This window comes from Artibeus jamaicensis, unplaced genomic scaffold (assembly GCF_021234435.1).
Source record: "Artibeus jamaicensis isolate MK-2021 breed Jamaican fruit bat unplaced genomic scaffold, CSHL_Jam_final contig_519, whole genome shotgun sequence".
Classification (NCBI taxonomy): Eukaryota; Metazoa; Chordata; class Mammalia; order Chiroptera; family Phyllostomidae; genus Artibeus; species Artibeus jamaicensis.
In genome coordinates this window covers 28183092-28327270 of record NW_026521871.1, presented here as the reverse complement: position 1 = coordinate 28327270, position 144179 = coordinate 28183092, and the positions used below count along the sequence as shown (strand labels likewise).

At 40.6% G+C, this 144179-nt stretch overlaps 1 protein-coding gene across 2 annotated transcripts; it reads right to left on the bottom strand.

The window, feature by feature from the left end:
- Positions 1-36103: 36103 nt before the first annotated feature.
- RYK (receptor like tyrosine kinase) lies at positions 36104-134165 on the bottom strand. Of its 2 annotated transcripts, none has more exons than XM_037143865.2 (15): positions 133725-134165; positions 98125-98246; positions 88435-88534; positions 86676-86810; positions 84446-84499; positions 80818-80962; positions 77071-77171; positions 72086-72220; positions 70634-70720; positions 66436-66505; positions 61829-61961; positions 57933-58042; positions 57610-57769; positions 37960-38096; positions 36104-36722 (listed from the first exon to the last, which is right to left on the bottom strand). In XM_037143865.2, exons 1-15 carry the CDS (start codon positions 133945-133947, stop codon positions 36611-36613), a joined length of 1824 nt encoding a protein of 607 aa, XP_036999760.1. In that variant the 5' UTR covers positions 133948-134165; the 3' UTR covers positions 36104-36610. The 2 variants fall into 2 exon arrangements, with proteins under 2 accessions (XP_036999760.1, XP_036999761.1); XM_037143866.2 differs by having other exon boundaries at positions 72086-72211.
- Positions 134166-144179: the final 10014 nt, after the last annotated feature.

Genomic DNA, 144179 nt, shown 5'->3' with positions numbered 1-144179 from the left:
AACAATTTAAATACTTTTAAAAAGAACTAGGAAAAAGAAAAACCAAAAGTAGCAGAAGCAAGGAATAAAAAGATTTGAGAAGAGACAAACAACAGATAATAGAAAGACAATTTTTAAAGACAATATTTAAAGTCAATGGAAGAGTTGGTTTATTTAAAGATTAGCAAAATTGACAAAATTGTAGGTAGCTCAACTAAAAAAAGGCTCAACTAAAATCAGAAATGAAAGAGAAAGTATTATAAACAATGCCACAGAAACAAAACAAAATTATTTAAAAATCCTATGTATACCAATGAATTGAATAAACTAAAAGAAATGCATTAATTCCTAGAAACATGCAGCATACCGACTTTGAGTCATGAAGAAGTAGAAAATCTGAGCAGACTAATAGGCAAGGATGCTGAATCAGTAATCAAAAACCTCTCCCACAAAAAAATTCCAGGACCAGACGGCTCACTGGGGAGTTCTACCAAATATTTATTGATTCAGGTATAAACAAGTGAATAATTAAACTGAATAAAGCATACAGAATGTAACCTATGCATGTATAGGAATTGAGGATGGCAAAAGAGTTTCTCAAATGATGGAATATTCAACCAATGATTTGGGAACAATTAACTTTATAACATGGAAAGGGAAAACAGAATAAAGTTACCTTATGCCTTCACGAATATAAATTTATCTATAAAAGTACTAGGAGAAATGTAGGCTGATATGTTTAAATTAGCTGATAAGAAGGAGGTCTTAAGACATAAAATGCAAAAAACTACAAAAGGAGAAAAAACTAATGAATTTGACCACACCAGAAGAAACATGAGCAAACTATTGATAGACTGGGAGAAAATATCTTCATAGAACATATCAAACTGTAAATAATATCCAGAATATATAGTGAATTATAGCAAAAAGAAGAGACAAAAAAGATAAGCCATCCAGTGGAAAGGTGGGTAAAACCTATGAATAGGCAATTCTTAGGAAAAAATATACAGATGGGCCTAAAACTTTGAGGGAAAGGAACCTTACTCATTTATCAGAGCATCTGAGGTCCCAAGAGTATCTCCAAAGAGTACTTAAGCCACCACTGTTGGTATTTTTCCCCTCTGTCCGTCTGCCACTTGGCCCAAGACAGGAATGCAAGAGTGAGAAGTGGGGTAACTAAAGCCCCAGCTTTAGTCCCTAAACAGATGACCACAATGGGAAGCCACAGGGAAACAGATTGTATGGGGAAGGCTGCAGAGGCAGGAACTTGGGAAGACAACTCATGAAGTTTATGAAATCCTGGGCTCACTTCTATACTGTGCATGCATGCATCTGAAGCGCATATCACAGGATTTGGGAACTAAACCAAGAGATAGATGCTTTTTTTATGGAGAAGCAATTAATACGGATTTCTCATCAGAACCCAGTGAGGCCAGAGGAAGTGGAAGAACTCTTTGAAAGTGTTGAAAGAAAAGAACTGTTCTGTATCCTGATTATGGTAGTGGTTATATAAACTTGCATTAAAATTCATAGAATTATATCCCCAAAAAAGTCAACTTTCTGGGTGTTAAACAATTAAAAATTTTAAAAAATACAATTTAAGAGTAGACTTCATCAATCAAAACATTATTTCAATATAGAAGGAAATGTCTTTGTAGCTTATTCATCTGTACTTTCAGCTACTCAGATAAAGTTACCAAATGTGTTAGAGGTTCTGAAAGCCACTGAAACGGCCTGTTTTTGCACTAAAGTTAGGCACTTATGCAAAATGTTTAGCTTTTTTCCCCTGGAGGTCTTCACATAGCATTAGGCTTTAATTATAAGACAGCTTGCCTCTTGTGGCTTCAAAACATTCATGTGCTACAGAAAATCACACACACACTAGCAGAGTTTCTGAGTTACAGTGACATCATTGTTTACCAGTCATGTATACGCTAAGCCTCATTTAAAAAACATTGTAGTGGAACAGACTGTATTTGATAACAATGGGAAAGGGATACATGGGACTAAAATGTTCTGAGGTCATTTCATTGTCCAGGAAGTAGGTAAAGGTATTACCATTCATCTTTGGTAACATCGAAAATGAATGTTATAATTGGGTAACAAGGAACAGAATAAAAATAGAGTATATGCATAAAAGCTAGTTGAGGGGAAATAAAAATATTAAAATATATACCTAGTCAAAAATAAGAAAAGAAAGAAGAATGAAGTATGGGATCCCTGGGGCAAATAGTAAGCACACAGATATGGATTTAAAATGAAATATAACAGCAATTAATTGTCAGGCTATTTAAACAAAAAATATAATTAATATTATTCATAAGCTATATGTTAAATAAAAAGGAGAGAAATATATCACGTAAAGATTAACTAAAAGAAAGCTGGCTTAGCTGACTTTAATATATTTCTATTTAGAACTGATGGAACAAGTACACTAAACTCAGCAATACTTTTGAGCTTATTTGAACAATGCTATTAACAAACTTGATCTAATGGACATGTTTGTTGCACCTAACAACTGCAGACACACATTCTTCTTAAGTACAAAAAGAACATTTACAAAAATTTGCCATAAAACAAATTTCAAAGAAATGAAAACATATAGAGCATGTTCTATAATCATTACAAACTTATTCTAGAAATTGACAGGAACAAAAGACAAATGGAAATTAATGAGGAAATGCAAGGGATCTAAAACAATCCCGAAAAGGAATTAAGTTGGAAGACTTACACTTTCTGATCTCAACACTCAGCCCAAAGCTGTAGTAATCAACAGAGTGAGGTGCTGGCATAAGGACAGGCCTATGGATCAGTAGAGTAGAACTGAGAGCCCAGAAATAAGCTCTAAGATGTATAGTCCATTGATTTTCAACAAATGGCTAAAAAATTAAATAGGGAAAAGAATATTCTTTTGTACAAATGGCTTGGAAACAACTGGATATACACATGCAAAGAAATCAATTTGGACCCCCTACCTCAGACCTCACGTAAAAATTAACTCAAGGTAGGTCACAGATGTAAATATTATGTACTTCTATTTTATTTGAAAATGCTTTATAGTTTTACTATAAAATTCTTAGAAAAAAACACAGGAATAAATCTTCACAATCATGGGTGAAATAATAGTTTCTTATATACCAGGGGAATCCCCCCAAATGGCGTTATCTTCTGGAGAGCAGGTCCCTTGTAGTACAGGCGTCCCCCATCAGGTGAGTGTTCTAGGAACCCGTCTGTGTCAGTGTGCCAGCTGATGTTGTTGTGAGAGGCTATGTTCAGCTTCAGCAAATTTTTCTTGAAGACTCTTTCAATGCATTTGCCCATTTCGTGATGGGTGATTTATGAGTGCACCTGCCCTCACCACACTGAGTGTTCAGCAGTTTTTGATCCAAAAATGGCGTGATCCCCATGCCTCACCCTCTCTATTCACCCAATCTCACCCTGGGTGACTTATTTTTGTTTTCCTGAATGAAAAAAGTCCTCAAAGGGAAACGTTTTGCCAATGTGGAAGAGGTGAAACAAAAAGCAGCAGAAGCACTAAAAGGCATCAAAATTGATGAGTTCAAAAACTGTTTTGAGCAGTGGAAGAAAATGTCTTGTTGGGTGTATTACATCAAATGGAGAGTACTTTGAAGGTGACTGAAATTTAAACATGTGAGAATAAATACACATTTTTTTAATAAATAAACTCTAGGTCTTTTGGATTTCCCTTGTATAACACAAAAAGCACAATCAATAAAAGAGAAGATTGGTAAGTTGGACTTCACCAAACAAAAAAGCTTTGTTCCTCAAAGAACATTACCAAGAAAGTGAAAAGACAACACACAGACTAGAAAACATATTTTCAAATCATGTATAAAAGTCTAGTATACAGAAAATATTTAAAAAAAAACTTACAACTCAATAATGAACAGGCAGGTAACCAAATTTAAAGATGGGCAAAGAATCTGAAGAGACATTTCTTGAGAAAAGATGCAAGTGGCTGATAAGCACATAAAAAAAAAAGACGCTCCACATCATCAGCCACTTAGGAAGTGAAAATCAAAACCACAATGAAGCACCACTTTGTACCCCCTAACATGGCTACGATCAAAAAGACAGGCAATAGCAAGCGTTGGCAAGGATGAAAAGAAACTGAAACCTTTATACATTGCTAGTAGAAATGTAAAATAGCATAGCCACTTACGAAAACATTTTGGACATTCTTCAAAATACATGTCCCAGCAATTCCTCTGCTAGGCATCTACTCAAGAGAAATAAAATGCACACACAAGAATTTATACACAAATGCTTATAGAAGCACTACTCATATCCCAAAGTGCAAATCATCCAGATGTCCATCGAACGATGACTAGATGGCGTATCCACATGATGAAACACTACTCCGCTACAAAATGAAATGAAGCTGGCATGTGCCCCCACACGGATGAACCTGGAAAGCGTCCTGCTATGTGAAAGAAGCCAGTCACACATGGTATGATCCCAAGTATACAAAGTAACCAGAATAGGCACACCTGTAGAGACAAAATAGATGGGTGGTTGCCTGTGGATGAAGAGAGGAGTGGGGAGTGCCTGTCCACAGGTGCAAGCTTGCTTTCTGGCACTATGAAAAGGGTCTAAGGTCAGACTACGGTGATGGCTGCAGAACTCTATGGCTATCCTGAAATCATGAATTATTGTAATGTTTATTACTTAAACAGATGAAGTTATGTTATGCAAATATCTCAACAAAGCTGTTAAAATCAATACTTCTATATACCAGCAATAGTTAGAAATTTAAATGGTAAAAGAAGATGCATTTGCAATAATGTGAACAAATCTAATGAAACACAGGCAAAGACCTCTCTAAGAAGACAATCAAATTTGTTAAGGAAAAATCAGAAGACTGAAAAAGAAATGTTGTGATCACTGGCTCAAAAATCCATATTAAAGGAGTGGACTTCCAGTTCCTAGTTTGGCAGGTAGAGAGTTTATCACCCCCATCCTCACAGAAGAAAAAAGCTGAGTAAACGGAAAATCAACAACGCTCCTTAGATCCACAGAGAGTTGGGGCCACAGGGTAGACAGCTGCCTGAAAACTGGGCATGTAGGTGGACACAAGGAACCACAGCTTACCAGGCGAGTCCCAGGAGCTGATGCCCACAGCTGGAGCCAGTGCTGGGAGGAACACTTATGCAAAACTGACAAATTGCTGGAAGCTCAGCATAAACAAAGTTAAGAGTTAAAATCTTGGGAGGGGACAGTCTTGGGGACTCCCCACACTTTTACGAATTTTATCTCCAGGAACCACCCAAGTTTTCACTGTGAATATCGGAGAAGGGTTCCCTTGTGCTCCAGGTCAGGGGAGGGAGAAAAGGAACTATTTCGGAACACGTCCAGAGCTCTCTGTTCCCCTTCACATGACCGGCCCTGGAGGGAAACTGTTTTATGAGAGCCTAAGTGACTTGAGTTTTACCAAAGCCTAACTGACCTGGAGAAAAGGAAGTACCCAGCTCCAGTCCTCTCCAGGCCCCCTGTCTCAGCTATAGGGAGAGGGAACTGAGAAGCACTTGTGAAGCCCAGGGGTAGAAGCCTCCTCCAAGTCTGAGACCTAATCATAGGTCTTCAATCTTCTGTAGGTCACAAAGTGCTCCCCCTTCCCTCCACCCCGCTGCAGGACGTAGAACTCCTTTACAACAACAGGGGAGTACAGCTAAAAGACCGCCAGCCTCAGATCCTATTTAAGGAGGCTAAAGAAACCCAAAGACAACAGAGGAGAGAAGCACAAGAACACTAGAGAAAAATTTAGCCTCTGATACTATGGCTGCAGCCAGCAGTAAATACAGCCAACTGCTAGCCAGATCAACATAAAACTTCACACTATCAGTTCCTCTTGTATATTATGTCTGGCTTTCAACAAAAAAATTCCAAGCATGCTAAAAGGTAAAGGATGTAGTCTGGAGAAATAAAGCAAGCATCAGAGCCAGAGTCAGATACGGCAGATATTCTGGGATCATCAGGCTGAGAATTTAATATAACTGTGATTAAGGTGCTGAGGGCTCTAGTGGACAAAAAATGGACCACCCGAAAGAAGATGGATGATGTAAGTGGAGAAATGGAAACTCATAGGACAGAATCAAAAGGAAATGCTAGGAATAAAATACACTAATGGAAATTAAGAACATGGCCAAAGAAAGAATCAGTGAGCTTGAAGATATGTTAACAGAAACTTCCTAAATGGCAAAGCAAAGAGAAAAAAGAAACAGAATATGCCAGAACTGTGGCACAATTACAAAAGGAGTAACATATGTATAATAGGAGTACTAGAAAGGAGAAAGAGAAGAAATACGTGAAGTAAAAGGATGTCCATTTTCTCTAACCTGATTTCCAGATTCATAGATTCCCAGTCAAAATACACAATAGGTTTTATTTTAATTTTTTTATAGAACTGGACAAGCTGGTTCTAAAATACATACAGATTCACAAAAAGCTAAGATTCTAAGATCTCTTAAAGAAAAACAAAATGGAAAAACCTGCCGCATCAGATATTAAGACACTACAAAGCGATAATAGTACAGATTGTGTGGGCACCGAGCCCACAGAAACATACGAGTAGTCTGGACCCAGGACGATGGCAGCACCGCAGAACAGTGGAAAGTGAATGGCCCTTTTGATGAACCACTCACTACGGAATACCCACATGACATGGTGTCTACACCTTAAATTTACACAATCTTACATGTCAAATTTACTCACCAAAAGTGAATTTAAAAAGTCTTCCTTTAAAACTACCCATATGAAATACAAGTGAAACTTAGCTCCTATGTCAAACCATGCACAAAACTCAACTGCAGGTGACTATGGACCTAAGTGTAAAATGCAAAACAATACAGATTTTAGACAACAGTATAGAAGAATTCCTTCTAACTACAGGATAAAATATTTATTTTAAAATAAGGCACAGAAACCACTTCCACAAAGGTAAAGGTTGATACATTAAGGGAAAAAAATTGTTCATCAAGAGATGCCACTGAAGCATTGAAAAGACAAGCACAGAGTGGGATAAAATATTTTCAATATAGGAGGCCTGTCCAGAAAAAGTCCAGCCATTGTTAACATAATGAGATTGCGTGACACATGTAACCTGGCAGCCAAGGAGAGTGGACTGGAATGCATGTGTGTGAACAATGACAACTTCACTGTACTAGTCAGTGGGGGCAGCGAATGCTGTTGAGTGAGCATGTGTACTGTGTGGCCGTTGCATTCAAAATGACTGAGCCAGTAGAGCAACGAATCTGCATCAAATTTTGCATTAAGCTTGAACATTCCTCCTCAGAAACTATTTGGGTGATTCAGAATCCCACAGCTGTGAGCAGCTGGTGATCGGCAGCTTCCACACGCACAGCAGGCTGCTCAGGCATCACGTCTCGTGCAGAGTGTGTTGGCGAAACTTCAACTCACCCAGGTGACTCAGTCCCCCTGCTGTCCAGTTTTGGCACCCTGACACTTCTGGCTTTTCCCCAAAGCTAAAATCACCTTTGAAAAGGAAGAGATTTCAGACCATCAATGGGATTCAGGCAAATACTATGGGACAGCTGATGGTGACTGGGAGAACTGTGTGAGGTCCCAAGGCACCTACTTTGAAGGGAACTGAGGTGTCACTGTCCTGTATACAATGTTTCTTGTGTCTTGTATCTTCTTCAATAAATATCTGTTTTTCATGTCACATGGCTGTATACTTCCTGAGCAGATCTCATATGTAACTGACTAAGGGTTGTAAACCTTATATTGAAAGAATTCCTAGAATTCGTAAAGGCAAACAAATAATAAAAAATGAACAGAGGGGTGAAGAGGTACTTAAAAAAATAGGATACCCAAATAAGCGATAATGAGACAAAAAGGCGTTTAACCTCATTAGTAATTCCCGTAATGAGATAACACCATTCCCCCTCCCGACTGATTAAAATGCAAGTTTCACAAGACCAGTGTGACAGAAAGAATATGCAAACATCAGGCTGGCAGAAGGCATAGTAAACAAACACCAGTGATAGCCTGGGGTGGGGAAGATCAAGGCCACACCATAACGACTCACTGGCTTACAGCCAGTCTGCATAAGTGCGGAGAGCCCCGTGCACACACACTCCAAATGAAAACAATACTTCCGGGAACGCTCCCAGGCCCTGGAAACAGCACCTGGAGGCCAAGGTGGGGAGCCCTGAGAGTCCTTTCCACTGGTTCTCTCCTGGGCGCTCCATTCCGCCTCCCAGAGAGTGTGGTCGATCCCTGGCGTGGGAACCAGGAAATGTTCCCTCCTCCTCTGCCCCAAACAATAGGATGGACCTCACCTGGGGGAAGGCAGGTAGGACAGGCGGCCTTTATTAACTGGTTAAAATCAATTTATTCCTGGACTAGACTCCAGTGATAAATTACTGATTGTTGCTAATTGAAATACAATGTCTATGGTTCTTTTAGGTATGCTGACAATTTTTCTTAAGAAATTTGTAAAGCCCCTGCTGGTATGGCTCAGTTGGCTGGAGCCTCATGTCAAACACCAAAAGGCTGGGGGCACATACCTGGAGGTGTGGGTTCAATCCCCAGTCAGGGCATGTATAGAAGGCACCCATTTGATGTTTTTCTCTGAAATCAATGTTTCTCTCTGTCTCTCTCTCCCTTCCCTGATCTCTAAAATCAATAAACATACTTTTAATTTTTTAAAAAAGTTTGTAAAGAAACCGGTCGAACCAGGTGTTTTGCATTTTAATCCAATGCAAAGGTGTCACACATTTGGAATATTCTTATCTCTTCCGAAAGCAGGAGACATAAACATACTGATGGAGGTTTCCCACTTTGGGAAACAAGGAACTAATGTGGGCTTTCCGGACAGGGCCGTGGACTAATAGGACTCAGACAATTCTAGAACAGGCGGGAGAGCAGGGCTGAGGGCTTCCCACAGCACAGGGTGCAATGAGCACTGGCAGGATGGTCGTGATCCAGCGATTGTGGGGATGGCGATGGTGCTAATGGTCCTGACGATGGGAGGGGCGGGTGGAGATGATAATGGTTAATAGTGATGGTGTACAATGTGGATGATGTTATAGGACAAAAAGAGTTCGTCCACCCGGTGCCAGCAGAGCCAAACACTTAAACACCGAGAACTGTGGTGAAGAAATATTGGCTATGTAATTGATGAACGGCACCACCCAGAACAGGATGCTAATGCTCAGAAACCCAAACTCCCTGATGGCACATAGGTTGTGGAGTATATAGGGCAAAGTCACAAGGCACCATGGGTTAGCGGTTCAAGGTCATGCTGGGAATTGACTGGTCAGAAGTAAGGTAAGGTTAATGAAGAGAACCAAAGCCTTGCCACCTTGAAGCTGTCCTTTTGGGGACATTACTGATTTTAAGCTGTCTATTAAGAAACGAAAGACTCGGGGACTTCCGCCAAGATGGAGCATAGGTAGAGACGCTGTGCCTTCTCACACAACCAAGTTTAGAGACAACTAAATATTAGCAACAGAAAACACAGCCAGAACACAGAAAATTGAACTTTTCAGAAGTCTGTTAACAACAAATTCTTCAGCCTGACCGGTGAGGGGCGAAATCAGCGGCTGGTGAAGCAGGGTTGCACAGGAGGACTCAGTCAGACGGACTCAGGCGCGGAATCCAGGCACAGGGTTGGACCTAGTGAGTCACCGCGCCAGCGACCAGGCGGGCGACCGCGGAGGAGACAGCAGGGATCGGGGCTGCGTGTTGACTGTGGTCTCACATTTGTGCGCGGGTGAACAGACGAGGAAGTGTGGGCGGTTGGACCAGGGCCCGGCGGGTCCCCGAGGCAAGCGGCAGGGAGAGCGCTGCCATTTCCCTGCTCTGACCCCACCTCCACATACAGAGTCATAACCCAATGACTCTGAGTGGCCCGGCCCAGGTGAACCACATAAGGTGCTGCTCCTCACCCAGCTGTGAGAAACAGCAGAGGGGGTGCCATTTTCCCACTCTGACCACACCCCCACATACAGCGTCACAATCCAGTGACCTGGGAGTCCAAGGCGCCGCTTCTCACACTTAAAGGGCGCGAACAGACCAAGAATGGCGCAAGAAGATCTCAAAGACCCAGAACCTATAGATCTAAGCGATGAAGAAATAGCAAAACTCTCAGATGCACAGTTTAAAACACTGGTGATCAGGATCCTCACAGAACTGGTTGATTATAGCCACAAATTAGACAAATATATAAAGGCGAAACTAATTGAAATGAATGGAATTGCACAGGTCACCAATAGCAATAAAAAGGAAACTGGGACTCAAATCAAAGGAGAGGACCAGAAGAAAGCAAATAATGGCCAAACAGAAAAGAGTCAAGAAGCAAGAATTCAAAGAAATGAGGAGAGTCTTAGGAACCTCCAGGACATCTTTAAACGCTCCAACATCCGAATTATAGGGGTACCAGAAGGGGGAAAGGCACAGCCACCAGTGGAAAACTTATTTGAACAAATAATAAAGGAGAATTTCCCCAATCTGGCAAAGGAAATAGACTTCCAGGAAATCCAGGAAGCTCAGAGAGTCCCAAAGAAGTTGGACCCAAGAAGGAACACACCAAGGCACATCATCATTACATTAGCCAAGATTCAAATGAAGGAGAGAATCCTAGAAGCAGCAAGAGATAAGGGGACAGTCACCTACAAAGGAGTCCCCATCAGACTGTCAGCGGATTTCTCAAAAGAGACCTTACAGGCAAGAAGGGGCTGGAAAGAGGTATTCCAAGTCATGAAATCCAAAGACATACAACCAAGAGTGCTCTATCCAGCAAAACTTTCATTTAGAATGGAAGGACAGATAAAGTGCTTCGCAGATAAGATCAAATTCAAGGAGTTCATCATCACCAAGCCCTTATTATATGAAATGTTAAAGGGACTTATCTAAGAAAAAGAAGTTAAAGAAACATGAACAGTGAAAGGACAACAAACTCAGTTATTAACAACCACACCTAAAACGAAAGCAAACTAAAAGGACAGCTAGATCAGGAGTGGAAACATAGAAATGAAGATCTCAAGGAGGGTTAGCAACAGGGGAGTGGGAGGAGGAGAAGAGGGGAGAAGGTACAGAAAATAAGTAGCATAGATAGTAGATAGAAAATAGATGGGGGGGCAAGAATAGCATGGGAAATATAGAATCTAAAGGACTTGAGACACATGGTCATAAACTAAAGAGGGGGTAATGGTGGGGATGGGAGGGTAGGGTGGAGGGGAATGAAAGGGGGAATAGAGCAACTGTAACAGCATAATCAATAAAATAATTTTAAAAAAAAGAAAAAAGAAAGAAACAAAAGACTCGGAAAAAAAAACCCAATACCTTTGACCCTCCCTCCTTTCCTGCCCAAGAGATTTGGACAGAAACCTGCTTCAGGAGGATCTTAGGATGTGGCTTTAGCCCAGTGTGAGTGAAGTACAGTAAACAGAGTTTCAGACAGGGGCCTGTTAGCTAGACACTGTGTCCTGTGGTTTCCAAATTGCCTAGCAAGAAAATTCCTTTCATGAATTTTCTTCAAGTGTTCAGCTCTTCCTCCAGTACCTGTCATTTTTTTATTCTCACTCCTGAAACGCAATCACCTGTTCCCCACCTTTCTCTTTTGTCCATAAATGTCTATATACCTGATGTTGCCTGTCTTTGGAATTGTCATTTTTATGTGCATTCCCATGCACATGGATTAATAGTAGATTTTGTCCTGTTAATCTGGTTCTTATTCATTTGATTATTAGCCCAGAACTTAGAAGGTGAGAGGGAAAGTATATAAATCTTCTTAGTTCTCATAGTAATAAACCATTTCAGGTCTTGAGGACAGTTCTGGGATCTGCTCCAGCGTCCCTCTGCCTGGCCTCATGGGAAAGTAGCCAAGGATCATTTCTTTTAAGATGCTACCTTTACATGCCAGAGGTCCAGGCCGTGTGACCATTAGTCAGGTCATGTGACTATTAGGTCAGGGCCACTGCCTTCTGTTGCCTTGGGCTGTGCTAACTAACTAGGGGAGACTAGCTCTCTGAGGGGTGTATGTGTGTGTATGGAGTGGGGAGGGGAGAGAGAGAGAGGGATTCTGAAACAAGGATTTAAAGCTACATTTAATCAAACTAATGAGGCCACTTGCTTTCCACAATGACAAAGATGGTGGGGGAGAGACTATAATAGGTGTGGAGGTCATTGAGGGTGGGTGCTTGGTGGTGGTAGTAACCTTGAACCTCAGTGGTGATGGAGAAGTCTTGGACCCCTCTTGGCAAGAATGTAGCTATAAGGCTTCAGGCTTGTCACCTCCATGAACCCTCTGAATCCACCCCCAATAAGAATAATCATGTGACGATAAAGGTGTTCTCATCTTACCTGAGGTATGACTCAAAACACCTTTAGAAAACTTGGCTATATTTTTGTGGACCTTTGAGATCAGTTAAAGGAAGAACAGAATGCCTGCTATGGGAACCCAGCTTCATGACAAATCCTCGCAGGTTCCCCCCCAGCCCTGAATGCTGCTTCAGCACAGGTGAGAATGAGGTCATTTCATGTGTTCTGTCCCCAGAGCAGTGCATCCTTTTCAGTGGTATTTCTTACCCATTATGATTAGTTTACTCCTTACTTTGAACAAGTGGAACTGCAGAGAGTATTAACTGAAAACACCTTTATTCCTGCCCCCAGATGAAGTCTCCAGTTGGTCCCATGGCTTTCTGACCACTCTTGAATAATGAAAAGCTTCTAGTCTCAAGAATTCTATGATTAATGTGACCAGTCCAGGGCGATAATTAAATCCTTCTCTCTGCACTGCTGGCGAAGTTCTGGAAGTGCTTGTGAAATGGATTCTGTTAGCCTGCTTCCTGATCTGTAAAACAGAGGTATTTTACACTGAGATACGATCTAAGACAAGGGGACTGGGTAGCAGAGCATGTCACTTCCTTAGTGCACAACCCTGCGATGTGTCTCTCGAACTTTGCATACAGGTGCTCTCTGGGGCCAGAACACTCCTCCCAAATGTCCTTCCTCTAGCAACTCTACTGTTCCTCAAAACTCAGCTCCTGGGAAGCCTTCCTGACAGCCCCATGCTGAATTTGGGAGCCCTCCCTCATGCTGCCCTCAGAGCTTGACCTGTGTGTTCTGACTGTCCTCTCAGATCCATCACCACATTGTACAGTGGTGTTTGTTGAATAAACAGAAAGAAAGAGGAAGGGAGGAGTGTCACAGTCCTTTATAAACAGGGATGAGAATTTGCCAATGTGAGGTTAGTACTATCGGAAACAGAGAAAGAGGGGAGGCAAAGAATGAAAGCAGGAAAGGGGAAGAGGCGTGGTGGGAGAGAAAGGGAGGGTACAGAACCAGAGCCAAAGCACCTCGGAGGAGAGAAGGTGAAGGGCAAGCTACCCAGACCCACACGCTTCCTGGGGGAGAGCAGAGATGAAGGGGGTGGAGACCAGCTGCTTCCCAACTCCGCTGCTGAGCAGCAGGGTGAGGAGAGGGGAGAGGAGCGTTAGAGGGCTGGTCAGCTTCACTCTCTCTGCTCCATACTCTCCCTCCTTCTTCCTCAGGCCTCAGCCCTTTAGGGGACGGATGACCCATGGGTAGGTAGATGGGTGGGGATTCAGAATAAGAGTCTGTTGAAAGAAATTCTATGAAATGCTTTCTTCCCTGTTCTTCCCCCTCATTCTTAGAATGAAACACTCATGAGACATTTTCACTGTAAATTATGCTGTCGTTGTCTGTCTTAGACCTGCTTAGAATCTGTCTATCACACTGACGATGCAGTCACACTATATAGGACAGGAAGAGGCCCATTTTAACACTGATTTCACTAGTAAGAAATGGCATGAAGAAATAAAAATCACAGCACTAAGCATGGGGAGGGAGCCACTAGTGGAGTTGGAAGAAAGTGACAGGGAACCTCCCTGACGGACAAAGCAGAGCAGCGGAGGCAGCCACGGAGGAGGAGAAAGCCACTGCTCACTGAGGGCTGGGGAGGCTTCGTGGTCAGAAGGTGTAGGCACGGAGGACAGGAGCCAACAGGGAAGGTAAACCAGGTGAGTCCTAGGTCTGTCTGAAAAGGGTTGTGTCCAAGAGCACATCCACCCTATGCTTGCTCTTGTCTTGAGCAGGCAGAACAACAGGCCAGAAGGATATGCACCCCAGGCTGAACCAGAGGGTTCCATATAAAAGAAATTGGACAGGATTTCTGGGGAAGGATGGGGCTCCAAGAAAAGGTTCCCCCATTTTATCAGCTGGGGGTTATGTCCTAAGCATGGCTCCTAAATTAAATCCTGCCAGTCAGCGATGGCCAGTCAATCCTGCCCAGGTCTCCCACTTGGAGGAGAGAGCTATTGAAGAAGTAGATCAACATGATGGTAGAGGACACGAATACCAGCCCCCTATATCAAAACAGAAATCCTCACGCACTGATGTAGATGGATAGCCAAGGATCCCCAGATTTCTGAGTAAGACCTACAGTACACACACACACACAGCCACGATAAACAATGAGAACAATGAATGTGGGACAGAGATAGTTTGGGAATAGAAAACAAGTTTTAAAAAAATCTAATGAGGATCTAGTTGGTGTGGCTCAGTTGGTCGGAGCATCGTCCCATAAACCGAAAGGTTGCAGGTCCCACGCCGTGGTCAGGGCACATGCCTGTGTTGCAGGTTCGGTTCCTGGTCAGGGAACACACAGAGGGCAATCAACTGATGTTTCTCTCTTGGATCGGTTTTCTCTCCCTCTCCCTCCCTTCCCCACCTCTTTAAAATCAATAAACATGCCACTGGGTGAGTATAAAAAAATCTACTGATTATCCTTATTGAAATTGTAGGTTTTTCTTCCTTAGACAAAAAAAAGTCATTGAAAAAAGAGAAAATAGAAAACAATAAGACATTCTTGGGAATTAAAAATGTAATTGTCAAAGTAAAAAATGCAAAGAAGTGAAAAAAATACCTGAGAACAGTGGTTTTCAAAATGTGATTCCCAACCAGCAGCATCGACATCACCTTAGAACTTTTTAACACAGACATTTCTGGGATTCCAGCCCAATTTACTAAAACAGAAAGTGGTGGTAGAACCACAAAAGACACTGAACAGCCACAGCAATCTTGAGAATATGAACAGAGTTGGAGGTATCACAGTCCCTGATATTGTTACAGAACAGGCCCGGGGCACAGGGAGGAATGAACGATATACTGTTACCAAATGGACCCACCCTTGTGCTCCAGGGGTCCCACACCCCGTACTAAATTCACCTTGCCTGCTGCCAGGAAAAGACATCTTTCAATGCCAGAGATTGGTGAAAAGGAAAGGGATTATTTATTTAAAGAGTTATACAAACTTAAGAGTAATGACTTAATGTCTTCATTGAAATCCCAAAGTCCTTTTGAATACCCACACACACAAAGTTCTTCTTTCCCCCTCTGCCCAGCCCGGGGTACCGTACCTCAGAAAAAGAAATAGAAGTCTGTGGTTCCTCTCTGCCCAAGCTGCATGGTCCCAAAAAGACCCCGCGTGGCTGCCTTGCCTGGGTTTAAATCCCAGCACCAACCTTCCTCTGCCCCACCATTTCTGACTCCTCCCACGATTGGCCACAGCTGCCAGCATTCCCATATTTCCCAGCTTTACTGGGCTGCCATTGTAAGTCCAGGCAGGAGTGGCCCTGTGGTGTGGAGCCAATCATCTCCAAGCTCTTATGTAGGCTCTGTAACCAGGGGGAGTTGCCTCCCAGTTACTGCAGGGGTTGAAGTCACTCCCATTCCCCTGGCTCAAAGCAAGGTCACAGCTGTTTAAAATATCTATGAAACCAGATAAAGGTTATAGATATGTTAAATGACCATTCTAGAGGTTGTCTGAAAAGGTGTTGCTATTCAAAACAACTTTCAATGGCCCTGCTCCACTCATCTCATCCCCCAGCTCAGACTTGTGGGGGTGAGGACATCCTATATGTATTTTTCTAATATTTCCTGGACACTAAGTTTTGGGCCCCATTACAAATTTCTATCTGCCCCCTCCCTCCTTGGCTGTACCCTGTTACAATATCAAATTATACTACAAGGTTATAGTAATCAAAACCTATGGCACTGGCATAAAACCAGACACATAGACCAATAAAACAAAATAGAGCTAGAAATACACCCACACATATGATCGATTATATATGACAAAGGAAGGAAGAATATACAGTGGGGGTAAAGACAGTCTATTTGATAAATGATATTGGCAAAATTAGACAGATACATGCAAAAAATAGACCACCTTACACCATATACAAGAATAAACTCAAAGTGTATTTATTAAAGACTCAAATGTAAGACCAAAACCATAATACTTCTAGAAGAAAACCTAGGCAGAAAACTCTCTAACATTGCTCTTAGTAATTTTTTTCCTCATATATCTTCTTGGGCAAGGGAAACAAAAGAAAAATAAACAAATGGGACTCCATCAAACTAAAAAGTTTTTGCACAGCAAAAAAAACCATTAACAAAACAAAAAGCCTGCTAAATGGGAGAAGATATTCACCAATCACACATCTGATAAAAGGTTAATATTCAAAATTTATAAAGAACTCATAAAACTCGAGACCAATGCCCCTCAAACAATCCAATTAAAAAATGGGTAGAAGACCTGAATAGAAATTTCTCCAAAGAGGAATAGATGGCCAACAGACTTTTGAAAAGATGGTCAGCATCACTAATGATTGGAGAAATGCAAATTAAAACCACAATGAGCTATCACATCACACCTGTCAGAATAGCTATTGTTCATAAATTGATGAACAACTAGTGTTGGTTGTGAATGTGGAGAAAAGGGATTCCTCATACATTGTTGGTGGGAATGTGGATTGATGCAGACACAGTGGAAAACAGTATGGAGTTTCCTCAAAAAATTAAAAATGGAACTGCCTTATGACCCAGTGATTTCACTTCTGGCAATATAACTAAAGAAACCTGAAACAGTAACTCAAAGGAATGTACGCACCCCATGTTCATTGCAGTGTTATTTACAATGTCCAAGATTTGGAAGCAATCCAAGTGCCAATCAGTAGACGAGTGGATAAAAGCCTCTGGCACATTTACACAATGAAATACTACTCGGCCATTAAAAATAAGTAAATTGCCCTGGCTGGTGCGGCTCAGTGGGTTGAGGGCAGGCCTGAGAAGCAAAGGGTCACCAGTTCAATCCCCAGTCAGGGCACATGCCTGGGTTGCAGGCCAGGTCCCCAGTGGGGAGCATGTGGGAGTCAACTACACACTGATGTTTCTCTCTCCTTTATCCTCTCTCTAAAAATAAATAAGGGAAAAAAAATCTTACCTTTTGTGACAACATAGAGGGACCTGGAGAGTATAATGCTGAGTGAAATAAGCCAGTCAGACAAAGACAAATATCATATGATTTCACTCATATATGGAATCTAATGAACAAAATAAACAAATAAAATAGAAACAGACTTAGAGATACAGAGAAGAAACTGACAACTGTTGGGGGGGTTGTGGGGGGTTGAAATACGTAAGTGAATTAAGCAAAATAAAAACACACACACAAAAACAAAACCAAAAGCCACCTCACGGGCGCAGAGAACAGTACGGTGATTACCGGACGGAAAGGATGGTGGGGCAGGTAGGATAAAGGGGATAAATGGTGACAGAAGGAGACTTAGCTTTGGGCGGTGCACACATAACGCAACATACAGATGACGTATTACCGAAGTGTATACCTGAAACCTGTGTGATTTTATTAACCAATGTCACCCCAATAAATTCAATTAAAAACGTTTTAAAAAGAAAATGCCATTTAAATCATTTCCACATTTGACCGTGCCCATTTCTGGTCTCCCTGTTCTATTCCAGTGATGTATTTTTTTAAACCCCACGTAAGTCCCCCCCCCCCACTATCACCGTCACAATCATTGTCTAACTTTTCCCAAATATTCTTGCATGTTTTCTCTTCCAAGTTTTAAATTTGCTAAATTCCTTTTACTTTGCATTCACTTATTATTCCTTTATATAGACCTGAGTTCCCAACCTACATTATTTTACTCATCTCTAAAGAAGTTCTTTGAACATTTCTGGCAAGGGAGGTCTACTGGCAACAAATTTCCTCAATTTTCATTTGTCTGAGAAACTCTTTTTCACTTTTGAAGAAAAACTTTGCAGGGTAAAGAATTCTAGATTGGTGACTCTTGTTTTCTCTCAACACTTCAATTTCATTCTACTCTCTTCTTGCTCTCATGCTTTCTGAGAAGTCAGATGTAATTCTCACCCTTGTTCCTCTACAGGTAGGTTATTTCTCCCCCCCTCTGGTTGCTTTCAGAACTTTTTATCTCTTTTTAATTTACCGTAGTTTGAAATGGATACGTTTCATCCAGCTTTCACGGGGGAGTAGGCATTTATCCCGCTTGAGGTTCTCTCCGCCTCCCTGGTCTGTGGTGTGGTGTTTCTCGTTAACTTTCCCCCTCTGCTCACACTGCCCAACCGCTCTCACATGCTCTCTACTTTCTCCATGAGAGGTCTCAGCACAGGAATCATTATTGCTTTAAATTCCTGTTCTGATCATCTCAACATCCCCATCATGTGTGGTTCTGATGCTTGCTCTGTCTCTTCGAAGAGTTTTTTGCCTTTTAGTATATTTTGTAATTTTTTTCTTGGTAGCTGGACATGATGTACTGGGTATAAGGGATGACTATATCAGTTACTGTTGGTTCACTGGAAGGCTAGTGATTCTGGTAAGTTTTTATTTCCTAGGCCTGTTTCCTTTGTTTTTGCTCTCTTAAAAAGTTAGTTCTGATAGTTTTATTAGTTCTAATTGAGAGTCGGTAAGAGCATTAGCAGCCTTCAACTTTCAAGAACTTCAAGAAATAAAATTAACAGATTGAGATTATTAAAAAGGCATCTGTACAATGATTAAAAAGATGCAGTGAAAAAAACATAAGAAACTAGGTAAAAAGATACGTATTTTACAAGAAAGATTTTAGAAATGAAAAACAAAGCCATTAAACTTAAAACCCAAATCGCTTAAAAACTGGAAAAGCCATAACTGAAAAAAATTATTGATAAGTCAGAAAGCAGATTACAAAATGTTACCTAGAATGCAGTGCAGAAAGTTAAAATGAGGAAAATTAAAGAGAAGTTAAACACACAGAAGATAGAGCAGGAAAAGGCAACATTCCCCTTCAAAAATATTTTCTCTCTCATTGTTAGAGTTTAATTAACCTGACAATAAACTCTAGTCCTAGAACCGTAGTTTGGCCTTTTCTCTCAGACAACAAGGAGTTAAAATGCTTACCGTAGAAATACATGCGTTATAAAAATAGGTTTTCCTTAGATCTTCATAAACAATTTCAAAGCCACTTCCTGGCATCCATACCTAGATGAGAAAGTATAGTTGTAACAAAAGTACTGTGCTCTTTCTAATTTCACTGGCTGCATAATCTTTTTTTTTTTTTAATCAAAGAACCTAGTTACTGGAGCAGGAAGGGGGGAAGGTCATTTGTCATGAAGTCACCACAGCAGTTGCCAGTGCCTCCCTTTCACAGTAGGTCAGCCAAGAGTGTCAAGTCTTCAGAATGACATTCTAGGTGGTGTTTGTGCTGGTAAATTAGAGCAGGGAGTTGGTGATGTCTTGGTCATTTCCTTAGTGGCTCAAGGCCACAGGCAGCAGCCCAACCCCAGTAGGCGCCTGTGGTCTCAGGTTTGGGCGCAGAGGTCAGGGTTATTGGCCAAATTTGTTACCTCTTACTAGAAAAGCAACTTCAGAGACTCTAGTTAGCTTGGGTACATGCATCAGTGTAAGTTGAGTGAATGCATGAACAGACACTGTTCAATGTCATGGGGACAGAGCTGCAAGAAAGTTACCCACCCCATCAGTGGGTTCATGTAAAAACTCCCCATACATGGCCGTCTCACCCTGCAGGCCAACATTAATGATGGCCGCTCTCTTTCCCTTCCTCCCTCCTTCTCTGTTTCTTTCAGGATGTGTCTCAGAAACAGGCTCTGGTGTGCCTTTCTCTAAGACTTAAATACATTTAGGTTTTCTTCCTGCCAGTGAGAACTCTCACAATAATGAATTCCATATCTGTATATTGCTCAGTGGAAGGGGGAAGGTTATGGTCAGTAAAATTACTCTGCTTCAAGATATCATATATTTAATAAACCCTAAGCATTAGAAGAAGTTGCAGAGGAGGGGGTGGAGTGGTCCTTTGTGCTTGGGGAGCTTATAATGTAAGGTGAATAAAAAGACATGTTTTTGAGACTTCTTTTTAAAAAAAATATTTTATTTTTTTTTATTTCTAGAGAGAGGGGAAGGGGGGGAGAAAGGGAAGGAGAGGAACATCCATGTGTGGTTGCCTCCTGCACACCCCCAACTGGGACCAGGCTCACAACACACGCATGTACTCCAACCAAGAACTGAACACATTAGGATAGCACAAGAAGCCAGTGGGACAACCCAAGCATACCAACATTCACATCAACGGGGTGCTGGAAGGAGAAAAGAGACAGTAAGAAATTGGACCCACATTTGAAAAAAATGACAGAAAACTTCCCTAATCTGGTGAAGGAAATAGACATGTGAGTCCAGCAAGCACAGAGTCCCAAACAAGATGAACCCAAAGATGCCCACACTAACACACATCATAGTTAAAATGCCAAAGGTTAAAGACAAAGAGAGAATCTTAAAAGCAGCAAGAGAAAAACAGTGATCTACAAGGGAGCACCCATAAGACTATCAGCTGCCTTCTTAACAGAAACTTTGCAGGCTAGAAGGGATTGGCATAAAATATTCAAAGAGATGAAAAGCAGGAACCTACAATCAACATTGCTCTACTCAGCAAAGCTATCATTTAGAATCAAAGGATAGGTAAAGTTTTCCCAGACAAGAAAAAGCTAAAAGACTTCATCACTACCAAACTAGTACTATATGAAATATTAAAGGGTCTTTGTTAAGAAAAAAAAAAGATTAAAAGTATTAACAAGAAAATGGCAGTAAATACATATCAACAGCTGAATATAAAAAAACAACAAACAAGCAGAACAGAAATAGACTCATAGATACAATATTTTGACAGTTGTCAGATAGGAGGAGGTAGAGAGGATGGATGAAAAAGATGAAGGAATTAAGAAGTGCAAGTTGGATGTTACCAAATAGTCATGAGGATGAAAAATACAGCATAGGGAATATAGTCAGTAATATTCTAGTGACTATGTATGGTGTCAGATGGGTACAAGATTTATTGGAATGATCACTGAGTAAGTTATGTAATGTCTAATCACTGGGGTGCACACATGAAACTAATAATGTACTTCAAATGTAAATGAAAAATAAAAAGGATTTTTAAATGAAAAAAATAAATACATGTCTTTGACATTCACATGATTCTATGGATCCACACTAGTTGAGGGACAAAATATTTCTCATAACAATTTTTTAGAATGTTTAAAAAATGTTTCAGTGATTTTCAAAACAGGAAAAAGGTAACTCTGGCAAGCCAGGATATCACAGGGAAGCAAGCAGAAATGATAAAAGAGTTTGGCCCCTTCAACCTTGGAGACATTGTGAGGGTGGGGGAGCTGAAAAGGGTTTGTCAGAGACCCCAAATTCCACCTCTGGATGATGCAGTAAGAGCAACAGGAGTGAAGGAGGGTCTGGCGGAGGACCAAGAAGGGGAGGTTGTTTTGTGTGGAGTTGAGGTGGCTGTGTGCTACTCTAAAAGGCTTGGACCAGAGACCCAGGTGTCGGGGTGCTGGGCACTGAGTAGTTGTCTGAGCTTAGATGGACTCACTGAGGGGCAACATGGAGAAGACTGGGATAGGAACCCTAAGAATCTGCTGCAATTCGGGCGGATGGGAGAGAGACAGAAGCCTGGGTGGAGGTAAGAGAAAGAAAAAGCCCAGCTAAGAAATGTTAATGGGGGAGAGGGTTCCAAGCAGTGTGATGTGGGTGGTAGGGTCAGGAAGATGAGGACTTAGAAAGGCCACTGAACCTGGCAGCACTGGAAGCCAAAGGACTTGCAGACAGAGCAGCCCACTGCCCCGCCCCCCAGTAGTCCTAGGTCAGGGGAAATGACACCCGGAGGAAGCCATGAGATGCAACAGGACTGGTTAAGCCTTTGACTCTTTCAGCAGTAGGATGGCACCAGGCAGGCAGGGGAGTCACCAAACTAAGAATGGAGGGAAGTCATGGCCTGGTTGACATGGACATAGGAGGAAGTCATCAAGGACAGGAAAATCATAGGGGATGAAGACCAGAAATAGAACAGAGCCCAGGGGATCTAGGGTGTGAGAGGACAGTTGTGTTGGCAAGGGCAAGAGAGGAGAACGCTCTCTGAAAGCCCAGGAAGTCCTTCTGTCTAGTATAACCACCCTGGCCTTGTCTTGTTTCCTGAGGCTTCCTCCCTTCACCTCGTTTCCGGGGTAGGGAGGCGATCCTTCCCATGGAATTCCTTCGGGAACTCCTGCCCAGGATTGTGGCATCTCCAGCTGTTCCGGAGAAACAAGCTGGAGCCCTACTTGTCCCCTGTGATGATCCAGCCAGGCCCTTGGTCAGAAACATCCCATTGCAGGATGGCTCAGCAGCTGTGAGCAGAATGGACTGAAGTGGGAGGGGCGGTAGTTGACCAGGCAGCAGCGATGGAGCAAAGTGGGGCTGCGGACACACTGTAGGAGTGGATGGGGTGTGGGGGCGAGAGAAAGAGCCACGGCTGGTCTCTCGTACTGAGTGGTACTGAATGGTGTCATCTGAACGACAGACTCCCAAATAAGAAGTGTAGTAGGTGTCTGCGTGACGGTCGAGGGGTTTTTCCTTGCCTGGGAAACCTCGGGGAAGAGAGCACACGTCTGTCTTCCTGAGAGGGCAGAGGATGGGCGGGGGCTCTGGATGACCAGATGGGAGAATGCGAGGGGCTGCTTCTCACGCCCAGACTCGGCAGGGACTTCCCTCAAGGATTCAGGGCCAAGGTCTCTGAGCCAGCTCCGGGGAGGCTGCGTGAGATCCAGCCTGTTGAGAACGGCACAGGCCTGACCCTCACTGGCTCCCAGGTCCTGCCCTGGGGGACCCTCATTGTCCTGAGAAATCCCCCCTGACTCTTGTGGAATGCAGCTTTCCACAAGATGGGTGTTTGGAGCTTTTGCTCTGGGAAATGGAGTATTTGTTTTCCAAAAAACAGATTCTTGGGTAGAAAAGACTGGATTTACAAACAAAAATTTTAATAAAATAGGAAGGGGGGAAATGAAAGAAGGCAGCCTGAATCCAGCTGATGCCACAAGGGGTTTCCTTACTGTCAGGACGAGGCCCAAGTCCAGGGAGTGTGCGAAACTGCGGTCACACCACGGGACTGGGTGGTCCGAGCCACTGGGTCTCGAGGGGCAAGGTTTGGGGGAGGGAGCCTTGAGGTTCACAGTTGCTGTCTCTCATAGCACCGCAGGGGCCAATTAGAAAACCAAACTCAGGGACAGAAGGGTGGGCCACTCACAGGCCGTGGCTCAAGCTGCTCCTCCTCAGAGCAGGGGCGCTGCTGGAGGCGCCCTCCCCAGATGCTGAGGCTTTTAGGTTTTACTCGGCCCTTGAGGAAGGCTCTCTGCGGTCAGAACCTTGGGGGTGTCCAGAGCTTCAGAGCCTTTCCTCCCACATGCATTGCACCATCGCTGGCTGGTCCTGTGCCCCGGGCCACCTCCACCCTTCTCCAGGACTGGACTGTGAAGACGCGCCGGCCTCCTTGCCTTCTCCGCGACCAGGCCTGAGCGGAGTTTCTCGGTTGTTCCAGTTGAATGAACACAGCATTGACCAAATCCCTCCGGTAAAGTATAAACTTACTGTTTCTGAGTGGTAAGCAGAAACAGCCCACCTTTATCTCTGCAGAAACCCCTACCGTACTCAGGGTCTGGCAGGAAGGTAGAGCAACGACTGGGTTGTATCCCTCCCGCAGCTCCGCACCCACGGGTTGCAGCCTCAGCTGTGTGGAAAGCAGCTGGGTTAGTGTCCAGATCTGCCCATCCTGTTCTCCTGCATGTGACTGATCAGCTGACGGTGGCTAACATACAGGTTAGCGTTGGTCCAGTGTGAAAGATGAGCTGAGTTAAGCTAATCAGATTGCCTGCCTCAAAAATTTGATATGAAAATAAGCAAAGAAACTACCAGTTAGCAGATATGTGGGACGTATACCTATAAGGTTAAGTTATAGACTATATATCAGCGGAGGAAGACGGCGGCTGGTAGCCAGAGAGACTTGAAGAGACTAGGGATCAAGGACCGCCTTCTGGAAGAGATGACTTGTGTGGTGGTTTTTATAGGAGAGGGGGAGTTACCTAAATTGACAGGAAGTGGCCCTGACCGGTGTGGCTCACTTGGTTGGGTGTTGTCCCACAAATCAAAAGGTTGCTGGTTCCAATTCCTGGTCAGGGCACATGCCTGGGTTGTGGGTTTGGCCTCTGGTTGGGGTGTGTGTGAGGGGCAACCAATTGATGTATCTCTCTCACATTGATGTTTTTCTCCCTCTCTTTCTCCCTCTGTTCCCTCCTCTCTAAAAATAAATAAAATCTTAAAAAAAACCCCAGAAAATGCCTAAGTATTTAAAAAATAGTAAATTGAAGGGAAGTGGAAAATGAACACCAGTTCAGAACCAGGTAGAGAGGAAGGGTAGACAGGGTGGGAGAGCCAGGGGCCAGATGTGAAGGGCACTGAGTGCCACGATGGGAAGTCTGAGCACTGTGCAGGGCACAGCAAACTTGCTCTGTGCCTCCCTCAGCTCTGGGAGCCCCTCTCTTCTCGCCATGTCAGCTTCCTAAACCCATGGCTCCACCACGGGCATTAGTTCCACCAGAACTAAGCCACCTTCAACTCCAGATCCTGTCCTACTCACACAGAACTGACTCCTATTCCCACCACTTTCTCCTCCAGTCTCACCTCTGCCCTGCAGCCTCCTTGACTCAAGGCTTCCAGGCCCTCAACAGTCTGCCCTGCCTTGCCCAGCTGGAGTCCTGAGCGGACCACCTGACTCATCAACACCCTCAACTCTCTTGCGCTGCTATTCTCGCACCTGTCCAGAAAATCTGCAGTTCTCCATCAACTCCACAGTCACCTTTACCTTCCATAGCAGACTGCTGGCTGGCTCCCCAAATCTACTCTCTTCTTCCACAGTAACAGGTTTTTAGTCGGGGGCATGGCTGCCCAGCCAGGCCCATTTCCCAGACTTCCTTCACTAGTGAATATGAGAACTGATGTGTACAACAGCTTCTTTCTCTCTTGCCTAAAAGAAAATTATATTTGCTTCCCACTTCTCTTACGCCCTTTTGGGAGCTAGGCCACTGATGTGGCAGAGCCTTACTAGCACCGTCTATGGAATGGCGATCTCTGGAAGGGATGCGGGACCCCGAGTGGTTCTGAAACAGCCGCTGCACCAGCCTTGGCCTCCTCCCTTTGGACTGTAACATGAGAAAGAAGTGAACGTTTATCCTATGTAATCCACTCCTGGTACAGCAGATTCTACCCCCGTCAGATCTGTGGGGAAGAATGCCGGAACCCACCAGGACAATAGCACCACAGATTTCTCATCTCCAAGCTCCGCTCAGTTCCACTTCTGTTTGATCTTGGTCAGCTCCCCCGCAAAGCCCCCCAGTAAAGGTGCCAAACTCTCATGATGTTTATCAGAAGTCCATCCAACCTCCTGCATCTCTACAAATGTTGAGACCGCTAGTAGGGTCTCCCACCATTCCGCACTCCCTCCTGCAGCCCTCTCGGTAAATGTGTCTTCCCTGTGCTCTGGTCAGACTCCTGGATTAAAACCCCAGCTCCCCTATGTAGACATGTGCAACCTGTATCAGCCTCCCTTGCCTGTACTTTAAAATAAAGATGATGACAGTACTTAACAGGTATGTGGGGATTAAATGAGATAACACATATAAAGTAGCCCCGTGCCCTGCATACTGTAAGCAACAGTCCCGTCACTAACACGGCTGAAACACAGGTGGCCACACCACCACCTGATGAAAGTCCTCCGCTGAATCTCTGTCACTCACACGGCAGAGTAAAAAATTCTCAGTGTTATGCCCTTCATGACACATCTGCCATTTACTCTTTGAATTTTTCTCTTGCCTTGAACACTATGTTCCAATGATACCAAACTGTCCAAAGGTCTAAAAAATCAAATCAACATTTACAAATTCAACAGCTATAAGCTAAATATCCACTTTTGGAGCATTAATGACTATTCCAATGAATTCCCCTTTCTGGGAAAGAATATCTACCTCCTTAAAAAATCACCAACAAGTGAAAGAGTCTATTTTTTATCTTGTGTCTAGGAAGTGAAACTGAATTGTTTCCTTATTTGTCAAATAAAAGTGTTAGGTTACCCTCGTTTTACCTCTAAAATGCAATGCTATGCTAAGGTGGCTGTAAGGGGAAAACAATTTAATAGCTACTTTTAAATCTTGTTTAAATGAACTGGAAATATCACATCCTGTGGAAAGAGAATGAGATCCCTTTAAGAGGGACACATATAACACACAGCCAGACAGCGAGGCGGCAACAAAGGGATGCTAAAGAACAGGAGTAACTTCCAAGTGGCCAGCGGGAGGCCCTCCGGTGGAGCCAGGACCAGGTTTCCACGAAGCCCAGAGCGCCAGGCTGCAGACTCCTGTCTCTGCCTTTTCCTGCCTTCCCAGAAGGGGCAAGGAGGACCCTCGGGAGTACTTAACACAAGACGAGCATCTGCTTAGCTGATCAAGAGTGTCCATCAGGTCAAATAAAGCTGCCCTCTTTCTGCTGTCATCTGTGGGTCTTTCTTGGGAAGAAGGAAAAAAAAAAAGAGCAAAGGTCAGCGGGACACTGCCTAGAGATTCCAACACAAAACTTAAACTACAGATTATCAAGACATTGTACTTCCTGAGGAAGAGATTAAGGTCAAGTCAAACCCATCTGGCCTGAGCAAAGTCAGAGTTAAAGGAACTTTACTCAGAATATTAAATAACCCTGGTGTTTCTCTGGAGCCAGGACCCATGGCCAATTCCTCCTCAAGTCTACCAGAGTCTCCTACCCTCTGGGTTTTGTAGGCAGATTCTAAGGTGTTCTCTGAATGTGTATCAAGTAATGCTGTGGTCAAACAGTTTCAATCCAAAAATTAACAAACCTTACATGACGGCAAATGTTGTCTAAATAGAGGTACACAAAAAGTCCAATCAATTCATGTGATCTAGCAATGCATGAATAAGTAAAGGCAGCACACAACAACGTAAAAGGAGCTGACCGACCACTCCCTGCATTCATTAAGCCTTCACAATCACTGCATTTCCTCTCACATGTGACAGAACTAAAAATAAAATTTATTTACTGACTTTTAGAGAGAGAAGGGGAGAAAGTGAGAGAAACATCAATTTGTCGTTTCCTTATTTGTGTGTTTTCCTTATTTATGCATTCACTGGCTGACTCCTGTATGTGTCCTAACTGGGGACTGAACTTGCAACTTTGGCATATTTGGATGATGCTCTAACCAACGGAGCTACCCGGCCAGGACCCTGACAAAATTTTGAAGCATTACATATGGTGCCGAAAGGGGGCTGATTCCTGTCCATCACCCCATTTCTGCACAGAGGCAGACACTGCTAGTTGCCCACCAACAGTCAGGGTAGGAATGTGCTCAAATAAAACGTATTTCCTGAAATGCACATAAACTGACAAATTAATAGTATTACATTATCCATACAAGATGAATGAACCTCAAAAACATTATGCGAAGTGAAAGAAGCCAGACAGGAATGGCCACATACTGTATGACTCCATATACATGGAATGTCCAGAACTGGTAACTCTAGACACAGAGGGTAGAGTAGTAGTTGCCGAAAGCTAGGGGTGGGACTGGAATCAGGAGTAACTGCTACTAAATGTGGGGTTTCTTTTGGGGAAAAGAAATCTCACGGTAAAAATGAGACTGTAGTGATGTTGCGCAACTCTGCACATACTGAGAATCACTGTATTGTACACTTTAAATGGGTGATATGTACATTTTATCTCAATAAAACTGCTGGGGAAAAACAATAAAACCTAGTTTCCTGAGATGCTTAACGGCAAGGGGTGCCCCTGTGCTGCAGGTCTGGCCAGTAAGATGTTGAGGGACGTATACAAGGAGGAAGGTAGTATGTCTCCTCGTAAAAAGGAATCAGTCAACTCACGCCTTTTGCCTTTTCATTCTTTTCCCATTTTTCTACCTAGTAAAGGTCTCGGCCCCCAGTGGGGGCGGAGGGAGGGCTAAGAACAAACACGGGTTAAAGATGGCAGAGCAGAGGAAATGGAGAAGACGGGGATTGGATGAGACCCTGGGAGTGGGGCAGAAAGCAAACAATACTCAGAAAAATGTAAAAAAAATTGTTCCAATGTAACATTAAGGTACCAAGGACCTTAATTTCCTTCTTAAGGAATTTTAAGGTAAAGTTCTTTTTATTCCCCCCAGTTTTGATATGTCATCAGAGAGTGCTCACCCCTCTCTAAAAAGAAGTCACTAAAAACACTGTGGTTTTGGCCCTAGTCAAGGAGCTCAGTTGGTTAGAGTGGCATCCCAATAGACCAAGGTTGTGGGTTCGATCCCTGGTCAGGGCACAGACAAGGATCAACCAATGAAAGCATAAATAAGCAGAACAACAAAGCAATGTTTCTCTCTCAAACCAATAAAATAAAGTTTCTAAAAAACGCTTTAGTTTCAAAATACTGATAAACCAAGTATGAGTGAATGGCGCATTATTTTTTTTAAAGAGAAATAGTTTCAAATATCATCAATTCCCACTTTCTTTTAAAAAAATAAGTTTTTAACATCTGTTCTTTGAAGGGTTTGGAGATACTGGGTTGGCCAAAAGTCTGTAGTTTTTTCCATAAAGGACACATTTTTCATTTTCACCTATAACTTTATTGATTTGGATATTATGAATATGTTGGTTAACTCCTGCTATTGGCCTCTAGTGGGTAGAGGCCAGGGGTGCTGCTAAACATCTTCCATTACATAAAACCACCGCACAGCAAAGAATTATTTGGCCAAGATGTCAACAGTACCAAAAAACTCCACAAACCACTTTTGACATGTTCAATTGGTCACAGCACCTTCTCCATACTCTGCACAAATCTTTTTTTTGGATTTCAGTTGCATTTTTACCTTTCTTGAAATAATAAAGCATAATACACCAAAAATGTTGCATATTTTCTTCCATCTTAAGTATTAAAACAGCTACCAAAAATCACCAATTTTGATGTTTTGTTTTTTAAATACAGGCTGACATGCCAGCTGTCACAATACAATCTAACAAAATTGTTTCAAATGAAGTTAAAGACAACTAAGCACTACGAGAGCCAGCATATGGAGAAAAACTAAATGAACTTTCTGGCCAACCCAGTATCTCCCATTAGGCCCTCTAGGCCTGGTTAGCCTGAGTTAAAGAACGTCACTCTCAGAAGGAAAACAGAGGCCCACAGATTCAGATTACTCACGTGCAGAATGTAGGTTCAGTCATCTGTAGCATAATGACAGTTTTGTCAACACCATACCATATCTACAAATGGTCCCATAAGATCACAGTGGTGCTGGAAACCTTCTATCACCCAGTGTTACTGTGGCTGCCTTAAGGTCGTATACGTAGCACGACGCATTACTCACGTGTTTGTGGTGATGCTGGGATAAACAGACCTGTGAGCTGTTGGTCATACAAAAGCACAGCACACAGGATCACAGCAGCAGGCTGTACCACCTACATCTGCGCAAGTGCACTGTATACTTGCACAACAATGAAGTCACCTAACAACACTGTTCCCCTCAGTTAAGCAGTGCATGGCTGTGCTCAGCGCACTTATGCTACGTATGTGTGTGTCCCAGAGCACTAAGTTCAATGCTAGCCTGAAATACCACAGGTGAAAATGAATATAGAAACAGAAATTATTAATAAGCAACTGTTTAAAGAGTGAGGGGCATGAGAGAATAATACCTGGAAAACAATCTTCCAAAGTCAATGATTTATGTTGTGTGTAATTCCAAATAAAAGTGACCTTGTAGAGAAGTACGAAGCACAATTTGCAAGCAGGCTAATTATTCCTGTGACCAAAGGAAAGGTGGGAAAATGATGTAAAAAGGGTATTGGAAAATGAGGATGGGGGTGCATAAACCAGCAGTGGGGTGGGATCATGGTCTTCCCTCCCAATCTGCCTCTTTTATGTCATGCCTTATCGGCTTGCTGCACATAAACCTGAAAACTCTTCAAATATGGATACAAATATCACACTGGTGATAGAACACAATATTTTAAACATGAGATCATGTTTTAAAGGAATTAGCAGGCTTTTTAAAGTCTCTCTATTGCTCTCTTAAGTAAATTTAGATATTTTTACTCATCAATTCATCAAATATTCAACCTTATCACATGTTCAGTGCTAATTAAGCAATAGCAACTCAGACCTGAGTGAAACACAAGTTCTTATTCTCAAAACATGTACAGGACTTCCGCCAAGATGGAGGCATAGGTGGAGACGCTGTGCTTCCTCACACAACCAAGTTTAGAGACAACTAAATATTAGCAACAGAAAACACAGCCAGAACACAGAAAATTGAACTTTTCGGAAGTCTTTAACAACAAATTCTTCAGCGTGACCGGTAAGAGGGACGAAACCAGCAGCTGGTGGAGCGGGGTTGCACAGGAACACTCGGTCAGACGGACTCAGGCGCGCGGAATCCAGGCGCAGGATTGGACCTGGTGGGCAACTCAGCGAGCGAACTCCGGGAAACAGCGAGGGAGCAGGGCTGCGGGTTGACTGTGGTCGAGCATTTGTGCGTGGATAGACAAGCGAGGGAGTGGGTGACTGGAGGACGCCGCCATCTCCCCACTCTGACCCCGCCTCCACATATAGCGTCATAACCCAGCGACTCTGAGTGGCCCGGCCCTGGTGAACCACCTAAGGCTCTGCTCCTCACCCAGCGGCGCAAAAGAACAGTGGGGGCCGCCATTTCCCCACTCTGACCACGCCCCCACATACAGCGTCACAACCCAGTAACCTGGGAGTCCAAGGCTCCGTTCCACGTACTTAACAGGCGTGAACAGACCAATAATGGCTCAAGAAGATCTCAAAGCCCCAGAGCCTATAAATCTAAGTGATGAAGAAATAGCAAAACTTTCAGACGCACAGTTTAAAACACTGGTGATCAGGATCCTCACAGAACTGGTTGATTATACCGACAAATTAGAGAAACATATGAAGGCGAAACTAATTGAAATGAATGGAATTGCACAGGAAACCAATAGCGATGAAAAGGAAACTGGGAATCAAATCATTGGAGTGGACCAGAAGAAAGCAAATAATGGCCAAACAGAAAAAAGTGAAGAAGCAAGAATTCAAAAAAATGAGGAGAGTCTTAGGAACCTCCAGGACATCTTTAAACGCTCCAACATCCGAATTATAGGGGTACCAGAAGGGGGAAAGGAATAGCCACCAGTGGAAAATTTATTTGAACAAATAATAAAGGAGAATTTCCCCAATCTGGCAAAGGAAATAGACTTCCAGGAAATCCAGGAAGCTCAGAGAGTCCCAAAGAAGTTGGACCCAAGAAGGAACACACCAAGGCACATCATCATTACATTAGCCAAGATTAAAATGGGAGAGAATCCTAGAAGCAGCAAGAGCTAAGGGGACAGTCACCTACAAAGGAGTCCCCATCAGACTGTCAGCAGATTTCTCAAAAGAGACCTTACAGGCAAGAAGGGGCTGGAAAGAGGTATTCCAAGTCATGAAATCCAAAGACCTACAACCAAGATTGCTCTATCCAGCAAAACTTTCATTTAGAATGGAAGGACAGATAAAGTGCTTCTCAGATAAGATCAAATTCAAGGAGTTCATCATCACCAAGCCCTTATTACATGAAGTGTTAAAGGGACTTATCTAAGAAAAAGAAGTTAAAGAAACATGAACAGTGAAAGGACAGCAAACTCACAGTTATTAACAACCACACCTAAAACAAAAGCAAACTAAAAGGATAGCTAGATCAGGAGTGGAAACATAGAAATGAAGATCTCAAGGAGGGTTAGCAACAGGGGAGTGGGAGGAGGAGAAGGGGGGAGAAGGTACAGAAAATAAGTAGCATAGACAGTAGATAGAAAATAGATGGGGGGCAAGAATAGTATGGGAAATATAGAATCTAAAGCACTTGAGACACATGGTCATAAACTAAAGGGGGGGTAATGGTGGGGACGGATGGGTAGGGTGGAGGGGAATGAAGTGCAGAATAGAACAACTGTAATGGCATAATCAATAAAAAAATTTTAAAAAACATGTACAGACAAGTGGCAAATATAGTTACTCCCTGTCTTACCTTCATCAGGGTGCAAACCCAGGGCACAAGGCTGAAAAGCTCCTGCAGAAGCAGGCTAAGGTGTCACAGGTGTCAGGGGAGTGTCCTGGGCACCTGGGACACCTAAAGTGAAGTGTGGACTTCTAAGAGAAGCAGCACATACCAAAGAACGAACCCGTGATACATACAGCACAGCGCGCTCAGGCCGAAGGAGTGAGCTGGGGGAGAAGCAGGAGGCGAAACTGCAGAGATCAGTGGAAACTGTGCACCCGGGAGTTCTCCCTGTACCCTGCAGGCTTTGGGAGACTGCTGACAGGGTCCAAGCAGGCACGGCAGCTCTGTTTTGGGAACCGTTACTCCAACAGAGGCTGGATGGCTGGGTTAAGGGTCAAGGCCAATTAAGCAGCTCTGAAGGCAATGGGGCAAAAGATGGCAGCCAGCAAGAGGACCATGATGGGTCTAAGTTTCCAGGTCAGTCAACACAGCAGATTTTCATACAGTGGTAATGTTTAAAGTTTTGTATACCTCACTCTCACGTTATTTCCCCATTAAAAACATAACGCTTACCACAACCAAAGCGAACATTGAGTGGAAAGGCCTTCATGCTTGAGGACCGAAGGGCAAGATAGAAGTATGTCCTACACTCCAAAGGGACGTTTCTCCCTCTATTACAGGTATCATTCTCGTTAGCCTCTGACAGATTTTCCGGGCCATGCTCTCCTCCCTTTCCCCATCCCCTACCAAAAACTCCCCAAAACTTCTTTGATCTTCTGTAGTTACCGCTCCATGTCCCTTCACAGTGGAACTCTCAACAGCACCGACTACAGCAGGATCCCCACATTCCCACCTTGTGCTCCGACCCTTACTAGTTTTGTCAATACCCGCCATGAGGCCAAGTCCCGCACCGGCTTCTTTTTCTGCTTCGGAATGTTTTCTTCCCTGGGCTTCCATAACACCTCATTTTCCTGTTTTGGTTGTTGCTTTTTCCAACTACAGTGGCTTCTTTTCAGTCTTTTTTGGTATCTCTTCTTCCTACACTAGACCATTAAATGCTGGAGTGCTCAGAGCTCTGTCCTAGGACCTCCTCTCCATCTACACCATCTCCTGAAGCAAGTTCATGGATTTTTATATGGTCTACAGGCTACACTCCTACAATGATATGTTCAATGAGACCACTTCCCTGAGCTACAGAATCATATCTATTCAAAATCGCCATTTAGTTGACCAATTGGCAACTCAAACAGCCTACAACCAAGCACTGATCCTTCTGCCACAGTAAAATCCTGTTCATGAGTTTTTTCCCATCTCACTAGGTTGTCTGGCCATACAACCAGATGCTCAGGCCCCAAACAAACTAGTCAGCCCCGATCCCTCTCTTTCCTTCTCCACAGCACCCCCAACACCCCATGGACCCATGTCCTGCCTGTTATATTCAAAACTGATCTCCAATCTGCCCCTTCCAATCTCCCATACAACTATCTTTTCTTTCCTAAACTATGCAATGGTTTCTTAGAAGTCTCATCACTTTCATCTTTGTCTATGGACAATGCAATCTTCACTTTGGCATAACCTTTTTTTCGAATGATAAGTCAGACCATGTCAATCAATCCTTAGTGAAAAGAAATCCTTGAATGCAATTCCATTGTATGTAGAAAGAATACACAAATGTGTCCCACGGCTTCCAAGGCCCTGCTGTCCGTCCCAGTGTTCCCCAGCCCTCACGGGGAACCCTCCTTTCCCTAACTGCACTGCAGCCACGCCGACCTCTGTTCTTTTCTGCCAGCAGCAGCAGCTGGACGGTAAACAGGAAGGGCTGAGCCTGGAGGCCAGCTTGTTCCTGCTTTGAGACCTCTGCAAATACCCTTCTCATAGCTGCCTTCTTGTCATTCAGATCTCTGCTCAAATGCCACCTGCTTCGAGAAGCCTGACTAAACAGTACATCTCAAGTTATTCCCTATAACACTGTTCTATATTTTTCTTCAGAGCACTTAACCAAAATCTTATATTCATTATCTGCTTCTTCTAATGAGAATATAAGACCTAGAAAGGGAAGAACCTCATCTGCCTTGTTCCCTGTGTATCTTGAGAGCCAAATATACAGTGGGCACTCAATATATGTATTGAATAAACAGCCCAATCCTCCTTGCTTCTACAGATAAAATATTCTTATAATGATGTGTTAGGGGAAAGGATAGAATACAGTACAGCACTGGGTGACTAGAGCCAGCTTATAACATCACATCAGTGCTTTGTCAGTTTGCTTCCTTCCTACAGGAGTAACATTTTCTGCAGAGTGTGCTCAGTCACATTCACAATCTACAGCAAAACAACTGGACGAAGACCAGCCATGAAAATCTTATGACTGCTCTTTTCTCCCCGAGTCAATGGCTTCAAGTAGCTCAGCAAGAAAAATCTATTTAAACTCTTAAAATACCTACTATAAAATAAATATACATACATAAAACAGCTCACAAACACAAAATGATAAGGTCGGAGGTGCCACACATACTAGATAATGGAGAGCACCTCTTATTACTTGCTAATTTGGGATAGAAGTCAGATGTCTGTATTTTTCTTTTGAACTGACCTTGTACATAGAACTGTGATTTCTAGACAACATGCTAACCTGAACACAAAAAAAGTGCATTGAATGTTGGAAGGGATGCTCGAGTTGTGTAGAATCCATGGTTCGTGCTAGACAACACTGGTTGACTGAATGCTTTCTAAGGTCGCAGGTTGTGAATGAAAACATCTGTAACTTACAAACAGCTCAAGGAGCTTTTTAAAAACAAGCCATTGGGGAGCTGAGTTACTTCATAAAAATCAAAGAACCAGTGTTAATAAACAGCTCACAGAAAAACCATGCTTTTGGCCTGCTCCTGGCAGAGCATGTACTGTGTGAGCTGTTTCTCCAGATGTGCTAATTCATAAAGCTTCTTCAACAACAGCGAAAGCCTCCAGCTGCTACGCACTCTCCCTTGTACATCTGTGAGGACGGGAGCAGAGCGAGGCACCCTCAGGCCTAACTAGGAGGAGGCCCATCGACTCTGCATGAGGCCCACTATCAATACAACCAAGTACCACTACACACACACCCCTAATGTAATGGTTTTGGAGAAAAGTTTCAGTGCTGTAACACTTCTTTATAATCATAATTCCAACCGTTTATTAGAAGCTGGAGGCTGAACAGAGTTAGCTGTAACCGCATTAAGGACTGCGGGCCTGAGTGAAACACCGTGAGACGAAACACGGTATCTATCTGTTGCACATTCAAAGACTTGCCAGACACAACCAATCACTGATCAGGAACGATCTTTTCAATGCTGCCATTATATAAAACAAATCCTTTAATTTTTCAAGTGTTTTAAAAGACAATTTTATACTTAAGCCAGCCTCGAAGATAAGCACAAAACTTGCCAGTTTACATTTTTTAACACACAGCAGCTCAAGCCTCCACTCTGTGAAAAGCACTATGTAGGTGCATTAAAAGGGATTCTTAACCTTAGAAACAGGACCACACTTTCAAGTTGTATCATCACCTTTTCCAGAGAGTAGAAATAAATAGATCACCATTCTTTATTACTGACCTGCACCCGAGCCCACTTCTGGGTCACGGAAAAGACAATTTCTGCCAAATTCAAGATGTTTCAATGAACTCAACTCCTACTTTCCCCAAAATGAAAAAGCAGAACTCCTTTTCATTAAAAAAATTAAAAAATTAAACAATATTCCAAGAAAGGGTCATTTCTGTTTCTAATAAGTATTTTTAATTTCTTTTTTCCATTCTAGCTTTTAAGTTTTCTTTCTCCAATATTGCCTTTTCCTGTAGAATGCAAACAAGACAACTTTTTATGCTGTTTTTATTTTCTTAAGAAGAAGGACGGCATCTCGAAGACCAACCATTCCCAACACTTGTGATAAATATTTTAAAAACTTTAAAGGTGAATAACCTACAATTACCTTGATGAAGACAAAAAATAAAAAGCAATCGGCACTAAGATAGCTATTCCAAGTGTTTAAACAATTTTAAAAACTGTTTATTTATTTTGTAAGAATGTACCCCTAGTCCAAAGTTACTATGTTTTAAAAATTTTTGGCCAAAAAATTTACAAAAACCTTTCAACCTAATTAAAGTGATATCTAGAAAATATTCCACATTATTAAGTCTGTCTTAAAAAGTTCAGATTCTAAAGCATTCCTAAGGCACGGTGTTCTGGAAGACAAATGTGCTTTTGCTGGCATGGCGCGGCGCGGCGCGGCGGTCGTGGTGGATGAAGCGTCCAAGACCGGCTCCCATGAGCCCTGACAGGCACCTCCCACCTCGATGCTGTGGGACTGCGAGGGGAGAATCAAACGTAGGCCCCCAGGGCCGCGTGGAACTCGGTGAGACACTGTACCAGCTGCTGGAACTTGGGCCTCTCCTCTGGATCTAAGGCCCAGCAGCAAGCCATCACGGCAAATCTGCAGAGGGACAAAAATAGGACATTTGGCTAGTGACGATACAGTACTCTGAACTTTTTAGTCGATTTGACGCCAGTTATGTTTTCTGTCTACATGTGGGTGTGGAAGAAGATGACATATTAAAAAGCAACCAATATCACCATCTGTTGACAGATCTAAAATGAGTTATGTGGATTTCGATTCTTCATGAGAGCGCATCAAAATATATCAGCAAATACAGGGAGGAAAGGGGGAAGGATTGTCAAGGAACATGTATGAAGGACAAATAGACAAAGCCAAAGAGGGGTAGGATAGAGGGTGGGAGGTGGAGATGGCTGAGGGGTGGGGAGTTGTGGGGGGAAAACAGCAACAACTGCACTTAAACAGCAACGAGAGAGAGAGAGAGAAATAAATATATATATATATAAGCAAATACAGAGATTTCATGTAAATACCTATTATCCTGTATTTAACTTCTCAGAGGAAGAACTTGGAGGAAGAAAAAGCTTTATCTAAGCTCTAAGAACCCTGGCTCCACAGTAAACATAGTGCAAAGAAAAAGCTGTCACCTTTTTCGTGTACAGACCTCCCGGGGATTCCAGAACTGAGGCCACCCTCACCCATGCACTCAATTGGCCTGACCAGCATCTGCCCACCTCAATCCCATTAGTGGGAAGACTGGCTAGGTACCAACTGGCACGGCAAGATGACAATGAGAAAGGCTTTATATAACTAAGTATGTTCTTAAGGCTCCATAAATAAAAGTCAGCCCTCATTGTACACAGAATAACCCACATAATATTCAGCATTTTCTCACTAAACATTAGTCTCTTGGGTTAGATTACCAGGGGTGTCGAACTCATTTTCACCGGGGGCCACATCAGCCTCGCAGTTGCCTTCAAAGGGCCGAATATAATTTTAGGACTGTATAAATAAATGTGACTACTCCTTAACAGTTAAGCGAGAGCTCGGCTCTGCCACTGGGTAGAAACAAGATGCTGGATTCACAGCCTGTGGGCCCTGTGTTTGCCACCTGTGGATTAAGTACTATAAAATTTGAGATGCAAAAAGTCCTCATGCCAAATGCAGTAAAGAGTGAACGACTCTGGCTGACTTTGTGGTTCTCTAGGAGAGTCTAATTCAAGTCCAAAAAATCATTATTTTCAAAAGGGAAGTCTCTGGATATCTGCTCCTTTCCTTTTCTCCCAACACTGGAAAAGCAATGCAACCCAGGTCCTTCAAGCTCAAAAAAACTTACAGTTCATCAGGACAGTTGATAGGCTGAGCTATTCGGTAACCATCTTTCAGGTACGCGGCCATCTCAAAGGGGTCGATGTCCACATAGGGCGTCTGGCCCAGCGTCATGAGCTCCCACAGTGTCACACCAAAGGCCCACTGAGAAGAACAGCAACACAGGAGGGCATATTTAAAATAATGTCAGAGTGCGGCTGCCCATGACCAGGTATGGACCAAAAATAGCAGGCCAACCAATCTTAAGGAATGAGAAATATTATCTATGAAAAGCCAACAATCCCCAGTTAGTTTATCTTGCTGGGAGAGACAAAGCATTTTATTTTATTATTAATTATTATTATTATTATTACTTAATCCTCACCTGAGGATATGTTCATTGATTTTAGAGAAAGAGGAAGAGAGAAACATTGATGGGAGAGAGAAACATCAGTTGGTTGCCTCCCATACACTCTGCAGCTGGGGACTGAACCTGCAGCCTAGGTACATGTCCTGACTGGGGACTGAACCTGCAACCTTTTGGTGTACGGGATGGTGCTCCAACCTACTCAGCCACCTAGCCAGTACAGAAGAAAGCATTTAAATGAATGCATCTTTTAATGAGAATACTGTTCATGTATATTCTAAGATAATTAGATCGATTGGAAAGGACTGTTTTTACTGTTAATTATTACTGTTTTTACTATTGATTTTGGGCCCTCACTATTACTGATTTTCCCAATATGAAAGTTTGTTACTTAAATACTGTAGCTCATAAACACAATTGAGAAATGAAAAATGAATATAATTTTACCCTAATTGGAGGGAAGAGCATCCTGAACAAGTGAAATATGTTAATTATATAAAATATAAGATATCATGGAATTTTACTATATTCAAGTAATTTAACAGTTGAAGTATCCTCAGAAAATATCTTCCAACCTTCCTTGAGTAAAGGATTGGATTTATTTAAAAGCAACATGTGAACTCGTGGCAGGAACAGAAACCATGAGCAACAGTGCTCATTCCTGGTCCTTCCTGGCTCCCCGGGCTCCCAGAGTATGGAGGGCAGGCCATGTGTCTACACAGGGCTGCTGCCATGTGTGAAGCCCAAGGTCAGAAAGGAGGGTGCCCATGAACTGTGGTAACATGTTTATGAGTCCTTTCTAAGGTCTAGGCATTCTGCATCCTCTATCTCACTTCACTTTCACAACAAACCTGAGAGAATCAGTGACTGCCTGATTTGACAGGTGAGGAAACTGTGGTTCAGAGAAGTAACATGCCCCTCCCCACCAAATTTTTGAGGGAGTGAAGGAAAAGTAGGAAAAAAGAAATGAAAAAAAAAAAACCACACAACGCAAAAACAAGTCTGTTTACAAAATCTAAGCAGGGTGCATTAACTTTTGTTACTATTTTACAATAACAACATAATCCTGAAATACTCCCTAAAATACACAGATTTTTAAAAGTCTTATATTAATGAATGATAGTTTTATTTTTTATAATCTACATAAACAAAAAATGGAATGATAACATAGAATATTTAAAAAACTGCTAATGGAGAATACTATACCAAACCAACAAATACTTCAACAATGAAAGCAAAATACAATTTTCAGATAAACCAAAGCTGAGAGAATGTCTCCAGCAGACCTAAACTGCAAGGCACACAAGAGCAATTCTTCACGTGGAAGGAAAAGGCACCAGGTGGAAATCTGGACCTACACAAAGAATGAAGAGTTCTGAAAATGTATGAGTAACAAGTAGGTATTTTTTCCTCATGTAAAAATGTCCTAGATTGTTTAAAGCAAAAACAGCAACAATATACTGTGGGGTTTCTAACACAGGGAAGCACAATGTGTGCCCACAACAGCACTAAGGATGGGAGGGGATATGTGGAAATATTATATTGTAAGCTGCTTACGTTAAATATGAAGTAGCATAACATTACTGGGAAGTCGAAGGTCTATACTGGAAACCCTAGAGCATGTCTCCCAACCTCAGCCACGCTGATACCGCAGGACAGATAATGCTTTGTTGGGAGGGGCTTTGCGCATTGCAGGATGCTTAGCAGCCTCCCTGGACTCTACCCACTAGATACCCCAAGTTGTGATAACTGAAAACGCCTCCAGATATTGTCAGATGTCCTTTGGCAAGGGTGGGGATGGTTTGGAGTGGGGGGTAAATTGTTCCCAGTTGAGAACCACTAAGGTAGACTGATCGATCAAAAAATTAAAAGACACAGGGCCCTGGCTGGTGTAGCTCAGTAGATTGAGCGCAGGCCTGCGAACCAAAAGATCGCGGTTCGATTACCCGTCAGGGCACATGCCTGGGTTGCAGGCCAGTTCCCAGCAGGGACCAGTTCCCAGCAGGGGATGCACCAGAAGCAATCATACATTGATATTTCTCTCCTTCTCTCCTTCCCTTCCCTTCTAAAGATAAATAAAATAAAATAAAATAATTTAAAAGACACAAATTACCAATGATCAGGAATGAAAGAGAAAATGTCATTACAAATCCTAAGACATCAAACAATATTATGAACAACTCAGCTCTATGCTAATAAATAACTTTGATAAACAAATTCCCTGAAATGCACAAATTACCAAAACAAACACAAGAACAAACATAAAATCTTTATAGCCCTATATCTATTAAAGAAATTGAGTTCATAATTAAAAAATCTTTCCACAAAAAATTCTGCATCCAAACAGTCTCACTGGGTGAATTCTATCAAACTTGAAAGAAAAAGGTAATACAAATCTGCGTTAGTTTCCTAGGGCTGCCACTACAAGCTGCCACAAACTGGGTGCCTTAACCAACAGTTTACTTTCTCACAGTTCTGCAGGCTGGAAGTCCGAGATCGAGGGGTTGCAGGGCTATGCCCCCTCTGACGCCTGTGGAAGTTTCCTTCCTTGGCCATTCCTAGCTGCTGCTGGCTTGCTGGTGGTCCTTGGTGTTACTTGTTTTGCAGCTCCAACATGTCGACCTCTGCCTCTGTTCCCACATGACATTCTCCCCTCAAATGCCATGTCCATGACTCTTATAAGGACACCAGTCATACTGGATTAAAGTCCACCCTAAAGGAGTATGACTTCATTTTAACATTTTGTCTGCAATGATCCTATTTCCATATAAGGTCACATTCTGAGATTCTGAGGGTTAGGACTTCAATCTATTTCGTGGAGTTTGTGGGGGTGGGGCATACAATTCAATCCACAACACAACCCTACAGGAACTCTCTGACAAGGTGGGAGGAACACTTCTCAACCCATTCTGAAGCCAGCATTACCCTAAACACCAAAACCAAAGAGTTCAGCCTTTTGGAAGTTAGTATCTTTTTCATTAACAATAACCACTAGGAAGGAACAATGCTTTTGGTGGAGGGGAGGAGGGGGCTGAAGGGAACAGATGGAGATGAATGTGTAGATTTTAAATCCCCAGACACTGAGCCACTGGAATTTCCCTTAAATTTATCGGTTTAGTGAGAACCTTCTATTCCACTTAAAAATGAAAAGATGATGCCAATTAATAAAAGTTAAAGGATGCTGTGTGCTTACATACAGGTATTTGTCTACCTGAACACCTTTCCATGAACTTTTAATACTGACAATGAACAGTACATGTAATGCTTAATTCTTTAAGTAGTGTCCCATTTCCTTAGGGAAGGTAGTTCACGACACAGAACGGAGCCCCAAGAAGTGAAACTGGCTGGACGGAGTTTCCCACCCCTTCTTCAGGAGATGAGATGGGTCTGTTCGTATTCACTGACTGTGGCAGCAGCTGTGGGAAAGGAGTAATCAATCCAAAGCAGACTTTGGAGGAGAAAATGCTGGGAAGTGGTAACAGACAGACACTGCCACTGTGTAATGGGGAATAACTCCATCCACTGACGAGGGAGGGGCGTTCCAACCACTTTGGACTGTAAGGGACCTCTGCAGTCGTGCTGGTGCTCTCTGAGAGCTAGAGCGTACACAGGTGCCCAAAACACTGCAGTGAGCATAGGCTGACTTTAAAAAGCGACTTCCTTCACATTGTTCTGTCCACATACCTGTCGCTGAGCATTGACCTAAGGTTTTCCGATTAAAAACTGCAGTGCTAATAAACACCAAATAAAACCACAGGGCACACTGCAGTTTCATTTCCTTAAAAGCCAACAAGTGATTAATTACATGCTGGCTCACCAACCCTTTAAAAAAAAATCAAGACCAATTCCACACGGATGATTTGTGGAAAACTTGCTCTCTCAAGTCTTCTGATAACTGAACCATTTAGCCAGACTTATTCTATGATTTCCTTTTGTTTGACGTCATTGGAAAGGGAACGATAAGAAGGTCAAGTTGTTTTTTCCAGAATTTTATAAAAGGCTGCTGCTACTATTAGATAGAAGGGTCTCAAGGTCTGGGCCATTCTTACTAAGTGCTATTCTTCCTAAATATCAAAATGTAGCAGAGTATTTTGCAGATGGAGCTATAAACAGGATGAGCTGACAGGAACTCAACCAGATAAGAACAGCCAATTACAAAGGATAAATCAACACGTAATTAACCATATAGGGTATATAAGCAATGGCTAGGCCTCCCTGCAAAGAGGCATAGCTTTGGATATGAATCCCATCTTCTTTACTTGCTACAAGTAAATAAAACTACCTTGCAAAAACCAGGAACCCCTTGCGTTAAGTAAGACTGTCTATTTAAAGAACATTTCAAAAATAACAAACTCTACCATCTACCTTCTTCTCCCAACTTGTGTTATTGTATAGCTTCTTAGTATATAGTATATAAGGCATTTTTTCACTAATATATTCTGATGTGTCTTGTCAAAAACTGTGTAAATAAAATTCTTTTTTATACTATACTATAATATAATATTAATTAATGTTGGGGGTATTAAGAGATTTCCACTCTGTTATTTCAGAACTTACAATGCAAGGTTGACCTCAGTACAATGAGAAACATCGTATATTTCTCATATATGATGAGAAAAAAATTTTGTCCAATTCTTATTTTATCTGGCCACAGTAAAAGCCTAATTTCTGCTAATATTAAATACTTAACATCCCTTTCTCATGGAAATGGGTTCAGATCACCATAGTGCAATTAATTTAATCTGGGCCAAGTGCTTGCCAAGCCTGACTGATGAGAAGAATCATCTGGGGTGTTTGTTTAAAGTACAGATTCCCCAGTCCTATCCTAAAAGTTCAGACACCTGGAAGACAGTATTTTTAACAAGAATCCTAGCTGTGTCTTAAGATCCAGCAAGGAACTGGTCTTAGATATGTTAGCAGAGGTGGTCAGAAAGCAAAGACGGTTTTTATCTGTATTGTAGTATGGCTGACATACAATGAACTGCACAAAAGTGCTCTATCTGGTAAGTTCTGACATGTATACACCCTGAAACCACTGTCAAAATCAATAACCATATCCATCACCTCCCAAAGAGTTTTCCTGCTCTAATCCTCTCCTCCTGCCCCTACCACCCTGAGTAACCGCCTCCTTTCTGTCATTACAGATCGGTTTGTCCTTTCTAGAATTATATATAAATGGAATAATTTAAACTGTATGGGGTTTTTTTTTTGCCTAGCTTCTTTCACTCAGAATAACAATTCTGAAATTTATCCATGGTGTACGTATAATGTTTCAACAGTTCTTCCCTGTCCATTGTATGAATATAGCGATTTGTTTACCCATTTACCTGTTGATGAACATCTGAATAATTTCCAGGTTCAGCTACTTAAAATAAAGCTGCTATGAACATTTGCGTACAAGTATTGGTAAGGACATATGTTTTCATTTACCTACCCGTAAGATGACTGTATATGTTTAATTTTTTAAAAAATTGCCGAACCACTTATGGCCAAAACGGAGGAGTAGATAAATTGGCTTTACTTCCTCTCACGACAAGGAGGAGGATAACAACCAATTTAAACACAAAAAGCAACCAGAACTGCCAGGAAATCGAACTGAATGGAAATCCAACAACCAAAGAGTTAAGGAAGCCAAATTCATCCAGACTGGTAGAAGGGGCGGAGATGGGCAGCCGGGCAGCCAGGGCGGGCGGTCCCACATTCACCTTTGGATAAACCAGGAGGAACAATTGGGAAGCGGGACAGACTGAGTGACCCAGGGTTCCAGCCTGGGGAAACTAAAGCCTCAAAACCTCTGGCTGTAAAAACCTGAGGGGGTCGCAGTGGTGGGACAAACTTCCAGTCTGACAGGAGAATCCACTGGAGGGGCTCACAGGGTCCTGGAATGTACACAAGCTCAGCATCAGGGTAGCACCTGGAAGGGTACAACTTGCTTGTGGGAAGCAGGGAAAGTGAATCAAAGTGGGGCGAGAGCCAAGCAAGTAGCATCATTCCCTCTCTGACCCCTCCCCCACATACAGTGCCACAACACAGCAAGGTGGGTTGCCCTGCTCTGGTGAATGCCCAAGGCTCCACCCCTTACGATGTAACAGGTGTGCCAAGACAAAGAAATACGACCCAAGTGAAAGGACAGATCAAAACTCCAGAAAAAGAACTAAGCAACTAGGAGATAGCCACCCTATCAGATGCTGAGTTCAAAACACTGGTAATCAGGATGCTCACAGAACTGACTGCGTACCCTGTAAAACTAGGGAAGAAGTGACGGCTATTAAAGTGAATGGAGGAAAAGGTACAGGGAATAAGAAACATAAATGGTATGTACAAAACAGACAAGGGGAGTTTAAGAATAGTATATGAAATGTAGAAGCCAAAGAACTTATACATACGATCCATGGACATGAACTAAGGGGAGGCGAATGCTGGAGGGAATGGGGGTACCAGGCAGAGGGGGATAAAGGGGAGAAGAAAAATGAGACAACTGTACTAGCATCATCAGTAAGATATACTTAAAAAAAAAAAAAAGCAAGCAAGCACCAGAGGAACAATGAACTGCCAAACCTCAAGAAGACCTGAAAGTCATCTTTCAAAAACCATGACTTACAGTCTTTTATTACTTTTTGTTTAACCCCATGTTATAAATAACTTGTTCCTTTCAACTGAAATGAAAATATTTGGGTATATTTGGCAAAAATATTCTAAACATCTCTGAATTTGTGTTGCAGGACAAATTTATGTTGAACATATACTCAGTACATGTCTTATAGGTGTTTGTACCTCAGTGGAAAGCCTTCAAAATCATGCTTTAAGCAAATAAGAAAATAACCTACTCTGATATTTATAATTGGGGACCTATGGTAACTCTAAAGGACATGGAAGTCACTAACGCAGCCCCAGCTGGAGAGTGTGCAACTTTTGTCCACTGTGCTAATAACCATCTTGTGCTTTATCATAGCTTGTTAATGTGCCCCTTTAACATGGATCTGCAACTAAATAAATTCCTAAGCCCCCTTACCAAGAGGGTCTAATGCTAAGATACATACTCAACAGCAAAATAAGTACCTTGATATGAAACTTATCTCACAGAAATAAGATAGTTTAAACTAACAGTGGGGAAGCGATGGGGGACTCAAAGGTTGGAAAAATTTTAGTTTCAGGTAATAGCTAATAAGCTTAGTAATCAATGTATATAAAAAGCTATTGTTTCAGGAACTGAAGGTACAACCCACCTTGACTCCAGGAGACCGTAAGCAGTTCCACCTTTGTGCCTCTGGAGGACTGCAAGTGTCAAGATGGAATCTGAGGCATTGGTCTCCAGGGTGAGATGCCCAGGACACAGATAAAGACCACTGCCCAGGGCACAGACGAGAAAATGCTGCAGCTTTTATCTGATTAACTTTTCCCCTGAATTCCAAACCTCTTCCCTACACTTTTCTTCTCCTTCTTATAAAAAAAGGTCAGTTTAAAAAGGAATTTAGGATGGTCTGTTAGGAAACAAACCTGCCATCTTCTCAGATCTCCACTCAGAAACTTTATGAATAAAGCACCCATAAAGATTCAAAAAATTTTTGCCAAACTATTTTCCAAAGTGAATGTACCATATTAAATGGTTTCCACCAGGAAGTACTAGGTAAAGAGAGTCCTGTCTTTCAGCATTAAGTATGATGTTAGCTATATGTTTTGGGTTTAGCAGATGCCCTTTATCAGATGAGAAAGTTGTCTTCCATTCCTAAACTGCTAGCAACTTTTATTAGTAATGAATTTTTCATTTTCTTCCAATACTTCTCAGTATCTATTAAGATGATCATATGCTTTTTTAAAAATATTTTATTTACACATTTTTAGAGAGAGGCGATGGGGAGAAGGAGAGGAAGAGAGACACTGATGTGTGGTTGCCTCTCACGTGCCCCTTACTGGGGACCTGGCCTGCAACTTAATCATGTGCCCTGACCGGGAATCAAACTAGTGACCCTTTGGTTCACAGGCCAGCACTCAATCCACCTAGTCACACCAGCCAGGGATGTTTTTTCTTTTTTAGTATGTTAATACAGTGAATTGCCCTGTTTGGTTTTCAAGTGGTAAAACTTGTATCCTTGGGATAAAGCCTATATGGTCATATTATTATTTTTAAACGTATTTTTGGATTCTACTTGCTAAACTTTAGGTTAAAATTTTTGAATCTATGATCATGAGGACTAATAAGCTGATCCTTCTCTGATGTTGTTGCAGGTAATATTGACCTTATAAAATGAATTAGAAAGTATTCTTTTCTCAATTTTCTGAAAATTGTGTCGAGTTTGTATTATTTCTTCCTGAAATGTTTGGAGGTACTCAGCAAGTGCCCTAGAATTCACTATGGACCTAGAGTTTTCTTTTAGGACAGTCTTTTAACTTCTAAAAATTCAATTATATACATATACATATACATATAGTAAAGATATATATATATATATCTATTCTGATCATCCACTCCTTGAGTGAGCTTATTCCCAAATTTTTTCCATTTCAGCTAAGTGTCCAAATTCACAGGAAAACAGTTGTTCATAATATTTTGCTACTTAATACCTACGAGAATGTGTAAATGATATTACCTCTCATTTATTATATGGTTAGTTTGCAAGTTCTTTTTTGTGTGTGGTTAGTCTGGCAAGAGGTTTATCATTAATGATATACTCAAAGAGTTAACATGGGTTTCACTGATTTTCTCTATTGTTTTTCTATTTCACACTTCACTGACTTCTAATCTTTATTATTTCCCTTCATCTACTCAGGTGGGGTTTAATTTATTCTTTTTATGATTTCTTAAGATAGAAACTAAAGTCACTAATTTGAGACTTTCCCTCTTTCCTAATTTTGACATACAACAGTATCTGGGTCCCCCTGGAGCAGCAGCATTCCCAAATTTTTGAAATGTGTTTAACTCAATTCTAAATACTTCCTAATACACCTCTGGCTTTCTTCTTTGACACCTACATTGCAATATCTGGAAGTGTCTAGTTCCTAAATATTTGGGATTTTCTAGATTTTTATTTTCAATTTTTAAATTAATTACATTGTATTCACAAAACCCTAGTTTGTATGAATTAAATCCTTCTAAATGTATTGACTTGTTTTATGGCCCAGAATATGGTCTAGCTTAGTAAACATTCCGTGCACCCTTGAAAAGAATACGAATTCTGCTGTTGTTGGGATGGGGTGTTCTGTAATTGTTCATTACACCAGGTGGGCTGATGCTGTCATTCGACTTACTGATTTTCTGTTTGATCAGTTACTGTGAGAGGGGTACTGAAATGTTTTCAGTTATCGTTTAAGGAGAATTAAATAATAAGAAAAAGTCGTAGGTGCTGGCCTTAGTTAACATTTCCGGTGCCCTTTGTTCCTTTGTGTAGATGCCTGTTTCCGTGTGGTATCATTGGCTCCTAAAGGGTTTCCTCTCACACTTGTAGTGTGGGACTGCTGGTGATGAATTCTTGTAGCTACTGTATTTCTGAAAAAGTCGGTATTTCTCTTTCATTTTTGAAAGACATTTTTCCTGGGCACAGAATTCTACATTCATAATTTTTTTTCTTATGGTACTTTATTATTACTTTTTAAAATTAATTTATTTTTAAAGGATTTAATTTGTTTGTTTGTTTATTTATTTTAGAGTGGGAAAGGGCAGTAGAAAGAGAGGGAGAGAAACATCAATGTATGGTTGCCTCTCATGTGCCCCCCACTGGGGACTGGGCCTGCAACGCAGGCATGTGGCCTGACTAGGAATCAAACTGGTGACCCTTTGGTTTGCAGGCTGGCACTCAATCCACTGAGCCACACAAGCCAGGGCTTGCTTTATTTATTTTTAGAGAGAGAGGAAAGAAGAGAGGGAAAGAGAGAAACATCAATTTGTTGTTGTACTTATTTACACATTCATCAGTTGTTTCTTGTATGTGACCTGATTGGAGGTGGAACCCGCAACCACGACACATCAAGACAATGCTCTAACCAACTGAGCTACCTGGCCAGGGCCTCTTATGTATTAAAAGATGTTGCTTTACTGTTTCCTCTCTTGCATAGCTTGCAAAGAGAAATTTGCTGCCATTCTTTCCTTGGTTCCTCTGTTAAATACATTAACATATTTTTTTCAGGCTGCTTTTAAGATTTTCTCTTTATACTAGTTTTGAGTAATTTGATTATAATGTGGCTATGGTTTAGTTTCTTCAGGATTCCTGTGTTTGGGGTTTGTTGAGTTCTTAGATATGTGGGTTTACAGTTTTTACCAAATTTGGAAACATTTCCTTAGCTATTTCTTCACTGTTCTTTCTGTCCACCCCTCATCTTCCATTCCACGTCTTTGGGGACCCCAATTACACATATATTCAGCCAACTGAAGCTCTCTAACAGCTCAACGAGAGATTCTTCTTCAAGAATTTCCTGTATCTTCTCTCTCCTATCTCTTGCTTTGCTCCCATCTCAGGAGAGAGGTATACCTCCCGTGCTAAGACTATATACCTTTATCTGGACTCATGTACCTGTCATCTTTGGGACCCTCCCTCCAATAACCACACAGCCAATCTTCCTCCCCATTGCTTCCCTGGCCTAGAAAAACTAACCACACAACACAATATAGTAAAATCACAAAATAACAAAATTGAGCCTCTCCTGATCCTGGCATCCCATCAAGCTGTGTTCCTTTCATTCCTCTTCATAACAGAACTTCAAAGTGCACTTTATTGCCACCACTCCTTCACCTTCCACAACAATCACCTCTATCTTTAATGACTTATTAAATCTGCTTGTTCCCCCACCTCCCCCCCCAATGATTTCCTCATTCTCTCTAACCAATGCACCTATCTGTTAAAATTTTTTAAATTTATTTATTTTTAGAGAGAGGGGAAGGCAGGGTGAAAGACAGGGAGAGAAACATCAGTGTGTGGTTGCCTCTCACACACCCACTACCGGGGACCTGGCCCGAAACCCAGTCATGTGCCCTGACTGGGAATTGAACCAGCAACCCTTTGGTTTGCAGGCTGGCACTCAATCCCCTAAGCTACACCAGCTGGGGCTGCGCATATGTTTATAGACTAGATTCTCCTCAAAACTATTTCCTTCCTTGTCTTCTATGACATAGCATTCTCTGGATTCTCTTTGAATCTTTCCATTTTATTTCTTTTCTCACTAAAAAGAAATATTTTTGCCCTGACTGGTGTGGCTTAGTGGATGAAGTGCAAGCCTGTGAATCTAAAGGTCACTGGTTCAATTCCCTACCAGGGCACATGCCTGGGCTGCAGGCCAGGTGCCCGGCTGAGGGCATGCAAGAGGCAACCAACTGATGTTTTTCTCCCTCTTTAGCTCTCCCTTCCCCTCTCTCTGAAAATAAAATTTAAAAAATCTAAAAAAAAAAAGAAACACCCCCCCCCCCCGGCTTCCTTCTCTCTACACTCGGAGATCAAATGCTCTTGTCCATCCATCACCACTTTTAGGAAGTTGATGTCCACTTTCTAATACCCTGCTTGCATGCCTTTCCAGGACTCCAGACCCACACTCTACACATCAGTATCCTGAACTCAATGCCCCATGTCAAATTAACCATGCTTTCCCCAAACCAGATAGTCTACCTGCCGTCCTCAATCATGTTGCATCTTCCCAGTGACTCAGGGTTTACTGCAAAAGCAGAACAAATAAAAGTACAAATCAAAGATTAAAGTTTTCAGAAACATGGGTCTTAGGTTAAAAGGCACAGCAGACATCTATGCAATGTTTCTAATAGTTAAAGCGGGGAGGACCTTAGACCACAAAGGTGAATTAAGCCATTTACTCAAATAACACCTGTGATCAGGAAAACAGATGGGATCTCTGATGTGAAGTCTGTGGGAGTGAGACAAGGAGAAATGGAAATACGAGGACGATGTGAGGCCATTTAGGGTTCTTTTACACAGTCAAGTACACAGCTCTCCACAGATAAGATCGGCACTCCAGGCTGTGAATGTTCTTAAAATAAATGATCCAAAAGGCATATATATGTACGTCAACTGCAATTCTGTAACTATGGAACATCTGCTGAGGAAAATAAGTAAGGCTGAGTTCCTTGCCCATTCTGGGAAGAATGACTTATCCATAAATATATATGACAGCATATGACAGATGGTATTAGGCAGGTACAAAATTCTCTGGGGAATCCCAAGTAGATGAAATCAAAGGTCATAAAAGTACCTAGTATGTTTGGACCCAGCAGGAACTCCAGATTGGCTGAAATGCAGAATCTAAGGAAATGTACAGTGGAAAATATGAAGCTAAAAATGGGACGATGAGGTAAGGAACAGAGGCTCTGAAGAACAAGGGAAGAAGGTTGGATCCTTCTTTACTAACTCACTTTAAGAGTTCACTTTGAAGATCAAAATATCATGAAGAAACATTCTTAGCAGTAGAAGATTAAGTTTACTCAACTTACCAACACTAATAAATATTCACAAGTGTTCAAAATTGACACTCCTCTGTGTACAAGGTACAGGCTTTATTAACATATACCCCTCCCTAAATATCCAGGTTTTTAAAGATATTATTCTGTGAATTTTAATTTTTCAGACACATATTTTCTAGGCCTTTTCAATAACTATAACTGAAATATACATCTATAGGACGTTACTTTAAAAATGTTTTATGACTTAAATTTTAAGATCTAATTAATTTATACAAGTAACCCGTAAAGGGGTCAGGTCCTTTTTAATAATTCTTCAATGTTAACTGTTACCTAAAAATCTTAATACTCCTCCAGATTTGTCACTGTGGTAAATATTTTTTTATTCCAGCTAAACAAACGTACCCAGACGTACAATGACTGTATATGAAATGTACTGATTGCATCAGGGATCAAATTTAGCACGTGTTGCTAACTTCACATCAAAAATCAGCTATCTTTAGGCATACACTGTCACATATGACTGAAAAGAGAGTACTTATACTATAAATTTGTCTTAGGATCTGTGATTAGGAAGACAGAAGAGCCAATGTTGAATGCTTGAAGGCCATCAGACATTTCTGCTATTTATGACACTTTCCTTCACTGTACAAGATGCTTAGACACTGCTCCACCGGAATACTGAGTCTATTTGAAGAATGTTAATATAAAGGGCAGGGCAGGAATGTCTGTTATTTAACAAGATCTCTTAAGGAAAGTATCTATTCTTAGGGAGAGCCAAACACAGGAAATACATCAAGAGCAACTACTCAATCAGAGAAAATAGAAACCAGTCACCTCTGAAAACATATTGAACTGTTCCTGAAGTAAACTCATTTTTACTACTAATTCTCAGGAAATATTAGAAGTATTAAAATAATATTATTAAATAAAGCCAAACAATATATTTTTAATATTAAACTTTAAATCTTTATTTCCTAATGCCTGAATGATATTGTCACCTCTTCAGCTTTTTCATAATATTTTTAAAACAATTCCTCTTAATGCAAATTTAATATTTAAATAGTAAGTCTTAAGGATTGTTGATGTGTAAAATCTGCAACCATAATGGGAACAAGTAAATAAATATTGGGCTTCTAAGCATTATTCTAAAAATAATAATGAAGAAATAATATAAAGTTTCCTATACTTTAAAAAATAATAAGCATTCTCTGAAAACTACAGTTTTGTCTTTGACACTGGAGTAGTTCAGAAAAGCACTCTTCATGGGCACCTTACGAATGTGGGTTTTCCTGCTCTGCTCAGCTCTGCTCAGGATGTGGCAATGACCGTCCCTGCGACTGGGCAACCACAGGTAATGGGAAGCACTCTGCTATATGTGCACCATCTGGATAACTGTTACAGATTTCCCTCCTTCTAGGTAATGTCTAAGGTTTGCCAAAAAATCACATAAAGGCACAAGAACACATTTTAATTTGTCCAGCACCCTAAGAACTGTTCAAATACCTTAAAGGATCTCTTCATGGCCATAACCCACACTGATAAGATTAGCATTAAGGTCATTTCCTTTATTTGTTTTTCTCAAGAAAATGCTTTTTAAACACAATGTAATATCATAAAGACAAGAAAACCAACAAGAAACTCTTACTTTTGTATTCTTAATAATTTAGTCTCTTAGTACAAGGTAGTCTCTTAACAGAATTATGTTAGCTCCTATAATTAGCTAAATAATTCAAAGAAGATATAAATCAAAAAATTATGTTCAAATAAAGGAAAAGAAAGTCACAAAAAACTATGGTGGTATTCACATCTGATAAAAACAGAATAAAAACAATATCCAGAAATTCTTAAGAATGCCCATGATGACGTCATACCTTAAAATATTAGAAAGAGATTTATAACTGGTCAAATCTAGTTGTGCATATTTCCTAAGTTCAACAGTTAAAAGCTGATATTAACATTGTAAGAATCTTGACAGATTGAAATATTGAAACTTTCCATTAAAATTATAAAAACACAACCCAGAGATACGATGTATTATTTTTAAGATGGAAAAACATTAATATATTTCCAAACAAATCATGTCAAGTTTGTAACTATAAACAAGTGCAAAATGTTAAGGGTCTTTTAAATGACAAAGAAAATGTCCCTTCCAAGGTAGTAAAATAATTAGTTAGCTGTTACAGTCATACCTAAAATGTGTATTTTACATGTGTGGAGACTAGTGGGAATGAGGTTCTATTACTTGTTTTGCATGTGATTCTGCATGAAGCTTTTTCAGCCCAAAAGTAGATATTAAGTGTAGCTTTTCAACCCCCAATTCTATCCATTAAAAAAACGGGGGAACAGAGCATAATGATTATGCATGCACATTTTTCTTTTTTGAATTATTTAAAAATATTTTAAATTGCCCTGGCTGGTGTAGCTCAGTGGTTTGAGCACGGGCCTGGGAATCAAGCAACCATGGTTCGATTCCCAGTCAGGGCACATGCCTAGGTTGCAGGCCAGCTCCCAGCAAGGGACACACAAGAGGCAACCATACATTGATATTTCTCTCCCTCTCCCCTTCCCCTCTAAAGATGAATAAATAAAATATTTTAAAAAATATTTTAAATTATAATTAATGCACTACAGCTATATTAGTTTCAGATGTACAACACAGTGATCGACATTTATATACCTTATGAAGTGATCACCACAGTAAGTCTAGTAACCATCTGTCACCACAGTTATTATAATATTATTGATTATATTCCCTCTCCTGTACATTATATCTCCCAAAACATTTATAACTGGAAGTCTGTACTTCTTAATTCCCTTAATCTTTTCCACTCATCCCCCCCACCTCCCTTCCCCTCTGGGAACCATCAGCTTTGTTCTCTATGAGTTTGTTTCTGTTTCTTTTTGTTGTTATTTCATTTTTAATACAAAAGTAAAAAGCAATCTTTAACATTTGTGCTTTAATACAGGAATTAAAAAAATATTCAATCCCACAAAAAATGAAAAGCAGGATTTTTACACTAAAAATCACCCCATCGTCACAAGGAAACAGAAGGGTATTCCTATTCCCTTAAATATCAATTATCCAAGGCAAAACATATTTGAGGGGGGATACACACATCCACACACAATTTAACGGGAAATGAATTGATGAGAATCTACAGGAGAAAAACCTGACCATTTCAGGACTTAACAATCAATGTCATCAATGGGTAGTCCCACCACTGCACTCTAAGTACAGCTCTGAAGAATCTGGGTCACAAAGACATTTCAAGTAAGTTTAGGCCAAAACATGCTAAAAATAATTATTATTTTAAAGTAATTTACCTGTTAATTTGCTTACCATTAAGTTCATAATTTTTAAAAATAAAGCTGTTGAATGATCAAGGAGCAACAAGGTATTTGGTATGACTATATTCTGACAGAAGGCAGAATCTTATGTAAAATTTGTGAACTGTTGCAAATGTATAGAATATAACAATAAAATAACTAATTTTAAATAGAACTTTGAAATATTTGCTTAACTAAACCACAAATCCTCACACAGACTTTACCAGCTAACACAAGCAGAGTACCTAGCTGAAGAGATACAGGTCTCACTGCTTAGAGATATGTCACTAAGTATAGTCTCATTGACTGAAAGTGTATTATCTAACTTAACTTTCACTCTAGATTCTTTTCAAATATTTGCTCTAAATCTAAATATAAATTAAAAAAAACATGCCTGGCTTGTAGGCCAGGTTCTCAGTAGGGGGTGTGTGTGAGGCAACCACACATTGATGTTTCTCTCTTGTCTTTCTCCCTCCCTTACTCCTCTATAAAAAAAATAAATAAAATATTTTTTAAAAAGGAAGAAATATATTAAATGAAGTAATGCATATTTTGAGGGCTTCCACTGTGCAAGCAAACAGTGCTACTGGCCATATTGCATAGCCCTCTGAAATATTAGCTATCAATACTGTTTTGTGCAAGAGAATAATAAACAATCCCAGACTCTTGTGGTTACAGGGCACACGTATACACTGTCATCTAAGAAATATCTTCCATTTCCTGCACATTAGACTAGTTTTAGCTTTACCTCAACTGCCAACTAATTTCTACTAAGGCAAAACTATATTTCAGTGAGTAACAAAATCATAAATACTTTAAATCAGCCAATGAAAAAATTTATTACCATCCCAAAGAGATGAATGAATTAGTCTTTTAAATCAACTACAGAATGAGATTTTTAAAAAAAACACTAAGGAAAATTTTTTACTTCTCTATATTCAAAAATGTTCAGAAGTATTTTACTGAGTTGTACATTTGAAACCTGTACGGTTTTGTGAACAAATATCATCCCAATATATTCAATTAATAATAATAATATTTTATAATCAGTTCTGAGATGAAAAAAATGTTCAGAAGTAGGCTTTTCTATTAAAGGGGTAAATTTGAAAACCATATAGCTCTACCATATAGCTCTAACTCAACTGATACTGTTTTTTAAAACTATATTCTAAAACCAAAGTTAAATCCACTCCCCCCATAAAAACAGCTTTGCTTAATACAGATACAGGTGAAGAATTCCAGCTACAATTTATAACTCTGAATAAAGACCTGGCAACCTTAAAACACAAGCACCTTATCAAATAGTACAATTCATCCTTACTAACATTCCATACAGCAGCTGGGTGCTAGCCTAAAACCAAACCCTACTTTCTCTTTTTATATTACGAGAAAAATCAAAAACAAAAAAGCAATCCCTCCCCCACAAAGAAAAATTCCAGGTTTTCTTTAGGTAACCATTAAAACTGTGTGTTGCTTTGCATATTTGTACTGTCTTACTTGAAACTTTAACTTCCTGACAGTAATGTTAGAAAAGTTTTATTCTATTATGAAACCCTGAAAAAACAGACTAGGCCTGGCTCCCCGCTGCTATAAAGCTGAGCCCTCAGAGTTCAGGATGCAGGAGTCTGGCGAGTTTCCCCAGCCGTCCTCTCACATACCCCGTGCCTCCGCCCGGGAAAGGCCACGACGTTGAAGCAAGTTTCTACCACTGCTGACTCCTGCAGCTGCGCAGGAAGCAAAGCATCCTTTCCCCATCACTCGTATTTACTCTGCCCATCTGACAAGTGTCAGATGAGGGTTTTTTCAGAGAATGATTGATTTTCAATTAAGTTAAAACTAAGTATTTTGAAGATGTGCACAATAAAAGACCTTAATAGAAAAAAAAGGAAAAAATAATGCAAATAGACTGTTCATCCACATCAAGTGAACACATTTTATCAGGACACTTGGTATGTAATAAAGGCACAATATATATCAAATAGCTAACCTAGCTTCTGAAAAAGAAAAGCAACTAGATTTTAATTAATAATAGAGGATTTCTTCCTTACCAAATCATTTTCATTTCAAGGATTTTAAACAAAAATATAAGCTTTCCATTATAGAAATCTTAACTTCAATTACTGAGTGTAGTAAGTGGAATGGTGGCCTCAAAGATATGTCGACATCTGAATCCCTGAAACTTGTAAGGGATTATATGGCAAAAGAAGGGATTAAGCTAAGGGCCTTGAGAATAGAGGCTTACACTGGATTATGAAGGTGGGTCCTGAATACAATCATTCATATCATTACAAGAGAGGCAGAGGGCGTTCTGAGAGACAAACACACAAGGAAGAGAAGGTGATGAGAATATGGAGCAGGGAGTGGGGCAGCTGCAAGCCAGGAAACGCCAACAGCCTCCAGAAGCTGGAAGAGGTGAGGAAGATTTGCCTCTTAGAGCCTCTGGAGGAAGCACAGCCCTGTCTACATCTTGACTTCAAATATTTGGCTTCTTGAACTCAACTCTGAGATCAATCTCCGTCACTGTAAAGCACCAAGACTGCAATTTGTTACAGCAGCCACAGGACACTAATGTCCTTCGGGATAGAGTATATTAAAGGGTAATCCTTAAAGCACACACATTTAGCAGTTAAAGGATTACTCAATACTACAAATAAAGTATTTCAAGACACAATGTATAATGATATAGGAAGCACTTTTTTTACAGTTCTAACTTGGAAGCAAATTATTCTATTAAGATTTTATATGTAACACTAACAGACATCACTGAGTGATGATCATTCAGTGCTTGTAGTTAGCACAAAAATTATGATGGCAGCTGCTTATTTTACTCTACAACCCCACTCCATCCTAAAATACTACTTTATACCTATACAGTGAGTGTTATAAAAAACTACTTTTTGACCAAGAATATGTTCTCATGGCTCCTTGCCCTTATATCTACCTTATCAGCAGTTTAACCTAATCTCTGAATGTTAACTACAATAATAAAGTGCAGAAAGCAAGAGACAGGAAAATAAATTAATCTTTCAAATCAGGCCACAAAGTGACAGAATTTAAGAACAATAAAAAATATCTGCAAAACACTCACAAGTAACTGTCCCTTATGAAACTATATATCACTAAGTATAAAGAATCACACTATTTGATCTGCTCACATGGGCAGAGCCACCCAGAAACTGACAAAGGGGAAGACAGTGACATCTGAGGAATTATAAGCTACATAGGCCATAATACTCCGAAGAGGTCATTTTAAAAAAGAAAACAATAAATCTTTATGACCTGGGAACCACTTGGTCATTCTGAGACTTCAATAAGGAAAGAACAATAATCAAACCCTAGAGCCTCAATGTTGCTGCCTTTCATACTGGTATGCTGGCATCTATCCAGTTGCCTCATAGTGAGGTTCCACACAATGGCAGGCCCTGGTTTGGCTCAGAGCTTCTCACCATAAACTGGCTGACCAGGAGCTAACTACATTTGCTTTCACAATGAAAAATTTCAGGGAAGTTACTAGATTTAAAGAAAAAAAATATTTTAAACCAGAAAGCCTCATTTTCATTTTGCTGACATCTGGGGGTTCGAGCGCTTACCACATCACTCGCACTGGAGAACTCGTTATTCACCAGACTTTCCAGGGCCATCCACCGAACTGGCCTGTTTTCATTGTCCCCCAGACAGTGATAGTCCATGGGGAACAAGTCTCTGGAGAGGGCGTTATCTGTGATCTTAACTTGAAGTGTATCATCAATGCTAAAAAGTAAAGACATAAATATCAAATGCAATCAGAGTATTTAAAAAATCTGGGTCGTGATCACTCTTAAATGCAACATAATTTCCACTGTGACTTCAGGAAAGAATCCCAATCCAAGGAACATGACACATCAAATGACAGTGATGAGCCCATGGCACCTACACACAGTTCCTGGCAGCCAGGTCTTTGTGGATGACCTCCCTTCGAGCCAGATAGCTCATCCCACAGGCAATCTGAATAGCCATGTGGACCAGGTCTTGTTGAGAAATTGCCTGTGGGAACAGTAAACGACAATGTTTGCAGTTAGTACTGAAACTGTGATGCCAACTGCTTATTCTATTACATAATTCCACTCCATCCAAAAATACTTTTAATACCTACACACTTAAAAATAAAGCTTCTTTTTGACCAAGAATATATCCCTTGTAGTCATACTTACTATCGCCTTTACTGTTCTGTAAAGTAGTTTAACATTTACTTCTCTCATCTGTTAGGTATATCTATCTCCCCAACACCTAGCACATCAGTAGCTGCTCATAAGCGTCTGTTCAATGCTGAATTAACAAGTTAATATTTCAAATGCTTATTACTCAGTAACTAGTCCCTTTAAAATATTTATTCATTCTTATTTAATTGTACTTTATTGATTATGCTCATATAGTTGTCCTGATTTTCCCCTTTGGGTGGAGGTTGACCCAACCTCCACCCAACACCACCACCCCCCAACTACCTCAGTTAATACCCCACCACTGTTCATGTCCATGGATCATGCATATAAGTTCTTTGGCTACTCCCTTTCCTATATTGTACTTTACATCCCCATGGCTATGCTGTAACCACCTATTTGTATTTCTTAATCCCCTCACTTCTTTACCCATTCCCCTATGGCCCCTCCCACCTGGCAACCATCATAATGCTCTCTGTATCCATGATTCTGTCCCTGTGCTTCTTTGCTTAGTTTGTTTTTCAGATTCAGTTGTTGATAGATATGTACTTTTTTGGTCATTTTAATGTTCCTAGCTTTGATCTTTTTCATTTTCTTAAAGCCCCTTTAACATTTCACATAAAAAGTTTGGTGATGATGAACTCCTTTAGATTTTTCTTGTCTGGGAAGCTCTTTATCTACCCTTCCATTCTAAATGATAGCTCTGCTGGGTACAGCAATCTTGGCTATAAGTCCCTGCTTTTCATGACTTTGAATATTTCTCGCCAATCCCTTTTAGCCTGCAAAGTTTCTTTTGAGAAATCAGCTGACAGTCTTAGGGGAATTCCCCTGTAGGTAACTAATTGCTTTTCTATTGCTGCTTTTTTTAAAGAGAGAATCTTAAAAGCAGCAATAGAAAAGCAATTAGTTACCTACAGGCTTTAACCTCTAGTATTTTAATTTGATGTGTCTTAGAGTGGGTCTCTTTGCATCCATCTTGTTTGGGAATCTCTGTGCTTCCTGGACTTGCATGTCTATTTCCTTTGCCAAATTAGAGAAGTTTTCTTTCATTAATTTTTTTCAAATAGATTTCCAATCTCTTCTTATTCTCCTCTGGCACCCCTATGAGATAAATGTTGGACCTCTGAAATTGTCCCAGAGTCTGCTCATACTACCTTCACTTTTTTTAATTCTTTTTTTCTTCTTATTGTCCTGATTGGTTGTTTTTTGCTTCCTTATGTTCTGATTATCAGCTTCATTCACTCTACTGTTGTTTCCCTATAAATTGTTCATTATTTCATTTAGTGTATTCTTCCTTTCTGATGGGGTCTTTTTAATGCTGCTCAGGTCCTCATAAAGTTCCTTAAGTATTCTTATAACCACTGTTTTGAACTCTGCATCTGATAGATTGCTTACCTCCATTTCATTTAGCTCTTTTTCTGGAGTTTTGATCTGTTCTTTCATTTGGACCATGTCTCCTTGTTTTGGCAGCCTCCCTGTCTTGGTTTCTATATATCAGTTAGAGCTGTTGTGACTCTGTGTCTTGAGAGCATGGCCTAATGTACTAGGTGACCTGTTGGGTCCAGTGGCACAGCCTCCCCTATCACCCAAGCTGGGTACCCAAGGTGTGCCCTTTGTGTGGGATGAGTACACCCTCCTCTTGTAGTTGAGCCTTGGCTGTGGTTAGCACATCAGTGGGAGAGATTTTACCCAGGCCAGTCAGCTGCAGGGATTGGCTATGACCACTGACCACAAACCTCCATCCTATGAGGAGGATAAGTTGTGCAGGGGCAGGCTGGTGGTGCTCTGATGTGGTCTGTAGCTGTCTGTTGGGTGTGATGACCCTGGAGTTTCCCAGGTGGTACAGGCCAAGGTCAGCCCCCACCTGTTTTTGCCTGGGGCTACCTTGTCTGAGATATAAAGCAATCTGAGATGGCTGCTACCTGTGCTGGGCTTGGAGATTCCCAGGCAAAGCCAAGCTATGAATCTAGGCTGGCTGCTGCTAGTGCCAGGCCTGGGCCTCACTGAAACCAGCTGTTGCTTGAGAGGATTTAAGAAGTTGTGAAGCATGAGCCAAGACCAGCCACTGATGTGGAAAAGCAGCTTGGGTGGACTTATAAGTTGGGAGGGGAAGAGTCTCTGGGGATCTCTAAGGCGGGTCAAACAGTGTTAGCCAGGTTGATGGGAGTCTCAGATATGATAACAGCTTGCCAGCTTTGTGGAAGGAAGGTTTAGAAAAGGGACAATGGCCTCTGCTTGCCTTATGCCAGACACTTCAGTTTCTCCCAATATGCCACTGGTGCCTTTTAAGCTGCTAGCCCAGTGTGGGAGCTCAGAGGGACTGAATCTGAGTAGGTGAGTCCGTGTGTGGGTTCTTTAAGAGGAACTGCTTGGGGCTTTAGCAGTTTCTTCCATCAACTCAATCCCCACTGGCTTTTGCTGCCAGAAGTTGTAGGGACTTATCTTCCTAGTGCTGGAACCCTGGGCTGCAGGGCTGGTGTGGAGCTGGGACCCCTCACTCCCAAGATATCCCTCCCTAAATCTTATCCAGCACATGCGGGTGAGGGAACAGACTGTTCCACCTCTGCACCCCTCCTACCAGTCTGGATGGATGTGGTTTCTTTAATTCCATAGTTGTCAGACTTCCGTTCAACTCAATTTCTGACATTCTGAGTAATGGCTGTTCTATATTTGAGTTGTAATTTTGATGTGGTTGTGCGAAGAGGTGAGCCATGTCTGCCTACAGGGCCATTTAGACTGGAAGTTTTTATTAGGAGGTTATCCCCCAAGGGGATAACCATTTTCAAACTAATACAAGCCTAAGGCTCTCTGCAATGATGTACTCCCCTGGAGCCAATATTGTGGGCTGAGGAATAAATTCTTCTCCAGGTGATTCAGGTGGGCTTTAACCTCCAACCCACATTAGGAACCTGGCTATAATCCTGTCAACATACAAAGCTTATCAAACATATTAAACCAAATAGTCAATGCAACCACTGAATCTATTTTCTCCTGACAACTTTAATAATAAGTACATTATTATAAATCCTGAAACAACCTTAACAGAGCTACAAAATACAGTGGCAGCAAAACACATACTATGCTTCACTATTACCTCCATCATAATGTGTTTGGAATCTAACCAATGCTTCACAGCTATGTGGACGAGCAGCGACAAGAAAGAAACTCTTAGTGACTAACACCTCACAGCTAAGTATATTAAAAATATGGCCTCCAGTCATCACAAACTTTTGGTGCAATATGGATCAAATGGCTCTAAACATAGATCAAACGAGCCTGTTTCTACCTTTGGAAGGAAGATCTAGTATAAGCACCTTCAAGAGTTATCAGAAAAATGACTGAGAGGGTGTCACAGAGGGTCTGAGGTGACTCTGAATAAACAACACACAATGGACACATGAGAAAAAACTTCAGCATCAGCACAGCGTACACCTTTAGGCAGGAATCATAAACCAACCTTCCTCCAATGCAACAGGTTATAATAACATCATCTGACTTTGAGTTTCTTTTTGTAGGCCTTTATACAGTTTATATTTAAAATGTAAACATCTACTTTCAAAGATAAAATCAGAAGCTACTGGTAAATAACTTGTATTTGGAAAATTTCTCTCACCTGAGGATTATTGGCCTCTACTAATTTGCACTGCCGTAAAAACAATTTTAGATTCCCCCAATTCATGTAAGGCAATAGCACCATGGGTTTTTCTCCTTCTTCTATACACACATGGGTAATAGGAAGAAGATTTCTAGAAAATAATCAGAAATCAGGAGAAAGACAAGTGAAATCTAAAACCCCAGAGGCTCATTTGTAATAAAAAGCAATAAAATAAAAATAAAACAAAATCTCTAACATATTTAAAAATATGATTACCATTAAAAATGTAAAATTATAAATGCTTTTTTAAAACTAGACTAACATTTCCCATATGTGCTCTAGGGAAAAGTTATAAACTCGAAGTTGTTTCCTGTGGACTAGATTCTCTGAAGACACATTCTAGCCACATTAAATCTTTATTTCACTCCAAAGGACAATTAGAGAGAAATGTTTGACTGTGAGCATATTATGATAATATACCATTTTGTCCATCATCACACCTAAAAAAAAAAAAAAGCCCCAATGCAGACTGCGGAACAAGAATATGATAATCAAGAAGACTCTAAGAGGCTGAAATTGTCACAAAAGCCAAGAGAGTCTTAACTGGTGACAGAGTATTTAGAACCCGATTTCCAAATTCATAATTTACAATTAACTATCTGTGTGGCATCTCCTTTGGCCTTAGTTTCCATACCTCTAACACAGGAATCCCACCACCCATGCCCAAATGTTGCTATAATGGGCAAAGTTAAACAAGCATGTGGTAAACAATCTTATTCCTTTTTTAATTTCTGGCACATTACATACATTTTATCCTATTGCTTAATGACACTTTTTCTACTGGTATCTGGAAATAACCATTGATTTCCCCCATGGTTACATAAGTTTTTACATAATTACCTCATCTTCCCCACTAAGCTGAAAATTCCTAGAAGGTAAAAGCTAACAGGGACTCTTATTTTTATACCCAGTGCCTCATACTCTACACCTTACAAAACAAGCATTTAAAAAATATTTAATAACACAGCCTTAAAAAACATCAGTGTTCCTTAACTTAGCATATTCTGCTTCTGAAGTTGTTGAATAAGGAAAAAAGAAAGCTACGTGGACAAGGGCGGTTACTGCATTATTAGTAGCAACAAGCTGCAAGCAACTTGAATGTCCGTAAGTAGAGTACACCCAATTAACCGAATAGTAGGTACCAAGTAAACGGTCACAAAGAGCTGTTAGGAGAATATGAGTAAAAGCTGATCTCATAAAAAAGCACAACACAAAATTCACGTGTTTGCAGGATAATTACAGCAATGGAGAAAAAATAAAACTCTGCACAGAAATACGCCAAGATTTAAGAGTTGTTGTATTGAGTTGTAGGACTTAGATCACTTCTAACTTGCTTTTCTGTATTTCCTAAACTGTCTCAATTAAGTATGCATCTCTTTTAAAAGCACCATCCCACAATTCTGGCCTGAGCAGCAGTGCACAAGTGAAAGCTCTGGGCTCCCTTGTGCTGTGCAGGAGTTACTAACAGGGAGGGCACTGACCCTGAGGAGGTGGGAAAATGCCGACTCACAGGAGAGAAGCTATAGGAGGTAACCTCCCGGGGTAAGGCTTAAGGCTTCTGCCTGCATGACAGCCCAACAGCCCAACAGCCCAACAGCCCGAGAGTGGCAGTGCTGATTAGTTCCACTTTACAAGTAGGAAACGCACATGAAGCGAGAAGTTAGATAACCTGTCAAGGTCATGTAAAGAATATAAAATCAAATCTTATCTGATTCCAAAAGCCTTAGACTTTCCCCCTGGACATTTCCTCTGAGGAGAACAAAAGGGAGTACAGGGGAGATAACAGAGTCTCTTTTCACACCAAGTCCTACGCACACTACAACGACAACAGCAAGTTTGCACTCAAGATTAAATAAGCAATTCAGGGGTGATGTGCAGAGTTGCTCAATCTCTCCCCACCCCTGCCAAAAATGATTTCCCTGCTGCTTTCCTCATGACTAGAATTCACTGAGCAGAGTTGAAGGCATTTTCTCCAGGCACGGTAAGTTTGCTAGATGAGATCAAATCATTTATCCTATCATCAGAGGTTAAAATCTCCTCTGGGAAAGGTAACAAGCAGCATGGAAATGTTTCAAAGTACAAAGGACTATTCTTCATTCTGTGCATTTTATAAAGATTGGGAGGATAAAGAGAAGCTCTAGGGTCTAGGAGTGGATGAGACAGAAGAACAAGGTAGGGGAAGGGCAGATTCTGTGGGAACTTAGGCAAAAGCTGCGTCCCCCTCACAGTCCTGCAAGTGTCCTTGTGTGCTCAGGGCTGGAAGGCACTCAGTGTAAGAGGTGCCGCCATCAGGTACCCTTCGCCCAACAGAGCATTAAACTATAAGTAAAAATAGCTTAAGAGTTCTTTGGTATGAAGCACTTATGATGTAATTAAGATAGATTGATAGCTGCCTTTAATTATACAGCTTATTTTAACTTATAATAAAAATTATTCTCACAGCCCTGGCTGGTGTAGCTCAGTGGACTGAGCTCGGGCCTGCGAACCACACAATCTCGGTTTGATTCTCAGTCAGGGCACATGCCTGGGTTGCAGGCCAGTTCCCAGTAGGGGACTCACGAGAGGCAACTATACATTGATATTTCTCTCCCTCTCTCCTTCCCTTCCCCTCTAAAAATATATAAATAAAATCTTAAAAAAAATTATTCTCACAAATTCCAGTGGAAAAAGAAATGAAAATAAGGCATTCAAGAAAGTTTAAAATATTTCACCACTTTACAACTCTCCTTAATCATGGAATGTTAAAACATGAATTAAACATGTTTTACGTGTGGAATTATACCACTAGTTTAAAAGGTAAAATTTAAAACCAAGTGTCATTTTTTACTTAGTGTATTTAGCCTACTTGATAAATTCTGATATGACCACTGAAGATCATTATTTCATTTTTATCCCTCTCGTCCAGCAGAGAGTTCCAAGTATGAAATGGGCACTTAATGAATTAGATGAAAGAATGAAAAACTGGTGTGTACACACAGCGTGAACAGTCTAGACATCAGAGGTCAAGAGAACTGTGTGAGGCCCTAGTTCCCTTAAAAATGAACTGCAGCAGTGAGTGGAAAGAATAATACACTTTCCACATACTGACAATGTGTTTTGCTTATTAAAAACTAGCAGTCCTGGTATCGCTTTATAGCCAGGAAACACAACAAACCTGATCAAACTGTAAGTTACCTTTAGAAGACTTCTCCCAGTCACTGGATATCAGGTATCAAAATCATCCCAACTGAGTATGTCATCCCACTCCATCCTCGAAGGGTATATATAATGGGGCTGCTAATTCATCCTGGTAGGGCACTGGAAATCCCCAGAGCTTAGAGCCGCATGAGAAGGTGCTGCATGTGCTTGCTCTGAACATTTTTAGCCAAAGTATCTTTAGGATACAATAGCTACAAACTACTTATTGGGTATATCCTGTCTTTGTCTGCATTTATCCTTGCTGCCCACTTCTGTGCTACAGTGGTACAGGCCTTTCATCAGGGCAAAAACACTAGCTAGGGCCCTGGCTGGCTGGCTCAGATGGTTGGAGCATCACTCCATACACCAAAAGGTTGCAGGTTTGATCCCTGGTCAGGGCACATACCTAGGTTGTGGGTTCGATCCCTGGTTGGCATGCATACGGGAGACAAATGATCCATGTTTCTCACCTCAATGTTTCTCTCTCTCTCCACCTTCCTCTCTCTCTAAAGTCAATATATACATCCTTGGCTGAGGGTTAAAGAAAGAATACTACCTAGGTACCTAAGTACTGGGTAAACATTCCATTCTAGTATTAAACACTTTGGCTCCTCTCCCTAGAGTTAGCATAACAGAACATCAAGCACTCCCAACAGTGTCAAAAAGGACATTTCCCACAGTGATCATAACCAGTTCTTGTTTCAAATGTGATGATACATCCATTAATGAACCACTATGTAGCCTTTTTAAATGTGGACATGAATATATAGTTACTGACATGAAAAGTTAAGATACATTGTTTTGTTACAGTAAAGCATGTTTAATGTGTTAAGCATAGTAATAGTACTGATTATATAGAAAAATATTTTTTAAATGCATGCTGGAAATTCACTGAAAGTGTTCAGATGTCCAGTTTATTTTAAAATACTTCCACAGTCACAAATATCTATCATCTATCTAGATAGATGATATACCTACACATGTATATACACACCCAAAGCAAAATTGGCAAAATGTTAACTAACAATGAATTTAGGAGGTAGTCTTTTTGTTTTTACTATTCTTGTGTTTAGCATTATTTATGTTCAAAAATTTCACTGCAGTTTTTTAGCACATGTATATCATTATCCTATTTTTAAAAGGGAAATATGCACATAAATATGTATAAACTTTCAAATGCATAGCTATGATTACCCAGATGTGGGCTCACACACTCTTCTTTATACTTTACGGTTCTTAAATTTTGTGCTACAGGCATGCATTTCACTTTTATATTCAGAAAAGAACTATTCCAAAGACTTTCAGTTCAGAACACACGACTGTTCTTAAAATAAAAATGTAACAGACAACACTGCCATGCTCAACAGACGGTGGTGCTTCTCTCTCACCTGTGATGAAGACCTCGCAGCTTACAACTCTCCGTGAGCATCATTGTCACCTGAATTTCAGAAGCTTGATCTGTATAAAGAAAAAGACAGTGTCTTGAGTGATAATACCATATTTGACATTAGTATCTTCTGCTATTAACAAATAATATGGATTATATCTTTGAGACTATAAGATAAAGTTTCCTTGTAAATCACAAGTAAATTTAAATAGGTCTAACTTAAAATTCTATCATAGTAGGTACTGTCTCACTGAATAAGTCAACATTAAAAGAAGCCATTAAAGATAAATCTGACTACATAAAAATTAGAAATTAAGGTTCCATAAACAAAGTAGAGAAAGTTCATACAGACCAGAATATCTGCAACGTATAAGGTATATAAAGGGCTATTTTCCTTCCTGTCCCTCTTCTTTAAAAAGTTTGCACAAATCAGTAAGAAAAAAAAATTGAAAAAGGCATTTTCCCACTGTTTCAAAAGAACATTTCCATTAAGTCAATAGTATATTTTCATTATAAAATTAAAAATGAGTGTCAATTTTTAAAAAATGGCTTTCAATACCAAAATCAAAATTAACAGTATTCTTAAAGACACTTTCAAAGAAACCAATAACTTTTGTAATCAACAGTAAAAATAGTAATAATTTATAAAGCCTTTAATCAATGCAATAAGAGAGAGAAAAAGATGTAATGACTAGCAAACTCAAGTTCCACATCCCAGGCCCACCCAGTAAAATGCTGACCCAACAGTCAAGTCCAGACCCTGCACTCACGCACTACAATTACATGTCCCATTCAACCCTTAGAAGTGGAGCTGTCAAAGCTGAGAAACTGCAAGTTTCATTGACTTCCAGCTCTACCTGATGGAATCACTCCCTCTCCCACCACTTGTTATTAGTGTCCCCTTTCCAGACAGCTTAATTTTCATAGGAATGTCAAATAAGTGGCCATAAAGCCAAGAATGTGAAACACTGGGTACCTGTTTGGAAAAGGCGATCCATACCACTGTCTATGAAATAAACTCTAGTTATCTAAAAACTGCTTAACATTTAGGATCGTTTAGTAAATGGCAGGATGTGCCCCGTTCCTCTTTATGTAATAATCTAAATCATTTTTAATGAAATTATAGCCAGGACTATTGGGAGACTAGGAGGATCTTTTTGGACTGAAAACCCCAGCTGGTAAGAGTTTGCCTTCCCATCAATTGGTAAGGAGATACAAGTAAAACAGAAGGTAATTTCAGGATGTGTCATTTATTTTGCATATTTTTCAAGTTCCTAACTTTTATAAACATGTTCTATTAAGCAAGAGCTACCTGAACTGAATGATGATCTAAGAAAACTTTGAATTGGAGAAAAAATAATTTTATCCACCTAGTAAGAAAAAATCATTTTCCTGGATTCCTTTCCCAGTCTAGCCCTAGTCTTTTAATTTTACATACTAAAAGAGCTATCTTCAAGATGTATATATTTGAAAAGAATAGTATGAAATAATTTACATTAGAAAATCTATAATAAAGAACAAAATGATAAAAAAATACATTCACAAGTTACAAAAAATTAGCTATTAGAGAAAACAACACCAATAACCTCAAATTAAATCATTTATTTTTATGAAATTCAATCTTACAATGATGTGTGAAATTCAGATTCCTAACTTTATTTTTTTAACTGTTTTTTAAAAAAGATTTTATTTATTTATTTCTAGAGAGAGGAGGGAGAAAGAGAAGGAGAGAAACATCAGTGTGTGGTTGCCTTACACATGCCCCCAACTGGGGAGCTAGCCTGCAACCCAGGCACGTGCCCTGACTAGGAATCAAATCAGTGACCCTGTGGTTCACAGGCCGGCACTCAGCACACTGAGCCACACCAGCCAGGGCCCAGATTCTTAACTTTAATCTCTGTAAATTTATATTAAAATATTTGTTAAGTATCTATGAAAAACTATGAATTTTTTAAGACACCAACCTCCAAATTTCCTGCTCATGCCCAAAGGTGAAGGTCAATGATCATTTCAATATGTATTTTTTGCATTTTAAGCTGTACTTCTAATCGTGCAGCACGTAGATGCATGCAGATTTATGAAAGAACACTGTCAGTTCTATGTAGGTTCAATTAAAAAATAAAAATGACACCGTCAAAGAACAAATCTCAGAGGTAATCGTGGAGTTACCCAACTATTTGGAGGCAGGGACGGTGGTCAATGCACTTCCTCTCGATTTCCCAAGCAAACCGTGACCGTCTATCTGAGCTAAGGACTCACTGTGCTTTCTCTTGTTTTTGTCTGTCTCAAAGAGAACATTAAATACAGTGTTAAGACAGAGAAACAAGTAAATGACTACAATTCAAGTGTATATGGAAAGAGAACTCTTATCTTGTGAAATAGTCCCAGTATTCACATTGTGTTTTCTTATCACTATTATTTCCTTCTTTCTCGCCTTCCAACACTAAAATCAACCCAATTCTGTACGCCAATCTCTTTTGTTAAGAATTATCCAGAAAAAATTCATAATAGCCCAGTTCTAAACTGTTCACTGTCTAAAAGGAAATGTTTCCTTTAAAAATGGAGAAAGTATATCCAAGGGCAGGCATTATCAAACTTGGGGTTCAATTTTTATATTTAAGAAGAGTAAATTTGTACACTATCCTTAAAAACTAGCCAGAAAATCTAATGGGATCTTATTTCAGTATTAGCCTTTAAAATTGTTTTGGGGTTAAGAAAGGTGGCTGAATAAAATACTGAATAATACAGAGAGTAAACCATTTACTTAGAAAAGATAAAAAGGGGTGTATGTGTGTGTGTGTGAGGGGCATTTGTACCATCCTTCAACAGCAATTTTGCTAAATTCAGAGAAATCAAACACCAAAGAATTTCTGTTAGGTTATCACAGCCCAACTTTTTTGAAATAATAAACATAAACCCTCATATTTTCCATGAATTCCTGTAAGTAAATTTAGAAACAAGTTCTTATAAATTAACTTTGTAAACTTCATAAAATTGTCACCTCCTACTCATAAAACTGAATTTAATTTTGCCCTCAATCCCTGCATTCAAAATGCTAAATTTGCTTTTCCTAAAATTAGTATCTTGTCATCTCAATCTGTACCAATCAGTGTCAGACAGTAAGCACCTTGTAAATAAATTACCACATTTTTCTTTCTCTAAAAAAGGGTAAATAGGCTCAACTAAGAATTATTTAAGCTCTTAGAAACATCAATTATAAATAATTAAAATTCTAATGTTTTAAAGTCTTTAAATACTAGCATTTAACTTACTAATATTAGGGAATAGACCATATATAAATAATATTACAATGTATTTTGACAGGGAATCTCTAATTTAAAAACTTATATAAAACAATAATTGAAAAAGCAGGTATTACATTATTCCCTAAATAGTTAATTAATATGTTCATGAAAATAAAAACTATTTTTAGATAGTTTTTAGAAAGTAATCTGGCAATATCTTTTAAAATTTTAAATGTAATACCTCTTGGGGCAGCCAAGTCCATCCATCGCTGTCCATGCAAAACTAGACCAAGAAATACCCAAACATGGACACAGGGACAAGGGTGTTTTCTGCAGCATTCCATACAATAGTGGGGGGGGGGGCAGGAGGAACGTAATTCATACAAGGTATAGCAGGTTATCTTTTTTCTTTATAATGTTCATACTGGTCAGATGAAGAGAGAGGAGGGAAAACTATTAACAACATTTTTAACTGAATTTATTGGGGTGGCATTGTTTAATTGAATTATATAGGTTTCAATGGTACAGTTCTATAATACATCGTCTGTATATTGTATTATATGTTCACCACCACAAGTCAAGTCTCCCTTCCTCCCTGTATATCCTCTTTTAACTCCCCCCCGCCTTAACAATTTTTTTAAAGGGGAAAAACAAAGAATTTTAACCTGGGAAAACCACAATATTAGATACAGCAACAATGAAGTCAAGTGGATGTAGTTTAATTAGAACCCTGAATAATATCTAATAAGTGTTTAATGTCTTAATTTATTAGACTTCTAGTTTCTATACCTTAATGAGAACAACCCACATCTCCTTAATAGTCTCATATGAGCTAACCTGACACAGACTGGTTTATAAAGGTATGGCACACACTGAGAGTTTGAGGCAGAATTTAGCTGGCATGAGCCCCTTTAGACAGGAAAGCATATGGAAAAAGTATGGGAAAAATCCTACCTTTCACTGTTTTTACAAATGCTTGTTTTTCTTTATTTGGATCTTTTTCATCTATTAAAATCCCATGGAAAATACGCCCAAAAGTACCTAAAAAGAAAAAAATAATGAACAAGATCATTAAATAACCTTCATAAAATTTTAAGTACAAAACTTTCTGGCACAATATAACGGAAACATAACAAGGCATGTATGTAGGATGAACAACATTACTACGGACCTAGAGTAAAAAGACCCAAACCTTTGTTTTTTAATGCCTACCAGAAGTTCTTTGTAACTATGAAATAATTTGCTTTTGGAAATCTCACAAGTATATGAGAATTCTTCTTGAATTATCCTAAATAAACTAATGATATAGCCAGGAGCACTGAAACTCAGTAGTGTGGTATCCACAGAGGCGTTTATGAGTTTCTAGGCTTAGCCTCAGAACAATGACAAAGGAGAGAAATGGACTATTCTCACACATTTAAAGACGACAAAAAGTCTGCTTCTGTTAATCACTATTTGCCACTGGGGACAGTTCAAGACCCTTACTTAGCTGTGACTGGTCTACAAGCATCCCAACCAACAGATAAATTAAAATGACTCATATGTATCCAAAACATTTCAAACTGAAGTACAAAATGGGGGAAGTGGGATTCTGTATTTAACCACTTGAAGAGTTCAGTGAAATGTTTTGTTATTAATTTCTGTACTCTTCTTTCAGCATCTCTCCAATCAATACCCTAAACTCAAAAACAGAAATCAAGGGCCAAACAAGTGGAACGGGAAAGGGTACTAATACCTGTCAAGTACCTACCATGTGTTAGTTCATTTAATGTGCATTATTTCATCTAATCTTCAGTAGATGACTACCAGTAAAGAACGAGTCCAAATTTACAGAAGAGAAAACTGGACATAGAAGGTATTGATTTTTCCAAGGTCACACTGATAATACACCATGAGAATAAGACTGGAAGTTGGGTGTAATTCCAAAGCCCATGCATGTTCCTTCTGCTAGAACCCCATGCCATTTGTCACAGTAAAAAATTACTTAAGACTATTGCAAAGAGGCCTGTTAGGTAGTGATCATCTTTAAACAAGAACTAAACAGACCTGGCTGGTGTGGCTTAGTGGACTGAACATGGCCCTGCATACCAAAGGGTTACCAGTTTGATTTCCAATCCAGGACACATGTTTGGGTTGTGGGCCAGGTCCCCAGTAGGGGGCACTTGAGAGGCAACCACACATTGATGTTTCTTTCCCTCTCTTTCTCACTCCCTCCTCCTCTCTAAAAATAAATAAAGGCAAATTAAAGATTTAAAGAAGGGGGAAATGAAAATCAGTTTTAAAAAGTAAATAAATTGTGTACTGCTTTCTATTGTTAGACACAACATTCTTAAAATTTGAAACAAAAAAATATTTAGTGCTTATATTAAATCTTCCCTAAAAACCCGATTTTGAGATAATAAATACCTTCTTGGAGTACATCTTTTAGAGTTATCCTCTCCCTGGATATTGCTATATCCTTCACCTTAGCTTTGGCTTCCAAAAGAGTGACACTTCTTAGGTCGTTCTTCTCTATCCGCAAGGTAGGATAACCTGAGGAGCCAACAAAGCCAAACCAAGAAATATAAATACCCTTATTATGGCGTCAGTGTCAACTGGTTCAGCTAGAACCTCAGGACTCAAGGCACAGCAATGAACGAATATAACAACCATAAAAGGAAAAGGTACACACATGTGCAGGGGGAGAATGACTTTCAAAGGCTATGCTCTATTAAAAAAACAACAACAACACATTTTTACACCTACCCCAAAAATCTTAAAATGCAGATTTAACACTAGAAACACTAAAAATAGTATTACCATTCCACCACTCCAACTGCTTTTCATCAAAGGAAACAAGTTTTGATTCATGGAATTCAATTTAATTTGTCTTATGGACAGTTTGCCTATCGTAAGATTTTCTAACATACTCTCCTAACAGAAGGGCTTTTCACATGAGGAGATGTTTGTAAAAACATCTTTCCTTTTAAAATATATGGTCGATTTAATCATTCTGACATTCATATAGCCTACTCATACCGTTGTAAGATACATATTCGTTTTTCGGTCCCCTTAACCATATATGATAATAGCGAAAACAAAATTTCTAGCCATAAATTAAAACTTTCACTCCAAAAAAAGGTTAGAATAAAAGAAAGATCCATAGTTAGCAAGGGGAAATTAGAATGGTATCTCTGCCGATTTGCTTTGGAAGATGATGGGGAGAAAAACCCCAGAAGAGTCAGTGGACCTAGACAACGATCGTCCATGGCTGGCCGAAGAACAACATGAACAGCTTTGGGGAACTTGGTAACGAGTGGTCATCCTCTCACACCCATTGCACTGCACAGCCGTCTGCCCACCACATGCCTGGGTGTGTGAGTACAATGTGAGTAGTGTATCTGTTTATTACTGTCTGAAGTTCTCAGAATTTCTTGGACCTGAGGTCTGTTGCATTACGCTACTTTGGAAAATTCTTGGCCATCATGTCTTCAAATAGTTTTTCTGCTTTTTAAAAAATTTATAAACAAATGTATTTTCACTGAGTTTTTAAAAACTACTTATTTTATCACAAATAATAAATGATTTTTCTCCTTAAGGTTATGTCCACAAAAATGAGAAAAAAATTTAAATATATTTTATTGATTATGCTATTACAGTTGTCCCATTTCCACTCCTTCATTCCCCTCCACCCTGCACCCCTCTCCCTCATCATTCCCTTTAGTTCATGTCCATGTGTCATAAGTTCTTTAGCTTCTACATTTCCCATGCTATTCTTGCCCCCCCCATCTATTTTCTATCTACTGTCTATACTACTTATTCTCTGCACCTTCTCCCCCTTTCTCCTCCTCCCATTCCCCTGTTGCTAACCCTCCATGTGATCTCCATTTCTATGGTTCTGCTCTTGATCTAGGTGTCCTCTTAGTTTGCTTTTGTTTTAAGTGTGGTTCTTAATAACTGTAAGTCTGCTGTCCTTTCACTGTTCATCTTTTTTATCTTCTTTTTCTTAGATAAGTCCCTTTAACATTTGATATAATAAGGGCTTGGTGATGATGAACTCCTTGAATTTGACCTTACCTGAGAAGCGGTTTATCTGCCCTTCCATTCTAAATGAAAGCTTTGCTGGATAGAGCAATCTTGGATGTAGGTCTTTGGATTTCATGACTTAAAATACTTCTTTCCAACCCCCTCTTGCCTGGAAGGTCTCTTTTGAGAAATCAGCTGACAGTCTGATGGGAACTCCTTTGTAGGTGACTGTTCCCTTATCTCTTGTTGCTTCTAGAATTCTCTCCTTCATTTTAATCTTGGCTAATGTAATTATGATGTGCCTTGGTATGTTTCTCCTTGGGTCCAACTTCTTTGGGACTCTGAGCTTCCTGGATTTCCCGGAAGTCTATTTCCTTTGCCAGATTGGGGAAGTTCTCCTTTATTATTTGTTCAAATAAGTTTTCTACTTGTTACTGTTCCTCTTCTCCTTCTGGTACCCCTATAATTCAGATGCTGGAATGTTTAAAGATGTCCTGGAGGTTCCTAAGCCTCTCCTCATTTTTTTGAATTGTTTCTTCATTCTTTTCTGTTTGGTCATTTCTTTCTTCCTCTGGTCCACTCCATTGATTTTAGTACCAGATTTGTTTCCATCACTATTGGTTCCCTGTGCAATTTGCTTCATTTCACTTAGTGTAGCCTTCATTTGTTCATGTAATTTGCGACTAAAATCAACCAGTTCTGTGAGCATCCTGATCACCAGTGTTTTGAACTGTGCATCTGATAGTTTGGCCATCTCTTGGTCGCTTAGAAGTACTGGCTCTGGGGATTTGAGCTGTTCTTCTGCTTGAGCCATAATGTTTTGGTCTGTTTGCACCTATTACGTATGAGGGGCGAAAGCTTAGGTGTTCACCAGGGTGGTTCAACCCAGTCACTGGGGTGAGACTGGAGGCGGGGTCAGAGAGGAGCTATGGTGTTTGTTCCACTCTCTCAGATTTCTATCCCCTCTGCTGCTTCCCACAAGCAAATTAGGCCCTGCTGGTGCTGGTTCCTGGGTGGGTGGGCTTGTGTTCATTCTAGGATGCTGTGGGTCTCCCCAATGAACTCTCCTGTGGGGCTGGGAGTCTCTCCCGGCACCTCAGCCCCAAAAAGTTTTTCCAATCCGTGCTTTTAGGCTTTATTTCCCATCACTGGGTCCCCGGGTTGTGCAGTCTGTCTCACTGACCGTTTTTAAACCTGCCTGATTTCTCTGCACGCAAATGTGTGTCCATGGTCAGCCAGACTCCTTGAGAGCCTTACTGGCTTTCCGTCTGTGCCTGCCCAGGTTGCCAATCACCACCTTCTCCTGCCAGGGATCCCTCTCTGCTCGCTGCTGACTCCACCCCTCTTACCGGTCTGGATGAATAATTCGTTGTTGTCAGACTTCGGTACAATTTACTTTTCTGTCTGTTTGGTTATGTTTTTGTTTCTAAATTTTTGTTGTCTTTAAACTTGGTTGTGTGAGGAGGCACAGTGTTTTCACCTACACCTCCATTTTGGCAGGAAGTCCAAAAATCAGGAATTTTTTATTGATGGTAACTAAAAAAGTATTTTAATAAATAAATGTATTTCCACTGATTTTTTAACAGTATTTTGCTCTTTGCATATATAATAATTGAGTTATCTGCCTCTTTAAATTTACATCCACAATGGCAAACTGACTCTAAAGAGCCAAGATTGGCAGCCAAACATCATAAGCAGTGTGTTCTCACGCTGCACAGTCTGAACTACTTTCACATTTATCATCCCATTTCCTGAAGAGTACGCATTTCTTTCTCTTGCTGGTAGTGATGACAACTGCTGTTATGACTTCTTTTACATTTCTTTTAGCCTAGAGTGCCCTCTCTTCCCTTTTTCTTTTTCTTGCCATTGTCTTAATAAAGAAATTCAGTCAGTTATCAGAGAAAGTATCTGGCATTTGCTTTTTTTAATATCATTTCACTTCCCTGCTTGTAAACCGTAAATCAGTTCTACAGCCTGATTAGATCTGGGTTAACTCTTGAAGGTGGGAAACAAGAAAACCCCAGGAGTGGTGCCTCACATCTAGGATGGCAAACTGCCAGTATTACTTATTCTACTTCAGTGATGCTAAGTTTCATCAGTGGACTCAGATGGTGACAGTCTGATTCCTCAAATGGGAAAGTTTCCATTTCCCTTTGTTCACAGGATTTTAAACAGTAACAATCTTTCCCTGAGTCAAATGTTTTATTGGGATTACAAATATAACTTCTAATCCTATCATTCCTTCCATGTTGGTTAGCTGAGATTCCTCTGTAAAGAAATATTTTGCCGCATGAACCAGCACTATCTGGTTACTCTGAAGTACAGTTCATGTAGCCAGTTGTCAGAGTAAGGTATTTATTATTGGTGTCTTAGTTACTTCGTAATGATCAATGTTTTAAAAATGTACCATTATGAACTAATGGGTTTTTACATATTTTATGTTAGATGCTCAAATAGACCCATTTTGGGGAGCTCTTTGAGTCTTCCACAGCTTCCTTGTTTTGGGGCTCAGCAAAATGTCCCAGGTTTATCTTGTACACCTCTGACCCAGTCCTGGAACCACCCATTTCCCCAAAGAATTCTGGTTCTTTTTACTGGGAAAGACCACAGCAGGGCACTGGGTGAAGAACAGATATTCTTAGTACTAGTTTATTAAAGAAAAATGCTAGTTCAAGGAAGGGAACAGCCAACTGCCTACAAGAACCTAATTTAAATAACCAATGGCACCTTTGAGTAAAGACCCTGAATTGTAACCCATCATCTATCCTGATGATTACACTGTTCCTTGTTTGTACGGTACTTCATTGCTCTTTCTATCTAAATTATACTCTAAGAATGATAATTTCCCCCAAAATATGCACGTGTTACAGTATAAAAACTTTGATCAAAATCCTGTTAAGGAAGTCAGATCTTATGCTCTCAATTCCAATAGAAGCTACCATCCTATCCTGAAGAGAAAACATATAGTCCTTACCAGAGCCCATAACACCATCAAACAGGTCTCTGTCTCCATGCAGCCTAATGGCTTATTCTACCTAAATACCTGAAAACCTTTTTTTCTGAATTTCTGTAGAAGTGGTTTTGCAGTCAAATGCTCTACCCCTGAGCTATACCCCCACAGAAGTGATTTTGTATTCACTTTAATATACTTGATCTACATAAATCTTCATGAAACCAAATCTAGCAATTAAACTTAAAATTTTTCATACTCCAATTTTAGAAAGTTTCTTTTAATGTTCTAGAAAGCAAAAGCTGAAGATCAAGCCCAAGTCTGCACTTGTTAGATACTATGTACAAAGTGTGGTACACATGTCCCATAAGTAACTAACCACACAGGACCACAGAAGACGTCGGTGAGTTATCTTTAGGATTACATTAACTCTTACTGGTAATAGGAGTTGCATTGTTGGGTGTGTCGGCTCTCAGATACTGAGTTGTCTGGGTAGAGGGCTGAGACAGCCCTTGGGAACTGCTGCTGGCACTGATGCTGCAAACAAAAGAAATACATGGCAAGTTAGCGTCAAGGAAAAATTTCCTTTCTTCATGCATATGAAATGCACGCAGACATTATAACTAGCTTGAAGTCCTGATGGAGATCACAAAAATGCATGGACCTCCACCACAAACGTCCCATACTGAAAATTTTAATCTACCTCTGCATCTCCACAATGACTAAGTCATTCAGAAATGCAGGTGCTAGTCCTCAGACACCACAGACAGCAATCACATGACAGTACACCACGGGAACAATGAGTCTCCTCTTATGAAAAGAGCATATGCCATTCAATTAGACTGCTTTTAAGAAAAGGAACAGAAAGACAGGTCTCTTTTAACGATGGTCCAAAATCAAATGGCACACGGATGAAGGAATAACACAGCATTTACTAATGGTTTTTGTTATTACTAATATTATGCATCCCCAATCCTCAGAATGACAAGGAAGTACAAGGCACCCATTTCTGGAGTTCTGAGTCCTATTCAATGATCACAATGAAAATCAAGGTTGTTGAACAGTACAGGATTAAATAATGGGGAGGGAAAGGAAGCATTACCATCCCCAAATAGGGGGAAAATAAAGAACTTCCATTTACTTCCCATAAAATGGAATTAAGAAAAACCTACCTCCCAGGATTTTTGCGAGGCTCAAAGTGTATAATACATGCAGAAACACTACTTAGATATCCCTGCAACCAAGATGCACTGTGATGGTAGAGCGCCCAGACCCCAAATCATTTACTACTGTTTCTCTCCAGTAGGTGGCACTCTTGTACCAACTCAGAATTCCTGAAAAGCCTGTGGGCATGCAAAGATGTTTTATGTCCATGTCCATTTTTTGTTTATTTAACAGATATTTAGTGGGTCCCTACAATGAGCAAAGCACTATGTTAGGTGGTCAACACAAACCTTTTTTCAAACCCCCAGTAATACTATTAAAAGAGAATCAGGCAGCAGTCGGGAATCCGCCCGATAACTATTAAAACCACTACCTGCATAGCTACAACACATGAGGTGGAAAATGAAATTAAAATGTACATTTTCTAGCACTTAATAGTTTAAAACCAGTCTAAATAAATTATCTAATTTGATTTTCATAAGCAAGTGAGGTTAACTATAGAGGTATTAACTCTGCTTTAGAGTTGCAGCTAGAAGTTAGGGTGAAGATAACTTTCCCTCACGGCACTTATTAATTTCTCTATTTCTGTGTGACAGCACAGATACTGTGCTGGGTGCTGGGACCCAGCAGTGAACAGAATATACGAAGACCCCTGCCCTCATGAAGCCTGCAGTCCAGCAGGGATTTCTTTCCTACCGCCTGTCTCGCCCCAGCAGACTATCAAGTCCAGTGTCATTAGACTACTGGATGGGAACTTTCTAGATAACACTGTTAGCCTGCCTGGCATGTAATCACTGACGGCTAATAGAACAGAAAATATCGAAAGCAATCAGTCCATCACTCCTAGCACACTGCACCTTTTCTGAAAACATCAGTCATAGAAATGGCACTTACTATGTGCGGTTTGTGTCCTAAGAGCTTATGGTATTATTTCACTGAAAGTTCACAACATCCCTAGGAAGTATGTGCCATTACTATCTCTGCTTTACAGATGAGAAAAACGGAAACATAAAGATGCCACATAACGTGCTGAGACCATAAAGCTAGTAAGCAGAGCAACCAGAGTTCAGAGATGCTCTGGCTCCAGAGTCTATGCTACTGACCACCAAGCTATGCTCTGAAAACAAGTGATAATTTAAGTTGCTGTTATTCAGGCAATTTCTGGAAATCTTCACCTCAAAACCAGAGAGAACTGGAACCAGTTCATGGGTGGTAACTGACTATTTCTGCAGGCAGAGGTGTATGCCCCATGGAGTCCCAAAGTTTTCACACAACTCTGGCCCGCGTGGGCTCACAGCCCTGGCACACATGCAAACACTCAAGGACAGTGAATGCATCAAGATGGTTTTTAAATGTCATGTTCTTCAGTGACCCCTCTAGCTCCACCTGTATCCTCTCTGAGTCTGATCAAAAACTTCCTGTTGCCTCATTTCTCCCTCAGTGCTTCCAAAGACCATTTCTTCCTCTTCTAAACCTAAATCTAACTTCAACTGCACCACATACATACAACATATTCTGAAACACAGCACCCATACATTTCTCTTTTCATTCTTATCTCCTTTCTTTTCCCGCCCCCTCTATTCAGGTAAAGAAAGTAGAACAGTAAGAGCAGAGATACTTAGAGGCAGATACTAAATTCAACCAGGCTCCCTGTCCCCTTGGGCTTTTGTTTAGGTCACCAATGTGCTTACCCATTGCATGAACAACACTGTGTTAGGACTGGGGACTCAGTAGTAAGTAACACACACTGCTCTCTAACTGGAAAAAGCTTACATTCTAGTAGCAGAGAGAAGTATACAAAAAAGTGATTTCAGGAGGAAAAGGTATAATAATTATTACCCAAAAGAGAGAGATGGAGAGAAAGACAAAAAGAGGAGAGAGAAATGGGTAGCTGGGAGGCTTAGAAAACACTTTGTGAAATAGGTGGAAATGAAAGTGAAATCTGAAGAACAACCAGAGTTTGGGCTGCTGTAAAATGCAGGGAGCTTCAGGGACAGCAGGAAAGCATGAACAAAAGTCCTAAAGGGCAGAGTGCAGGGCAAAAGTGAGGGACAAATAATCAGTTGACTGGAGTGCTAAGAAAAGATATGGAAAGAAAGAGAGAAAGGGTCAAAGAAGATGGGAGATACTTTGAAAGCCTAGGCATGAAGGTGGGAACACCTTCAGTCAGCAACTGGGAATGACTGAGGAGGGAAAGAAGAATCACATACTGGAGACTATCTATCATTCCATCTTTATTTCTCACCCTGTCCTGGCTGTAATGTCCTCCTTGTCATCTGATTCACGCAGGATGGAACAAGCACCTTTTATACCCCACAATACTATACACATACCATAATCATCAACTTTACAAACTTTTATAATTATGGGTTAATGTCAAAGATTAAAATACCTGAAACCATGAGGTATATCATTAATTTTTAAATTCCCAGCACTTAGCATATCTAACCCAGTGTATTTCAAAGACTACACATTAGAATCATCCAGGAAGCTTTAAGAAAAATAATGATGCCCAAACACCACCCCAGGCCAATTATATCAGAATCTCTGGAAGGTAGGACCCATGTACTGATATGCTTTAAAGGCTTACCCATGATTCTAACATGCGACCAGTTTGAGAACCAATGGTTTACCGGTAAATCATAGCAGGTTCTAAATGAATGTTTACTGGATAGATGGGTGGGTGGATGAATGGATAATGATGAAGGAACAAACTAGGAGGAAGAAACAAGGCTATTTTTAAAAGGTACTAGGAATCTGGTCATATCAAAGGGGATAAGGAAAAATTTTTGATCGTGGCCTCTCCACCAACTAATAAACTATAATTTCTGACTTCACAAATTAAAAAAAAATAAAATTAGAGAAACACAACAAAGGCAATCACAAAGACAGTAATTTTTCCTTTGGCTAGGGCTTAATCATCCTCCTTCCCCAGCACCCCTGTGCACCAGTGTGTGGGCTCCCAGGCAATGCAGGTAACTGCTTTTATTTTCTTCCTTTCTCAAAACATGTACAGTACCTGTCATCCAGTTCAATCCTTTTCATACTATGAAGGTGCAAAACAGCTAAGATTATTGCTACAAGAAATATTACTGCACAGCAAACCCCTACGCTGATATAGAACACACGCGTAGAAGTGGTTGGAGCTGCATGTACAGGATCATCTGAAATAAAAATGAAAAGCACATTAAGCTTTCTAAACAAATTCATCAATAGCTCTGTGACCCAATACATACAATGAATATCTTGTTCTTTGGTATAAAAAAAGATGATCATTTTATGTGTCCATTCTTCGATAAGATCAGTTACCAGTAGTGTGTTGATGTAAATTCATAGAATTTAGAAATGTTTTGTTGCAATTTTTAAAGCCAGAATTTTACATAGCACTTTTGGTCGATGAGTACAGAAGTCACAAGCAGTGCCGCCTACAGAGCATGCTGCGGTGACAGAAATGTTCTACGGTGTGCTGGCCAGTGCAAGAGCACTTGAAACACAGCTAGTGCAACTCAGGAGCTGAGGAGTTACTTTTACTTCATTATGATTAAAGTTAAATAACCACACGTGGCTAGCAGTTACCATGTTGGACAGCATATTTCCTCAACAGTGACGCCTGAAGTAGAGGGATCAGACATCACTGCTGCCAATGACTCGCAGGAGAAGGACATAGAACACCACAACCCATAAATTAAAAAAAAAAAAAGCTTAATCTTTTTCTCTTGTGAGAGAACAGAAATTATTTTGCTTATATGTGTTTAAAGATAAAAGCAGAAAAACAAGACTCTATTTATGAAATAAAATGCTTTAATTACTCAAAAAAGAGAAGAAGCCTCAGCAATAAAGAAAATGACTCAAAGACACAGATAAGCAGACAGGCAAACTGAGAAAGACACAAGGAGGCAAAAGGACAGAGAACAATGAGCAAGCAGAATGGAAGACAGAGAACCGGTAGGATTGGGGATTTAAGTAAGTTCTGATGAGAACTTACATCGTAATTCTACTAAATGAAACCTGAGAAATGACTGTGGGTTTTATCCTAAATGATATGGAAAATAACTGCCAGGTTCCAAGCAAAGGAACAGCACCGGTTACCACACACCTGAAGAAGAAAGCAAAGATGACCGACTGCTTGCTGTGCAAGGCAGTGTGAGCCGAAGCAGGGGACACATGAGAAGTCCATGAAAGTGACAGCGGTGGCTTCAGCAAGTGTTAAGAGTGAAGACAAGAAGTTAATGGATGAGGGAAGCAGTCTACAGACCTTGCTAATGGATTATACTGAAGTAGAAGAAAAAGAGGAATCAAAGCTCTGGCTTACAGAATCAGGTGAGGAATGGCACCTTTACAAAAACGAACAAAAACCAGATTAGGGGAGGAGAATTAAGAGTTTTTGCTGTGTCCAAGAATACGTAGTACACATCTATGGAGAAGTCAGGTTGACAAAAACACAAGTTTGGAGTTCTGGGGATAAGTTAGGACAAAAGGTAAAAGTTACAGCTTTCAAAAACCTAGAAATAAGATTGCTTTCTAACACTCTGGATTACAAACAGAAAGGCAGAACAGATTAATGCAAAGAGATCAAATGGCTTCTAGGGCATCTAGCCTAGAGTGCAGCCCGAATGAAGGCCTGACTTTTCACCAGCTCACCACAGGCTGTTCAGTCTTGGGCGGGGGCGTGCCAAGGAATGTCCCACAGGCGGCTATTAGCGGTGCCTATCCAAACACACTCCAGGGCACGGATGACGACCCCCCTGCCAGGCAAATCCCCTAAAGCACCCTGCCTGATTATTCCCCAAATTCCAGGCTTATGTATGCACTGTTCCCACTCCTCACTTGTGTATTTCACTGCCACTTTTCAGGTCTGATGAGATGTCACTGTCCTCAGAAAGCCGTCTCTCACTCCTTCAGGGGGCATCCCACGCCCCTCGCGGGGGTTCCCAGAGCCCCATGGCTGATCACGGCTCCTGGCACTGTGTTCTCATCACTGCCCACTGCCTGTCCACCTCCTCCGCCACAGTCAAGCCCTAGAGGGCAGGGGCTGTTTTGTTCAGAGTTTAATCCTGTGCCTCAGTGATACCATTTGGCACACCAGAGACTCTCAATAAATGCTGGATGGATGGATGGATGAAGAAATAGATAGAGACCAAGAATATGCAATATTCTACTGTCTTTGTGAGAAATAACATCCTATAGCATAAAATAGGTAAGATCACCAGATTTTTTAAAGTAAACTTAGGGGACAGTGATTTTTTTAAAGTTTTTCTTTTTCTTCTCAGAGATAAATCTAAATGAAACATTCTAAAAAAGCAGACAGTATCTCATATTATTTTACCTTCAAAAAAGGTCTACTGCGGGGCACCCAGACACTTTCTGCCGGCTGAGGCAACGAAGACGATGAAACAGGAAGCACATGCTACTAACTACACACTGTTCTTGCCAAAAGAGCGGGCCCCAGATCTAATCAAGTACGGACTCTAACTACCAGTTTATAGGAGAGAGAAAACATGTTAAATGATACCACAAGGATGCACATAGGGAAAATTCTACGAGACAAATAAATCGATTTCTTCAACAAATACATGGTATTAGGGGAGGGAGTGATTTCTAGTTAATATAAAATACATGTGAACCAAATACAGTGTGTATTGACTTCATGTGTATCCTGATTCGGGGGAGAAACACAAAAGACATTTCTGAGAAAGGCTGATCTGAATACAGATGAGCTTTTAGGAGGTATTAAGGAATTATTGTTAATTCTGCCATATGTAATAAATCAAATACAAGTGAACAGGGGTTGAATGATTGTGGGTTGCTTAATGACCTTCTTAAAAAGAGATCCACACTGAAATATTTACGGGTGAAACGACAGGATGCTTGGTATGTACTTTAAAACACTCTACTCCCTCCCACCCACCTGCCCATCCAAAACCAAAGGAGAGACTCGATGGAACAACACAGCAAAGTACTGATTACTGCTGAAGCAGGGGATGGCCACACGGGGGCTCATCTCCGCTTGTGCGTACTTGCAATTCACCTCCATTAAAAAAAATTACTTCCACAGAAGAATCTAGTAACCTTTCAGACATGCTATTAAAATTATCTCAGAAACAGTAAGTCTCAACGATGTTTCCATGTCAGAAAAGGAAAACAGAAGTCTAAGTTACTAACACAATCATCACCATAAAAATAAAAATCGACTTTGACCTTCTGCTCTGTACTTTTAAGTAACACGGTATCCGTCTTTAAGCTTATGTTTTCACCTGAATGAAATTGGCTGAGGGTTAGGTCCAGGTCACAAGTCAGAGTTTCTGACCTTCTGCTAAACAAACGAAGATCTGACACATATTTCATGTTCATACTTTAATTACGACCATTTGAAATGATGTGATATGGATTCTTGCTTATAAAAGTTTCTTTAGGTCCTTTGTTATGAAACATGTATGAATTTTACCTCAGAGGAGTTTTCAACATTCTAATAGTTTCATCTGACTATATACCAATCTACAGAACATCAGCTAATTAAACAGCGTGGTGTCACTTCTCTTTTGACCTACTGGAAACCACAAGGCCTCCGAACCTCGTGCAGTCATGTTCATTTGCAATCAACCGTTTTTCTTCCTAATGATGGAGAAAGAAAATACAGTAACACTTACAAATAGTTCTGCTAGTGTTTTTGTCCAAGGCTGAAGTTTTTACTTCTTCAAGTTCTGAATTAAAAAGGAGATAGAAGATGCTTTAGAAATTATTTTCCATGAAAATCCTTAAGTACTGTAATTACATTTTTAAAATTTTCTCTCACATAGTTTTATATTAGAACAGTGCCTGAACAAAGTAACAAGGTATTTGTTGTAAAATAGTAAATAATAGATTATTATTCTGATAATCATCACTATAATCATCATTAATCAAAGGGTGTTCCATATAGGTACTCAATGAAAAAAGGGCTTCTGTGGTCGAGAAGTTTAAAGAAAGCCACACACTGTGACCTCTGCGGAGGCTCACAGAGCACACTAGCAGAGCGGAAGGGCTCTACGGCACAGGCGGCAAACACAAGGCCCGCGGGCTGAATCCGGCCTCCACCTTGTTTATCCGGCCACCCAGTGGCAACACCAAGCTCCTCGCCCCTAGTTAAGGAGTAGTCACATTTATACAGTCCTAAAATGACATTTGGCCCTTTGAAGGCAACTGTGAGGCTGATGTCGCCCCTGGTGACAATGAGGTTGACACCCCTGCTCTAAGGAGTTCTAGAGTAACGCATTAGTCTGATCCAGCAGTTTCCACCCTCGTATAATAAAGGAAGCTTTTCTTGCCAGTAACGCCCATTAACACTCAGTGTAGTACAGATATATTTTCTGTGCAGTTTTAAATGTCATGGGATGTAAAACCAGATAAACCATATTAGGATCACATATTAAACTAAGAGTCATGATTGGGGTGGTCACTAGTATGACCACCAAATAAAAAGGGTGTACTGTATTAAGTCTGTAACAGAACAAGAAATTACACCAATTGTTAATTTTGAAGTTAACTTTCAGGTACATATTAAAGAGGCCATTCTGAGTATCAGCTGACCTTTAACCTCAGGGAATACTGCACTGGTGGGCTCCACAGGCCACATCACGTGTTGCCGGCTCTTCAAGCACGAAAAGGTGAAGCCCGTGGAGAGTCACCACCCACCTCCCCCAGGCACCGGGGACCAAGTGCTCTCCACTCCTCACCGACTGGGGTGCGAGCTTAGGCGCCTCTCAGCGCCCAGGCTCCTCATGTTCATTATACAGAGACCAGTGGAACTAGACAGTCTTTCAAGTCCACTCTTAAAAGACATAAAAGTAGGTATGTAGTGAATACATTAGGACAGAATAATGTATCAAAACACCAACGCTAACTATCTTCATTTTTAAATGTCCATTCTAATGCAGTACAGCTTTTTTATTGACATTAGCCACTGTAACTCACTTGCTGGTCTGAGGCATTTTCCTAACACTCAGCACTAACTCCAGTTAGGAAATGTGTTAAGAGGCAGTGTGACACCTAGACTAAGTACAAACCACTAGCTGGGTTTGTACTCCAGCTGTACCCCTTGGCTGTGTGACCTTGGCAGATGGTCGGATTCCCTGAGCCACAGCTTCCTCTTCAGAAAACGGAGACAAATGAGAGAACCTACTGCCTAGGGTTATTGGAAGGATTGAATGAGTTTAATGCATGTAAAGCACTTGGACACAGTAAGCACTTAATAAGTTTGGAGGGATCTTTTTTTCTCATACACTATAATTTCATTAGTAACAGATTATTCAAAAACAAAAGCTACTAACATTTATTAAGTACCCACAAATGGTATTCTAACCTTAAGGTTAGATTCAGTTAATCTTTAAAAAAAAAAAAAAACCCTCTAAGACAGGTGAGTATGTCCATTTTACAGATTAAAGACCCCAAGACTTACATTAAGTCACATGTCCCAATCTCTTGCCAAAAGCAGAGCCATAATTGGAACCTAGGTCTATTGGGCCCTGGACAACACTTCTGCATAATGGTAACTTCCTAAGGGAAATATACTCCCTACTCAGGGGATCTTATCAGAATTACCTGATTTCCTTAAGTCTTTAGCTGCCGTAGTGCTAGTTCTGATTCCTAATATAAAATTCCCTAGCAATTCTGATAAAAGATTTTGAGGAAGCAGGGACTGAGTGAGGCCTGAATAGGGTTCCTGGCTCTAAGGTCATCTGGAATAATTACTTTGGAATTTCATCTGTTAGTACTCTTTTTCTCATTTGTGACTATAACCAAGATTTGGTTACAAATCTGTAAAAAAAAAAACTAGAAAATCTGTTTTTGACCCTGCCACATCTATAGATAAACACATAGTTTGGTAAGTAAATTCCTTACTTTTGTAGCACATTTTCCTTCGTTTAAAATTTAAGACTGTAAAGTTTTTTGAAGAATTTACTGTCAAGTTGAGCTGCATTAGTATCATAACCTCAGAATCTACTTTGCCAGTACAGGAAAGCTCGACCCGAAACACTGTTTAAAAAAAATAAGAAAAGTTATTTTATTTTTCTAAAAATCAACATTAAATGCTTGTTACATATTTTTAAATTACTTTATTTTTGTTGCAATGAAACTAAAAATACATTTACTTAAGATACTAAGCAGAAACTTTCAGAGAACTTATCTTCAGACTACACAACTTCAGACATCAAGTATTTGTTAAAGAACCATGAAATAAATGAAGAGATCATTATTTTCAACTTTTGCTTGTGATTTTTAATATCACTTTTCCTCTTATTATAATGTAGTAAAGCTACAGCATTATAAGGCAAACCCTGCTACCTTACCATGCACATCAACAAAAATAACAATAAAAATTTTTGATAAAGAGGTGAGACAACTCACCACCAAAATGCAGTATGTATTGCTCTTAATGAAGAGATTACATATACCCTGTAAACAAATCTGGTAAATTCTCAACTATGAATAAACAGAAAATACCTTTCTAAACAGAAAGTGTCTGTAATTAATCACTGTAGCAATGGGATAACAGACTTTGGTGCACATCAATTTTTTTCAATCTTTCAGTTTAAGATTCTTTTTCTACAAGTTTAGAATATATCATTCTACTATCCGTATGAGCACATGAGAGACATGAGCATTTCTAAATAGCTTTACTGACCCACAAAAATTAACCAGCCCTCCTATGCTTTCTTAAAGCTTAGATAAACATACATTTACTAATAACAGTGAATCGGACTTCCAGAAAGACTTCCACAGCATCGCTGTGGCTTAAACTTCCAAGTTTCAAAAATTTCCGGTTTCTTAAAATCTCACATCTTCAGGAGCCTTTCTCAAAAGGCTGGTATAAAAGTAGTTAAACTGATGTAAATATGACATTTAAGTCATTTACTATGGTGTGCCCTGAGGGCCTATCCCATGCCAGATGCTATGCTAGGTGCCTGGGGTAGACAGTTGCAAAAGACGGCACCTACCCTCAGGGTGGCCACAGGCTAGCAGGGAGAGGCAAAGACAAAAAGAATTATGAAATGGAGGAAGAGGCCGAAAAAGGACAGTGCAGATTTTGAGACTTGCAGAGTATTCAGTATGAATAAGCATTTACAAGCACAAAAAAGGAAAAAGATGGTTCCAAATACAGAGGCCAGCACATGCAAAGGACTGGATATCAGAACTGCAGGGCGTGTGGATGCTGGAACACTGGGGCAAGTGCAGAAACAAGGGCAGGCAGACAGGCAGAGACAGGTAGCAAACATACAGCACACTGGCTGCAGAGTCTGGGATGTATTCAGTTGGCAGAGGTTGGGGCACTGATGGGCATGGTGTCACACTGTCAGATCATTTGGGCCACAGTGTGGGAATTACTCCAGGAGGAACAAGACCAGATAAAGGACCCAGAGGCCAGGACCAGCAATGCAGAAAAGATGAGAAAGAGTTGAACACAGACAGTTCTAGAAATGATGGAAAAGAGGGAATGGCTTAAAACACAGTACAGATAATCAATGTTTATAAAAACTACTTTTCAAAGTTCTTATATATCTTATGCCTATGAAATAAGATGTACTACACATCAGTACATAAACTGTTTTGGGGAGGACACAACAGTAAACAATATGTTAACTCTATCTTTGAGCCTTACCTGATAAAGTGCGTGGAACTTCCCCCTGAGCAGAAATGTTGACCTGGGGCATATCCATTGCCACAAAGTTGTCTACTTGGAATCCCAGCTTATATTCAACCTGTAATGTGGAGAAATAAACTGGATCTGTGATAACAGAAAGGACACTAACAACTTGACTTCACTGATTAGCTCATTAACTAATGAATACATGAGCCTTTCATATATACAAATAATCTACCTATTAAAAAATGCAATTGTTAGAAACAGTCCTGGGAATTTTCTAGTGGATAAAAATTCAATCCAGGAAGCCACCCTCTACTTCAGTCTAGAATAGTACCACCACTCTCCTGTAAAATCACCACCTAGATTTCAGAAATCCTGCTGAGAACTACATGGACCCTGACAAGGAAGCCCCAGAGAGCTGCTGAGATGTGTAATTCACACATCAAGACCTGCCAGCAATGCCTTCTCTGGCTGAAAAAAAGCCAAGTTCTAATGGGCTCCATGTGCCTGGGAGACCCACTCCCAGGAGCAGATTTCAAGGCAAGAATTTCTCATAGAACATCTAAGCCACGTTCTCTAGTCCAACTTTCACCACTAAGCAAGTTCTTGTTTGGGTGCCTATCTGAACTCTGGAACTGTTTCTCAAGTAATTCAGAATCCAGAAGGCAAAAGAGGTGACTAAGAGATGTCCCTGGAACACCAGTATTACCTATCAATAACTGGCCTACATGGCTTAAAAAAAAACAAGCAGCATAGATTAATTAATGTACTCTTGCTGTTCAGAAAGTTGTTCATGGCAGAAACAGATTAAACTGCAAAGCCACAGCAAAATTCAGAATGCCACCTTCAAGACGTTCAATGAGGCCTTGTATTTCACATTATTCTACGTACTGCCTGTTTGGGTTTTGATAAGAATAGTACTCCACCCCCATTCAGTGGTCATGAAGGCGGCTTTGGTGCAGGGTTAGGGATGGTAGAAGCCAAGGGGCAGTGGGTTGGAAAAGAGTGGCGGGAAAGAGGTTCAAGAAGCCATTACTTAAAATTTTTTTATTTTCGATTACAGTTGACATACAGCATTGTACTGGTTTCAGGTGTACAACCTAGTCATTAGACATTTATATAACTTACAAAGTGATCACCCCAATCTAAGTCTAGTACCCGCCTGACATCATACATAGTTATTATGATAGTAATGACTACATTCCCTATTCTGTGCTTAATAACTGGCAATTTGTACATTTTCTTCAAGAAACTTAACTAGGAAGATCGGAGCCAGACAGTAGCTAAGGAGGGAGAAACAGTTTCCAAGGCTTTTCTTTCTTTTTTTATCAATAGGAGATATTCAAATGTGCTTATATACTAATGAAAAAAGCCAGTGAAATGGGACACCATAAAGAAGGAAACTGGGAAAGAGTATCATCCCAGACTGTAAAAGAAACTACTATTTTGCAGTTATTATAGGTATACAAACTATTGTTAATAGCTGTATTTATTAAATGTCATGTTCACAACAAAGGAAATGTTCTTGTTGCTGCACATCAGTAACTTAATGGCACCTTGGCTAGGAAATGTCCCTTCTCACCTTAGCACACCACAATACTGTCCCTGCCACCAGGGGGTGCTAGAGAGCTAAGGCCCAGTAAGTCTGGGCCAAGCAGTAGCAGGCTTTTCAGCAATTCTCATTGACTACACAGTAAGAGAATGCATGGCCCGTATCCATGGTGCAGGGGACTATATCCATGCCATCTCTGAACAGGACCATACATGGGGAGCTTGCGCACAGAACAAACTGGCAGTCAGCAAGAACTGGATTTGGAACCATTAGAGACTGTGATACTTCAGTAAATTACTAACTTTTCAGTTAATAATTTCAGTTGTTTCAGTTGTTGTAAAAGGAAGGAAGGTAATAGGATCTGTTATAAGGATCAAATAGGATAATTAATGCAACACATCTGTCACCTGGCACCGGTGCCCTCTGATGAATGCGGATTCCAGATTAGCTACCCTATTGCCCCGCTGCACTTCCCACTGACACCAGCCTACTCCTAGAGAGTAGGAGAGTAGGGATTTTGACCCTAGAGATTTTGACAACAGCTTTCCTGTGCTCTACCAAGAACATTGCTGTGGCCCTTCTCTTTTGTACCCCTAAACCTTGAGAACCCCACTATTCTAAACAACCTCCCACACTCTTAGTCTCCTCACGATGTCTTCACCACCTGTTCCCCAACCTGGCTTTCCTCAGAAGTCATGTCCTACCCTGCTTATCATTCAGTTTCCACAACACCTGGCTCTCAGGGACTAGGCAGTAGGGTTGTCATTCTTTTAGGATCATTAGGTCCTTTCTAGACATCTCTTCCCCACACAAAATCACCTACATTCTGAAGCTCACACATTCTCATGATAGCCATTTGTCATGTCATCAACATACACAACAGACCTGGGATTTGGCAGAGGCCTTGGCCCTTGACTCACTTGTCTCCTGCCATCTTTCTGGGGGCTTCATCATTCAGTGTTCCCATATACTAAAGAACCTGCTCCATACCCAAAACCAATGCAAAAATCCCACTCTATCAAAGATCCCATCACTACCTCTGATTCCTATAAAACCAGTTCTTTGTCCCCACCACTCTAATTCACCCAACATTTATGAAGCATATTTATAAGGGCTATGCTCATAGCTGAAATGCAAACAGCCAATTAGCGATTTCCCTCCTCTCCAGCCCAGCCAGTGATCTGGTTTCATTTTCCCACAGTCCCTGCACCAAAGAAGATAGTGTTATTGACACTATCATATCAACATCCCCTCAACTGGTTCACTCCCTTCGCCCTGACAGGGCAGCTCCAGCTCCTGACCACCCCTCATTCTATTCCTGCTGCCCAGCACTGCCAGAGGAAGTCACATCCCAGGAAGGTGCCCTGGCACAATGCTGACCCCCAGGCTCAGGGCAGCCCCAGAATACTGCTCACCAACCCGCTCTCCCTTGTGTCCCCATTCCAAATCTCAAAGAACCTCAACTGCTCACCACCTGCTGCTCTGCCCACTTCCCCACTCAGCAACATTCTTGTCCCTCAGTTAGCACACAGGAACCCCCTTTCCGCCTTTCTTTTCGTCATGAGGAAGATCTGATAGAACACCCATGCTTTACACCTATCCAAGGAATGCTCTATTATCTTTTCCAAATGATACGTCCTTCTCTAGTACACTAGGTTTTAGCCCATTTCACCATGATGAGATCGAGCATTATCGAATGGCCTTTCTCACTCTCCTATATCTTTAATCTCTAGTATAATTACACTAGACATTACACTACAGATATCTAACTAATAATCTTATTAGCCCTTGAATTTAACAGACTGAAAGCCAAACTTATGTTTCCCCACACTTAACTATCTCCTTGATTGTAGGACTCAGTCATGATAAGCAGAAGCACAGACAGTCAGGGACCAGAACCCCGGGGAAAGCAGAGAACAGCACACAGGGTCAGGGGCCCTGACTGCAGTGCTGAGGACAGGGAATGAGACCAGAGCATCTCAATGTGGCAAGTGGAGAGATGGGCAGGGCAGAGGGAAGTGAGCTTGTGAGTGAGCTGGGTAGAGCGAGGGGCAGGAGCAGAGGTGGCAAAGGGGTTCAGTACGATGGTTGAGAAGGACAACACGGGGCCTGAAGAGCAGCCTGGAGGAGTAAGCTGGAAAGCATGGAAGTCTGCCCTTTGCTGGCTGCCTCTGGGAGGGACTGTCAGAACATGTGAGGCATTCACAAAGCAGTCCTCTTCTCCCTCTGGAGTCTCTAAGATATAAATTTTAGAACTATAGTTTCTGGGGCCAGAGAAGAAACTGACTGCTATTAAATTCCCATTCTCTGTGCTTTGGCATCTGTCGATCTATCTATATGGAATCTCACTGGCCAATAATCCTTTGAAGAAACGAATCTGTTCTACAACTAACACTTATAATCTACTGGAACAAAGGAAATTTGAACAGCAGTTGTTTGTCAGAAAAAAAGAATGAGCCAAAATACTTCAGAAAAGAAACTAGTGAAAATATAAATATTTGAATAAGCTAAAAAATAAACATTTTTTATAATCTCCCCTTACTTGGAAACAAATGACAACAGCAAATAAGCAACTGAGGAGTAAAGCCATTTCCCTTTGAAACATAGTACAGATTTAAAGTGAATACACTTGCCTCCAGCCAAACAGCCTCTTTATTTCTCTGAAATTATCAGAAGTGCTGCCTTCCCCTTAGAAACCCCACTCTGCAGGGGATGCAGCAGGCTGTTCCCAGGGGCTGCTGGAGGAACTCTGGGCACGTTCCCTGCCCAGACAACGATGAAAAATTCCAACACCAGAGAACAGCTATGGGGTGGGGTATGTTCGGGAAGTATTCTGCCACCCTTTGATATATTTTTGCCTTTCAGCTATCTAAAATGTATATATTGACAATTAACAAATGCAGTGTTTTTCTGAATATTGGAGAATGTTTTGAAATACAGAAAAAAAACTATCTGTTAAAACAACCCAGTAGTTTTTGCTTTTTTTAAAAGTGTGTGGCCTTGTGAAAGAGTAGCATTATCAGAGCCCCCGTCCCATCTGGAAACGCAATTACCCAGTGGTATTTATCCGCCACTCACTACAGCAATGTGACATACACAGCAAAAATAAGACACAGCTCCAACCTCTGAGGAGACCACAATCTGTCTGGCAAGACAAAACAGAGTAGTGTAAATGCTTGAGAACAACATTATTAGCAAAAGCTTTGATGTGTGAAAACTAATGAGAACTGACATACCAATCAGGGAGACCTTTGGAAGCAAATATTTTATCTGGCAAAATCTTAAAAAACAAGAAGTGAGAGTTGCTGATAAAGTGTTAGAGCTTGGGAGCCATGGTCCTCCTTCTGAAAGTTCAAGACCACAACCCAGAGCCCACATGATCCGGTGAAGTGCCATTCTCCAGGCCTCTCCTGCCCCCAAGCATGACTTTCCCATTTCAAGTCAGCTCTACTCTCCACTTCCTCCCAAATATGGGTCTTAGTTTCCTCTTGTAACAACTGATCAATAAACCCAAGTACAACCATGTAATAATATCTGATACAGTCACCTGAAGGAAAAAAAGTTCAACTCTATGAGCAATGAGAAACTTTACAAGGGCACACTGAAAAATATGCAGTACATTACTTGTTCAAAGACACACACTCATACACATGCACAGATGCTTCTCCACCATGACCTACCTCTAGGAGGGGAGGCTAGAAGCAAGTGACAGTGGTACCTCAGGGAAGGGGAGTAGGTGGCTGGGTGGCTCCGAGTGGTTCCAGGAAGGTGTAAGGGACTGATTTTTCACTGTATACCCTTTATGCCTTTTGGATTTTGCACCATGTGCATACACTGAATATTCAAAATATTAATTTTCAAATTAAAAAAAAACTTAAACTAATCAACTGTGCTAAAATCACCAGAGATTATGACCTGAAACTGGACTTACGAGCTGTAAAGGTGGCCAAAGCCTGACACTAGATTAACAGACACATATTCCTTAGTTTTTTACTATAAAGTGTTTTACAATACAAGATGATTGCTTTCCTCTAAATTCTTACACCTGTTACAGATGAAGTTGTGAAATTAGTTTAGCTATATAGTCAATCTATGAATTCCCTCCATTTTTCCAGATTTACTTTATCCAGAATAAAATACCTGAAGAAGGCCATGTATGCAACTGGTGTCGAATGCACCCAGCCTACGTCTTCACGCTTCTAGAAACAGGAAATTCACAGCTCCTCCAGTAGCACACTGCGACTCTGAAAAGCTTTACTGTTCAGAAGTTCAAATTTGTACCAGGTGTGCCTAAAGGCCAGTCCAGAAGCAAGGAGACCATGTACAAGACCATTTTCATATCCAGGTAAGAAACAATGGAGGTCCAACCTAAGGATGAGGCATTAGGTCCCAAGAGAGGCAGATGAAGTCAAGGTGTAATTGTGCAAGAGAGGAAGGTGTAAGAGGAGTCTAAGATCCCTTCTCAGCTTCTGGCCTTGCCATGTGACTAGTGCCAACACCCTCCAACAAGTCAGCAAATGTCTGCTGCACGGGGAGTGTCGTACCAGCAACGGCAGCCCAAGTGTGCACTAACAACAGAGTTTAAAACCTAGCACAGAAGCACTGTAGTGTAGATGATGCTGTAAAAGACAGAGTGAAGAATATGGAGACACAACAGAGCCATACAACATGAACCCAGGCCACTGGTGCTTCCCACTCAGACATACATGTCCATCTGAGCCCCTTCTGCTGTCTACTCTCTTCCACTCCAACTTCCTCCTGGGACAGGCTCCAAAAACTCCTCAAGCACCTCCTAACAGTCACGTCAGCTCCCTGAAACTCATTTTAAATAAAATTACCAGTACGTATGTGTTTTTTAAAGGAATGCACAAAAGGTTTAGTTCGGTTCAACGGAAAATGCCACATCCCACACTGTCTTTTTAGTCACAGGTCCCTGCCCATTCACCTGCCCAGGAAACGTCCTCATGATGCATCAGCATTCTTTTCTCCTCAGTGAGCCCAGAAAGAATCACACCCTGTTCAAGGACAGTAGGGTAACTGGAAAAGAATCTCTACTATTTCATTTGATTTCTCTGTTTTAAAATATACTATTTGTTTTTATATTCATCACACTAAGGGTAGGAAAGGTAACAAAGGATTACTTATCATTTCCTGGGGAATATAAGAATCTACTCTGCCTGAAAGCCATTCGCAGAAACTGGATCTCAGAGTTGCAGAGGAATTTAAAGTCAAGACCAGCCACTCCACAAATGTTTGAAGTCCTTCTACAACACTCCCACCAAAAGGTTGCCTCATGCAGATCTGACCTCTCCTAGAGAGGAAACACAGTATTCCTCATGATAGCACTGGTGGAAAGGTAAAACCTATTCTTAGCACAGATGCAAAGACTAGTGGCTGAAAGTGTGGTGAGGAATGAGATTTTTAAATACAACTTCAAGTTATCTCTCCGCGGTTCCTTATCCATCCAAAGGAAGAAAACTTTACAGGGGAGAAACCCGGTGAACTAGGCGATCAGAATCAACAAGGCCCGCAATGGGACAAGCTGACATCACAGGCACTGTGAAGGGCAGTGCCTCTGTGGTGTTACAGCCAGACACACTCCTGAATCTAACCAAGAGGAAACCTTGAACAACTCAAACTGAGGGGCTTTCTACAAAATAACTGGCCTTTGTATATTCAAAATGTCAAGGTCATGAAACACAAACAATGGCCACAGGCAGGTTCCAGAATAAAAGGGGACAAATTGCATGCATGATCCTAAATTAGGTGGGGGAAAAAAAGAAACTATAAAGATTGGTATAATTAACAAAATGTAAGTACTGTGGTACTATAATAATACTGTATCAATGTTAAGTTTCCTTTGATCATTATACTTTGGTTATGTAAAAAATAACCTTGTTCTTAGAAAATATACACTAATGCATTTAGGGGTAAAGAGATGAGATGCTTGCAATTCACTTTCACATAGTTCAAGGGAAAAAAGTATGTGCATGTGAGGATGAGGAGAAGAAAAGACAGAATTAATGATAAAGTAAGCAAATGGAACAAACCAGTAACAACTGGTGAATCTGGGTAAAGGACATGTGAAATTCTTTGTCTTACTGTATCAAAATTAAGTTTTCCAGCCCCCTCCAAATAATAAGGTCACACAATGTTATGCAAGAATACAGAAAAATGTATTAGCTCAGTTTCCTTGAAGAGTTCAGGTACACACTCATTGAAACCAGCCAATGGCAGATTAAATGTCTTAGGTGAACCTTTTCTGAATTACCTATACCAGTAATCTTGTCTCTTCAGTGTATCCAGGTTTACTATGCAGTAAGTGTCCTTAATTGTTTCACATAAATTTTTCTCTCTTGATCTGTTTTTGCATTTTTTCATCCGAAGGTTATCTGTCCACTCCTAAAAGAGGACCCCCCATTTAGAATACCCCAAGGCAACAATGTTGGACAGCTTGGGGTACTCCAGATGGCAACGCGCACATGCTCTGCCCAGAATCCAACCTAACTCAACTTTAACCACAACATCCCTACAGCTATGTTTTAATGCTTGTTACCTGTGTGTGTGTGTCTGTGTGTGTAATGTTTCTATGAAGTATATACGAGTGCACTTACAACAATAATATGAATATATGCATTTTACTTTTAATATTTTGCGTAAAGGAGTAAGAGAAATACGCACCTGTACTCACTTTGTAAGGAATGTTAGTTTATTGGTACCATCTTGGGAGAGGAAAGGGAAAAACACTTTGGCACTGTCAATCCAACACATTCTTTCACCCAATCATTTCACTTCTTGTAATAATTTATTATTCAGAAATAAGGCCGCAAGTGCACAAAAGTTTCTGAACAAAGATGCCCTTAATGTACAAACGTACACATATACATATATGCACATGTATACATTCACACACACATTTTTCCATGTTTCTATATTTATCAATAACAGCAATGAAAGATGAGCTACCAATTGTTTTCATCATCCTGTTACCATGGTTTCTGTCTACCAAATGAATGAAGTGAAAGAAACTACTTGAAAGAGTGAAAGAAAGCACTGTTTGAAATAACAAAATGCTATTAAAAATCCATGTGTCATACATCATACATCCACATACACTCTCATATTACAAAGGCACTAAAGAGAATGAGTTAAACCTATAACTGGAGAAATGGAAAGATGCCAAGATACAGTATTAGGTAGGGGGAAATGCTGTTTAACACGTGTGTCATAAAATCCCCTTTTTGTTTAAAAGGAAGAAAAATGAGCCTTGAAGTATACCAAACTATAAACAATGATTACTTCTGGATATAGATGTACAAAGTCTTAAAAGTTCTTAAAACAATTCTATAATATTTGAAGTCTCCCAATAACCATTACTGCTTTATAAGCAGAAATAAAAACCTGTACTAAAGCGGTCAACTTGTAAAAATATAGGACAGACACCAGTTTACGACACTTTAAAAAAACATTCTACAATAGGTGTTCTTATTTGTTTTTAGTAGCAAAATTATTTTTATTTCTCAAATAAAATCCTACCCAGATGCCTGTACATAAAGCTGACTGGAGGAAGTGGGCTCTACACTCAGCCTCCCACTCTTGGACTCATGCAAAAACTTGTGTTCAAGGAGCCCAGATGGTCAGAGGAAAGTGAAGCATTCAGCAACACGTAAACCAGGCAAGAGGTTCCTTACGGCTAAAGGTTCTTAGCCACAGCACACAGGGGTGCCTGGGTCAGCTGTACCTTACTTTCATCATTTCTCCATAAATGGGAGAACTCCACCTATTACATCAAACATGTCTACAACACCCAACTCACCAACCCCCCCCACCCCCACTCATATCATTGCGTCACCATGACAGCACTGTCACTAGCAGGTCCAAGTGTCCCTTCTTCAAGCTAGACCTTCATCCCTGTTTGAAAAGTCAGGAAGGATGTAAGTGTCCAGGCTACCTTCATTGAAAAGATGTGAGAATGTCTAGAGGAATAGGCTAAGGATATAAAATATAAATCTGAAAAGACCCGGTATTGCTACAGCCCTCCACCCACTGACCCTTTTGTGCAGATGGCAACCCAGCCTTCAGATACATCCCTTGCCTCAGCTGCTGGGCCTGGGTGGCCCTGACCTGGCATCTCTGGCTGACCACTCTCTTACCTTGGACTTGGCATGCCAAGTGAAGTGCAGGAAATTTGTCTCACTGGGTACTAACAGGTTAAAGGACAAAGCGTAGTGACTAATAAGGTCATTTCTCACATAATAAAGTTCTGCATCGAGACCTAGAAAAAAACAGAGAAAAAAAGAATTAAACTCCTAAAATACTCTCAAAATCATTAACCATCAGTATTTCAAATGCAAACAATAGGGTAAAAATAAAATTGATGTACAAATGCACACCCCAAATGTCCCCAATCTGAAGCAAGAAGGACACCGGGTCTCATCAACACCAACAAAGATGAAGAAACTGGGCTTCAAAATAATTAAGTAGTTATTTGGTTAAACACAGGACGCCGGAACCAGAACTCTGGTAGTCTCCCTGGTCAAGGTGACACTCTTCCTTTTGGACACTGTGCTTCTCTGAGTAATGCCTACAAACAAAAGCCCCTTCTTTCCCCAAACCCATATGGATCTAGAAGGAGATATCCAAATGGAAGGAAGAAAAGCACCTGGTGAAAAAACTAGTGTTGAGCCCAGACCTTAAGCCCCCAGCCAGAGATAGTTACCACAGCACACTCACAACAGCTGTTGCACAAACACACATCCTCTTCCCTGCTTGGACTGCACGGTGCAGTATACCAAGATTCTCCTCGTATTCTCACATGGCTTTCTACACAAAGCACATGCTCAGTAAACACCTGCTAAACGGTGTCAGTACTGCAGATAGAGCAGAAATAATCGGGATGCCTGAGAAATTCTGGAGAAGTAACTCTCAAATGTCACTCCAATTTTGTCAAACTCCTTCATCCTATGGGTACTTAAATATTCTCTTTAAAATTGTTTTTTTAAAACAAAAATTTTAAAGGCAAAATTTAACCACTAACTTGAGTAGAAAATCAGAAATTACTCTGAAAAGATACAAGGTAACCCAAAAATCAATTGAAAGAAAATAAAATATTACTAAACTCTAAATACTTGTGTCCATCAAAGAAGTGAGCTTGAGCCCAGTTCACCGTTTACAAAAAGGGAGGTGATGGAGTCATGAGCACAAGTTTGAGAGAGGTAAAGAATCAGAGACTTTCTCCATTAGAACCCAAAAGAACTGAAAGAATAAAAGCAGGGAATAACTTCCTCTCAATTGATTTGCTGCTGTTTAAAGTTGTCGGTATCCCCCTAGTAATGCATGACATACATCGTCCACACAATGGAGGAGAAAAGGTACAGAGGAGACCAACTGAAATATAAATTACATATTTACTGAGCCTGCACATGGGTCTCACACCTCGCAGTATGCAGGAGTCAAGACGAGGATCTCACACCTACTAAGAGTGCAGACACAGAAACAAATAACTACTGCAGGCACTTTTATAATATCAGTCATCTCATTTCTTAACTGAATCTAATACAATCATCAATTAGAAAATAAGATTTGATGCTTCCATTGGGAGAAGCTGCTGCACTGGCTGGGTAGCACTGCTTAATTTATCCTATAGAAGGCATCAAAAGCAATGTGAAAAAAATAGAGGTCTTCTGATTGGACTTCCGCCAAGATGGAGGCGTAGGTGGAAACACTATGCCTTCTTGCACAACCAAGTTTAAAAACAACAAAGTTTTAGCAACAAAAACGCATCCAAACCGCTAACTCTAAGTGACGAAGAAATAGCCAAACTTTCAGATGCACAGTTCAAAACAATGGTGATCAGGATGCTCACAGAACTGGTTGATTTTAGTCACAAATTAGAGGAACATATGAAGGCTAAACTAATTGAAATGAAGGGAAATACACAGGAAACCAATAGTAATGGAAAGGAAACTGGGACTCAAAGGAGTGGACCAGAAGGAAGAAAAAAATGACCAAACAGAAAAGGATGAAAAAACAAGAATTCAAAAAAAGGAGGAGAGGCTTAGGAACCTCCAGGACATCTTTAAATGTTCCAACATCCGAATTATAGGGGTACCAGAAGGGGAAGAGGAACAGCCACCAGTGGAAAACTTATTTGAACAAATAATAAAGGAGAACTTTCCCAATCTGGCAAAGGAAATAGACTTCCAGGAAATCCAGGAAGCTCAGAGAGTCCCAAAGAAGTTGGACCCAAGAAGGAACATACCAAGGTACATCATCATTATATTAGCCAAGATTAAAATGAAGGAGAGAATAATCCTAGAAGCAGCAAGAGATAAGGGGACAGTCACCTACAAAGGAGTTCCCATCAGACTGTCAGCAGATTTCTCAAAAGAGACCTTCCAGGCAAGAGGGGGTTGGAAAGAAGTATTTTAAATCATGAAATCCAAAGACCTACATCCAAGATTGATCTATCCAGCAAAGCTTTCATTTAGAATGAAAGGGCAGATAAAGTGCTTCTCAAACAAGATCAAATTCAAGGAGTTCATCATCACCAAGCCCTTATTACATGAAATGTTAAAGGGACTTATCTAAGAAAAAGAAGATGAAAAAGATGAACAGTGAAAGGACAGTAAACTCACAGTTATTAACAACCACACCTAAAACAACAGCTGGATCAGGAGTGAACCATAGAAATGAAGATCACATGGAGGGTTAGCAACAGGGAAGTGGGAGAAGGAGAAGGGGGGAGAAAGTACAGAAAATAAGTAGCATAGACCGTAGGTAGAAAATACATAGGGGAGAGGGCAAGAATAGTAGGGAAATATAGAATCTAAAGAACTTGAGACACGTGGTCATAAACTAAAGTGGGGGAATGGTGGGGAAGGGGGTGTGCGGGGTGGAGGGGAATGAAGGGGGGAACAGAACAACTGTAATGGCATAATCAATAAAAAATATTTTAAAAAAAAGAATAGAGGTCTTTTACCAAAGGCTCTGCCTGTTGGCGGGTCTGAAAGTGCTAGCAAACATCTGGAGGGAGGAAATGGGAGAAAGGAGAAGAAAGAAGGTAATAAGATGGGAGAAAGAAGAAAAAAGCAACAAGAAAGCTGGGGACAAAGAAAACATCAGCAATCACAATAATTGTAAATAGCACAAATTCACTGGTTTAAAAAAAATCTGAATCTTACTCACTTACTAACCTGTTAGTACCCAGTGAGACAAATTTCCTGCACTTCACTTGGCATGCCAAGTCCAAGGTAAGAGAGTGGTCAGCCAGAGATGCCAGGTCAGGGCCACCCAGGCCCAGCAGCTGAGGCAAGGGATGTATCTGAAGGCTGGGTTGCCATCTGCACAAAAGGGTCAGTGGGTGGAGGGCTGTAGCAATACCAGGTCTTTTCAGATTTATATTTTATATCCTTAGCCTATTCCTCTAGACATTCTCACATCTTTTCAATGAAGGTAGCCTGGACACTTACATCCTTCCTGACTTTTCAAACAGGGATGAAGGTCTAGCTTGAAGAAGGGACACTTGGACCTGCTAGTGACAGTGCTGTCATGGTGACGCAATGATATGAGTGGGGGTGGGGGGGGGGGTTGGTGAGTTGGGTGTTGTAGACATGTTTGATGTAATAGGTGGAGTTCTCCCATTTATGGAGAAATGATGAAAGTAAGGTACAGCTGACCCAGGCACCCCTGTGTGCTGTGGCTAAGAACCTTTAGCCGTAAGGAACCTCTTGCCTGGTTTACGTGTTGCTGAATGCTTCACTTTCCTCTGACCATCTGGGCTCCTTGAACACAAGTTTTTGCATGAGTCCAAGAGTGGGAGGCTGAGTGTAGAGCCCACTTCCTCCAGTCAGCTTTATGTACAGGCATCTGGGTAGGATTTTATTTGAGAAATAAAAATAATTTTGCTACTAAAAACAAATAAGAACACCTATTGTAGAATGTTTTTTTAAAGTGTTGTAAACTGGTGTCTGTCCTATATTTTTACAAGTTGACCACTTTAGTACAGGTTTTTATTTCTGCTTATAAAGCAGTAATGGTTATTGGGAGACTTCAAATATTATAGAATTGTTTTAAGAACTTTTAAGACTTTGTACATCTATATCCAGAAGTAATCATTGTTTATAGTTTGGTATACTTCAAGGCTCATTTTAGTACACTCAAGTACCTGTGTACTCACTCAACAGTAAGATGAGTGAGTACACTGGGTACTAACAGGTTTAGAATAATGCTATTTACAAAAAAACACACCTAGAATAAAATTTTAAAATATATACCAGGTGAAAGAAAGAAAGAAGAAAGAAAAGAAGAAAGAAGGGTAGATAAGACACTATTAACATCAAAATAGAACTCAAAGTAAAAGATTTTACACCAATAAATCCATTAATTAATATCAAATTTACTAGTAAGACAATTTCCTTATTAATAAAAACATGAGGAGATATAGTAGTACAACTAACAAAAGAGTTTCAAGTACACAAAGCAAAAACCGATAGGAATAAAATTTAAAAAAAAAACAGACAAATCCACAATAGTTGGAAACTAACATGCTGTCAGAATACAAAAGATCAAAACAAGTAAAACTTTAATGTGAATACATGGCTTGAATAACACAATTACAGGACACAAAACAAGTGGGGGGGGCGGGTAATCATGAATTAATCCATACATTTTAAAAGCAATGAGTTCTAACTAGAAATAATACAGATAACCTTTTCTGATCAAATACCATAAAAAAGAAATTAGCTACAGGATATAAGGCCAAAAGACGATTAATGAAATAGTTGTACCTTCTGCAAGGCTAAGAAAAAAAAAAACAAATTACCAATATTAGGAATGAAGAGGGAACATCACTATAAATTCTACAGGTGTTGATAAGATTATGAACTTTATGACAATAAATTCATTAACATATAAAATAGAATAATCCTTGAAACACAAAATTTATCAGAACTGACAAAGAATTAAAAATCCAAATAATTAAAAAACCTTTCCTCAAAGCTCCAGGGCCAGATGAATTCTATAAAGAAAATTGTAATACCAATCTTGCATAAATTCTTCTATAAATGGTTGAAGAAAATATTTCCTAACTCATTTTTATGAGGCCAACATCACACTGATACTAAAACCTAATGAAAACATTACAAGAAAAAAACTATAGATGGACATTCCTCTTGAACATAGGTACAAACATTCGCCATAAAACATTAGCAAACTGAATCTGGCAATACATAAAAGGACAAAATATCATAACCAAGTGTATATGAAAGGTTAACTTTTAAAAGTCAATATATTTCAACTCATTAATGAAAAAAACAAAGAAAAACAGATCATCTCAATAGATTCAGAAAAAACATTTGGTAACATTCACAGCCTTTTAATGGTAAAAACTCTTAACAAACTAGGAAAAGGCAAACTTTCTCAGTATGGTAAAAAGCATATACTAAAACCCTATAGGTAACCAATGGTGAATTATCAAATTCTGATTTCTGAAATCAGAAAAAATAAGACAAGACGTCCACTTCCATCACTTCAACTTTGTACTGGAGGTCCTAGTCAATGTATTAAGACAAGACAAAATGCAGAGAAGTTGGAAATGATGAACTAAAACTCATTATTCAGAGGTGATAGAATTATACATGTAGAAAACAAGATGGAATCTATTCAATTACTATTAAAACCAATTCCTGAATTGAGCAGTTTTAGAAACAACATCACTATTTACAAAAAAAAACAAAAACAAAAAAAACCAACTGTATTTCCACATACTTGCAACAATTGCAAAATAAAATTTACAAAGCAATACCATAACATTAAAAAATAACTAAAATTACGTTAAGTCCTCTAAATTGAAAACAGCAAAATGTGGCTAAGAAAAATTAGAGATGACCTAAGTAAGTGAAGCGAGACCATTCTCTTAGATAAGCCTCAATATTAAGATGTTAAGTCTCTCAAATTGATCTACGAATTTAAAATAATCCTAATCAAAATCCCAACAGATTTTTTAAAGAAACTGTGTCTAAAATGAAACTTATGTACCAACACAATCTTGAAAAATAACAGATGATATTGGAAGACTCACACTCACTGATTTCACAACATAATGAAAAGCCACAGTCATCAAAACAAGGTGGCACTGGTGAAAGGAGAGACATCACTGATGAATGGAATCCAAAAATAAATCCACAAATACAAAGCCAAAGAAATTTCCATAAAGATGCCAAGGCAGTTCAATTAAAGTTACATATTGCACAAAAACAAATTTGAGATTGATTCATAAACCCAATGTGAAAGCTAAAACTATAAAGCTTCTGGAAAAAAACGTGACTGTCTTCACAACCTGGGGTAAGCAGAGATGTCTTGGACTGGTCACACAATATGAACCAAAAGAAAAAAAACTGATGAATTGGGTGGCATCAATATTAAAAGTGTGTGTTCTCAAATGGCATTGTGAAGAAAATAAAATTCAAGTCACAAATGGAGAATATATTCACAACACATCTATCTTTTTTAAAAGGACTTCTTCCTTGAATATATAAAGATCTACACAAATAAGACAACTCAATGAAATAAAATGGGCAAAAGATGTGAACATACAGTTTGTAAGAGAAGATATGTAAATGAACAATAAGTATATGAAAAGGTACTAAACATCATTAGTCATCAGAGACATACTAATTAAAACCACAATGAGATACAATTATCACCCACATGAATGACTAAATGTTGGCAAGCATGTGGAGCAACTGCAATTCTCACACACTGCTGTGGGAGCATAAAAAATGTTCAACTACTTTGGAAAATGGGCAGTTTTTCTTATTAAGTTAACACACAACTACTGTATGATCCAGTAATGCCACTCCTAGGTAGTTATCCAAAAGAAATGAAAACGTGTCCACATACACACACACACACACACAAAAAAAAAAACCTTGCACATGTACATAATTTTTTAAAAGATTTTATTTATTTTAGAGAGAGGAAGAGAGAGAGGGGGAGAAACTTCAATGTGTGGTTGCCTCTCACGCACCTCCCACGGGGGATCTGGTCAGCAACACAGGCATGTGCCCTAGACTGGGAATCAAGCTGGTGACTCTTTGTTTCACAGGCCAACACTCAATCCACTGAGCCACACCAGCCAGGACTGTACATGAATGTTGACAGCACTTACTCAGAATAGTCAATACCGAAAACAATACAAATGTCGATCAACAGAGGAATAACCAATTATGGTATATTTGTACAGTGGAATACTATTCAGCAGTGAGAACTAACTATAGAGACTTTGTAACAAAAGGGATGAATCTCAAAGACTGTGAGTAAAAAAATGCTATACACAAGAGTACATGCTATATAATGCTATTTACATAAAGTTCTAGAACTGGCAAAACTAATTTATGCTAATAGGAATCAGATCAGTCAGGCTGCCTGGGAAGGGAGGCAGGAAGGAGCCTGGTGAACTTATTGCAAGGGGGCACCAGGGAACTTCTGAGGTGATGGAAATGTTCTATTTCTAGTTTGGGTAGTGCATGCATTTTCCAAAAGTCAACCAACTACACACTGTAAATCTGCTCATTTCATTATCTGTAAACTAAAATTTTTAAAAGAGGGGGGAAGAGTCAACAGTTTTTACCTTTTGTTCTGATCTTAAAAAGCTTGCAAACCACAGAATGTTACTAAAACTAACATATAAAGTCTTAGAAAAAACTAATTAACCCTAAGCAATCAACAACTTCCAAATTTAACCTTCAAACATCTTCCACAAGGAAATAAAGAACTCTGGTCCTAATAAATAATAGTTATAATGCCATTACTGGTAATAATAACAACAATGTGTAAATATTTAAGTTTTCCAGACATAGTTCAACGTTTCAAGAAATCTAGGGGTTCTGTAAATTTAATTCTCTTAAATACCTAGGTAAAAAAGAGCTGTAGGTAGAAAAGAAAGAAAGAACAAAAAGACCAGCACATCCTCGAACCATTCATAAAGTCATTTAATAATTTGTGGCTTAAGTCCTACTTGAAATTGTCTAAATTCTTACATCTCATGAGACTGAGGGATATAACCAACTCCCTTTCCAACATCCTGAGGACATCTGTTCCCCCCAAACTGCTAAAAGGTTTCTCCTGTTCTACCAACTCAAACTGTAGATAGAAATCATGGTTCCTAATTAATAAGCATTCTCTCAGAACACACATGAGCAATTTCGCAACACACTCACTGACTGCTTGGCAGACTGGCATCTGTAACCTTCTGAACCTTCTAAGACCTATTTGGCCTTCAGTTTTTGCTGGCATGCTTACTACCTGGTCATCCATCCAGGATCCCTTCTCTCCAATAACCCATTTGTATACTATCATCCCCTAATGCCACTGTGACTTTCACAACCTCCTCACCTTCCAGAAGAATAGCTGGCCCCACAGAGCCCAAAGGACCCACTCTGCCACCCTCAGTGAGCACTGCCCTGGTTCAATTTAGGAATATGCCATCAAACTATGCCACCTTCTATCCTCCCCAGTATCTTGCTCCTTCATTCACTGAGGATTCTGGAACCAGTTCATAAGGTTTCTACACATCCTTCCTGTGTCTTCTTAGGGCAAACTTCCAATTTCCTCAAGACCAACACACTCTCAACCTGTCCTTCAATGTTCCTTTTATTCTTCAACTTCAACAACTTTAATCCAAACCAAAGCAATCCATTTCCATGGACAGCAGCAATATATAAATTGCTTTACCTCAAAACTCTTTAGCTCCTTCCCTTTATTGTTACAATAGCTGTTCTCTAGGCTCCTATCTCCAGTATCCATAATTCTCTTGTTTCCCCCATTCTATTATACCAATCATTTCTCATTTTCTTCTTACCACCCTCAATCCCAATAACTTCAATTACCATATTTTGCTGTGTATAACACACTCCCATATGTAGTGTGCACCAACATTCTTGGCCCAAACTTCAGGAAAAAAGTCTTTTAGTTTTTAAATTCAATTTTTATTTATTTATATTTAGAAACAACACCTATTATGTTCCAGGGTATTATCTTGTATATGGGTATCGTTACTGATTTCTAGAGTCACACTTTTTTTTTTTTTTAAGATTTTATTTATTTATCTTTAGAGGGGAAGGGAAGGAGAGAGGTAGAGAAACATCAATGTATGGTTGCCTTTCGTGCCTCCCCTGCTGGGAACTGGCCTGCAGGGAATGGGCCTGCAACCCTGGCATGTGCCCTGACTGGGAATCGAACCGCAATTGTCTGGTTCGCAGGCCCGCGCTCAATCCACTGAGCTACACCAGCCAGGGCTAGAGTCACACTTTTAATGCATAAGCATAAAAGAATTAAAAACATATAGCTAGGGAATTAGTACTATCCATGTATAATGCACATCCTTATTTTTCCCTCAAAAACTTAGGCAAAAAAGTGTGCATTATACACAGCAAAATACAGTACTTACTTATCATCAGTACCTTCAGCTTTTCTCCACCAGCCTATGTCAGACATGCATACCCTACCGTGAAAACACCCAGTCTTGAACTGACTTGACTCCCCCACTCCCTTCTTTTCTGGTGTTATAATTGAATGCTGCATAATCCGGGAGGAAGCCATTCCCACACATGAGAGTCACTATAAAACCATAACTTTTATCCTCAACAAATTAATTTTAAGATTCATAAGCTGACAGTTTGGAGCCCTGAGACCCACCAAAATAAATTGAAAATCTGAAATTCACTTCTCTAGACTGACCTATTGAAATTGTAATGCAGTCACTAACCAGAGTTGCTATTTTCTGAGTACAGATTTTGAACTCATTTGTTTTTTAGACACTCTTTATCAACTAAGACATTTAATTCCTAGTTGGAAAGGGTTTGAATTTTTTCAAAGAAGCCATACAAGTGAGGTTCAAAGTTTTGCCTATCAAACTAACAAATACAGTCTGTTCTGTCAGAAGACAGGTTCCCAAAACACCAATTAGCTTACAAGTGGTTAGTAAATGAAATAACAATACCAGTATAACATAGAAATTGTGTCTAGTTCCCATTTGAATTTTCCTAGGCAAGGGGAAGTAGAAAAGTAGGTAAACAACTGTAACTTTTAGTGGGAAAAGAAAAAGATCCTTTACTCCCCTCAGCTACTACCAGGCAGGAGCCCTCTCAGCCCTATTTTAAGAAAACTAAAAATAAGCACCTGAGCCCAGAGTTCCCCACTTAGAGGAGCACTGCCAGCCTCTGCACAGGTCCTGGACCTCAGCAAGCTGTTCTTCCTCTTGTGCCATCTCTACAGCAACCTCCCTGACTTAGAAAGCTCCTTTCATCTGCACTATCTCAGGACCATGCAAGCCAGAAATCTCCATCTTATTATGTTTTAATATCTTTAACTCTCCTCTGAGGGAGCCTCGGCCATTGTAAATGGTTTGACTGGGCTGTCCAAGTTATCTCATAAGGTACCAATTATGCTTTTGTTAGTACTTGGTTTGAAAATTGCAGAGGTCTTGAGTGGTTTGCCCTTAACCTTATTTTTCCCATAAGGCCTGTTATTTTTAGTGAATAGGCAATCTTAAAAGGTTTTATTTTAAAGGAATGTATTTGATGTTGTAACAGAAACACTTACAGTCTTTAAATATAATACTAAATGTTAAGCAGGGTATGGCAAGCAAGCAATTTGTGAATATTTATCAAGGTTTTATAAATATTTATATTCTTTGATCCAGTAATCCTACTTCTAAAAATCCATCCTAAGGAAACCAAATAAACTTACAAATTTTTATGTAAAAAGATATTAATCAAAGTACTGGCTTGGCAAATAAGTTCATTTAGTTTTTTTCTGTATGATGGCTCTAGTAGTGCTTAGTTGTGTTTATCTTCATTTGAAACAATTTTGTTAGATTGTATTGTGACAGCTGTCATATCAGCATGCATTAAAAAAAACCTTACCAAAATTGATGGATTTCTGCACAGCCATCTTAATATTGAAGATGGAAGAAAATACACAACATTTTTGGCATATTATGCTTTATTATTTCAAGAAAGGTAAAAACACAACTGAAACACACACAAAAAAGGATTTGTGCAGTGTGTGGAGAAGGTATGATGACTGATTGAACATGTCAAAAGTGGTTTGATGCCAAGATGGAGATGTAGGTGGAAGCACTACACCTTCTCGCACAACCAAGTTTAAAAACAACAAAGTTTTAGCAACAAAAGCGCAGCCAAACCACAGAAAATTGAACTACACGGAAGTCCGACAACAATGACCTTCAGCCAAACCGGTAAGAGGGGCAGAGCCAGCAGCAGAGCTGGGTTGGGCAGGAAAAATACACCTGACCGACCGGGGCACACAACCCAGCCACGCCAGCAGCCGTGGGCAGATCCCAGGTGTGGAGAAGTGGCGAGGGTGCAAGGCGTTAGACCCACTAAGGGCTGATTGTGGTCACACATTCACACGCAGATAAACCAGCAAAGGAGCAAGTAGTGAGATGGACCAAGCAGGCCCCAGTGGCAGGAAGCGGCAGAGGGAACTGCCATTGTCCCTCTCTGACCCTGCCCCCACATACAACGTCACAAACCAGCGACCTGGGTGGCCCCATCCTGGTAAACAACTAAGGCTCTGCTCCTCATACATAACAGGCATGAACAGATCAAAACATAGTTCGAGAACAACTCAGAGCCCCAGAGCCGATAAATCTAAGTGATGAAGAAATAGCCAAACTTTCAGATGCACAGTTCAAAACAATGGTGATCAGGATGCTCACAGAACTGGTTGATTTTAGTCACAAATTAGAGGAACATATGAAAGCTAAACTAATTGAAATGAATGGAAATACACAGGAAACCAATAGTAATGGAAAGGAAACTGGGACTGAAATCAAAGGAGTGGACCAGAAAGAGGAAAAAAATGACCAAACAGAAAAGGATGAAGAAACAAGAATCCAAAAAAAGGAGGAGAGGCTTAGGAACCTCCAGAACATCTGTAAATGTTCCAACATCCGAATTATAGGGGTACCAGAAGGGGAAGAGGAACAGCCACCAGTGGAAAACTTATTTGAACAAATAATAAAGGAGAATTTCCCCAATCTGGCAAAGGAAATAGACTTCCAGGAAATCCAGGAAGCTCAGAGAGTCCCAAAGAAGTTGGACCCAAGAAGGAACATACCAAGGTACATCATCATTATATTAGCCAAGATTAAAATGAAAGAGAGAATCCTAGAAGCAGCAAGAGATAAGGGGACAGTCACCTACAAAGGAGTTCCCATCAGACTGTCAGCAGATTTCTCAAAAGAGAACTTACAGGCAAGAAGGGGCTGGAACGAAGTATTCCAAGTCATGAAATCCAAAGACCTACATCCAAGATTGATCTATCCAGCAAAGCTTTCATTCAGAATGGAAGGGCAGATAAAGTGCTTCTCAGATAACATCAAATTCAAGGAGTTCATCATCACCAAGCCCTTATTACATGAAATGTTAAAGGGACTTATCTAAGAAAAAGAAGATGAAAAAGATGAACAGTGAAAGGACAGCAAACTCACAGTTATCAACAACCACACCTAAAGCAAAAGCAAATTAAGAGGACAGCTAGATCAGGAGTGAACCATAGAAATGAAGATCACATGGAGGGTTAGCAACAGGGGAGTGGGAGAAGGAGAAGGTACAGAAAATAAGTAGCATAGACGGCAGGTAGAAAATAGATAGGGAGGAGGGCAAGAATAGTATGGGAAATACAGAATCTAAAGAACTTGAGACACATGGTCATAAACTAAAGGGGAGAATGGTGGGGGAAGGGGGGTGCAAGGTGGAGGGGAATGAAGGGGGAAAATGGAACAACTGTAATGGCATAATTAGTAAAATATATGAAAAAAAGACTGCCAGTCTTCCAAAATTGTGTAGCTTTTGTATTTTATGTTGTTTTAGTTTGTAAACTAATTCTATAGAAATAAGTCAATTAAAACTAACAGGGAATGAAAGGGGAACTCAGAAGTTAAAGAGTTTAGCCTTCACTGATAGGCTTAGGTGAGTAATGCAGGTGAAAAGCTGTTGTTTCAAAATTGTGAAACTTTGAATAAAGACTCCTTTCCTTTATTACCAAAAAAAATAAAGTGGTTTGAGAAGTTTATTGGTTCTATTGACATTTTGGCCAAATAATTCTTTGCTGTGAGGCCGTCTTATGCATTGGAAGATGTTTAGCAGCACCCCTGGCCTCTGCCCAGTAGAAGCCAATATTGGGAGATAGCCGACATACTCAAAATATCCAAATCAATAAAGTTATTGGTGAAAATAAAAAAATGTGTCTTTCATTTTACAGAAAAATGTAACAGGCCTTTTGGCCAACCCAACAACATCTAAAGCTAAAGTTGGAGAAAAGAAAGAATATAAATGACTGGCAATAGGGCACTGATTCTTCGCTTTCTTTGGAACAGAAGAGGTGGTACCTCACATCACTACACCCCTTCAATCAAATCTCTCCCTGTTCACCTATGTGACCCACTGAGCTTCTCCTTGGAAGATAGGGTTTAAAGACCAAAAAGCACTGAAAAATAATAGGAAGCCATGAACAGGATTGTTACAAATAAATGTTAATGAACTGGATTTGTTTAAATTTAGCATTAAATAAAAACAGGCAAGATACAAACTATATACAGCAAATTTTGAATAATGTCTGGCACTTAGAATAGTTTTTGCATATAGTAGGTAATAATAAATGTACAGGGAATGAAAGTTAAAAGTATATCTATATGTACAATGTGTGTGCTCCATTTTTTCAAAAAAGAAAGGGAACATAAAAAATATTGACCATGGTTGATTATGAATGGTGTTATGGGTTATTTTTATTGCATGCTTTTACTTTTTCTTCTCTTAAATTTTCTATGAAAACTAAGTTAACTGAAAAAAATTAGTTTTCCTAAGTGTTTAGAGAAATATACATACGGCTGCAGCAATTTACTAAACAACAATCCAATTATTGCCTAAAATAATACATAAAGACGAGTGGAAGCTAGGGAGATAGCCCTCAAACAACAACAAAAAAATCACACTGATTAAAAAAGAATCACATTGGTAAAGGTACATCTTTGATATATCAAGATTAACAATAGTAATGATAAATTACTAATGACTAAAACGCTTTCCTCCAGCTTTCCCTTAGAATATCCAAATATACTGAAAGGCAAAATTTGGCAAAGTGCTATAGACTGAAAAGAGAAGATCAAGGCTCTGAAAGAATTTCCACATGCAACACTGACAAGAGGACTGAAATGAGATGAAGATTCTTGCACTAGCAATGTTCATTATTTGAATGAGATAACATGGGAAAGAGACCTAAATAAATGGAAAAACATCCCATCTTCATGGATTGAAAGGTTTCCTTTCTTTGTTGTGTCTTTATCTGATTTTAGGATTAGAATAATGTTGGCTTCATAAAAAGAGTTTGGGAGTCTTCCATCATTTTGGATTTTTTGGAATAGTCTGTGAAGAGCAGGGGTTAGCTCTTTCTTAAATGTTTTGTAGAATTCTCCTGTGAAACCATCTGGTCCAGGGCTTTTTAATTACTGCTTTAATTTCATCTGCTGTTATTGGTCTGTTCAGACTTTCTATTTCTTCTTCATTCAGTTTTGGAAGATTATATTTTTCTAGAAATTTGTCCATTTCACCTAGGTTTTCAAATTTCTTGGCATACAGTTCTTCATAGTAATTTCTTACAATCCTTTGTATTTCTGTGGTGTCAGTCGTAATCTCTCCTCTTTCATTTCTGATTGTGTTTATTTGGGTCCTCTCTCTTCTTTTCTTGATGAGCCTGCTTAAAGGCTTATCAATTTTGTTTATCTTTTCAAAGAACTAGCTCCTGAATTCATTGATCCTTAGAATTGTGCTTTTTGTCTCTATGTCATTTAATTCTGCTCTGATCTTGGTTATTTCCTTCCTTCTACTTGCTGTGGGCTGTCTTTGTTGTTGTTCCTCAAGTTCTTGTAGGCAAAGGGTTAGGTTGTTTGAAATGTTTCTCTCTGTTTTAGGTAGGCTTGTATGGCTAAGAAATTCCCTCTCAGGACTACCTTCACTGTGTTTCAAAAATTTTGAGTTGTTGTAAGTTCATTTTCATTTGTTTCCAGAAACTTTTATTTCTTCACTAATTTCATTCTTGACCCATTCATTGTTTAACAGCATACTATTCAATCTCCATGATTTTGAGTGTTTGGTTTTTTTTCCCTTGGGGTTGGTTTCTAGTTTCAGTGCCTTGTAGTGGGAGAAAATGCTTGGTATGACTTCAGTTTTCTTGAATTTGGTGAGGCTTGTTTGGTGTCCTATCACGTGGTCTATCTTTGAAAATGTTCCATGTGCATTTGAAAAGAATGTGTATTTAGCTTCTTTGGGATGAAGGGTTCTTTATCTATCAGTTAAGTCCATTTCATCTAGGGCTTTGTTCAATTGAGCCACAATATGTTTGTTGATATTTTGTTTGGAAGATCTGTTCATTTTTGACAGTGAGGTGTTAAAATCTGTAATTGTGTTGTCCATATCTTTCTTGAAGTCCTCTAAGACTTTCTTTATGTATTTGGGTGCTCCTGTGTTGGGTGCATATATATTTACAATGTTTATGTCTTCTTGGTGGATTCTTCCTTTGAGTATTATAAAGTGACCTTCTGGGTCTCTCTTTATGGCCCTTTTTTTGAAGTACATTTTGTCTGATATGAGTATTGCTACCCCAGCTTCCAGCCCTTCACTTTCAATCTGTGTAGGTCTTTTGTCCTGAAGTGGGTCTCTTGTAGGCAGCATGTGTGTGGGTCATGCTTTCTTATCCATTCAGCTATTCTATGTCTTTTAATTGGAGCACTTAATCCATTTACGTTTAATGTTATTATTGATACTTATTGTCATTTTCATGCCTGTGTTCCTCTGTCTCTCACTCTTTTTCTTCCTTCCTTAAAGCAGTCCCTTTAGCATGTCCTACAGAGCTAGTTTGGTGGAGGTGTATTCTTTTAGACTTCTTTTGTCTGGAAAGCTTCTTATTTGGCCTTCTATCTTGATTGAAAGCCTTGCTGGGTAAAGTAGCCTTGGTTGTAGGTCTCTGGTTCTCATTACTTGGAATATTTCTTGCCATTCTCTTCTGGCTTGGAGCGTTTCCATTGAAAAGTCAGTTGCTAACTTTATCGGGGCTCCCTTGTATGTTATTTCCTTTTTCTCCCTTGCTGCCTTTAAGATTCTCTCTTTGTCTTGGAGTTTTGCCATTTTTATTATGATGTGTTTTGAAGTGGGCCTCTTTGGGTTCCTCTTGATTGGGACTCAGATCTCTGTTTCCTGGATTTGTGTGACTTTTTCTCTCATCAAATTAGGGAAGTTTTCCCTCATTACTTTTTCAAATAGGTTTTCTATCCCTTGCTCTTCTTCTTCTCCTTCTGGTGTCCCTATTACTCAGATATTATTACATTTCATATTGTCTTGTATTTCTCTTAAACCCTCTTCATTCTTTCTGAGCCTCTTTTCCTTTTCTTGCTCTTTCTGGGTGTTTTTTCCTACTTTGTCCTCCAAATCACTGATCCGATCTTCTGCTTCATCAATCCTGATTTTGATTCCTTTCTACTGTGTTCTTCAGTTCAGATATTGTATTCTTCATTTCCTCTTGGCCCTTGTTGATAGTTTCTATTCCCTTTTTCATGTTGATATAGTTTGCAGTGAGTTCATTGTAGTTTTCCTGTAGTTTTGGTAGCTCATTGTGAGCTCATGGAGCTTCCTGATTAACCATTGCTTTGAACTCAATATCTAATACTTGAGTTGCCGCTATTTCCTTTAGTATTCTTTCTGAGGCTTCCTCCTTTCCTTTCATTTGGGGAGTTTCTTTGTCTTCCCATTGTTTGTGAGACTCTTCTTGTTAGCCTCAGCTTCTTAAATTGATCTGTTCTGACTCCCTGGATTTATGGAGTGAACTTCTGTGGTAGAAAACCTGTGAGATTCAGTGGTGCAGTCTCCTTTGGGTATCCTGGTGTTCACCGCTTCCACCTACTCTTTTTTGTGATCAGTTGGAGGGGTAAGGCAAAACGGTTTAAGACAGCAAGAGAGTATTCTATGCTATTTACAGTAGCAGCCAGTAGAGAAGAGATAGGAGATCCTTCGACTATGTATAGTGTCAACTGTGATATTCCACCCAACTAGCCACTTTTTAGAAAGGATAGAAAGAAGATAAGACTCTTATTGGGGAGAGAATTGTGAGTTGGATCTAGAAAGCAGTGAGGTGTGGGAGGTCAGATTCTGGGGTAAGTTGAGAATAAAGGATAGTTAAGTAGGTGCAGTGTGTGAGAGAATAGAGTTAACTACAGTAATAGAGTTCAGGAAACCGTGAAGTGGGCTAAGATCTGGGAGGGGTGTTGTGTAGTATTTATAATAGTATGGAATGCTATTATTTACAATAATATTACAGCAACAATCTATGTCTTTTAATGAGACATATGACAGAATGTATGAGATCTAGATACTAAGAATAGTGTGCTAATGGAACACAGCTGAAGTGAAGGACAGTAAATTAGCAATACACTATGAATGAGAGAACAGGGGAAACCTGTCAAACAATACAATACAACCAGCCAAGCAAAGAAGACTAAACAGAAAGAAGAGGAATACAAAAATATTATTCAAATAAAAGATGTAAGAATGAAAAAATAATAATACAAATATGCAATAACTTGAAGGTTCTCTGTAATAGCAAAGTGAAATGTGTCTCTCTGTCTCAGCTGTTGGAATGCCCCCTCTTTGGGTCCAACTCTGGTCTTTTCACAGTTCTGGGGTTTTTTGTCTCATTTGTGGTTATTTTTTTAAAAAAGCAGACTAAGGAAGGGACAAGAGATAAAACTGGAAAGAGAGGAAGAAGGAATAAAACAAGAAAGAAGAAAAGAGAAACAAACAGAATTAAGAGATTAAAAATAATAAAAATTAAAAAGTAAAAATTACTTAAAAAAAATTAAACAAAAAAACCCTCTTGCTGGTTTCAAACTGGCCAAACCAGTTTTTCTGTTCTTGCTGGCTGCAGCAGGCTGAGGGGCAGGTTTACAGTCGTGGGCTCCTGAAGCGCCCACGCTCTCCAGGTCCATGGGTGTGGTCCCCACGTGTTCCACAAAGCTCTCTCTCCCTGGGTTGCGGGCATGCGCACCTGGCCAGGCCGCCTCTGGTTGCATGGGCTTGGACGCACACTCTTTCCAAAGCTACGCGTGGCAGCTCACATCCCCGTGTGTTTGCCACTCAGTCCTTACTCCCCTCTCTGCGACCAGGTCTCTCCTGATGCTGCTCAAACCCTGCTTGGCCGGGGAGGGAGCACCGACCCAGCTCTCTCCCAGGAGCCCTGTGGCCGGCCCAGAAGGCCCCAGGCCTGGGGCTGCAGCCTCCCTGATCCCCACACTGATCCCTGGGCCCTTATTATCCTGAAACACTCTCCTTACTGTCTGGTCTTTCAATGTCCACTACAATTTTTGGTCTTCTATGTTCATATATGCTGTGGTACTGGTGGCTGTCTGCTCCTTTCCTCCACAGATCGGCCAGGTTTTTCTCCCATGTGTAGGGGGAAGTGGAATCTGCTCCCTCTTACCTAGCCACCATCCTCTCTCCCTCTAAATACATTCATTTTTAAATTAGAGGCATACTAGCACATAGCCTTCCACTTAAACTATTTTGCACCAGTAAAGCTCATCAATAGTTATTAGTAGATTGTGTTAGCAGAAACAGAAACTAAGTAGCCAATTAAAGCTGAAGGATTTTATCAAAAAGATTGGTGTGACGTGGGAAACTCCTCAGAAGACTACAGCACAAGGCCTGGAAAATGAGCAGGAAGAAGGAATGCCAGGTAGGTGCTAGGACCATGGGAACCGTTGGGTGAAATCACTTTTTTCTCTGCCGCTGGACTGGAGTGAACTTGGCTGCTGCTATCCACCTGGGAAATGGGTGTGGTTGTTGCACAAAGAAATACAGCCCACTGTCTCTGATGTTGGTGTCACATCTTTAAATTTAGCATAACAAGAGGACTTGGATGTTGTTGGCAAAGCCCAGATCTCATTCATGGGAGAAGTTTGAATCTGAATGAACTGGGCTTTCTGGAGGTTTGGTAGGATTCACACCCTGCCTCCCTATGGCAGGAGGACCCCAAATCTTTATGTGTTCACCCACATAAGAAGGTCTTGGAACCCAGTTCTCCAGGTTTTATATGGGCTTCATTTTCTAGGCATAATCGATGACAACCATCAATTGAACTCAATTGCCAGCCCCCCTTTACTCTTCCCTCCCCTGAGGTCCTCTATCAGTACAATTTCCATCAAAATTCTAACCATCTTTTTTTGCAGAAATGAAAAGCAGATTCCCCAATTAATACGGAATTTCAAGTGTCCTCCAAGAACCAAACAATCTTGAAAATGAAGAACAGAGATGAAGGATTCACACTTCCCTATTTCAAAACTCACCACAAAGCCACAGAAACCAACACAGTGTGGTCCCAACATAACCACAGATGTGTAGACCAAGTCCAGAAATAAACCTATACATTCTAGCCCATCATTTTTTGGCAAGGCCATTTAATGGGGAAAGAATAGCTCTTAAACAAATGGTGCTGAAAGAAGTAGATATCCACAGGCAAAATAATAAAATTAAGACTGCTGCTTCATACCATAAGTAAAAACTAATCAAAGTATTGGTATGTCAACAACCTAAATACAAGGTCTTAAACATTGAAACTCTTAGAAGAAAACATAGGGCTTCATGACCTTGGATTTAGCAATAGATTCTCAGATATGGCACTTGAAAAGTGCAAGCAACAGAAATAGATAAAAATTAAAAGTTTCTGTGCATCCAAAGACATTATCAAGGTGAGGACATCCTATAAAAAGGAGGAAAATGTTTGCAAATGCTGTATCTGATAAAGGCCCTGTACCTATAATATATAAAGAACTCATACAACTCAACAACAAAAGGACAACTCAATTAAAAAATGGGCAAGGGCCCTGGCTGGTGCGGCTCAGTAAGCTGACTGCTGGCCTGAGAATCAAGGGGTCACTGGTTTTATTCCCAGTCTAGGGCACAGGCCTGTGTTGTGAGCTGGGTCCCTAGTGGAGGGCACGCAAGAGGTGACCACACATTAATGTTTCTCCCCCTCTTTCTCTCCCTTCTCCTCTCTAAAAAGTAAATAAACAAAATATTTTTTAAAAAATGGGTATGGGACTTCTCCACAGGATATATCATATTTTGCCATGCATAATGTGCTCCTGTGTATAATGTGCACCCATGTTTTTGCACACTACACACAGGATTATTATACTCATGGTGTGTAACCATTATACCCATGTATAACAGGCATCCTTATTTTTCCCTCAAAGAATTTGGGCAAAAAAGTGCACATCATACATGGCAAAATACAGTATACAAATGGCCCACAAACACATGAAAAGATGCTCAACATTGTTATTCATTAGGAAAATGCATATCAAAACCATAATGAGGTATCACTTCACATCAACTAGTGTTAATAAAAACAAACAAACAGAAATCTGCAAATGTAAGCAAGAATATGGAGAAATTAAGAACTTTTGTACTCTGCTGGTGGAAATGCAAAATGATACAGGCATTGTGAGAAACAGTTTGGTGTTCCTCAAAAGTTGAACAAGGAATTAGCATACGACCCACAATCCTACTCCTAGGTATATGTCCAAACTTGAAAATGTACTCAATCAAATACATTTACACACATGTTCATGGCAGCATTACTCATAATAGTAAAAATGTGGAACTAGCCCTATTGTCCATGACAGATGAATGAACAAATTGTGGTACATATATAGAATGAAATATTATTCAGCCACAGAAAAAAAGGAAGTACCAATACATGTTACAATGTGGACAAACCTCAAAAACATTACACTAAATAAAAGCCAGCCCTATCCAGCTAGCTCATTGGTTAGAGTACTGTCCTGATATGCCAAGACTGTGAGTCTGATCTCCAGGTAGGGCACATACAAGAAGCAACCAATGAATACATAAATAAGCAGAACAACGAATCGATGTTTCTCTCTCTCTCTCCTTCCTCTAAACATCAATAGATAAATAAACGCCAGACACAAAAGATCTCATATTGTATGATTCCATTGATATGAACTATCCAGAATAGAAAACTCCATAGAAATAGAATGTAAATTGGTCATTGCCAAGGGCTGGGGCCGGGAAGAAGAGGATGAGAAGGAACTGCACAATGCACAAACTGTTTTACTTTGGAGCTATGGAAATGTTTTGGAACTAGACAGATGTGGTGATTGTACAATTACATGTGTATATGTACTAAATGTTACTGAATTGTTCACTTTAAAAGAATTAATTTTATGTTATGTAAATTTTACTTCAAAAATTATTATTTTTAAAAAAGAAGAGAAAAAGAACTGGTCCCTGACCCAAAAATGGGGAAGGAGTGTAATAAAACCAGCTTTCAGTGACTTGAAAGGATTACAAGGAAACTGTCACTTACAAGAGGAAATCAGGTTTCAGTTAAACTGGAGATAAAGAAGCACTGTGAAGAAAGTCAGAGGAGACCGCAAACAGAACTGGAGCTCCACAGATTCAGGGACAAGGCCAGGAGAAAAGAGGACACGGCAGGTGAAGTAGAGTAGGTCAGGGTAGAAAGGGGCTCTGCTGGAAGACAGACAAACCCAAGAGTGGACAGCTGTGCACTGAAGTGGTAGCATCTTGTTAGAAAGCACAGAACTTTCCTCTTCTAACCTAGTTGCTTAATTACCATTACCAGACTGCCGATGCCAGCAAAGCAGGAATGTTGCTCTTGTCAGAAAATATGACATTTGTTCATGATTTTAAGAACCCCAAATCCAAGCTGAAAAACCAAAGTTATTCCTGCAAAATTCTCAACATCCAGTAAGAAAAATTACTTTTTCCCTAGACAATCTTAAGTTCAAACTTAACTCAGGCCTGATATTCTACATGATTTGGCCTGTCTAGCTCAAGTTTAAATAAAAGTTTTTAAAGATTTTATTTACTTATTTTCAGAGAGGAGAAGGGAGGTAGAGAAACATCAATTGGTTGCCTTGTTTGCCCCGCAACCCAGGCATGTGCCCTGACAGGGAAACAAACCAGAAACCTTTTGGTTCACAAGCCAGTGTTCAATCCACTGAGCCACACCAGGCAGGGCTCAAGTTCAAATAATTTAATAGTTCAAAACTTTTTCCAAATGATTTTAAAAGTTAACTACCTGCTTCCCAAGGCTACAACAATGGATGATTAGTGTCGATGAGCAAACCATCCTCCTTTGTAAAAAGAGCCACCTTTACAACACTTGTTTACACACCTATCTTCCCCAATACCTTACAAGCAGGGCTAGGAGCTTAGAATCGGCTACTCAAAGGTCAGATGCATAAATGGCTGGCTATTGATAAAAATCAACTACATCAAAGATGGATTTTGATGAACTGGATAAAATGCTCTTTTCTGTTTTTAAAGTCAGAAATCAGTTGAGGCAAGAAAATAAAAGTGATGTCATGGAAAGAACTAAAGCACAGTTTCTGCTAATAAGTAGCTGACCTTTGGCAACCAAATATTTAACCACGTTCTCCAGGCATCAATTTTCTTAACTGTAAAACAAGGGAAGTAAACCAGATGATGTTATCGTCCCTCCTCAGCCACAAAATCCTATTATTCTATGATATCATCCATGGTTTCCAAATGTCAGCCAAAACTCTCTTTTTTTCTATGATATCATCGACAGTTTCCAAATGCTAGTCAAACTTCAGTAAAAGAAATTATTTAGTCAAGATAATCTTCTAGGTTCTGAGGACAGTGTGGTATATGAGCCAGAGGGAATAAAGCCAAAATCACTTACTACATATGAAATCATTAAATACTCTATATTTTAATCAACACTAAAAGATAAATATGGAGCTCTTATTTCAAGTTTCCCTAGGTTATGGACACTAACAAGCTGAAATAGATATAATAAAATACAATTTGTCCATCAGAATCTAATAAATCTACAGTCGAATTATTCCAAGAAAATTAGCCGAGACCTAATATTTAACTACGTCATAAGACAGGGAATTTACAAATGTCAGACTGTAAGAAGGGACATTTCTTCATAATTAAAAAAGAAAAAGCATATAAAGCTCCAATTACTATAGCTGTTTAAACAATAATCTTGTAGAGCAAGATTTTTTTATGTAATCCTCAGTCTACCTTGTACGACCTGAAGTATCCTGACAGCTGGGTGCAGGGGTACACATACACTCGCAGAGAGTATAGAAAGAATAAAAGTGAGTTTCTAAGAGAAAGAAGATTCGCACGATTGACAATAGAAGACAAGGTAAATAGGCCACCACCCTCCACCCTCTTCTTTCAGGATGCCTCCTCTCCTACCTAAGACTGGCCTCCTCAAAGGAAAAGCAAGAGGACCCACCTCCTTTTAGTCTCTGAGAGGTAACTACAGAGTCAGCTTCAAGGAGCTCTCTGGATGCTCCTCCCAAGGAAAAACCACTCATCTGCAGTCACTGAGCCACTTCAGAAAGAAAACATGGTATGAGGTCAAAATTACCAGTTCATTTAAAAACAATCCATTAGAATGGCTCTTAGTTGTCACTGAATTAACAAACCAAGCTACAGGTTGGGTGCAAAGATCCACTTACTAAGCATTTCCCTGCCCCCATCCTCCCCAGAGTACATTTCAGACCGTGCCTTTCACTGTAATCCCAGATCCCTGAAAATGGAGGCCCAAAGCTATCCACCACCAATGCTCTGCCAGGTTTGTCCCTCTAATAACTGTGACGATACCACCTTTAGAAGAAGTTATGTGAAATCAGAAGGCAAGTATGGTCACTTCTGATTTCAAATGGGTAACTCAGGTGATGCACTGTCACTTTCGCCAGCTGAAAATACGATGGCAGATGGGTAAGAAATTAGAGAGAGAGTTGGACACTAAACTACAGGACCAGGGAACAAGATTTCACATTCAATTAATACATTTGTAATTAAAAAAAATATCTCTAAAAGAATTCCCCCAAAGATGTGATTTGTACCACAACTGCAGAGATGTTAAAGGTGGTTCCCAAATCCTATCCAAGGACAGTAAGGAAGAAGAACATAACCCATGATTCCTAGCACTATAAAAATAAAGTTCCAGTATCAGGTATAAAAAAAATTACTCTGAAAAAGAAATGTGTCTGGTTCCTGCCCTATTTAAAGAAAATAATCTGACCAGCTTATACGAGCAGTTTGGGTACGGCCCTGTAACAGAGATGGAGTAATTTACTCATAGTTGGACACAGTCACCACTCAACATCATTCACAGGCAACTCCTAACAGGAGCATGCTCCAATCAGCTGTGCAGGCCATTAGGTAGTTTGCTGTTATGTCCACGTCCACGGTCTCAGCGCACAATGGGAAACTCACAAACATCACTTCTCCCTGCCAGTACAGGAAGCTTTGCAAAGTGCTAACTTGGGGTTCAGTTCCAAATCTACCTGAATTCTTTTCTCAGGAAAGTCACTTAGTACTCTGCTAGAAGTCAGTTCCATGAAAGCAAAGATCTTTATTTGTTTTACTCATCAGAATATGTCCCTAACCCCTAAAGTACAGCCTAGTATAGACTCAATAAATAATTGTTCGATGAATGATAAATGATGCTGCTACTAAAGACTATTGATCAACCATGTGATATCTAAATGACCTCTCTCTCTAACATTCTGTGATTTTGGTTTTCATCCAAAAACATGTAAATCCCCCACCAATAACTAAAATAGTTTTGAGGATTATGTAGCACTTTCATATGCATTATAGCAACTGTGGTAACACACATCCTGTTTTTGGTTAAAAAGCATCTTACCTTATATTAAAGAAACCAACCCTCAGAAACATTATTTACTTGTTTACCCACATATAGCAGGAGAAGATGGAATTAAAACTCAATATGCAGATTCTGAATCCAATACTGTCCCACACGACGCTATCTACTATATACCTACAGTTGTGTACCTGTGTACACAAACATACACAAACCTTAGCACGTTTTTCTTTAAATTGGACTAAATCCTCTTCTTTAACAAATAATTCAAAGAGTTAAACTGTAGAAATGATGCAAACATCAAACAGATAATCCTTGGCCATTTCCGCTTCTGGACAAAACTGAATAACAAAACTAGATTAACCCTCTCATCTGAACCAACAACAATGAAAATCAGACAAAATATATAAGAGTTCAGCAAGACAAAGACAGTCAAGAACGCAGGACAAAGAACCAGAGAGGAGAGGGCTGCACAGACAGAGCGTCCAAGGTCTCTGCAGATCTGGGACCATGTACTCCATGCCCTCCAGCCTTCAGCTGAGTACTGATCGAGCAAGCACAGATAAAAGTGTCTAGTACCTATTCCCACCCGCCACACTGGAAAGCTGCATGATTCACAGGTCACTGGAAAAAGTACACAGAATGGCCTTTTTAAAAAAGGTTTATTTTATTCTCATTCAAGAAAGAGGGGGAAGGGGGAGAGAGAGAAAGAGAAACATAGATGTGAGAAACATCGACTAGTTGCCTCCTGTACACACCTCAACTGGGAATCGAACCTGCAACTTAGGCATGTGCCCTGACCGGGAATCTAACCTGCAACCTTTTCTTTTGGTTACCAACCAAATGTCCAACCAACTGAGCCACACCAGCCAGGGCCAGAATGGTCTTGACTCAGTAACGGTGAGTAATTAGCCCTACACTGAGCACTGTTCCTGTCCTATCTAACAAGTCTTTTAAAGCAAGACCTGAAAGGATCAAACTGTTTACGAGTAACTTAACAGTCCTAGAACAAAACCCAAGATAGTTTTGGAATACAAAAACATCCAGCACGCACCAGGGAAAATTCACAATGCCTCTCATTCAGTCAGAAACTATCAGGTATGTAAGACAGACAGATACATACATACATACATACATACCAACCCAGAACTAGCAAAGATACTGCAACAACTATTATAATGGTACACATCATCAAAAAGTTAAGTAGAGCCCTAGCTGAGTGGCTCAGTTGGTTGGAGCATTGTCCCATAGTCCAAAAGGTTGCTGGTTTGATCCCTGGTCAAGGCACACACCTAGGGTAAGGGTTTCATCCCCGGTCGGGGTGTGTACAGGAAGCAACTGATAGATGTTTCTCTCACACATCAATGTTTGTTTCCCTCACATCGATGTTTCTCTCTCCCTAAAATCAATGGTATATTCTCAACTGAGGATTAAAAAAAAAAGAAAAAAAATGTTAAGTAGAGACACAGAAGATATAAAAAGATCCAAATCAAACCTATGAGATATCTGACATGAAAAAAAAATACTGGATAAAATTAATAGCAGATTAGGTACTTCAGATGAAAAGATTTTAGAAATTATATTTCCCAGCTTTTATTTATTAGAAAAGGCCAGAATCTCTCTTGAATCCTTCACATCCTTAACTGTAGTGGGTACCCAGAGTCTCCTGGGAAACTGCTATGTAGTAGGATATGGGCTGGCCTCAGTGCAGTAGAGGAAAGGCAGAATGTGATGGGTATGGGGACACAAGTTTGTTTGTAGAGGGCACAGAGGGCTGTGGAGGCCAAGACGGGGGGGGGCACCTTACCCAGGGAGGGGGGTACAAGAGACAAAAACTTGGGAAAATTAGGCAACTTCGAAGAAAATAAGCTATTCGAAACTAATTTACTTAAGCTTCTATTCCTAAGTGTAAGTTCAGTCCAATTCCCCTTTTGGATAATAACTTAGCAGACAATGAAAAATGACCAAGAGAATGGTGACCCCAATAAGGTACAAGATACTGAATCCAAAAAGAAAGTATGATTCCTTCACTTATTCAATCATTGAACTTTTACTGGGCACCTATTACATACTAGGCACTGCCTTAGGTGCTAGGGACATAGAGTGGAACAGTAAAAAAGGTCTCTACTCAAAGAAAAGAAACTTTCCTATGGGACAGGGCTGGGGGTGGGGGGTGTAGAAACAATAGAAGTATCAAGTGCTTAAAAGAAAACAGGGTGACAGAACAGAGTGGCACAACCCATGAAAGGCAAGGCTGAGAAAGTGGCACTTTAAGTGGAGATGCAGAACGCTCCAGCCATGTAAAGATCTGGGAAGAATATGTGAGGCAGACCACTCACCTAATGCAGACCCGAGGGCGAGAAAGAGCTTGGCACCAGAGAACCACACACAGGGTATATACAGGTGGGGGCAGGGTGGAGAGAAGAACTGGGGGCAGGCAAATGTCTCAATATAAACATTCGTTTATAAGTCAGGAAGATCAGAGCAGCCTACATATCTGATATTTCCTAATTATTATTCATTTCTTAGGCATGATAATGGTTATTATAAATTTTTAAAAAGTCCCTATTTTTTAAAGATACATAACAAAAAGTTTTACAAAATTTTATGTCCGGGTTTGTTTCAAAACAATCGAAGTAAAGGAGGGGAAGTGAGGACAAGGGAGTGGACTGGGGAGTGGAGCGGTACTGACAAAACAAATCTGACCTGGAGTCATTAACCATGGATTGGATGATGGGGTCCATGACCCCATAACCATAACCATAGAGGTTCAGTAAACTACTCTGTTTGCTTTTGAATGTTTACAATTTTCCATAATGAATACATTTTTTAAAAAGCAAACTTACTTAAAATAGAAGGGGGTATTTATAAATATAAATGCCCACTCCTGAGGGAATTTTTTAAGGTGGTAAAACTATTCTGCATGATACTCCGGTGAATACATGGCACTGTGCATTTGTCAAAACTCATCAAACAAAATGAACCTTAACGTATGCAAATTTTATAAAATTCTGTAGGTCAGAAAATCCCAGGATGAAATACAGACAATATCTATTTATAATATCGTATTTCATTTAATCTAAAGTGCACCATTTTTTTTGTACTACTAAGAATGAAAAACAAACTGCTGATTAACTAATGACTCCCCGTGCAGTGCAAAATGCTTCCAATTTCAGCGGTGTTCAAATGTAGAAAGTCTATATGCCTTATAATCAATGAAACGTGGCATCCAAAAGGTTCATTAGCTGTGGCCCATCTCTGGTCTCCTAAAAAAATAGTTCAGAGTAGGTCTAGGAACCTGTATTTTGTTTACGCCCCTCCCATGATTCAGGTTAGATAGAGACTAAGTAAACTGCTAACCTGCAGAGGCAGCACAGCAGAGAAAGCATGTACTTTGGAGTCACACAGCCCCCGACATCTCTGTGACCTCCAGCAAATTCTGTAATTTCCCAGAGGCTCAGCTTTATCTCTAAAAAAAAGTCAATGCCACTTACTTCCTATAGTTGATAAAATAAAAGAGAACACATGTGAAGTATTGCCACCTAGCAAGAGGTGTATGAAAATACATGTATTTATAGAAGAGCTTTTTATTTATGAACAAGACATAACATTTACCTCACGAATAAGAACAGGACCTATGAAACTGCTTTCAGAAGTACTCTACCACTCAGCACTGTCACTTGCTAGGCACAGTAAAAAGAATCCTTCAGTAAGCGTTTATTCTGTAACTCAGCAATACACAGACCTTTTTTTTTTTTTTTTGGCTCATCACATTTTAAGAGGCCCTACATAAATGAAAGCTGTTTAAAAACATTTAGATTAGAAATATCATACTTGATTTACATCGACAAGGATAACACACAAAAAAGCATATTTCAAAGTGTGATACAATTTCATAGTAGTTAATGGCTCTGTTTCATGTCTAAGTTCTTTTTTTGTTTGGTTTTAGTTTGTATAACTCACAAGTTTTTTCAGAACACTGGTATAGCTGCATTAAAACTCCAAAAGTAATGCTGCGGGGCTTCTCCATTCATGGTGTTCAAAAAATACCTGCATGTTTTGTTTCTAAAGTGACCCTTAAAATCCAAACAATATTTTAGGCAGCACCTTCAGGACTGACTAGTCAACTCAGGATGTGACTCATAGGGGACAGGTTTAGCTATAATTGGACAGAGTTCTACCACATGTGTAGCATGAAGAAGGAAAAAATAACTCAAAACCCACAATTGCACAATGTCTCACTCAGCCTTGCTCTCCCAATGAAGAACACATGGATTCAAACTGATGCTGTGTCGGTGCCACCAACCCCACCCCGAATGCCCAGGGCGAACAGTCTGCTGGAGGGGGGCAACCCACCTCCCCCAGCACCCCACCTCCTCAGGGTTTCAGCAGTGGTAGGTTGTGCCAGACACTTCAACAGAGAGGACACCCTCACTGCCCTCCTGTACCAAGCACTTGGCCTGAGGCTGAAGAGGAAAGAAAGATGCTGGGAGAAGAGCAACACATGGCTCATCTCATTTTTCTTTCCCTCAACCACTTCCCAAAAGGAAAGAGTCCTTCGATTCAGCTGCCCAAATCTGAAACCCTGGACTCCTCTGACTCCTCCCTCTTCTGTAATGCTCAGGTCTCCACCAAGTCTCCTGCAAACGCCCTGTAAATTCCTCACAAATCCATCCTACCCCTTTAACTGCCCTAGTTGATCCCTCTTATCACAAGGCTGACTTTGTCCCACTTCCCAGATCCAGCTTTTCGGTCTACAAGCCATCATTATCCCTGGGGCCGAAGGTATCTTTCATATAATTCAGTCCTGACCAGGCACCCGCCTTTCCTAAACTCTTCGATAGCTCCTCATTACTTACAAGATAAAATTTAAAGTCCAATCTCAACCTACTTTCCAGCTTTATACTCTACCACTCCCTGACTTTGCCAATTTTTCTCATCTTAGCCACCTTAGATTTTTCCTACCCTTTAATTTCACACACATCTGCTTCCACAGGGCTGTGGCTTTGATCACACTATTTTCTTTGTCTGGCAAGAAATGTTTCTTTTTTTCTGCCTATCAAACTCATCCTTCAAGAGGAGACTCAAATGTCTCCTTTCCTGGAATACCTTTCCTAAAACTCTCTGAGGCTCTCTCCCTTCCCCCCTTCTACTGTCCAAAGTCATCACTTCTACAGTAACTTATCTCAAGTCAGTAATATAACTCTTACAGATATAACCGTCTTGCCTACAAAATTCTAAGTTCCTCAAGAAAAGTTCAATAATTTTGAATCACCATTTTCTACCATGATATGGGCATCAAAATTTTTTACTGGACTGATTTGGGGAACAACAATCTCAGTTAGTATTAGCCTGATTTTAAATAAGATGTGAATAATGCTTAACTCTTCCAGGGGATATTTATCTTAACAGAGAAGCAAGCTGTCCAAAGCAAATTTCTCAATGGTGGGAGGCAACACCTATCCTCAGAAGTCCCACTGATCTCTACAGGTTCCCTATCACCAGCAACACCACTGCCATGACCAGGTTATGCCACAACCCCACTCACCAGCATTTTACTCCCAAACGCCTAGCACTGCCCTGGCCACATACCACTTTTATGAGCTCTGGACTCCAGGAAGCACAATTAGAGAATGGGAGAGTGCAGATAATGATTCAGACCACAAGCAAGCACATGTGGCAGCAGGCTTGCAGATTATACTCCTCAAGTACTCTGGTTAATCACTCCTCCAGAACTGACGGAGGCAGTATGGATTCCGGACACCACCAGGATGGAGTCAAGACCTGACACTCTCCTCACTGCACAAAGGGCCCAGACTCAGAGTCCTGATTGGTCTATGATGCAGCTTAAGAGGAGTAAATGAGAACAATGAAGCAAGGCCTGGGGACACAGGGATGCGGCCTATGATGAAAAGCTCCTGAGGCTTTGGAGTCTTCGTACAAAATGGACTTCCATCAGCACTGCATGACGGCTGCCAAGGAACTGAACTGGTTACCTACACGTCCTCCAAGTCTGTTTCCTCATCTGCAAAACGGAGATAACAGCACATACCTAACATGGGAGTTACCTTTGGGCCTAACACAGAAAAAAGATCCACTCATTAGCAGCATTTTAAAAAGCTGTGGATTGCTATTTCAACCGCCACTAGTCTTCTTAATACTGTTATTACAAAAAAAAAAAAACCCTGCTACAACATGGCACCAGCTCTTCCAACAGTCAAAGAGCCCAATCCTACCTGTCACTTATACATTGTAGAATGACCACTAGCCTTTATCCCCATTCCTTCCCAAAACTCTCCTAAAATGATAACAATGAAATCACAAAGACATGAAACCACACAGACAAACTAAAAGGAAAAGAAGACAACAACACATTATATAACTTTTCAACAACTTTTCATTTCAACTTTTACATTTCAACAACTTTTGCAAGCTGGATAGCAGTTGAAGGAGTGGTCACTGCCCCTCAGGACTCCTGAGTGGCTCAGCAATGGAGCCTCCAAAAGCCCCCAAAGGCCAGCCTGGGCTTAGGCCTGATGAAGGGGGAGCTTCTGAAGGAGTAGCTTCTGAAGGAGGTATTCAAAGTAGTTGGGCCCCAGGTCCAGCAGGAGACCCAAAGGTGCTTCTAAAAAAACTGAACTATATTGGCAGGAGCACTATACACAGAAGTCCGAATCTAACCCAAACCCAGGCCGCTGGTGATCACAAACCTACCAGAGGCTGAAAATTGCAGGTGTCTTCTCTGTAGACACCGACTAGTCCCAAAGAAGATGTGAAAGTGCTGATGTGGGGAGCAGACCCCCAGTGAAAAGTTCACCTACACCCCCACCCCAGGGCAGTCACATTAGACCACCAGCACACACACATTTTCTCTCCCTTAATCAACTTTTCAGCATCTTGCTCTTAATTATAGGCAGCCAGGGATCACCACACATTTGTGATTCAAACAAACATAAAACACACCCTGAAATTAACAGGCACACTGGAGGAAGCTGAATATTAAAAACATACTAAATATATAGAATAGTTAAAAAACAACATGTACACACACCTCAAAGATGAGGGAAGATAATACACCTATAAAATAAGAATGAAATGGAAATGGACATAAGAACAAAAATAGTAGCTTTTAAAATTTAAAAACATCATTGAAATTTTAAAGGCTTGGAAGATGAAATTAAAAAATTCTCACCTTTTTCCACTTTCAATACAGAGATATGATGAATAAGAGGCAACATATTAAGAAAATCTGGAGATTTAATAACCAAACCAATAGATATCTTGGAAAGAAAGAACAAAAAACGAAGGATAGGAAAGTACCAAAGGAGTAATGGACATTTTTGGAAACTGAAGGATACAGTTCTCCAGACTGAATTGGCCCAGTGAGACAAGATGGACAGACAGAAGGAAGGGCCCACACAAGACCTTATACAATTTCAGAACACTAGAGAAAAAGACTTCAAAAAAGAAAAAAAGAAATCAGAATGGTCTTGGATTTTTATCAGAAACCCTGAAGGCCAGAAAAAGTATGGAAATGCCATCAAAATTGTGTATGAAAAAATTATTTTCAACCTAATATTCTGAATTCGCCAAACCATCTATAAAGCATGAAGACCAGACAGACCCCTCAGACACGCAAGGCCTCGGGTAAGTCGCCTCTCATGTGCCCCTTTTGAAAGGGAGATACACTTCAACAAAACCAAGCACAACCAGAAAAAGAAGACAGGAGGTCTAGAAAACACAGGCTCTAAGACAAAAAAGAAGGGAACAGAAGTCGCATGAAAAACAACCCCACTGTCCAGAATGGAATAAGAGAATGAAGACTCGGGAGGGCCAGTCCCTAAGGGGAAAGAAACCAAGTGGAACTGACAGATGATTTGATGTGTTACCTGGAAAAAAAAATCAAAAGGCATTTAACATACCTCTTGGAGTAGTTAAAAGAATGTAGCCTACATTAAAAAAAACTAACCAAAAAGTTTAAAAGGCAATTAATTATTTGCTCCAGGAAACACAAAAATGGTCAGGGGAAAAAAAAACCAACAATCATGGGTCACTATTTAATTCAGAAGCAATAGATATATATGCAATAATGTAAATACTGACTGCTGGTTTTACCAAAAAATGTTATATAATGTTATTGGAGGTCCTGGGGAACAGAAGAAGGCAAGTACTCGGTTATGACACTAGGAAGTCAAATGCTCACTATACACTGATTTAGCTATGTGAAAGTAAAAACCAGGGAAAAATAAGCAGAACTAGTTTAAGACAGTAACTTCTCCTGGAAAGTAGAGCCTGCAGGATTAAAAGGCCAAACACAGGAGATTGTTGCTTTTCATTTTGAGCCTTTTAGCACTATTTGATATTTTATAAATTGTGTGTATGTATTAATTGATAACAATTATTCTCATATCAAGGGCATTTTGTTTGATTTATAAAGTTGCCACTATCAACTTTATTTATGTGTCTTACTTGGTATCCCAAATTCGCTGTCATAGAAATATTATAAAGTGACGGTTAATTTCCCGAGTCAGCTTTCAGAAGGCATTTTACCTATGAAGACATAAAAATATGGTACGAAGAAGTATTTAAGTAGTCTTAAATACTGTTAAGAGTTTCTGTGGGAAACTGCATTCTAAGAACTCAGGAGGCCTAGTATACACCTCAGTCCTACCCACTTACTCTTCCACAGCCAAGGAACACTTTAAAGGTAGAATGTATTAGGGACACGGGAGGGAATGGAAGGAGAGGACCTGGATCTGGCAGGATGGATAATTAAGAGACCCACTGCAAGAGGTCAACTCTCTGCATTAGAGAAAATACTACTGGAGGTCCCTCTTGCCTCAGAGGTGGACCAGGCTGATCAGTAAGGCATCCTATCCTCCCTCTCTGCTTCCAACAGCCCATTCCTGCTCATCAACAGGTAACAAATACATCATTTCAAGTATTAATTAGCAATCATTACTTTCCACCATGCCATAACAAACTTCTATTGTATAAACTATTATCTTCATTTAATTCCATAAAACTTCGTGGCCCATTTCAACACTATGTTTGATTTTTTTTTTTAAGATTATACAAAATTATCCTGGCTGGTGTAGCTCAGTGGATTGAGCACAGGCCTGTGAACCAGAGGATCGCAGTTCGATTCCCAGTCAGGGCACATGCCTGGGTTGCAGGCAGGTTCCCTGCAGGCCAGTTCCCTGCAGGGGATGCACTAGAGGCAACCATACATTGATGTTTCTCTCCCTCTCTCCTTCCCCTCTAAAGATAAATAAATAAAAAAATTAAAAAAAAAGATTATACAAAATTGTGTGACCTTAAACAAGTTACTTAAAGCCTTACTTTACTCATCTCTAAAATGGGACTAATGATACCTACCTTATCGGGTCACAAGAGAAGTAGAGGAAATGATGTGTATAACACAAGAAGGGACAGGTACATGACAGGTAGGTACTCAATCAGTGTCAGCCTCTGGTTGTCCCCTGTCCCCTAACCCCAACCAGACTGGTTTCTTACATGTAAACAAAGTCACAAATTATATGCGTGCTTTTAATAACAGCAAAATAAACTTTACAAAACCGTGCATAATACATTAAATTTTTTTTAATTAATGTGATTAGTTGATCTATAAGCATTCGTTATCTTTCCTAAACCTTAGTTTTATGATCCAAGTACTAACCCAATTTACAGTTTTAATTCAGGTAAACTAGGTTCAGCTGATTCAGCTAGACGAAAAAGAGGGTTAAGAATGCAAGACATTACAACAACACAGCATTCTTCTTTGGTCAAAGACTGAAAACCTATGCAAGTAACAATGTCTAAACAGTCCACTAAAAGCAATTCCTCAAAACACCTCAAGGTAGTCTTTAACTTACAAAAAATAAAACTGATCAATAATTGATGCTTAAAAGATTAATTTTTTCAACTCAGATGCACCACAAACCTGACATGACATAAAGGGGCTGCCATAATACACAAAAGAAGTAAATGTCTAGGTACGTGCGACTACCAAAGATTTCCCATTTGGACCATTTCTATCACACCTTTCTCTAAGGGGTCATTTCCAGAATCTGAAAAGTCCCAACACGAGAAAACCATTATGTTTTAAATTCATTCCCAAATGTCAAAGCTAATTAAGTAGAACAGAACCAACTGACCCAAAGCCGAGTTCTCCTTTCCCTACAAGGTATTCAAAGTAGGACAGTGGCCCAGAAATACAGGGTCGGTCCACACTCCAACACATGGCAGACAAGAACCAAAAAGGTACCGAAGAAGCTAAAAGGTGTGGGCTATCTGGAGATTCATTCACTATTTAAAAGCATGCTTATCAATACCAAGATTTGGAGACTGCTACGACCATGTAATGAAATGTCCTTATAACCTCTCTGTCTCTCTCATTTTTTTTTAAGCTTGATAACCGAAGAGTATGAGCTCAGTCAGCAGTGTAGCCCCTCCTGGGACATCAAAACCACCGCTAAGGGTTTACAGATTTAGTCAACATAAAACGTGGATTTCAAGGTATCCAAAATCCAGGGCCCTAAAGTGACATGCATTAGAAGGGTCAAAGAAACTTGTGAGGCAGTGAAGAAAAGTTGTGAGGACGCTTGACTCTAGAAAATATGGTGAAGGGCTGAGGAGGCTATGCAAAGGATGGAATAGGGTGGATCCCGGGTCTTTCGCGGCGGCCGAGGGGTCCCCAAGTCTTTCCTTGGCAGAGGAGCGAGGGCATAGGGCAGAAGCCATAAGGCTGACCAGGGGCGGGGGCTACGCAGGGACCACACCTCCCACCTAGCTCGGCAGGCACAGGCCGGGACCCCGGGGCATCCCGTCCGGGTGCTGGGACCGGACTGGGATGCCGGGGAACAAGGCGGAGACCGACCCACGGATCAATGCGCGCGGACTGGGCCGTCCACGGCCGGAAGCAGCCGGCGGCCCGGCCCGACCTGCCCACCCCGGCGCGGTGGGCCCCACTCACCGATGAGCCGGCGCACCTCGTCCTCGCTCAGGTAGAGGCTCACGCTGGGCCCCGCGGCCGCCGGCAGCAGCGCCGGGGGCCGCGGGGCCGGGGCGGCGGCGGCGCCGGGTGCGGGCAATAGCGGCACCAGCGCAAGCAGGAGCAGCGGCGGCGGGGCCCTCAGGCCGCGGGTCCCCGGGAGGCGGCCCCGGCGCGGCGGCCCCAGCCGCGCCGTCCTGCGCATGGCCACCGCCGCCGCCGCCAGGAGAGACCGTTGGCCGCCCGCAGCGGCGCCACCGCCGCCCACCCCCGGCCCCGAGCCCCTCACAGCTCCGAGCCGGGGGCGGCCGCCCAGCTCATCGCGCCGCCGGCCCGTGGCAGCCGGCCGCCGCTTTAGACCGCCGGAGCGCGCCGCCGCCGCCGCCGTCTCCTCGGCGGCATCGTCCACTACAGGGGGCTGGTCGCGGGGGCGCGCCCGTGCGCGTCGCCGCTGTCCCGAGAGCGCGCGCGCAAGCATCGCCCGCTCAGTTCGGGCCAGGCTTGGCGCGGAGCGCTTTGATTGTGAAGTGCAGTCGCCCGAGAAGGGATCGCAGATCACTCTCTAAAGGAGTCTGCTCCCGCCCCCACTTTGTCACCAGCCTGATGTTTGCTTGTCTATTGTCTGTAACACCCTTACCACGGCGGGGAGTGTGGGCAGACAGGCCCGGGCCGTGCCCGCAGCTGAGTGGGCTCCCCAGACTCAAGAAAATACGTGGAGGCGGCCACTCTGGTTGCAAAAGAGAAACTTGCGTTTTTGCTCAGTCAAAAAATGGAGAAAAATAGAAATCACCTTGTACCCCACCAACGGAAGTCAACATTAGCATTTCTGTGTTGTCATGCATATATACTTTAAACATTTAAGCTCTTCAAAAAGAGCTTAGCAAACTTCACTAACCTATTGTTAAACGTTACAAATTTTTATTTTGTATTGTTGTTCTGCGTTCTTATTATCAAATTGCATCCGAGGTCGTAAACCCGTGGTCCACACCAGGCTTTGACAGTCCCCTCTCCCAAGAATGTAACATTGTGTGCAAATGTGTGTCTGTGTCTGAGTGTGTACTTGTGCCTGTACATCTGTGTCTCTGTGTGCTGTGTGTATGCCTGTGCACCCCAGAAGTGGTATGCACATCTCATCATTTGTTGTAGGAGTCCCTATCTCCCAAAGAGGTCAAGAATCACGGGTACATAGTCTTTTATTAGAGGCAGCCCAGCGAGGCCTTCGAGGATCTTGATGTATAAATGATCCACCAACTATCGCAGTCCAATTTGCTCCAGGTGCCCCGTCTGTCCGTGAGGCTTGCCCGTCCCGGGCCACCCCGCCCCCATGGGCAAGTCCCGGGCCTGACCCCAGGCCCCCAGCGGCCTATGGCCCGGGTAGCAGCTGCTCCTGGATCATCAGGCAGCTCCCAGGCGCAGTTGCTCCACTGCAGTGAGGCCCTGGGAGGCTGCTATTTTTATCCTCTGGGGAGGCTCGGGGAAGAGAGAAGCTGATCAGGCCGGAAGTCCTGGAACTTGATTTTCTCCTTCTGGGGTGAGAGGGAAGGGTTCCGTTTAGAGATAAGCTGGCCTCCGCTAATCAAGCTTCAGCCCCCCAGCACAGTACTGCGACCATCCTTTCGCAGGAGGAAGCTGGGCAGAGCATGAGGCTAAGGAAAAGTGCTCCACCAGAGACTGATCAAAACCACACAGGTCGGCAAAAATACTTATGTTGGAGCAGGCACTGCTCCCTATTAGGGAACAAACTCCATCGGGACAGTCTTAGGGGTGGGCAATGTGCTGTGTGAACAGGGCTCCCAATTCAGAGACGAGACTTTTTTTAAAGGATGGCATATTCTCTGAATTTTTGAAAATGGCTCACAGACCCCTAGTAAGGAAGCTCCTGTCTTGAAAGTAATATCCTCTTATCAGTGGCTTCCTGAAGCAGTGAGTGATACAAACTTAGCAGAGCTGTCAGTCAGGCCCAGCTGGGTTCTGGTACTTGTTAATGGGGCGACCTTGGGAAAATTACTTAAACTCTCCAAGCCTTGGTTTTCTCAATCATAAAATCAGGGTGATGATGCCTGACTCACAGGGCTTTTACAAAATTTAATTGGAGAAGATGTGAGTAAAACATCAAGGCAGGTTCTGGACTCCGTGTCAGTCATATACCCAGTGTTATTACTATTATAATCAGTCCCTTCCCTCTAATGATCACTTTCTGGAAAGTTTCATCACCAATAACCTCCAAACCGTTCAAGCCAGGGATCCTCAGGAATTTCATTCAATATAGCACCACACCTGGCCCAAAGCCAAGCTCAGTATATTCTTCGTACCAGGCAGCATGCTTGGCACAGGGACATAGAGATGAGCAAGGTGCTTCCTTGAGGACGTACTATAAACAAATATGTATTGCACATCCTCATCCGTGCTATGAAGAAAAAGTTAGTGGTTCTCAAAACTGTGGTTCCCAGACCATCAGGGTTCTCACTTGAAACCTTATAGAAATGCAAATTCCTAGGCCCTACTCCAGACCAACATAAGTAGAGACTTCTGTTAGCAATGCACAGAGGACTGGTATGCACATTTTATCATTCGTTCTAAGAAGTCCCTGTCCCCCAAAGAACATCTTGGGACCTCCGGGTGATGCTGGCCACTTTGTCAAGAAAAACAGCTCTACCATCTTTCTTTTGGGCAGTTGCAGTTGTCTCCCCCTGGCCTTCCTGCTTTGCCCTTACTATTCTAGTCTGCTCTCAACACAGCACCCAGAGCCATCCTATCAAAATGTGTGCCAGATCATGGCACTCCCTGCCTTTTAGATTGCCAATGGCTCCCTAGAATTGCCAATGGCTCCCTTTATTTCATCTAGAATAAAAGGCAAAGTCCTTACAAAGATATCAAGGTATTTAATAAGTCACCAACTATTTTCCAAAAAGATATCGAGGTAGTGCTCACCCTCCACCTTTTTCTCTTCCCTTCTGATCTTATCTCCTTCTATCCTCCCCATACTCACTTAGTTCCAACCATAATGGTTTCTTTGCTGTACTTCCAACATGCCAGATGCAATCCTACCTCAGGGCCTTTGCACCACTGTTCCCTGAACCTGGAATGCTCTTCCTTCTGACATCCACAAGCTTCATCGCTCACCTTTTCAAATCTATACTTAAATGTTAACTTCTAAATAAGATTAAAACTGTGAATTTCCCAACACTTTAACTTCCCAGAGAAAAAAACAGTTCCCAGTCTCTCCTGGTCTGACACAAAGCTCTTCCCATTAGCCCCTTCCCATCCCTAGAGAAGGAGTCCCCTCTCCCTCCCCAAAGTGTGGGTGGCAACTTTTGACATTTCCCAATAAGCCTCACCGTGAAAATGCTGGGAAGCCCTGACCTCAGCCTCCTGAGGTTTCTTTGCCTAGAGGAAGTGAAGGCCACAATCACCACCATACTCAATGCACTGCCCCCGCTCATGGTTTTGCTTTTCATTGCGGTTGACCTTACTTTGCTTCTCCTGGAGTCAAATTTCAGGACTGGAAAACACCATCATCCAGGCTTGTTTCACTACTCCTTTAAAAAGGACAGCCTTGAGCTTGAAATGCAGCAGGGTGAGTGGGTGGGAGGGCTTGCTGGGGAGGGGCAAATGAAGCCTTTGCGATAATAAAAATGACTGGGGTGTTCCCTGCATGGAGTGTCTGATACCCCACTTAAGAGTCCCAGCTCACACCCACAAGGATAGGCGCCCGGCTCAGAGAGCCCTGGGCACAGTCCCCACCCCGGACTGTGCTCCCTCAGCAGGGAAGGGTCTACAAAAGCGTGGCTCTAAGTTCTGTGAACTGCCCCTTCTTTTGCCAGGACCAGTTGGGGATGCTGTTCTGTGTACTATAGGGGTACTATATGGCAGTTTACTGATTGATTGGTTGATTTTTACTTTTTTTTTTTTTTTTTTACTTTTTAGAGACAGAGGGGAAGAGAGGGAGAGAAACATCAATTTGTAAGAAATACATCCATCAGTTGCCTCTCACATGCATGCAACTGGGGAACACGGCCCACAACCCAGGCATGTGCCCTGACTGGGAATTAAACCAGCAGTCTTTTGGTTCCCGAGCTGGCGCTCAATCTACTGAGCCACACCAGCCAGGGCCTAGTTTACTTTCTAGAACTTCTCCCTTCACAAGGAATATATTAAACCATTGCATTGTGAAGGAGTCAAGTGTCACAGACTTCACAGTTCTGGCGATAGACTGCACATTCTTGCACATGCTTCTTTGTGCATACGTGTAGGTATTCAGAAGGGTAGATTCTCCAAAGTTGAATTGCTGAGTCAAAGGGAGTTCGATATGAAAAGGTTTTCATATTGATAGATTCCCCTTAGTTGTCCTTTGAAGGACTTCACCTATATACACTACCACCAATGGCCTAAATGAGAGAGACAAGGTAATCCAGTACATCAATGTTTTTCATTTTGCTTTTGACAGTCTGGGGAAAGAAAAGTTAGTCGTTGTTCAATCTGCATTTCCCTCACTAGTGAGGTGGAGCATCTTTTCATAAATATTTATTGTCCATTCACTTTACTTCGTGAAGTTCCTGTCCAAAATTTTTGACTACTTTTCTAGTGAGTTGCTTGCGTCTTATTGATTTGTACATAATTTCTTTGACTATATCTCTTTTCTTTTAACTTTCTCATAACTTGGTTATGATGTCCTTTGCTCAATATAATTTTTAGATTTTTATTTTAGATAAATCTTCCAGTCTTTTTCTTATGGTTTCTGGATTTTCAGTCTTGCTTAAGAAGGACTCCACAATTAACAATGTTTGTATTTTGCTAATGTTTTTGTACTTCTCTCCTTTACAAAATGAGCTCCTCAGTCCAGCTGGAATTTATAGTTATATATGGTATATGACATGATATTATTTTTTCCATATGGGGAGACATTTGTTTCAAACACTATTTATTGTATTTATGAAATATTCTGCTCTTAGTAGTTGTAACCAACTGTATTTTAGACAGGGTTCTTCAGAACCAATAGGAGTTGGAGAGAGAGGGGGGAGGGAGAAGGAGAACGATGTGAAGGATTGGGCTTATATGGTTGTGGGGGCTGGCAAGTTTGAAATTTATGCAACAGGCTGGCAGGCTGGAAGAGTTGATGCCGTAGTCTTGAATTCAAAATCCACAGCCTAGACACGCAGAAAGAATTTCTATGCTGCAGTCTGGAGACCAAATTCCTCTTCTTCAGGGAAACTCAGTCTTTGCTCTTAAAACCTTCATTCAACTGCTTAGAGAGGGCCCACCCAACATGATGGAGGATAATCTGCTTTATTCCCATTCTATTGATTTAAATGTTAGCCATAGCTAAAAAGCATGTTCACAGCAGCATCTAGACTGGGGTTTGACCAAACAACGGGGCACCAGTTAACGCATAAAACTATGGGAGCCGGCCGTCCTATTCTTTTCCTTTTCGCTCTGTGTGGCTCATCATTGTTATGCATTGTCGTTGGTGCTGAGCAACATGTGTTTGCAGCATGTGGACTCCTGTGTGTGGCCACACAGCACTCCAGGCGTCAGTGCCACTGCACAGGGTGTCGTTTTCACTGAAGTGTCAGAATTACTCCGCGGTTTTCCCAGCCCCACATGGCAGAGGTGGGGGGTTGGGGGAGGTGGGGAAGCTCCACTGGAATTAGGAGTTCACTGGACTGAGTTTACCTTCCTTGGGCTTCATTGTTTTACTGAAGCTGTCTCTAACCCTTTCCTTTATTTTACTACAAATATAACCATAACAAATGAACAGCATATTTGTGACACAGTGCATTCTCTGAAAAACATCATCCTTTTCGATGGTGCTGTTAAGGGTGCCCGCTATGAATTCATCAGCCAAAGAAAGAAAAGACACTGTTTTTTGCCTGTTCAAGAGGATCTTTAACTCATGATATCCTTAAATGCTTAAGGTCAGCCTGGCTCTCCCCACCCCCAGGACAGAGTTAACAGACCAGTGCTCTCAGGAGCTTGGTTAAGGAAGATAAACTGGATAAATTAGGAGTGGGGCCTGGGACTAGGTTAGGGCTTCCAGGGAAGGACGGAGATGGATATGTATAGCTGCCAAGAAAACCTCGGGGAGGCTGCGAAGGGGAAGGGTTTCAGGTTCGATGAGGAGGCTAAATGTCTGTGGACACTGAGGGGTAGCCCCGATGGCCCTAGGGGCCCCTATAACTAAGCCCCATCTGTGGCGAAGGCCCTGGGAGGGCCATTTCAGAGTTGTGCCTGGAGTGACAGCGCTGGTCCAAGCTGAAGTCCAAATCTTCACAGCAGGAGTTAAACTGGTGAGCTTCCCAGTGCTATCCTGACCAGAGGCTTATCTTTCCCCACTGCTCTGGGCTAGACAAGCCTGGGATTCTGCTATGGCTCAAGGGAAGGAGAAAGGTCCCAGAACATGACTGGTACGAGACTTCTCGCCAACCATTATGAGTGGTCCTCAGAGCCAGGTTTTATCTGAAAAAACTAAAAGTATATGTCATCCTTGCAATTTAAATACTGTGGAGTTGTCCTTACATGTTAGGTATATGCTATTTTTACATCTGTCTTCGTTCTCCTCAGATTCCTTCTGCTAGATACCGTTCTTTCTATCAAAGTCTGTGGAGTTCCTCCTTTTACTCAAAATATCCCTTCTCTTCAGCATCTGTCTCCACCCCGTTCTGTCAGTGAAAATATATAAGACCCTGCAGAACTCTAGGGGTTCCTCATTCTTCCCGTAGAAAATATCATCTTTACAGATGGTCAGTTTGCATTACCTAAAATCCCTGCTTAATGCAATGTCTGCATTTCCTCAGTGCTTTTCTGCAAGGGAACTCAGTCCCTAAACTCTATTCCGTGATATACCAGCTTGGTAAGAAGTTGAGTGTTATTCCACAGCCTTGGCCGGTGTGGCTTGGTTGATCGGAGCATGGTTCCATACACCGAAATGTTGCGAGTTCAGTTCCCAAACAGGGCATGTACCCAGGTCGTGGGTTCAATCCCCACATCGGGGAGCGTGTGGGAGGCACCCAATCAATGTTTCTCTCTCACGTGGATGTCTTTCTCTCCCCACCCTCTCTTCTCTCCTTCCTCTCTCTCTAAAATCAATAACCCTATTTTTAAAAAGTGTCCTTCTATGGAACAGTTTATCCACTAAGCTCAGGAAACATGGCACGCCAGTGCCTGGCTGCGGAGAATCAAATGCACATGAACATATTGAAGATTGTTTAAAGTCCTCTTAACCCTTCTTAATTCAATAATTCCCATGCGTATTGAATCACAGGACATTTTTCTCGTGGCACACTTATTGGCATCACCAGTTGTACAGACCAGGTTCAGGACACTGGTGCAGTGGAATGTCGGAGTGAAAGGGACATTGGAGTGAAAGGAATGTCCTGGTCTACTGGGCCCCTGGACCGGGTCACAGTGCTTCCTCGGAGTAACCTCATTCAGTCTGCAAAACAGGGTGGATAGACTGGATGATTTTTATTCATACTTGAGACTGCGTCTGACCACAGATAGAAAGTTGGGGCCACTAGGAGTAGCTGAGAGTTAATCCAAGAGCCAGGAAAGAGCACTGAATAGCAGAGAGACAGAGCAAGGCTGAGACCTGACTCCCTAAGCCCCTCCAGCTCTGTGACTGCAGACAAATTATAGGTTCTTAGTTGTGAATCAAATTAACACCAATTTAGCAACCAATCTCCTCTCTGGGATTCAGAGAGGAGGACAAGAGATGGTGCATGCAAAGCAACCAACCTGTTGCCTGGCCCATAGGAAATGTAGTTGTGAAGTTATTGCTACAGCGATGATACCACACAGAGGAGAAATGGCAACACTTTGTTTTGTTTCTTTTTACAAATTTTTTGAAAAAATTTCTTCATTGTTCTAATATTTCATCACAATACAGATCTCCAATAGCTTCATATTTGTGATTTGAATATAAATAAAAATGGCCTCAATTTTGAGATTCTTTTTTTAAAAATTTAATCTTTATTATCTTTTTTTCCATTATCATTTAGTTCCCTTATTCCCCTGGCCCCCAACAATCACCATGAGTTCATGAGTCCTTTTTCCTTTTTGGTCAATCCCTCCACCCCCAACCTCACCCCCTGACTAGCTGTCATCTGTGCTCCACCTATAAGTCTATCTGTTTTGCTTATTACTTCAGTTTGTTTGTTAGATTCCACAAATGAATGAAGTCACATGGTATTTGTCTTTCTCTGACTGGCTTATTTCACTTAGCATAATGTTCTCCAGGTCCATCCATACTATTGCAAAGGGTCACATGTTCTCCTTTTTTACAGCTGAGTAGAATTTAATTGTGTAAATATTCCATCGTTGTTTTATCCACTCATCTATTGATGGACACATGGGCTGCTTCCATATCTTAGCAATTATAAATAACACTGCGATGAACATAGGGGTGCTTATGTTCTTTGGATTAATGTTTTGGGTTCATTGGATATATTCCCAGAAGTGGGATTGCTGGGTCAAAAGGCAGTGTTATTAAACTTTTTTAATTTTTTGAGACTTGTCCATACTGCTTTCCACCGTGGCTGCACCAGTCTGCATTCTCACCAACAGTGCAAAAGGGTTCCCCTTTCTCCACATTCTCACCGGCACTTGTTGTTTGTTGATTTATTGATGATGGCCATTTTGACAGGTGTGAGACAGTATCTCATTTAGGTTTTTATTTGCATTTCTCTGATGATTAGGGACATAAAGCATCTTTTCATCCGTCTATTGGCCATCTGTATGTCCTCATTGGAGATATGTCTATTCAGGTCCTTTGCCCATTTTTTAATTGTGTTGTTTGTGTTTTGGTGTTGAGTTTTATAAGTACTTTATAAATCTTGGATATTAACCCCTTATCAGATGTATTGGCGAATATATTCTCCCATTCTGTGAGTTATCTTTATATTTAACACTTTGAAATTTATATATAGTTGATTTGAAACTCCACCTTTGCTTCCAATAGGTTTATACATACCCCACCCTCCAAAACACAAAGCCCCTTTGTTCCTGGGACCTGCAGGCTCCAGTTTCATCCTACCCAGAATTCCCAGTGACACCAGGGGCATCACCCTCCACCTGTGTTCTTAGTTGTCTGTGCAGAGCTTCCTCCTTGCAGCATTTATGTAATAAACTTTATTAAAGATGTAGGGTAAAGGGCAATGGGGTTGAGGGCAGAATGGGAGGGGTTCTAGACCACCATAGACCCGTCCAAATCTTGACAGGACAGATTAGGCACCTCTGATCTCTACAGCACAGTCCCACTCTCACCACCACCTGCTGAGATGGTGAGGGGATATCTGGTTCCCACCTCCCGGGGCTTTACTCTGTTCTCTTCCCTTTCAGGATGCCCTTTAACCCTGCAGTTCTGGTTTCTGTCCTCTGCAGAGGAGTTTAACTATCTCTTTGTTTTATGTTCTCAACTGTTCACCTTCCACATCCCCACAGGTGTTTTGTCAAACAAAGAGCCTTGTGCTCAGGAGAAATGCATGCCTGAAGGGAAGATGCAGCTGCAGCCTGTTTTGATGTTAAATATTAGCTTTCCTCCCTCTCTGCCACAATTGGAATTATTGCTTAAATATGTGTAGGGAGAGATGTGGCAGGCAAACACGTTAGCTGGATCATTTTCGTGAATATTTAGAGGATAGACTAGAAGTGAAATGGTAAGACCAGAGGCTGGGAAACCAGGCAGCATGACCTCCCCAGTAAACCAGGTGAGAGAGGGTAACAAGGCCGTGGGGATGGAAATAAGGAACCTGATTTAAGGGATATGTATGAGAAAGGATCAGTAGGGCTGATGATAAATTAAGATTGTGGGGAGGATGAATCCCAAGTGTTTGAACTAGGACCAGGTGATAGTGGTCCCGTTATGATGGAAAGAGAATGACAGCAATGTTAACGCTAACCTTCCAGAGCAATGGAAGGAAAAAGGAGCAAGGTCATAGAGGATACATCATGGTGACCAGTTTAGATAGTTCCCGAGTGAAACCAGGGTGGGCTAAAGCAGAGTGAGACACTTGTGTTTAAAGATGGGAGACTGAACCCAGCTTTCATCTCTTCAATTTCCCTGGAACCTATGAAAATGCAGGAAAGGGTTCTTTTTAAGGGTGTAAACCCAAATGGAAAATAGGAATAAAGACAAGAGTCTTTATAGTTTGGAAGCCAAAGGCAGAAGAACAGTGGAAACTGACTTAGCTAAAACCTAGATCAGGAATTGAGGCACCAGTCTCTCTGAAAGGGGAAAGCAGGAAGGGCCAAGAATGGGAGGACCGATTCTCTCTTTGAGAGGCGTATAGATGCCCAGGTGTTCTGCCCAAGCTAAGCACAAAGCTAGAAGTTTACCACCTGGAAAGGAAACAACAGAGCCCTTTGGGTTAGAGGACATCAGGCACTGGTGAGAGCCAACATGCCACACTAAAAATCGGAGGGTAAAGTAAAAGTCTGTAC

Coding starts and splice junctions, on each gene's coding strand:
- RYK (XM_037143865.2), bottom strand. CDS start 133,947: ATGCGCAGGACGGCGCGGCTGGGGCCGCCGCGCCGGGGCCGCCTCCCG. Junction 86,811..88,434: donor AGTTCCACGCACTTTATCAG/GTAAGGCTCAAA, acceptor TTTTTTAAACAG/TGTTTCGGGTCGAGCTTTCC. Junction 84,500..86,675: donor AAGGAAAATGTGCTACAAAA/GTAAGGAATTTA, acceptor TTTTTAATTCAG/AACTTGAAGAAGTAAAAACT.